At 54.6% G+C, this 141,045-nt stretch overlaps 2 protein-coding genes and 1 pseudogene across 2 annotated transcripts; 1 reads left to right on the plus strand and 2 right to left on the minus strand.

Annotated features, from left to right (window-relative positions):
• Nucleotides 1–6,009: 6,009 nt before the first annotated feature.
• SRCIN1 (SRC kinase signaling inhibitor 1) lies at nt 6,010–71,035 on the minus strand. The gene is made up of 21 exons (XM_032595709.1): nt 70,912–71,035; nt 62,516–62,578; nt 47,332–47,633; nt 44,214–44,312; nt 37,581–37,604; nt 33,767–33,962; nt 32,895–33,093; nt 32,395–32,488; nt 30,995–31,881; nt 29,783–29,875; nt 29,489–29,532; nt 28,983–29,170; nt 27,760–27,935; nt 22,126–22,256; nt 21,825–21,972; nt 21,241–21,484; nt 20,548–20,782; nt 18,786–18,940; nt 18,371–18,523; nt 13,900–14,046; nt 6,010–7,859 (listed from the first exon to the last, which is right to left on the minus strand). Exons 1-21 carry the CDS (start codon nt 71,033–71,035, stop codon nt 7,725–7,727), a joined length of 3,837 nt encoding a protein of 1,278 aa, XP_032451600.1. The 3' UTR covers nt 6,010–7,724.
• A 10,597-nt stretch (nt 71,036–81,632) lies between these two features.
• On the plus strand, nt 81,633–87,279 carry LOC115500301 (annotated as a pseudogene).
• A 30,909-nt stretch (nt 87,280–118,188) lies between these two features.
• Nucleotides 118,189–121,374, minus strand: LOC115501673 (elongin BC and polycomb repressive complex 2 associated protein). The gene has a single exon (XM_030296813.1). The coding sequence runs from the start codon at nt 120,977–120,979 to the stop codon at nt 119,840–119,842; it is 1,140 nt and encodes a 379-aa protein (XP_030152673.1). The 5' UTR covers nt 120,980–121,374; the 3' UTR covers nt 118,189–119,839.
• Nucleotides 121,375–141,045: the final 19,671 nt, after the last annotated feature.

Genomic DNA, 141,045 nt, shown 5'->3' on the forward strand with positions numbered 1-141,045 from the left:
AGGGGGAAACAACCCAAATGTCCATAGATGAATGAACAGATAAACCGTCGTACGTATATACAACACTGTACTATTCGACCGGAAAAAGGAACAAAGTCCGGATACGTGTGACAACTTGGGGAAACCTTGAAAAGTTATTCTGAGAGAAGCCAGCCACAAAAGGTCACAAATTATATGATGTCTTTTGTATGATATATGTGGAGAGCAAACAACCCCCTAGGGAAAGATTAGCGGTTACTAGGGAACGGGGTGGGGTGGGGATGGGGCAAGGTTGCTTAGGTATGGGTTGTTTTATGGGGTGAGGAAGAAGTTTTGGAACCAGAGAGAGATAGTGGTTGCCCAACATTGTGAGTACACTGAATACTACTGAATTGTACATTTTAAAAAAGGTTAATTAGGGGCGCCTGGGTAGCTCAGTCGGTTAAAGCGTCCGACTCTTGATTTTAGCTCAGGTCACGATCTCACAGTTCGTGAGATCGAGCCTTGTATCTGGCTCTTCGCTAACAGTGCAAAGCCTGCTTGGGATTCTCTCTCTCTCTGCCCCTCCCCCTCCTCTCTCAAAATAAACATTAAAAATTTGTTAAATGGCGCTCTTTAAAAAAAGTAAATTAAAATGTTAATTAATTGTATGTGGTGTGAATTTAGTCTCAGTAAATTTTTTTAAATTTAAATTAAGGACGCTTATTAATATGATAGCATTAGAAATTAACATGAATACTAAACTCAGAATAATTTTGGAAGATTTTTTTTTTTTTAAGAAAAGGAAGTCTTGGCGGCAATGTAAATTGGTGCAGCCACTATGGAAAACAGTATGGAGGTTTCTCAAAAAATTAGAACTAGGGCGCCTGGGTGGCGCAGTCGGTTAAGCGTCCGACTTCAGCCGGGTCACGATCTCGCGGTCCGTGAGTTCGAGCCCCGCGTCAGGCTCTGGGCTGATGGCTCAGAGCCTGGAGCCTGTTTCCGATTCTGTGTCTCCCTCTCTCTCTGCCCCTACCCCGTTCATGCTCTGTCTCTCTCTGTCCCAAAAATAAATAAACGTTGAAAAAAAAAATTAAAAAAAAAAATTAGAACTAGAAGTCCCACTTCTGGGTATTTGTCCCAAGGAAAGGAAAACATTAACTCAAAGAAATACACCCCCTGTTCATGGAAACAACTTAAGGGTTCATGGAGGAATGGATAAAGATGTGGTATTATACACACAATGGAAGGGGCGCCTGGATGGCTCAGTTGGTTAAGTACCTGACTTCGGCTCAGGTCATGATCTCGTGGATTGTGAGGTCGAGCCCCACGTCGGGCTCTGTGCTGACTGCTCAGAGCCCGCAGCCTGTTTCAGATTCTGTGTCTCCCTCTCTCTCTTCCCCTCCCCTGTTCATGCTCTGTCTCTCTGTCTCAAAAATAAATAAACGTTGAAAAAAAATTTATACACACAATGGAATATTATTCGGCCATAAAAAAGAATGAAACCTTGCCATTTGCAACAAATGGATGGATCTTGAGGGCATTAGACAAATACCATACAAGTGCACTTATATGTGAAATCTAAGCAACAAAAAAACCCAACCTGGGGCGCCTGGGTGGCTCAGTTAAGTGTCCAACTTCAGCTCAGGTCATGATCTCACCATTCCCAAGTTCGAGCCCCACGTTGGGCTCTGTGCTGACAACTCAGAGACTGGAGCCTGTTTCAGATTCTCTCTCTCTCTCCCCCACTTGTGCTCTCTCTCTCTCTCAAAAATAAACATTAAAAAACATTAAAAAAAAAAAAACCAACCAAACAAGAAACAAGCTCATAGGTACATTTCATAGCTACAAAGGCGCTGATACTCAGTTTCCCTTCCCTCAGCCAGAGATTTGTTAGCTTGAGTCCAGGCTGGCTTCACACCCCGGCCAGATGGCTCTGCACTTACCCCTGCCCCTCGCCCGCCATCTTTTCTTGGCATCGCAGCCAGAGGTAACTTCTGAAATAGGGTCAGGTCATGTCAATGTCTTACTTAAAAGCGTCTGATCGGTTTCCGTGGCTCGGAGATGAAATCCACCTTCCTTAGCACATCCCGCAGGATGCGGCTCCTATGACGGGGTTTCTGCCCACCGCTCTGACCTCATGGCGTGCACCCTTTCCCCTCCTCACTCTACTTAGGGTTCCATCCATGTTCCAGACCCCACAGATTACTTCCTACCTCAGGGGCTTCTGCCTGGGGCACTTCACCACCAGCTGCCACATACCCAGGCATCACTTTTTAAATTATGTTTATATATTTATTTTTCAAGGGAGAGAGAGAGAACACTGGGGAGGGGCTGAGAGCGAGCGTGCGAGAGAAATTTCAAGCCGGCTCCATGCGGTCCGCGCAGAGCCCAGTGTAGGGCTTGAACTCACAAACTGTGAGATCATGACCCGAACCGAAACCAAGAGTCGGACGCTCAACTGACTGAGCCGCCCAGGCACCCCACCAGTCGTCATTCTTAAGGTCGCCACTCGAATGTGACCTCAGAGCTGGTCACCCTGTCTGAGTGGTCCCCCTCACTGTCACAACCTGTTTCCCTATGGCACTACTCACCATCTGTCACGATTCTGCTCGGTATCTGCGTTCGTATATTTTGGTGGGCTCCCCTCCTAAATGCTGCGCCCCAGTCCCAGTGAGGAAGGGACGAGCAACACCGGCAAGCAGACATGTGGGAGGCGTTTGAAGGATGGATGAGGCGCCCGGCATAATTCCTGGCGTGCAGTTGATGGTCCCGTTTGTTACTTGATCTTGACCCGTGAGTGAGTGGGGTGATTTTCGGAGATGAGGGGGGCTTTTGGCTACTTTCCCAGCTTTCTGGACATAGGATGCGGGAGGGAAGGCAAGACCTGCTGACGCTTTAAGAAGGACATAAGGGATGAGGTCTGGCCATCGGAGGGTCTGAAGGGCCGCTCAGCCGGGGGGGTGACCCATGGAGTCCAGACAGTGAGCCGGCCTCAACTTCTGTCTCCAAAGACGTTATTGGCCCTTAGGAGAAGACTGGGGTCCAGCGAGGCCTGGGAGAGTGTTGTTCCAGGACACTGTCATCAGCTCAGGGGATAGAAAGCCCGACGAGCGTCAGGGAGGTATAGGACACACAGTAATACCCCAGGCCTCAGTCAAGCAGGAGAGTGCCTAGAAGGACAGCCTCAAGGACCCCTTAGCACATGCTGGAACCATGGCACAGCCTTCAGAATTCCAGGAAAACCTGGAAAACCGTATCAGGACATCTGGCCCACTCACCGGCGGGACAGGTGGGACTCTGATGTGGTTAACCTGGAAGGTTCAGGCAACTTGCTGGCTACAGGGTCAGGGCCCAGGACCCCCAGCCAGCCAGAATCGAGGGTAAATCTCCTCTCAGGGGTCTTGACGACACCAGTCTCAGGCGACACCACGGGGTTAAGTGGGGTCGGCAGGCCTTTGAGAAGGAGAAAGCAGAAATGCACCGTGATTGGGACTGAGACTAGATCTTCAGACAAGTTGTTTTTCGAACTGTGGGCCTTGACCCATTAGCGAGTCATGAAGTCAATTCCTTGGTTTGTGACCAAAACGTTTAGGATTTAGCAGGAAATAGCAGAGTGCATTGTATACAGTAAGTGCTGTTTCATTGAATGCATGTGTACACATCTACATCATAAAGATGCAAAATGTATTTCTTGCTGTTGGTTTTTTTTTTTAAGTTTGAAAGCTGCCATTGAAAGGACGGTTGACATGCTGAAGGATCATCCCACCCAAAGGGCAGGAGGCCAGGCCACAACACAGGGAGGTAATCAGACCCTACTTGGCTTGGCGGGGAAAAGCACTGGGTTTGGGGGCAGGCAGAGCTGGATTCAAATTCTGACTCTGCATCTTACTAGTGGTATGACTCCAGGCAAGTCACCTCCCGTCTCTGGCTCTGTGGTCTCAGGTGTAAGAGATGCCCGTGGCTACCTCACGGAGGGCGGTGACGCGAGTCAGCGGTGTTCCTCTCCCGTGTCCATGATGTGGGTTCTCATGGGCCTGTGGGACGGCGGCAGCCCCAAGGGTCCCTGTTCCTGCCCCCTCCTCTTTCTTTTTATTATTTTTTTATTATTTAAAAAAATTTTTTTTTCTTAATGTTTTTATTTATTTTTGGACAGAGAGAGACAGAGCATGAGCAGGGAAGGGGCAGAGAGAGAGGGAGACACAGAATTGGAAGCAGGCTCCAGGATCTGAGCCATCAGCACAGAGCTCGATATGGGGCTCGAACTCACAGACTGTGAGATCATGACCTGAGCCGAAATCGGACGCTCAACTGACTGAGCCACCCAGGCGCCCCTCCCCCTCCTCTTTCAATGCTGCAGGGCAGTTACCTGCCAGATTCCCCATCTCTGCCCCATCCATCCCAACACCTTCCAGGGCGAAGGTGAGAAATAATGAGACAGCAGCCTATAGAAAGGAGATCCAGGAGAGGAAAAAGAAACAAGTTTTATTTAAGCCCCAAACACTCGGCTAGAAAAACCGGAAAGGAAAGAGAGCAGGGAAGTGAGGAGAAGAAAAAGGACATTAAAAAAGAGAGACAGAGAAAACACAGCAATCCTTTTCCATTTAGAAATTGTCAAGTTACACTGACAGAGGTCACAGAATATCCACAGAAGCCATCACTGCTACACCAACACGGGCCCTACGGGGTGGACGGGGCGGGGGTGCGGAGCCGGGGCTCAGCTTGGGGTGGGGGTGGGGCCTCACCTGGACCCCCTCTCAGAGCCGCGGGCCGGAGGCTCCTGGGGAAACAGCATATTGTGGAAGGGGCAGGAAAGGAACCCCCCCATGCGAGTAACACAGCACAGTGGGTGGGGGCGGGGGGACCAGGTACAGGGACCCCCCCGGACGTCTTAGTTTTCTCTTGGTCAAGCACACACTGATGGACAGAGCAGCGAGGCGCATGCAGCTGGGGGGCATTGACGTGCTGCGGGCTTGCAGAGGGCCAGGGGCTGGGGGCTTGGGAGGGGAGCCAAAGCGAGCGGTGCAGGGCCGATGGAACACACACGCAGGCATTCCCACGCGCCTGAGTCTCCACACCTGTGCACACGCACACGCCCGCACACAGTCACATGCACCTTCACGTACACCCCTGTCCACGCGTATGTGGCCCGCACACATACGAGTCTCTCGCAGCCACGCGTGTCTGCACACACACACACTACACGCCTTCTCATGCGCGAAGCTCCCTGGACTGACATGCAGGGGGGGCACGTGCCGACGCCCCAGCAGGGTACATGCACTTAGTGCGCATGCCTCCCCGCACACCCGCGTAGAAGGTCACGCCTGTGCACACACATGCTTCCTTCCACACATGGGTAAGTGGACCTGTGCCAGTGCGCGCCCGCGTGCGCACACACACACACACACACACTGCGCACAACTCCACACAAACGCCTCTCAGCCCGGAAATGTGCAGGAACCAAAGGGAAAGAAAGATGCAAATCCCACTGGGCTCTCCGTGAGTGGGTGGGGTGGGGCCCACGGCTCCCTCCATCTGCCCCTCGTGGATGGACACCTCCTCCTCCCCCCACAAAGGGACGTTCAACTCAGGACAAAGACGGTGGGGCACACGTTCAGGTCACAGGGCCGAGGGTGGGAGGTGGGGGCAAGCGAAAAGTAGCAAGCAAAGAGTCATGGAGTGGAGGGAGGAGGGGGCACCACTCCCCCCTCCCCTCCCAGTCAGGGGGTCTCTGTACAGCCAAATCAAAGCAAACCATTTCACTGGACCACAGAAGCCAGGCCGATGTGCCCATCCTCCAGCCCCCCTCCCCCGCCGAAACAGCGGCCAGGGAGAGAGCGCCGTGGTTTTTTTTTTTTCTTTTTTTTTTAAATATTTATATATATTTATATTACGTATATTATATATATATAATATGTAAATATATTTTTAAAACAATATAAAATGTTAAGACACTTCACTTAAATGTAAAGAGTTGCCTGCAATTAAAAGTAATTGCATCATTTATGAGGTCCTTTTTTTTTTTTTTCTATTTTCCAAGGGTTTTTTTTTTTTTTCAGGAGGGATTTTTTTTTCCTCTTCTTTTGTTATTTTTCAAAAAGGCTTGCTTGCCTTTGTACAAAAATGATCCAAAGCTAGAAAACAAGGATGAACCAACAACAAAAAAAAAAAAAACCAAAACCAAAACCAAAACAAAAGGAAATGAAGAAACACAACCCTGGTTTCCCCTCCCTCCCCAGCCCTCAACAGCTCCCTTGGCTCTCCCCAGGCACTGACCTTCCAGCCAGGCCCCAGGGACTAGGGGGTTCTGCCCCTTCAATGGCTCCTTCTTTCTGTGCTTACTTGGGGAGGCTAACTCCAAAGTCTCCCCTGTGCTTACCCCACTTTGTGCTCCAAATAAGAATCCTACTCCCTGGGGACCCTCCTTGCACCCCCCCCCACTCGTGTAACCCCCTTGCTGGCCCCTCACTGTGCCCTTGGGTGGCCTGGGGCTGAGAACCAAAATTGGTCTTTCTCTCCTCCTCTCAGGACCTGGCCTTAAGCTACACAGGCATCCACAGGTCGGTTTAGGGGCGCTGGCTGGCTGGTCAGGCCTCAGGGACCCTCAAGGAACTCACCAAGGGTCACCAGCTCCCCGCTGAAAAAATCACATCTCATCCCTTCCCTGAAAACCCTCATTATCTCAAAGAAGATGGCTGAAGGTCATGTCACTTGACCTTTGGGTCAGAGCTGTCCTCACCGCCCCCCCCCCATCAGACCCTCTCTATTCCCCCCACTTCCCTTACAACCAGCCCCTTCCCACCCTCCAGGTCCCCAAATCTAGTTTTCTAGGCCCTTCATTCTTGCCCACCCTACCCCCATTAAATAAGTTAATGTCATTTAAAGTGCTAAATTAGGAAACTGAAAGTACCAAATACCCCTCCTCGGGGCTGCCCTCTTCCAAGGCAGTGACCCCCAGGGTCAGGCTGTCTGCTCAACCTGCCACCCACAACCAACCGTCCAGCAGGGCCCCCTCCTCGCTCGGCACAGGCCAGGCGGCTCCTCACCACAAACAAGAAGGGAGTCCCAGGAAGCCAACTCGTCTCCACAGACACGGACACGCAGATTCAAAGGCCTCATACCGGCCCCTCCACCCCTGCCCCGCCCATCATGACTCCAGACCCACAGGGCACGAGCAGAAGGGAGCGGAGTGGAGTTCAGTCCTGTTGAGGCCGGCAGGTGGGGCACCTCCAGGGCTAGAGTCTCCCTGCGTCCTGGCTGCCGGCCTGATAGTGGGGGTTGGTCCAACGTCCAGGTTTTCCTCCAGGGAGGTTTCCGAGGAAGGGGAGAGGGGTGTCCCGCCGCTCCAAGTCTCCGTGGCTCAGAGTTTGGTTGGAGTGCTCTCAGGAAGGGAGCGTAGGGTGCAGGAACGTGGGGATGGACTTGGGAGGAAGCATGGGTAAAGAGAAAATGGAGCAAGGATGACAGGAGGCAGGCCAGAAACAGGAAATCAAGGGAAGGTGGTGTGTTTTGGTTTTTAGTTTTACTGTTTTACTTAAAAAAAAAAAAAAAAAAAAAGGTAATTAAAAGTGAGTCGTTTAAAAAACCAAAAACACCAACAAGGGGATGGGTGCAGAGAGCGGAGGAGGGCCACACCCGCGGCAAACCCTTCAGAGGGTCCAGAGAATGGGGTGGGGGTAGGGTGGAGATGAGAGGAAGGTGAGCAGGGAGAGAAGTGACAGGGGTGAGGAGGGGGAACAGGCTGAGGTGGAGGTGGGAAGGGGCTTCTAGAAGGAGATGGAAGAATTCCTCGCCCCAAAGGAAGTCAATACAGGGATAGAGGTTCTGGAAGCCGCGGGCTTTTCTGAGACTGGGCTTGAGGTCTCATTCGACCCGCTCATCTCTTTAGATGGTTTAGTGGCCTGGAACAAAAACAGGGGTCAGGGGGTCAGAGAGAGGAATGGAGAGCCTTCATGCTGGTCCCCAGCTGAAGTTCTTAAAAATGAAAAACCTCCACAAATCCAAGAGAACATTAACTGCAAAAGGAAGAAGCCAGAGGGGCATCTGGAGAGAGTCATCCCCTGAGATGGGGAGGAAGGGGCCACAGTGGGGGACAGAACAGGGTAGGGGGGTGGGGACAGAGTTGGACCCAAAGGCCTAGGGACCAGGGTTACTTAGGGGAAAGAGAGAAGGAGGAGGAGAGAGACCAGAGAAACACAGGGGAGACCACACCAAGGACAGGTGGACAGGGAGGTGGGAGTGGGGAGGACAGGAGAGGGAGGAAGGTGTGAGAGGTTGGCCGCCACAGGGGTGCGGGCAGAGAGACTAGAGGCCCAGGCTGGGAGTCGGTGGGGTGTTAGTCTCAACGGGCCAGCAGCCCCGCAGGGCCCCTTCTGGCTTCTGCAGGAGGCTGCTACTAAGCAGAAGGTCTTATGGGGACAACTAAGGGGCAAGCTTGTCCTCCCCGGGGAAGCACTTCTCTAAAGAACCCCCCCAACCCCTCCCACCGCAAGCTGGAAGAAAAGGCACTCACTGCCTCCAGCCTCTGACCCAAGGCAGGAAGCCCCACTGCATCCCCCTAGGGTGTGTTGAGCACACACCCTACAAGTGCTCCTCCAGCCTTCAGCCTTGTGGGTTGTGGGTCATGGGAGGTCACTCCCCCCGTGAAGTGTCTGCCCTCACTGGTCAGCTCTGATAATTAGAAAGAGCCGCGCCTCCTCCCGCCTCTGGCGGACTCCCTGTGTCCCTACTGGGTCTGGATCTTTGTATGGTTCCAGAGCCACCTGCATCACCTCCAGAGAATGATGTGTCACAGATGCAGATTTCGGGGCCCCTGCTCCAGAACCTACCTCAGGCTCAGGCTCGGGAATCTGCATTTTAGGCCGGCACCCTAGGTGACCCTGCTGCACACGACCTTAAGAGCCACTGGGACGGGGCTCCGCAGACTGGGTTTCTCTCTGTGGTTGTAGTTGTCCACCCCTCCCCCACCCCGCAAAGCCACTAGTATGATAAACAAATAGCATTGATTAAAAAAAAAAAAAAGGAAGGAAGGAAGGAAGCGGAAGGAAACAGAGTGCTGTGGCACATCAGTAGAGACCTCCCACAGCCTCGGTCTGGGCAAGGTCACTCCATTTCCCACCCACCTACGCTACCACCCGCCGCTGGGTGGGCTTTAGCAGATGCCTCCCGGTAGGGAAGGCAGAGAGCGCCTCCAGCAGCCAGCAAGGGCAACGAGGAGATCTCAGGCAGCCTGACTGGCTGACCGTGAACCTGCCCTTGCTGTTGATGATCACCATTTCTTCTTCCACACGTGCAGTGATTCATCTGGGTTTTGCTCATCGCACAAGTCGTCTGCAGTCTGCGTTTTCCCTTTATGAAAATCAAGGCAAGGGTCTCCCGTCTGGGCCTCCTAACCCCTCCCCCTTTACTGTAGCTCTTCTGTTTGGACTCAAAGAGGTTCCAGGGCTGCAGCCACAAGATCTTTCCGTTCACTCAGTCCTTTGACCGAGGGCCATGTGCCAGGCATGGCCCTTGCTCACGGGGTCCCGGTACCTGGGCCCGGAGACAGGCTCATTACAAGGCAACCTAGAGCTGTCTCACTCCGGGTCACTAGCCTTGGGCTCCAGCCCTGCCCCTCCCCTCCCACCCTTTCCCATTCAAAGTTCTTTCTCCCAAAGCCGGGTGGGAGGGGAGCCCCCTGTGTCCCCTCACATCTCACCGCGTCCCCAAGCTGGATGCTGATTCCCTCCGGGCTGTCCTCTTTGTTCTCAACCCATCTCTCTAGTTAAAAGCTTTTTCTCTTCCTTCCCTTTAGCGTTTGTCAAGAGCGCTGGTCCATTCTGAGCTTTGGTCTTTGGAATATCTGCCTTCCAGCTTGTACAGCCACCTGACTCCTCTATTCACTCCGGTGACATGTCCTCACCCAGGCGAGGGCCCCTTCCTCCCACAGCCAGCGCAAGGCCTGTAAGTGGCCTGTGTGGACACCCCCGCTCCTTCTTCATGGAGACCAAGATCGCTTGTAGCTGCTCTTGGAGCACTTGTTTATAAAGCCCTATCAGCCATCCCTCCCTTCCAGGAGACTGGCCGTGGCGACATCTAAAGTCCCCGCTCCTGAAGCCGAGGGAGCATGCCCCCTGTGCCCAGTGCTCCTGTCCCCGTGCAGCTCACTTCTCAGGTAACACAGCAGTTGTCTCTCAAGTTTTCTATCACTTCATTTCACCAACCAGTCTTCCCCTGTCACTTCCAATTGTGTCTGGAGAAACAGAGCTCTGTCACCTTTGCGGCAAGGCAGAAACCTTCAGCTTTCAGCTGGGAGGAGACCAGAGCCATTAGCTGGGCCCAGAGGGCTGAGCCCTGCAGCCCTCCTCCTCCCGTGGGTCAGAGTCTAGCACCCGCTCCACGCCCTGAGCGTGCTGGCCTGCAGCTCCGCACTAGGTCACCGATCTCCGCACAGGCACAGACCATCACATGTCGGCAGACCCTGCTGGCTGGTGCCTCCTCCAGGGTCACTTCCTCCCAGGCCCACACGCCCTTCCTCCTCGCTGATGGAATCCTGCCTGAATCAGGCCTCTATCTATCAGGAAACGTGGGCCTTTCCCTCAGCCCAGGTGGGGTGGGTCCTGAGCAATCTACACATTTGGAACAATTCTGTTCTCCTGGCCAGTGACCGATTCGGAAACGGGCAATGAGAAGAGAGGGGAGGTCAGCTGGGGGCTCCTGGGGAAGGTTCTCCTCCTCCTAAACAGATCTGTGTGCCTAGAACCCCTGAGAGCGAAGGCAGCCAATGCAGGGGGCGGGGAGGCAGGACCACCTGGGGGGTTATAGCAGGTGTTCAACTGATCTCTCAGGCCCTAGCAGAAGAGGGGGTGTCCACGATTTCCCATCTGCACCAGGCCTTGGATCCGCACGCCCCTGGAAATCTGGCTACCATCCCACCCCTGCCTCTTGAGCACAACATCCAAGAGCTTTTTCCTCAACTGTTTCCTCTGCTTTCTCTGTAGGATTAAGGCATTGTTGCAACCCCATCTTGGAACTCTCTTCCCCCTAGTTTTGGTGTCTCTAGTCCTGGCGCTTTTATTCTCCTTCCCCTTGTCATTGTCAAAGGCAGCTTCGAGGCCCAAATGTTAGAACCACATGATAGGAGAAAGGCCGTTGCCTGGCCCTTGGCACTGACAAACGTCCAGGGCAGTGGAGGATTATGGGGACTCTCCTGAGCAGAGCACCATGGGGGCTCTCACAGTTCTTTCCCACACCAGGTATTATGTGACCTCAGAACCCTGCTGCTGGGTTTCTGTCCCCATTGTACAGATGAGGGAGGAGCCTGCAGAAGGCCGAGTACTTTAACCAAGTTCACAGCCTGGGCCCATACAGAGCGGTGTCAGGGCCCAGAGGACACTGACCCAGTGTGGCTGGAGCAAATCGAGGGTGTGGGGTGGAGGGTGTCAGGAGAACCAGGAGGAAGGAACCCAGGCTGGTCACAAAGCACCCTGGGTGATGTTCTCACCCGGCAGGGAGCAGTGGGCATGGGCTTGGAGTTGGGGGAATGACATAATCGATAATTTGCATTTTGTAAATATCCCTCCCCAGACCACAGGTCTGGGAAAATAGGCTAGAGGTGACAGAAGTCACAGGGAGACCTTAGAAGGGCATGCATTTAGGTAGTGAGGCATAGGATGATTTTTTTCCCCTGCTTCTTTAAGAAATTCCCGCAAGGAACATATATCGCTTTATTAGGGAGAAGGTGCTTTTTTAAAGAAAGGCTCCTAGACAGTGCAAGTGAGAGGGATGGCTAGGCCTGTGGTCCTGGTGGGGAGAGAACCATGGACAGTAGGTGGTGAGGGAGGAAGGAGGAACCGCCGAGACTCCCCAGCGTGGTGGATGCCCCGGGGAGGGAGGGTGACATTTTCTAATGGGCAGGCTTGGGCTCAGAACAGAGACTCCGGGCAGGGACAAAGGGTGCCAGGGGGAGGTGTGTGTGGTATGAAGAGCTAAGAGGCCCAGGAGGAAGTGGGGCCCAGCGAAGTGAAGAGGCAGAGGAGAAACGCCCAGAAAGGAGTCAGGAGGGTCAGGGTGAGGGCTGACAAGGGAGGAGAGGATAGCAAGGAACGGAGGGTCTACACACAGCTCCCCCGTGTGTGTGTGTGTGTGTGTGTGTGTGTGTGTGTGTGTATGTGCGCGCGCACTCGTGTGTATGTGGGGGGGCAGGGTCTATACTGCACATCCTGCAGAGAGAGGAGTAGGGCATGGGAGGAAGAGAAAGTCTGGGGGCCACTGGAAACCTAGCCCAGCCCTGGGATGAGGCTGGAGGGAAGGTGCGGTGGGCCGGGAACTGAATGGAGGAGAGGGCGTAGAGGCCACAGAGGGGACAAGGGGGCAGGAGAGAGGAGCTGGGTGCCTGGAGCGGGGGAAGTCAGGGAGAGAGATGACAGAGCATAGTTGTAGCCCAGCAAGGTGCCCACTGAAGAGGCCGAAGGCAGGGTGTGTGGGGGGAGGGGCCTCACACAGCCTGGATGCTAGTCCTGCTCTTTTTGCCAGCGGCCTGACCTCGGGCAAAGCCTCAGTTTCCCCATCTAACAAAGGGGGATCAGGAGGATGTTCCTCGGACTGGTGTGGTGAATGTGAAACGATATAATGTGTGAACCTGGCACAAGTGAGCAAATGTCAGCTGCTGTTGTGGACACGAAGGAGGGACCGGCCCGGACAGGACGAGGGGAACTCGTGCACTGTGGTGGCAGGACAAAGAGCTGGGGGTGGGGTTTGCAGGACGTGCCTGGGGACCCATGAGGAAGATGGCGGGCCGGCAGGGAGCTAGTGAGGAGAGCTGGCCGGGGGGCGGGTGGGGCCTGGGTGGCCCGTCTCCAGGGGTCTCTCCAGGGAACCAGCAGACAGGGAGGCAGGGCCTTGCGTGCCCAGGGCCGTCCCAGGGCCATGTGGTAGAAAGGGCTTTGCGATTCCTGGGTCCCATCCTGGCTCTGCCCCTTTCCTTCTCTGAGCTGTCCCTTCATCTGTAAAGAAGGTAGCCGGACTTGCCATCTCTAACCTCCTGCCTCGGAGCCTAGAACCTTCTTCAGGTCACAGTATGTGGACATTTTACAGCACCCACTCCCACCCCAGCACCCAGAACGGGCCTGGCACACAGCAGGTGCTCAGAAATGCTACTGAACCAAATGAGCACGCTAAAGGTCTCTCAATATCTAGGCCCAGGGACCACCCTGCACCTTCTGACCAGGCCACCCGGCAGGCCAAAGGGCAGAAACACCCACAGGTGAGGCTGTCAATTCCATACACCTGCCCCCAAGCCCGCTGACTAAATCTGAAAGAGGTGACAGCAGCCCTGTCATTCCCAGCCCACCTGGGGGCCACATCTCCCCCTCCCCACTGACGTCAGCGGAACCCACCAAAGCCCAAACACAAGACTGAAAAGCAGATGCAGAATTGGTCTCTCCCTCAGGTGGGAGACGGCCCAAAATCCAAGAGGGAGGCCAAGAGGAGAGTGGGGAGGACCCGACCCCCGCGAGAGGGGGGCTGAGAGCAGGGAGAGGAAGCGGAGCAGAAGCAGGAGGACAAAGAGATGTGGCAGCCCGCTCCCACACCCCAGGGCAGGCCCGGCCTTGGAAGGGCCTCAGGCATCGGGCCAGTGGGGACATGAGTCCTCCGGCTCCCCCTCCTCCAGGAGCAGCCGGGGAGAGACCTTCTCGGCTCCCAGTGAGGGTCTCCTAAAAGGAGAGTGGCCTGGTAAAAAATGTATGTTGTAGAGCAGCTCCGGAGAGCCAGGGTTGACGGGAGGAGGGAAAAGATGGCTCAAGGAACTGGTGGGGCCGTGCTGGCAGGGAGGAGGTCTCCGGGCAGCTGGCAGGAGACGCCCAGCTCACAGCAGGAGCACACAGCACTGCGGGGGGGGGGGGGGGGGGGGGGGGAGGGGCCAGGACGGGCCAAGCCCCACCCCACAGCGCCCACACCTACCTGCTGCTGGGCCTGGATCCTCATGTACTCGGCCCTCTGCTTGCCATGCTTGCCTTTGTCGGGGCTGCCTGCCTGGCCCTGGACTGCCTTCAGCCGAGAGGCCCCTGGAGTCACCACCTTCATGGGTGGCACACTGCCACCACCACTCTGCAGGAAGAGGAACAGGGTGGGGGTTGGAGGCGGGATCATTCTGGAATCCTAGGCGCTGGGTGACCTGATCTCTGGGGCTGGGCTGGGACCTCCTCGGTGGGCCCTTGGCAACTGGAGACCTTTGGACCTCCCGGGCCCCACATCCCAGTCCAGGACCCAGGGCCACTCTCTGAGGCCAGGTTTAAGGCCTCCCTGCAGAAGAGGGGACAGGGGCCTCCCAGCCAGGTTCCCAACAGCTCCCCAGGGAGGGCTCTTTGGTGGTTTCCTTGAGTAACCCAGGGGTAGCAGGTACTCTCCCGGGGAAGCCACTTCCATAGTGAGAGTCCTTGCCATCACCCCCACTGCTGGGTCTGGCAGAGCATGCCTGAGATTTGAGGCGGGGTCTTTATAATAGCAGACAGAGTCAGATTAGCAGCCCCAGACCTATGTCTTCCTCTGAACGGGAGAATGGGGGTGAAGTCTCCCTAGAGATGGACAAGCCCAGCTCCTTTGAACCACCCCAGGTACCACCCTGCCCACAAGGGCTCTGGGGAGTCAGAGGCGCAGACAGAGAAACAACAGAGGCAAAGAGAGTCAGACAGGAGAGGGGGAGGGGAGCGCGGGGATGGAAAAGGAGGAGAGCACTTTATTTGTTGGTTTATAGATACAGAGCAGAGGGGAGAGGACCCGGTCCCTGCCAGGGCTGGCTGGGCTGATCCCTGGGTAGGCCAGCTTCCCAGCCTCCCAGGCTCTGCCTGCAAACCCCATATGGCACCGGGCTCTCAGGAGGCTGGCAGGGGCTGAGAAAAGGCCAGTGGGAGGAGGGGGCTGGTGTGGTGCCCCTGCAGCCCCTCCCACTCTGCAGCTCTGAGGACAGAGTCTAGAGCATGAAGGCAGGGGGAGAGGCTAGGGGAGGAGGCAGCCACCTGGGGACCGGGTGGCAGGGGTGGGGGGCTGCCAGGGGGCCCCATGGCGAGGGCTGCGCCCATCTGGCTCAGAGTGGCTTCCAGCTCCCGGAGTGTCTCCTCCAGGCTGTCCATCCGCTGGGTGGTGGCGCCTCTCACTGTGCAGCCCAGGCTGGCAGCGGGCTGGCCCCTGGGCTCCCCACTGCTGGGTTGCACATCCTGTCCCGTGTCCTTGGGGGTCTCCTCTGGGTGGCTGTCAGCAGTGGAGGGCTCCAGAGTCCCGTCAGGGGCTGGTCCCCAAGAACAGGGGACGCCGGCTCCTCCCTCCTCTGCGATGCAGCTCCTCGTCCCCAGTCTCTTCTGAGCCGCCCCGTCCTTCTCAGGCGCCAAGCTGCTCCTGGGCTGGGCAGCCTTGGTCACTACCTCTGGCAGGGCCCGTGCACCATCCCAGCCCCTCCCACTGCCAGCCAGGGTCCGGGGTCGCGGGGTGGGGGCTGTCCTGTGACCGGGTTCCTCAGGTCTGGCCTCTGGTGGGGAGGGAGGGTTGGGGGTACACTCCGTCAAGATGATCTGGGGGACGCAGAAAGCCCTGGGACTTGGGGCAGCCTGGAGGGAGAAGAAAGATGAGGGAGACTGTGATCCCTGCAAACCAAACACCCTGAGCTGGGATGGTGCAGGCAGGGGGGGGGGGGTCAGACGCGGGTGAGCCCAGCCCCTTCCTTTCACAGATGGGGAAACTGAGGCAGGGGAGGGTGGTGACTGAGTTCGCTCAACAAGTCAGAGGCAAGGCTGGGACTAGAACTCGGGCCTCTTCCGACCCCACACTGTGGTCTCCCACTTGCTGGCAGAGACGCTGGTTTATCGGGAAGCACAGACACAGGGTTGCCTCTCACTGCCCACGTTAAACTCTGGGAGCAGGTCCCATGGGTCCTCCCGTGAGTTTGCCCATCTGTACGATGAGGTAACAAGAGCAGAGAGGTGGTGGAAAATTAAGTGAGCTCACGCGAGCGTGTGCTTAGAACAGTGTCAGCACTTGGCAAATATTAGCTATTTGTTGAATTGACCTGGCCTCAAAGGGTGGGGCTGTCACCCTAATCTCAGGCCAGAGACTCCTGGCCCCATCACCCTCTACTTTTGGAGCTTTCTCCAAGGGCTTCACAGCCACAAGGGGAGGGGCTCAGCCAAATTCTTCTTTGGCACGAAATGGCTACTGCTCCTGTGGTCCTCACTTTACAGATGAGGACATTGAGGGTGGGTGTCCTGAGATCCACCCAAGGTCACTTACCCCCAGCTAGTTAGTGGCAGAGCCAGGATTTGAACCCAGGCAGTCTGACTCCAAGTCCAGTGCTCTTTCCACCAAAAGGAGCCATGGGGATATTCCAGGGGGGCAGCAGGGACCTCAAGCCTCCCTCCCCCAAGGCAACCCACCCAGCCTTGCCACCTGCTTACCTGGAGGTGGCGGGGTGCAGGCTGGGAAGACAGAGAGGCGACCCATGCCTGCCCGGCTCCACTGCTCGATGGCGCCACAGGATGCAGAGGGGAAGCCAGCCCAAAAGGCCAGCAGGGGGGCTTTGCCCACTGGACCCCTTCAGGATTAGCTCCCAAAGGCCAGAAAGAGGCAGGAGCGGCTGGGTGCAGTGGGCCAAAGTGCCAAGGGCATGGCCAGCCCATGGGGCACCCCTTCCGTACTGCTCATCCCCAGATGGCTCCTTAGACTGCTCTGTGCCCATCCTTTGCCCGGCAGACAGTTCTGTCCACCTGTTTAGTGCCTGTCTGCTCCCCCTGGCCAGGGAGCCAAAGCACCACAAGCCAGGCCAGAAATCAGGTACGAGACAGCGTGGAGCCCACTGTGGGCCAGAGAGAACCAGACAAGGTAGGTGAGCATGTGTGTGCACAGGAGGCCGCCCTCTCCCCAGAGCAGAGGCCCTCCTGCCCCAACCTGACTGGGAAGAGGGAGAGATTCCCAGGCTGCCTTCCCCAGGTCCCCCTCCCCAAGCACAATCCCCTGGGAGGGGGGTGCAGACAGCGGTCTACCCCCAAATTCCCAAGAAAGAATAAAGAGAGAATAAGTGTAGCAGGATAGCAGCAAGGACTGAAGTTAGAGAGAAGGAAGAACTTCCCAATGCTAAGAGACAAAACCAGCAGCTGAGGAAGGGCATAGGCTGCTTCTACTCCAAGTTCCCTGACCACTGGGGCCACGGGATAGAAGGAGGCTATCAGTGAGCCTTTCTCCTGGCCCCCGGTGCAAGGCATAGATTCTAGGGGGGGAAACGGAGCCCCCACCTGGCACCAGCAGCAGAGGAGAGAGGAGTCAGGTGCAGGGACTAGGCAAGGGCTCAGGACAAAGTCAGATTCTGAGTTGGACCTAAAGTCATGTAGTGAGCAAGATCCAAGCTCCCATCTTGGATCAAGACAAAACCCAGGCTCTGGGTCAGATCTGAACTCTGGCTGCAGATTGGAACAAAATACCCAACTCAGAATCAAGCCTGTAAGAAAATGCAGACACAAGGCGCCACCAGGTACCAGACTGCTAGAGTCTCAAAGAGGGAGGGAGGGAAGGGTTACGCGCCTGTCCTTGTGGCAGGGCAGGGGTGAGGCCAGGCGGGTGAGGCTGTGGCAGTGGCCAGACGTGGGGACGTGACTGGCATGTTAGCGGGTTAGCGTGAGAGGTGAGGAGAGGAAGGTGTGGAGGCACAGGCAGAGACAGAGCCGTGAGAGGTGGGGGACAGCCCGTTACCTTCCATGTGGGGCCCTGGGCTGAGCCCCCAGGGGGCCCCAGGTCCTGGGGTGCCAGCAAGGTGGGGATCGGCTGGCGGCGGGGCGTGGGGGGGAGGGAAGACACTGAGCTTCTCTCAAACACCTGAGGAGCAGAAGGTGGGGGCAGGTTTGGAGAAGGGGGCACAAGGAGGACAGGGGTGCTGGCCTGTGGCCCACCGGGAGGGACGCCAGCCTTACTCCTCAGCCCCTCACCATGCTCACTGGCCACTCTGCCCTCCATCTTGTCTCCTCCTCCCGAGGCCTAGGTAGTCAGGGTCTCCAGCCACTTGGGGAGAGGGGCTGAGAGCACTTGAGGATGGGTGACTTACGGCACAGGGGGTGCTCAAGGTACGTGGGTATCAGGGTGTTAAAGCACTCTGTTCTCAGAACATTCAGGCCTGGGGGTCTCAGAGCATAGGGGGTCTCGGGGCAGCGGTGTTGGGGGTGGGTTCAGAGACTACCATAAAAAAAACCCCTCAAACCTGCAAAGAGGGACTTCGGGCCCCCTCCCCCCATTTTACAGCGGTGGCGAAATCGAGGCAAGAAGGAGGGGTCCCGAACAGGCCAGCACTCAGCAGGAGCCCGGAAGCCCAGTCCCCTCCCCAGTGGGGTCAGCTTGGTGGGGAAAGGGAGGAGCCTGGCTCAGGAGGACTCAGGGACCAGGCATGCCCTTGACCCACCTCTAGCTCGGCGATGATGCGGTCCTCGTCGTCCTCATCCTTGATGGCAGAGGCCATGATGGGTGGTGTGGAGGCCGGGCGGGCCACCTCGGACACGGTCCGGCGCAGCTTCACTTGGGGCTTCTGCACCTCCAGTTCCTCGGACTCGGCCTTCTGCAAGGCCCAGGCCCCCGTCAGGACCAGGCTCTGCCCCCCTCCGGCACCAGCTCATCGCACAGGCCCCATCCGGGGGGGCCTTTCCTGCTCCAGCTCCTCATCTGCCGCTTCCTCTGTCCCCTGCCAGAGGCCCCCTTCCCGTGGTGGAAGCCCGAGCCACAAACAGAGTCACCACTGGCCAGCCCCCTCCTTTCCTTCCGCCCCAGAGGGTCTTCAGAGGTCATCTTGGGTATCCCGCTGCCCCGGGTGGGGTTGGTACCTTGATGAAGGCCGAGTCCTTCTTGCTGGTGACCACAACCTCCCCAGTGCGCGTGGTGGTCAGGCCATGGGAGGAGGGGAAGCTCCGGCGGGGAGGGGGCGGCGGGGGCGACTTGGAGGGCTTCTCTGTGCGGTATCGAGGCACCGTCAGCTCATCTGTGGGCAGCCAAGGGGCTGGGGGTCAGGGGACGCTTAACTTTGGAGTCCGTGCACCAAGGGGAGAAACCTTGCTTCCTCCTCCAGGGAGGAGGGGAGAGGAAAGCTCAGGGAGGAGGACACAGGTCCCTCCTTGTTCTCTCTCACTTCCCCGTGAAACCCACTCCCGTCACTCCTCTTAGTGCACTCCCACCCCAGCTACTCCAAGTGCGGTCTGCGGACCAGCAGCACTGGCAGCACCTGGGAGCCTGTTAGAAATGCAGAAGCTCAGGCCTCACCCACAGCTGCTGTATCAGAACCCACGTTTTGGCAGCTCTTCTGGCGATTTCGCGCACACATTCAAGTCTGAGAAACGCTGCTCTTGTTCATCTCTTTCCCGCCTGCCCCTCAGCGGCTGCCCTGCCCACACCTTCCTCTCTTCTCCATCAAGAGACAGCAGTTACACGTGCAAGAGCCCGGCCTGACCCACCAGGCTCCCCCTCTGTGTTTTTCCAGGGGTGGGGACTGTTTCCAAGGGCAACCTACAGAAAAGTCACTGGAGCCTGACACTCTGCTGCTTTGAGCCCCAGTGGCTCCCCATGACTCCAAACCATGCCCAAACTCCTTGGCCCAGCACCCTCCACGACTGCCCATCTTTCAGCCTCAGCTCTGCTTGCTACTTCCTGGCCTGAACCCTGCTCAGCAACACCAAACACACACCTCCGGCCATTTGCACATGCTGTTCCCTCTCCCTGAAGTGCCCTCTCTCACTGTCCATGGAAAGGCCTACTTGCTTTCAAGACTCCAGTGGAAAGTCACCTCCAACGGAAAGCCCTTCCTGCTCTTCCAGAGCCTTCTCTAGGACTGCGTGGCCACCGCTACAGGCGGCACCTGCGTCCTATTTTCTGGTTTACCCACTAAGCATGGCCTGGGACAGATCTCTTAGCTACATTGTGCCTTAGTGTTCTCATCTATAAAATGGGAATAATTACCGTATCTTCCCCCTGGGTTGTTGCAAAATTGTAAGGATTAATATATAGAAAGCATTTGGAGTAGTTCCCGTCACATAGTAAGTGCCCGATAAACAAAAATGTTAGTATTACACCGCCACTAAATTTTAAGCTCCTTGGAAACACGCAGTGTCTTATCTCCTCATCCTCAGCACACAGTAGGTGCTTAACAAATACGTACAGCAGGAATGAATGAATGGTGACTGCTATTCCTGGTTGGATTTCTGCCTCCCCTGTGAGCTCACGGGCTCGGGGAGCACAGAAACCACGACCGTAGGGACCAGCACCATGCCCTGTCTGAGCACAGCCTGGTTCAGAGCACGTGCTTGGTCATGACATGCAGACAGAGCCTGGGCCTGCTCATCCTCCCTGCGTGGGTCTCTCAGCAGCAGTCACGGCAGCGGGAAAAGCCCCGGATGGAGTCCAGCGCTACCCTGCCCTCTGGGTCTCCCTATAGTGGCTGAAGGTCAGGATGCTGATGCCCCAGCACCTCCCTCCTCTGGCAGGATGACCGCAGAGGGTCTCACGTCCAAGGGCCTCACCCACCAACCCCAGAGCTCCTGACGATGGGGCCCCCCTCCTCTGGGCTCTTTGCCAGTCCCCTACCTGCCCCCATACCTGAGCCCCTCCTTCCACTGGGCTCCGTTCGGGGGGCTGCCTTCTGGCCGTGGGGGGCCTTAGGGGGCTTGTGGTCAGGGGTGGGGGCCAGGCCCGGGTGGGCCTTGCTCGCACAGTCCAGGTCAGGGATGGCCTTCAGCAGCTCTGCCTGCGTCTCCTCCAGCAGCCGGTTGATGTCCTTGGCGCTGTACTGGGTCAGGGCTGCCCGCTTCTCCTCCCAGTCCCGTTCGGCAGCCTTGACAGGAGGACTGAGAATCAGCACTGAAGCAGCTGCCTGCTCCTGGCCTCAGGGGCTGCAGCCCCTTCCCCCAGCCACACACGCCAGGAATGGAGAAGGGAGTTTGATCCAGCCCCTGGGGGACCCTCAGACTTCTCCTTGAGTGTCTCCCTGTAAGTCTGGAACGCCGCCTTCGTCACACGCTACTCTCCTGATACACTTAGCCCTGTTGGGGGACATTCTATCCTGCTTCGTTGACCACACGGCCCATTCTCATGCCAGCATCACACTGCCTTGACTGTCACAGGTTCATAAAATGCTTTTCTGTCTGGCAGAACTAATGCCACCATCCATGTGCTTCTCAGACTTCCTCCTCCCCCAGGAAAAGGTACCCACGTGCTGGCACTTCCCAATCTGGGATGGTGGTGAGAATACGTGAGCCTGGCTTGTGCCTCCCCCCATCCCGGGCCCAGCACCTCAACAGACACAGCCTTGTCCACGCTTCTCTTGCCAGCAGCGTCCAGGCCTTTGGTAGGGTTGCCCTTAGGAGTAGGTGGGGCTCCCTCAGCGGGCCCACTCAGCTCATGGAGGTTCAGTGGAGGGCTGGGGGGTGGCATTTCGAAGTCCAAGCTCTTGTTGAAGTCCGTCTCGGCCGTCACCTTCTTGGGGGACTGATTCAGGAGATTGTTGGGGGGTGGCCACACACCCTCGTCCACTTGCCTGGGGTTGGGAGAGTTAGGGGCAGCTGTGAGACCCACGTGTTGGGGGCCCCGTGTGAGGGAAGCCTGGCCTGGGGGAGGCAGGGTGTGAGGAGGGCTCTGGGATCTTGCAGGACAGATGGAAGGGTCTGGGGAGGAGTGACTGCATCCAGCATAAGGGAGAGCCAAGCCTACACCATGCCAGGGGTCACAGGTCAGAGTTGACGTTCAGATCCAGTTGGCATATCAGTGACCTCTAAAGGAGTCAGGATAAGGGGCCAGGCCGATCTATTGATCTACGCCCAGTGTGTGACCTCCTGGGAAATCGGAGGTCGGAGATAAGAAGTCAGGGATAGAAAGACCTTCGGATCTGGGCCAGCATGTCTGTGACCCCACGGCAGCGCTTGAGTAGCCCGTCTAGGCGCTGCGGCTCCTCCTTCAGGAACTTCACGGCCTCCACCTCCACACGCAGCACTACCCGCATCTTGCTCTGCAGGCCTGGGAAGTGAGCTGAGGGGACCAGAAGGAGTGAGCTGGGGAGGGAGCAGCTCCAAGGACAGGGAGGACAGGCAGCAGGGAGGGCAGCGCCTGGGGGTGGGCGGTGGGGGCGAAGCAGGGACTCCCCCACTGGACCACGTGCCACACTCTCGCCTCCAGGCTCACCCTTGAGCTCAGTCAGGGTCTCCCCGAGCTGCTTCAGCACCAGCGCCTTCTCCTCCAGCTCCGGCCCAGGCACCAGCCGGTGGTTGTGGGACACATCCCGTTGGATCTTCTCCACCGACTTCTCCAGGTCACTGCAGCCAGAGAGAGACCCTCTCAGCCCTTCTGGCCCCAGCCCAGCCCCCTGAAATTGGGCAGCTGGAAAGAAATCAGGCCACCGGTCGGATCACAATTAAAAGCCATTCACCAGGCTACAGGCCCAGGTGAGATCAAACCTCAGAGAAATGCCACACGTCAGCCCGAATCTCCCTCCCTATAACTTGCATCCTCTGCCCTTTCTGCCAAAGAGGCAGCAGAGAACCTGGCAGCCTTTCCGGGAACGGGAGGCCACTGCATGTGCCCCTGTGGGGTCTCCTCTCTTGAGGGGTGGCCCCTGCCATGTCCATCTACCTTTTCTCAAATGATCCGGGCACTCAGCCTCTTCCCTTGAGGACAAAACTGTTTTCAGGTGTCAGCAGATTTATGCTGAGCTTGTGCCGTTTGAAACCCCACATCTTTATTTTTTAAGAGTATTTTTGTTTGTTTATTTATTTGAGAGAGAGACAGCATGAGTGGGGGAGGGGGAGAGAGAAAGGAAGAGAGAGAGAATCCCAAGCAGGCTCTGCACTGTCAGCACAGAGCCTGATGTGACGTGGGGCTCAAAGTCACGAAACCGTGAGATCATGCCCTGAGCTGAAACCAAGAGCCGGACGCTCAACCGACTGAGCCACCCAGGAACCCCAAGCCCCACATCTTTCTAAAATGTAAAATCACACCAAGTCATTACCTCCTGGGTTGAACCTTACATGGATCCCATCGTCCTGAAGCTAAAATCCAAGCCAAGAAGGGCATGAGGGTAGTAGTTGAAAATTTGGCTCTAGAATCAGATCCAAATTCCAATCCCAGCTCTGCCCATCCCAGCAGAGAGACCTTGGACAAGTTACGTACTATTTCTGGGCTGTAACCTTCTTATCCAAGAAATGGGGGGTAGTGAGAGTTCTTCCCTCCAGGGGCCATTGTGAGGATTAAGGGAGCAAATACACATGGGAAAGGGGTGGTAAGGGGTCAGTCCCTGGGGGCTGCTCTTAGTTTCCCTCCAGCCACATCCCTTGTCCTCCTCTGGCTTCCTTCTGTTTAGAACGGTCTACAACTTCTCTGAGGTCCTTGTACTTGCTGCCTTCTCTAGGCCTTTCCGATGCCATTTCTTCTGCCTAGAACATTCCATTTACACACACACACACACACACACACACACACACACACACACACTCATGCACACATACGCACACGTGTGACTAATTCCCACTCCTTCCTCAGGTCTCAGTGGGAACTTCTTCCCCATTCCCTACACTTGGGAGTTGGGAGTCTGCTCTCTGCCTCCCTCACCAACCCTTGGAGCTCTTGCATGCTGGGCTGTGTAGCTCCTGGCAGGCAGAGAGGGACCGGGTCTTCTGGATTCATCTCCAATTCCCGGCACCTGGCACAGTGCCTGGAGCAGAATAGATGTCTGGTAAATAATTGTGGAATGAATGAATAAGTGAAAGAAGGAACCGCTGTCCAGGTAGGTCATTTCAATTCCGTACTTGAGTCACTGACATCCCTGACCCACATGCAAGGCTTTACATACATTCTTGTCAAATGCCATCTGCTGGATTTCAGCTCAACAATCCAGGTGGGAACAACTTTTGAATCTCGGCTCTACCCTGCAACAGATTTGCTTCCCCTCAAAGCTCTGTGTCACTAGCAAATCTTATCAGCATGCCTATACATCTCCATCCAACTAGCGGATGAAAAGACAGACCACACTGGGGCAAGGACACATTCCTGTGACTCAGCCCTGCCGGTTAAAGAGCTGCCTAACTTGTACTAAGCGCTTATAGCACATCAGGTGCCACATTCAGCCCTCCACTTTCGTTACCTTATTTAATCCTCACAAAAAATCCTGGGTGTGGGGAGCCATTATTACCTCCAGTTTACGCACAAACGGTAGCTCAGACATTAGACTACATTTCCCAGCATCCCTCGCGGTTAAAATGGCCAATGTTGGGGCGCCTGGGTGGCTCAGTCGGTTAAGCCTCCGACTTCACTCAGGTCACGATCTCACGGTCCGTGGGTTCGAGCCCCGCGTCAGGCTCTGGGCTGACGGCTCAGAGCCTGGAGCCTGTTTCGGATTCTGTGTCTCCCTCTTTCTCTGACCCTCCCCTATTCATGCTCTCTCTCTCTCTCTGTCTCAAAAATAAATAAATGTTAAAAAAAAATGTTTTTTTAAATAAAATTAAAAAAAAAAATGGCCAATGCCTGAGGTCCAGTCAATGGAAAGTGAGTTGAAGGCGTATAGGCGGCTTCCAGGCCTGCCCATTAAAACCTCCCCTGTAAGCTCCTCCATGCTCTTTCCCCCCTTCCTATGGGTTGAAAGGCAAGGACCCTTTGCATGATCTCAGAAGGCATATATTGGAGATGGCAAAACCTCCATTAGCCTGGGTCCCTGAATGATTGCATGGAAAACAGTTGTTCCACTAACCCACCCAGTACTGTTCCATGAGAGAAAAAACAAAAACAAAAAAACGTATGTCTATTACTTTTAAATCATTACACAATTTGTTATAGCAGCTACCCTAACTAACACAATGAACTTTGGCATTAAAAAGGGTTGGGCGGCGGGGGACGGCACCTGGGTGGCTCAGTCGGTTAAGCGTCCGACTTCGGCTCAGGTCATGATCTCATGGTTCGTGGGTTCGAGCCCTGCATCGGGCTCTGTGCTGACCGCTCAGAGCCTGGACCCTACTTTGGATACTGTGTCTCCTTCTCTCTCTGCTCCTCCCCCACTCACACTCTGTCTCTCTCTCAAAAATAAATAAACATTAAAACATTAAAAAAAAAAAGAGGCTCAGGGAGATTAAGTAGCTTGTTTCAGGTCATGCAACTATTTTGCAGCAAAGCAGAATCTATTCATGTCTGACTTCGGCTGTTGGATTCGGCTGCATCTCACCTCCACATTGGACCTAACATCAGCCCATCTCCATCCCTGTCCCACCCAGCCCTTGCTCTCCTACATGGGAAACAACAACTCTCCCCTGCTATGCGTGACACCTAACTGGCTCAGGGTGTGCCAGTTTTGTAAAATGGTCACTTCCAGACATCACTCTGAGGGGAAGAGACCCTCATTTAAAGGAGGACTCGAGTAAGCCTTCAAGAGGACACGACACTGCAACTCTCAGGCAGAAGAGGCTAGGTCCTCCTTAGGCGCAATTAGCACCTCATTTTTTTAAAGTAGGCTTCACACCCAGCGTGGGGCTTGAACTCATGACCCTGAGATCAAGACCTGAGCTGAGATCAAGAGTTGGATGTTCAACTGACTGAGCCACCCAGGCGCCCCATCACCTTGCTTTTCTGATCACAAAACCTGCCAAAGTTTTGGGAGACCCAACTTGTGCGGGCTCTGCAAATGAATCCCAGACTGGTGCAAGTCTAGATACCATTGTCACAAAGTGGTTGGGCTTTCCAGACCCAGGTTCAGTCCTGGAGGGGTGGAGAGGGCAGGGTCAGGACGGAACCAGCTCTATAATTTATGGGGCCCAGTGGAATATGAAGATTTTGCCCCTAGTTAAAAAATCATTACAAATTCCAAGATGACAACAGCAGAGTATGGGGCCATTAAGAGATTGGGGCCCTTGTGACTGAGTAGCTCGTATGCCTACAAAGCTGGTACTGGGTTAGTTCTAGTTGGGCTCCAGAGGCCAAAAGGTCTCAGTTGGCAGAGGGTAACGTCTAGACAGGGATCAAATGCTTCGGTAGAAAAACAGGTGAGAGAGCCAAGCTGAATGAAGCACAGAATTGGCCTTAACCTCCAGCAAGATGCCGGGGCAAGAGGAAGGGGCAGAGCAAAGCCGAGCAAGAGTGGGCCTTCAGGGGCTACAGCCAGGATAGGGGTAAGGATGGGCCTGCTGGTCAGCCTAAAGCCCAGGGATGCTAGGGGAGCTGGCAGGGAGGGCCCTTGTAAGCCAAGCTAGAGCCACTGTGGGGCTGATGTACAGCCCAGCCCGGGCCGCCCCCCGAGAAGGCAGGACCCCCTTCAAAGTCGATGGAGAATCCTGCCAGAAGCAACGTAGCAGCCCAAACTCTCTCAAGCGAGCAGTATGAACAGAGTTTGATAACAAGACAGCGGGCAGGGAGTCTGTGTGCTCCTGGAGAACTGAGGCCCCCAGGAAGCTGAGGACCAGACATGCATATGACAGAAGCTTCAATCTGTCCTTTCATCTCTTCTGCCTCTGTGCTTTTATATTTTCTTTTATTTTCCTTTAATGTCTCAGTAAAGTTCCTTTTAAAAAGTCTAACCCAGCTCCTCTGTGCTGAGTGAAAAGGGGCAAGGAGAGGACAGAAAAGTTGGGTCAGTGGATGAGGGGTGATGGCAGCCGTCAGTCTACTTGGAGATCTGACTGACGTTGTCACTAAGCTTTTACACCGGAAGTGATGGGGTGGCTGCCGCCAGCTTACTTCCAAGAGAAGTGGCCCCTTATTTCACCTCAGCCCCAAGGGGTCATGGGAATCTTGTGCCCTACTGAAATGCATAGGCTGTGTGGGCCCAAGGCTGAGAAGTAGGGACCCTTCTCAAGGAGCCCCTTGCAAGCTGGGATCCTTTCCTCTCCTGGCTCCCCAAGTCACTGGCCAGTAGAACCCAAGCCCTCCCTGGAAAGAACTGCAAAAATCTTATTGGGCACAGATAAGGAAGCTGAAGAACAGAGAAGGGCAGAAACTGCCCTGATCACATAGTCTCTCAATGCTGGAGCTGGACTTCAAGTCCCTTTGTGCCCTGTGCCACCAAGAGGGAAGCCAGAGAAAGGAGCAGGACCTCTGTCTCAGACCGCAGTGACTAATGAGGGAAGGCTGCCATGGGGCGGGGGTGCTCACTCAGTGGACGGACAGCAAAAGGCAGCTTCTCCCATCAACAGTGCCAGACGACGGAATCTTGGCCAGACAGCCATTTGCTAAATTTGGATCAGAGGACTGTCTCTGGTTAACCCTTCCACGTCTAAGCAACTGGGAGCAGGATGTTCTCTGTTCCTCATTCCTTCTGAAAAAGCTAGAGCCTTGTTTTAGTGGACTAGGATGGGAGGAGGGTTTTCCTTGGCTACATCGGGCCTCGGAGGTCAGGGAAGTGGAATGGTGGCAGCTGTGGCTCCCCAAGGGTCACTTTGTACAGGTCACAGGTCCAGAATGAAAGCAGGCAGAGGACAGACTGAAATCCTGCTGCTGGCCACATGAAAGTTAGGCTGCAGGCCAAGGGGAAGCCAGACTGTGGACCATGAGGAAGCAAAAGCATAGCAAAAGCAGGGCGTCAAGCCAGGAAAAAAAAAAGAAAAAGAAAAAGAAAAAGAAAAGAAAGAAAAGAAAGAAAGAAATCAGGAATTGTGCCAGATGGTCAAAGGTTTGTGGGTCACAGAGAAATCAGGCCACAGAGGAGAAGGAACTCAGGCTTCAGACCAGACCAACGTCACCTGTGATTCAGAAGGTAGGGAGCTGCACCTCCCAGTGAAACCAGGTTGTGGGCCCAGGCCGCACCCCCAGCCCTCCCTCCGCCCCGGGGGGGCCCAGCCTCACTTGAGCTGCTGGGTAATGAGCTCCTCGTCGTTGAGATAGCGCAGCCGCTCCTCCTCCACCAGGGTGCGCTGCCGCTGCAGCGGGTCCTCCTGCCTTCGCGCAGCCTCCGACACGCGCATGCTCAGCTCCGCCTCTGTGCCTTTCAGCAGCGCGCGCAACGACTCCAGGTTCTGTAGCTGCGGGGCGCAGAGGGACCGATGGACCAGGGTGGGAGGGAATGGAGGTGCGCAGCAGGGGAAGGGCCGGGAGGAGGCGGGCAGAGGATAGCCGGAGGCTGGGCGGGCTCCACCGAAGCAGCAGCTGCTCGGCTGCGGCCGCGAGCAGCAGCGGAGGGGTGGGATGGTGGGAAACAGAGGCCCCGGGCTAAATTCTGGGGAAGAATAGAGGCAGGAGGAGAAAGGCATGGGGATAGTGGCGGGAGAAGTGCTAAATTGGAACATGCTGAGGGTGCGGCTGCGTGGCTGTGGCCGTGAGCAGGAGCGAAGGGCTATGATGGTGGGGTGGGGGGCGGAGGACGAGGTTACGTGCTGGGCAAATACAGAGACAGGAGAACGGGACGGGCATATTTGGGGGGCAAGAGGAAGCCCTATGTAGGACCGTGCCGACCGTGCGGCTGCATGGCTGTGGCTTCGAAGAAAGACTCAAGCAGTGGGGTTTGATAGAGCTTCCGTGGCTGGGGCGAGAAGACTAACTTAACTCTCGAACCCAGTTCTAAGGCTGAGTTGGGGCAGTGGCGGGGGTGGGTGAGATCTTATCCGTTGCCCAGATGGCAACTCTCTGCCCCCTCTCCAGCCTGTCTCTGTTCATTATTCTCACCTGACGGGCCCTGGGGCCCTCTGGAGGAGCGGGCACAGCGATGCCAGGCTCCTGACTGGTGGGACCATCTGCCAGACGGGGGAGGGCGGGGAAGACTGTGCGGACTCAGGAAGGGGTAGGGGAGAGGATCTGGGGCGGAGGGGCTTCCGCCCAAAGGAGGGGTGGGGGAGAATGATGGGCAAGAAGGAATTGGGACTACCCTGAGGATACTGACTGGGGGAAAGGGCTCAGTGGGGGTGGACTGGGGCTCCAAGAGAACGGTGAGTTTTCAGGGAAAGGGTAAGGAGGGCGCAGTGAGGGGAGCAAGGGCGAGCGGTGGGAAGGGGTTGCGGCGTGAGTGGGAGGGTCGTATCTGGGAGGGGCTTGAGGGGGCGGGGCACGGGGCGAGGCCCCGGAGCAGGCTGTACCTGGAGCTTTCGAAGTTGCTGAAGTTGGCTGCGCAGGTCACTGGTGCTGTTCTGTAGGCCACGCAGGTGCAGCTGCATTTGCAAACGACTGATGGCAGTGGGCTGCCCCGCAGGAGTGCTGCTGGCCGAGGGCGGGGGAGGGCCAGACACTGGGGTGGCCCCGCTGCTCCGGCTGCCTGACCCACAGGCTGCAGAGAGGGACCACGAGGATGGGAGAAAGGGAACAAACCTTGAGCCTGCAAGGGGTTTGGACAAGGTCTTTCCCACCCCGGATCCTCCCAGTAGCTAGAGAAGCACGGGGCTCTGACTCCCTGCCCCAACTAATGGCTCAGCCCTTCTGTAGGGAGCAAAGCACCAGGGCAAAGGCATTTTAGGCTAAGGTGACTGTTCATTGACCCACTGAAGCCCAGTGACATAGCTGATGGTTTAATTCCCACTTTACAGATTAGGAATCTGAGGCTTGGAGAGGGCAAGTACCTGTGGGGGAGGGGCAAAGGGTCACTCACGTGCTGACGGGGTTCCTGCTCCATTGGAGCCTTCAATCTTCTCGCTGTGGCGCAGGGAAAAGATGGCCATCAGTGGGTCCGGGCTGACCCCAGACCATCAAAGCTTGGGTGAGACTTTAACAAAATCTCCTCCAGTCCCCTGATGTCAGGATGGAGTCCCAGAGAAGGAAAGGGGCTCATCCACATTCACACACCGAGACACTGGCAGAGCTGGGCCAGGCTTCTGCTGCCCACTTTTCCTTCCTCTTGCCTCAACCATAGGCCGTGGCACTAGTGTTGAGAGAAGAGTCTTACCTGGGGGTCTCAGGCTCCGAGCCTCGTAGTAGGGCACTCTGTACCAGGCCCGTGAGGCTGGCAATCTGCTTCTCCATGGCCTCCATGCGCTCTCTGGAAAGGATGGTGGCTTTGAGCAACCCTTCTCTGGGTATGGGGTCCCTCTTGCTGAGGGACCCCGTTCCTAAGGAATGCCTCCATTCCTAAGATCGATAATTAAAGGAAATACCATTCCCTCCCCAGCCACCAGCACAGACAATGCAGAGGGCCCCAATGCCAAAGGTTCAAGCCCACAGTCCCCCACCTAACATTGGAAAGGCCCCTTTCCATCTGACAGTCATTTCCTCCCTTGCCGGCCCCATCTCTCAATACTGGCTCTCTAATGGGCCCCACCTCAGGGAGGTGGGGCCCCTGCACATGTTTTCCCCCTTCCTGGCATGCCCTCCTCCCTACCTCCTCCTAGAAGCCATCCCAGAGTCCTCAACAGCTTTAAGGAGTCCCTCCTTCCACACCACCTGTCTACTCTCTCAAAGGAAGTGCAAGTATTTTTTTAATGTGTCATCCCCACTGAACAACGCAGGAACCAGGCTTTCCCAACTTGGCATCCACAGTGCCCAGTTCAGTGCCTGGCACACAAGCCACAGGAGAGCTGTGTGAATGTGAATTGCTTCTCCATATCTCTGCAGCACTGCCCTCGGACAGAAGGGGATAGGTCAATGCTCTGGTTACCTCCTCCAGCCCTGTATCCTTAGGTTGGGGCTGAATAACAGGCAAGAGTTCCCCAGCTTGGAGGCTACCTAATGGAATGTGCCTCTCTCCCCATTCCTATTTCTTACCAGCACCCCCTCCCCAGTGGACTTCAGCTGACTGTGTGCTGGACAGCTCTCATGGCTGCAAACTCTGAGCAGGAAAGGCTTGGAGGGCTGGTTCAGCCTCAATTTTAGTTGGGGGAACTGAGGTTTAGGGATCCGATGTACACCCAGGTCTCCAGAGGCCTTGTCTGGGGCCCTTTCATCCAACCCCTCCAGGTCTTGCAGAAGGAAGGAGAATGGCATGTCCGTCTCTCCAGTGTCTTCCCTGTCATATCCAAATTATCCCAGTGAACTCTCAAGGCTACTCTGGGTCTACAAAGGACTCTGGGGTCTCACAGTCCAGGACGCAACCCTGCCACAGACCGAATGTGTTCCCTCTCCCCACCCCCAACAGCCCTGAGGCCTCGCTAGCGTCCCGCACCTGGTCTCCGTGTCCTTGGCTGGCACCGGCGGCCCAAATCCAACCAGCGGGCGCTCCCCAGGCCCGGGGAAGAGCTCGGGAGGCGGGGCTCCGGCCGTTGAGGAGCCCCCCGCGCTGCGGGTCTTGCCTCCGGGGCTCTCCGCGAAGACCGACGAAGAACCTGAGTCTTTGCGGAAAGACTGGCGCACCGGCGAGCCGCGGCTGGGCGGCCCCGAGTAGGGACTGTGCGGCGGCTGGGGGCCTCCGGGGGGCGCCGCCACGTCGGCCAGCTTCTGAGGCGATGAGGGCGGTAGGCGGAAGCCATAGCCGTCGCCGTAGAGCGGGCCACCGCCCGCCGCCTTGTACAGCGAGTCCTCCAGGTCGGACTGCAGCGCGGCGGCCGAATAGGTGCTGAGCGAGCGCACCGAGCCGCGCTTGTAGAGGCCGCTGGCGCCCGGGTAGGCGAACGGGTCGCCGGCTGCCGCGGCCAGGCTCAGGCGGCCCTCGTGGAGCAGCCCGTAGGGGTCGGCGTAGAGCCCCTCACCCTTCACCAGCACCATGCCGCCCGCCTTGCCCGCCAGGTCCTCGTCTGGCTTCACGTCGCGCCGCTCCAGGATGGCGCTGGGGCTGGGACTGACGCCCTGGGCGGCGGGGGCGCCCCCGAGCCGTTCGGCCGCGTGATGCACCGGGCTGCCAGCGTAGGAGGGCGGGCGCCCCCCGGCGTAGGAGAGGCGCGAGCGCGACGGCGAGCCCGACTGCAGCCCCGAGGGAAGCCCCGAGGGCAGCCCGGACGGCAGCCCGGACGGCAGCCCCGGGGGCGGAGAGCTGGACGCCAGGTGCGGCGCCGGCGACAGGTTGTTGAGACGCCGTGTGGGCGACGACTCCCTCGAGGCATACACCATCTCCCTCTGTGCAGAAGACAGTCCCAGAACCTCACAGGGTTGGTCACAAAGGGGAATCCCTTGCCCCTTGCTTAAGGAGACAACATCTCCCCCCTGACGCTTAGGAAGTCCCTTCTGTTCTCCGCCTTCCCTCCCTCCTGCTGCATTTGGGCCCCTTTCCCATCGGGGGTCCCCGCATGGAGGAAGTGGCGGATGGAGAGGCACTAGAGGGGCAACCCCCAGCCCACTGTGTGGTGAGGGTTGGGGAAGCAAGAAGGGAAGCAGTGGTCCCTGATAGAGGCCCCCTAGACTATCTGGAGGCCTGCTGGGGAGATCCTGGATGCAGAGGAGGGGATCATGGCAGATGAGGGGAGGGACCCCTCCATGACCTCACAGTTAGTGGAAGCTACTCTCTGCTTCAGCCTCTCTGTTCCCTTCCCCAAAAGCTGCCCTTGATCCCTGGTGACAAGTAACTAGACTCTGTGCACCCGGACCCCATCTGCCCAGCCTCCCCAATCCCCTGGGGATCCCCAGCCATACCCGGAGGTCCCCGTTGGTAAGGTGTGAGCCAGGAAAAGCTGCGTATAATGGCTCCTTCCTATAGATCTTGATAATACTTCGGTCCTGGATGTCCCTGCGGGAGAAGGGTAAGGCGCAGTGGGTCACCATCCCTCAGCCCTGCCATAAGGAGGGGTAGCTACTCCAGGAAGAGGGAAGAGGGGTGGCAAGAGGGGCCCCTGGCCTCTTCCTAACTTCTTGCTCAGTGCCTCAGACTGCCTGCCACCAACACACACAACAGCCTCCACCCCGCCCACCTCCTCGGCCTCACGCGCCATTGTCAGGTTAGCTCAAGCCAAAACGAGCTAAGCAGGGGTGGATGATTTTGAGGGGAGAGGGTAAGATGATCTAGGAAGGAGAGAGGAAGGGCTGAGGTTGGGTCAAGAGGAAGCTGGGGAAGGAAAGGCCTGGGGAATCGAGCCCCCCCCCCCTTCAGAGGAGGAGCCTGGGGAAGCCCACCCAGCCCCCGGGGCCACGCCCACCGGACGTCCTCCAGCTCGTAGAAGACGTTGCGAGCTTCGTCTTTGATGAGGATGGCGGTGTTGGGCGACTTAAGCATGCCCATGGTGAGCTTCTGCGGGAACATGTGCGCGATGAGCGCGTGCAACGTGTCCAGGCTGCTGACCTCGTGCGTGATGTGCACGCGCCGAGTCTCCTCCCCGAACTGCAGAAACAGCACCCCTGCGAAGGAGACGCCGCCCTCTCTGTCAGAGCTGCTGCCGCCACCGCCACCGCCACCACCACGGCCACCGCCGCCACCACCACCACCACCACCACGGCCACCACGCCGGCTGGGAGATTGAGGGGGACCTTCGGGAGCCGCGCTGGTCCTGCAGAGGCAGGGTCTGAGGCCAGAGGCGCCCCCCGAGTGCAGGTGCACCCAGGCACCCCTCATGCTGCCGTCCTCTCAAGGCACCTCCTCGACCCCAGGCAGGTAGGAGCCTGGATGAGGAAATGAAATTGGGGGCAGGAGCAGGTGCACCAGAAACTGAGAGGGAGCTGTCGCTGAGGGGAAGAGAGGTGAGCAAGAGGGGAATGAAGGAAGAGGGGGCCGGTGAATGGGGATGAAGGAGAGAGAAGACAGGGAGAGCAAGGGATAGAGCAAGGGATAGGGCAGGTGGTGCCAAGGGAGGGGAGGGGTGGGAGAGAGGAGGGCTAGGAAGAGAAGCTGAGGAGGGAGAGGCCCCAAGGAGAGGAGACTGCTGGGGGGCAGGGAGGTGCGAATGTGGCGAAGGGAGCCAGGGGCTTGGTTGAGGAGAGATGGAATGGTGAAGGGGGTGAGGAGGGTTTCAGAGTGAGCAGAGCAGAGGGAGGAGCCAGTGGCCAGGAGGAGGGTGGACTGGGCGAGTAGTACCTGGTGAGCGCAGCTTGGTCTGGCTGGCAGAGCGGGAGAGGGGCAGGCTCTGTCGGAAGCGGTTCATCCTACTGAAGCCCAGGGGCAGCTCCGCCTCGGACATGGTCTCCAGCGACTCAGCCGAGGCGTATGACAGCTTGGCTGCCTGGTCTGCCAGCCCGGGCTGGGCTCCCTGAGTGTGGCGTGAGCTGCGGGTCTGCAGGGGCAGGGCAGGATGACAGGAATCAAACATGAGCCCCTTTTGCTCTGCCCATTGCCTCTATCCGGGCCCAGGGAGCCCCTGCCAGCCAGCTACACACACACACACACACACACACACACACACACACACACCAGTCTCCTGGATTCCAGACTCGCTGTGTGGCTACAGGAGAGTTCCCCAACCACTTAGGGCCTTGGCCTCCCTAGGACACCCAGCAGGTAAGGAGTGGGCAAAGGACTCAGGCACCCTGGGAAGCCAGACAAGAAACCATCTGAGCGGGAGCCAGGGCACGCCTGCTATTTTAAGCTTCCAAAGAACAACAACACAAATTTGTCACTGAGGTGAGCAGCAGAATCATTGAGCAAATTGGGGCATTAGTTCCAGACATTAATTAAGCGGCGGGTTTGTGAGCGGCGAATTTATCCTTCGTGGAGTTCAGAGAGTCGGCTGGGGGCAGGAAGCAGGGTCCAGGGAGGAAGCAAAAAGAATGAGGGGTCCCAGGATCCCAACTCTGGGAGGTATGGGCCCTCAAAGAGGGGCACAATGTCCTTGACTTAGGCTGACTGGGAGAACCATCCCAAAGCTAGCTCGACTCTGGTTTCAAACAGACTCTGCCTACTACATGCAATGCACATGCTAAGCCTAGTGTGGTCCCCATGAGCACATGGCATGTGTGCCCGGCCTCAGCCCCTCCCTGCAAGAGGCACATGCTGCCACACAGCCAACTGGCCTGGCTTGCCTTCTAGAAAGGCCTCCCTCAATACCCCACATGGCAGCCCTTTGTCCTGAAGCTACAGCTGAGGGTGCTATCCGGCTGGGGCTAGGGAAGGGTGTTACCCAGTGACTGTCCCCTGTCCCGGGGACAGCTTGATCACTCTCCCCTTGAGGGGAGGGGTCACCATGATTCCCGTTACACTTTAAGAGCCTACATTTGGCTGAAGGCTGGGCTGTCACTCAGGGCCACAGCTCCTGCCATTCTGCCCCAGCCTCTTCCCTTAAACCTGGGTGCTGTCAGAAACTCTATTATTTAAAGGAGAAGATAATAAGTCAGATCTATGTTATGTATATTCCATGTTACGTACACTAAATACACATATGTATCATATTTATATATATTATCAAGGAAAAATTCATGTTGTCCAATTGTACTTTTCTATAAGTTGTCCATTTTTAACAACAACAAATCACGGAAAGCCATTAACATTGGTTAAGTTGGGGTTGAGACAAAGCTTTCTCTTTTATACATTTGTCTGCTGGGTGAATTTTGCACGATCAGAATATATCACTTTTGTAATTAAAAAAAGTAAAAGTATCTCTAGAAAGGAATCACTTATTCTCCTCAGCTCCCTCCTTCCCCCATCCTGATTAGCCCCTAATTAATCTCCATCTTCATATTAACTCAATTTAATATTCCAATTGGATTAGCACTCTGGAAAAGAGAGAGCATCTTCCTCTGATGGGCCATGTGCCCAGCTGTGCCCGAGGTGGCCTGGAGGCCTTGGGGAGGTTGAAGGTCAGATTTGGAGCCCTCAGGGGGCATCCAGTCTGAAGCCCAATGCCTTGGCCAGTGAGTGGGTATGGGTCTGTGGAGGAGGGAGGCAGCGTGGGAACTAAGCCCACATGGGGGGGGGGGCGCGTATACCCAGACTTTGTACCCTGTGACTCAGCACTAGGCTGATCACCAGTGCCAGCCTGTGCCCCTTTCTATCACCTTCAGCCCCGAAGCAGTGTGGGGAACCAGGTCTGTCTGGCGGCCATGAGGTTGCCAGGCAACTGGAAGGCCAGTGGCTGCCAGGATGAAATGGGGGAGGGCCTACAGAATTCAGGCAGAATGAGGCAGCTAGCAGGGATGAAGAGTAAAGCGTAGCCACAGTGCCTGGGGACACAGGTGAGGTGCCAGTAAGAAGATGGAACAGGGGCCAGAATGAAGTGGGGGTTCTTAGGGGCGGCTGACTGCAGAGAAGGCAGATGCCTGTCGAGGCAACCCTCGGGAGAAGAGATAGCCACATTCCCTTGCCCTGCTAGCGTCCATCTCCATCTTGGCCCTAGGTACACCTTTCCGTTCTCACAGCCCTTGCGGAAAACCCTCTTGAGAAGAGAGAAAGCCCATTAGCACTTCTCTCTAGTCCTGGGCTGAGTCAAGAGGGCAGAAAAAAAGTGAGACATCCAGGACTTCCTATCTACGAGGGAGATGGCACGAGAATAACACGGTAACTCAAGCAGCGCTGTCCAAAGATAGGAAGGGGCTGCTGTGGGAGGCAGTGTGCGCCTGTCACTGGAGGTATTCCAGCAAGGAGCCGATGACTCCTGATCAGAGATCCGGCAGAGGGAACCCTGAGTGGGGACGGTCAGACTAGGATCCAAGGTCTCCAAAGGCTGTCCACAGACTGGGGCAGGGTCACTTGGGAGCTTTTAAAAGCATTCTTTCCAGGACCCCACGTTCACTGAATCCAGATCTCTGGAGTTCCGGATTTTTGACAAGTTCCCAAGGTGATTCTGATTTGGGAAGCCAGTCAGCTTCTGTGATTCTAAGAGCTACCACGGAAGGCTCGCCAGGAGCCAGGCACCGTGATTAGGACGTGCAGTATCTCATCTCTTCTAGCTTTACAACTATGCTATGATGCCGATACTGTTGTTCCGTTTTACAGAGGAGAAACCGAGGCCCAGGGGATTATGTAAGTTGCCTCTGGTCACTCAGTTTAGTAACAGACTGGAATGCACCACCAGGCTCTTGGGCCCATGCATTAAACCATTACATTCTACCGCTTCCTCCAAAAAAGTTGTGTGCCTCACATGTGTCTACGACTCCACGATTTCTCTGATTCAAGGACTTCTCTCTGGGAGCGTGCATGCAAACAAGATGCTCAGAACGAGATGACTGTCCCTGTCATGAGTCCCTGTCATGGTGCCTGGGACTTGGAGACTCTGGGACACAAGTGGCAGCCTAACTCGGTTGGGTTCTGGGCCTGGCTGCCAGGAGAGGCAGAGGAGGCACCCAGGGCTCAGCAGGATGCCCCCGGGAGGGGACAGAGAGCTCTCCAGCTGTGGATAATCCAAACTGTCCAGGAGAGGCAGGAAGGCACTTGTCTCTGAGCTTAGCCCTCCACTTGGGCAACAGGCTTGGGGTGCAGAGCTGTGACTCTCTTGCCTGGCACTGACCACCTCCCCAAAGTGCCAAGTAGGAAAGGGATGAGGGGCTCATCATAGACCCAAGGCCTCCCTGGAAGATGAAAGCCGAGTCCAGAGAAGCGGGCTCTTAAGATCACGGGATCCAGGTCCCTGCCTCGGAGCCAGCAGTGTCTCCAGGCGGGGGTTAATGTCAGGCAGCCTCTCTCATTCCAAAATGCCCCTCCCAGCCTGGGAAAGCCTAAGCACCCCCAGCCTAGATCCCCAGCAGGGGTGGCCCAAACTCCCACTCTGGATCCACGAGCCCCTGGCAGGCGAACCCAGACTCTCTCAAAGCAGCAGCCACAGCCTGCAGCCCCAAAGCCCACCGCCCACACCAGAAGGTCCCGTGCAGACGCACACCCCTGTGCAAAGCATGTGCAGGGAGGGCCAGGGGCAGGAGAGCACATGCAGTTGTCATGGAAGCAGAGAAGCACACGCACTGACCTTGAAACTCCAGTAGTTTGGCTGCTGATGGAAATAAGAGAAGAGATGGTTATGCGAGGGTGGGGAGGGGAGAGTAGGGGTGGAGGTGGGATAGAGACCCTCTGAGCTTAGCACTCAGCTCTGGGACGAGGGCCCTCTGCCCTCCCAGGAACAGGAAGGAAGCAGTGCCTGGTACATCCCATTCCCTACTGAGACCCAGGCCAGCCCTGAGCAGGCTCCAGGCTGCCTGGTGGGGACAAGGGAGAACCATTCCAGATGTTCACAAGCTACGCCTTCTAGTCACGGTAACTCGGAGAGTTACAGGTAGAAAAGGCACCGATGACCATGATCTAGAGAACCCATGAGACGCCAGCAGAGATGAATCAGAGCTGCGGGGTCAAAGAAGTGGCATCTGGTTGTGACTGGCCAGGGGAAACTTCCTGGAAGAGGCGACATTTGAGTTGGGTCTCGAAAAATGAGCAGCTGGAGATTGGGAGGAAAGGCATGCTGAGCGGAGGGGACAGTACAGGCAAGTGCCCAGGGGCAGGCAAGCAGAGAGCGTGTTGAGGGTATAGTCACTAGTCCAGTCTGGCTGGGGGTGTAAGGCCTGGGAAAGTAGGAGATTGGGCTGCAAAGGGGCTGGGGCCAGCTGGGTGGGTTTCAATTTAGACTTCACTAGGCGAACAGGCAGAAAGTATCTGAGTGAAGCACCGTGGGGTCAGAACTGGAGTCCGGGGTGGGGGGTGGGGGGGAGGGTTGATACGGCACAGGGTAGAAGAGGGTGGCCGGGGGCCAAGGCCAGGCAGGGAGGCCTGTGTACCGCGATGGACTGGATTTACAGAGCAAAGTGGACAGGTGTCCACCACGGGGAGCCATGGGCAGCAAGGGGGGCCGTAGAGACTGGGAGTGTGGACAACGTCCTCTGGCCGGATAGATGAGAGAGGAAGGCTCCTTGCACCCCTAGAGTAGGGGAACTCAGGCTCTTCCTCATTCACAACAACCTAGGGTCACCCTGTCTTCCCCAGAGACCAGAAGGCCCTTCCAGATGGCTAAGGACAAGGAAGGAGGCCAGAGGCTGGGCTGGTTCTTGGCAAAGCCGAGGGCACCCTGCTGACCGGTGCCAGCCTCAGCAGGAAGACAGAGGCAGCAGATGGCCCGGCACTGGGGTGCCTGGCACAAGCGGACAAGATTCCCCGGCCTCAGAGCCACTGACAGAGAAGAGGGACACTGAGGGTCCCTGATAGGGGCAGGACATCACAGAGGGGTATCCTGGGCCACCTGAATGCTTTCCTGGCCGAGAGGAGTAGGTCGGAGGCTGAGTCGAGGGGCACTGCTGGGATGGAGTTAGACCTTTAGAGTGGGGGTGAGGCCAGGCTTGGGCTGGGATGAAGGGGTTCACTCACCAGGGCCATCCCTGTCCGAGCTACGATTGCCACCTCTCCCCCCCCAGTACTGGCTCCAAGAGACACAAAAGATAGTCACACGCCAGGCAAGGGAAGGGGACAGCAAAGTCTGTGCCCCAGCCAATGCCTAGAACAATCTATGGATACATGCCACCCCCGTGGGTGCCAGGGGCTGCCCACAGGTGCCGAGGGGAGGGGAGGGGAGGCAAGAGGCTGGAGTAATGGGCCCTAGCCACAGCTGCCTGTGGCCTTGGGAAGGGGAGGGGCAGCAGAGGGAGTGGACACACGGGGGGCAGGCAGAGGCAGGCAGAGGGCATGGGAAGGTTTCTGATGGGAGTCATGTCTGCAGCCCTGGCGGTGATGGACGGCTCTGCAGAGAAGGCCGCCGTCCCTCCTCTACCACCATCATTACACAGCATACGTGCAGGCCACCCATGGTGCCCCGAAACACGCAGGCCCCGCGCCGAGCTGAGCACAGACTCTCAGACGCTCTCAGATAAGGACATGGCCACAGATACACCCAGAGTAACGAAAACACGCTCACAAAAGGACACAAGCACTTGGAGAGAAGCCCTCCACGGTCAGAAACAACCCCAGAAGCTCAGAGACATTCATACAGAGAGCAGTCCCACTCATGCACAAGTATGTACCCCTCGCAGGCCCCTCACCTGCATCACACACGCTCCAGCTCCCCGCACAGAAATACAGAGGCGCCAGTACCATTCACACCCCCTGTCAACATCCCCCAGAGTCACAGAGACACCCAAAGATACCATTCACAAGTGTGTGCACGCTCACACACACACACACACACACACACACCTCAACTGCAGAAACACACAAAACAGCACCCACACAATGCGCACATACAAAGAGAAAGTCTCATCCCTCCTTCCCCCCACTCGTCAGGTCACGGAGCCACGGCCGCCTGCCTATGCCATCCCAGACATCGTGCATTAGGTAGATTAACTCCTGATTCAAAACAGGCAGAGGATCCCCCACCCCCACCCAGCCCCCAGTGTCAACACATCAGACTCAGTATGTGCAGATGGCTGGGGCCGCCTTGTGCCTCTGGGACCTGGCTACAGCCACACTAGGTGTGCCCAGACTCCCAAGGCTGGGCACATCCGTGGGGCAGTCAGACCCAGAAGGGAGGGGTCACTACCTGGGGACAGGGAAGAGGACTGGGGAGCATCAGTGCCACAGGAAAGGCCAGGCCAGCCCCACTAGAGGGTAACAATGGAAGAGTTGCTGCGTTCGTGCTTGGCAAACTTGGAGTGGGGCTGAGACTTTGGGCTCTGGCCTGTAGGGCACACGGAGGAGATTCTGCCCCCGCGGCCTCTCTGGAAAGTGGGAAGAAAGATCCTCTTTTATGTTGGCCCCACCAGGAATAAGACACATAGTCTCCTGGCAACTCAGTGTCCTTGGGGGGAAGGGGAGGACAAAAGTGGGGAGAAGTCCCTAGGAATGCCATCCATCCTCTGTCTCTCTTTCCAGGGTGTTAAACCCACAGGACAGCCTTGGGTGACCGAGAGCAGAGAGCTCCCCACCCCCATTTGCTAAGGTGGGGTTCTCCCCATCCAACCTCCTCACCCTTTCCCTGGCTGTCTGTTCCTCCTGCTTGCCTAACACAATGCCTTGTATGTCAGTAGGCCCTCAACAAATATTTGACCATGAACGAATGCGAAGAAACTAGGACCAGCCCATAGGAGGGGAGGGGATGTCTCTGAATACTCTTGTCTGGCACCACTCCCACCATCTCCTGGCACCCAGCACTGCTCAGCCTTCTGAGCCTTTCCCCTGGGAATTTCCCAACACCAGAAACCGCCTGGAAGGAGGGCAAAGGGCAGGAAGGGCCCAAGAGAGGTCTGGCCCTTCACCCCCAGCAAACACCTCCAGTTTCAGGAAGGAGCTCTCTCCATCCCCCATATTCAGAGATGGGGGGTCTCCCCTTCCCAGAGGATGGTGAGAAGGTGGAAAAAAGGAAGGTCTGAGTGGGAGAGCCCTTGCCAAGGGTACTCACTTGTAGCAAAGAATCTTATGAGAGCAGGGGACAAAATGAAAGGTGTCCTTAAGGATTCGATTTGGAAGCCAAGCATTCACTGTCTAGGGAAAAGGCTTTCAGAACGACGGGAGGGGGAAGCTTCCCGGTGACCCTGGAAAGCAAGGCTGGGGAGTCCTCAAACTCCCAGGTGAGAAAAGGAAACAGCTTCTTCCCTCTGGGGTGGGGGTGGGGGTGGGGGGCTGAGGAGTTAACCCCCTCCCTTCCCCACCTTAAGAGCCCTTAGTGGGGTTCTTCCCTCCCGCTGCAGCTGATCCCTTTCTCCGGGGCCAAGCCCTGGGAGGGGCGGGGCCGTGCCCCCTGGGAGCCTGAGCCCAGCCAGCTGAGGTCTCTCCGCTCCTCGCTCCGCTCCTCGGGCAGACGTCCCCTGTAGGCTAGGTGAGCTGCGTGACCCCTCCTTGACCTCAAGCCCCAACGACGCATCCTCCAGGAAAGGGAGGACTAGCAAACGGGTCTCACCTCCCGCTCCTTAATCCCCTGGCTCCGCGTGCACCCGCGCACACACCCACCTCTCAACTCCTGTGAACACTAGTCCACGTAAACACCAGCACCCCCAGGGGTACCTAACGTGCCCCCGTGTGGCCAGCCTCCCACCACCACGCACATTCACGACCCTCCCCCTAGGTATGCCCATCGACACCCTCACCTCCTACCCCCCAATGCAGAGCGTGGGGGTTGGGGGGGGGGGCGCTGCGGGACCAGCGCCGCGCCGGGGGCAAGGGCGCACCCCAGGAAGGTCATGACTTTCCGAGGTTGGGGGAGGGGGCGCCAGCCGCATTTCGGGGTGGGGGTCCGGCCCACGCGGAAGGCTGCGAACGCGGTGGGGGAGGGGAGGGGGCGTTTCTCGGGGATCGGGAACCGCCACGGCCTGCGCGCCTCCCACCCCCCGACCGCCCCTCAGAACCGCGGAGCTGGCTCCCGTCTCCGTGCCCCGCCGCCCGCGGAACCTCAGGCTGCGGCCCCGGCCCCCGCAGCCGCTCCTCCTTACCTGCGGCCACAGGTGTATGCGCGGGGCCCCCAGCCCCAGGTCCCGCGTCCGGCGGGGGAGGGAGGGCGGCCCCCTACTCCCACCCGCCCGGGCTCTCCCCTCCCCCGGCCACCGCCTCCGCAGCCGCCGCCGCCGCCGGTGCCCTTTGCTGCAATGCGAGAGCCGCCGCCGCGGAGCCGGCCCGGGCCCCGGTCGCCCCGGTAACCGCGACTCCACCTGGCGCGGCGCGGCGCGCCGCCGAGCACATCCTCTCTCCGGCCCCCTCCCCCGGCGCGGCCCCGCCGGCGCAGCCCCGCCGAGGATCGGCGGAGGCTGGTGGCTGCGTCGCCGCGGTCACCCGATACGCCGGCCCGCCGCCCGGGACTCGGGTTGCAGAAGGAGGGAGGGAGGTTAGGCAGCCTAGTGGAAGCGGGGGAGGGGCTGCGGCTTGGAGTCTAGCTTCTGGTCCTCTCCCAGGGTCCTCTTTAGGCTCCCACTCCCACAGGGCTGGCCTAGGGTTGGGGGGAAGAGTGTCCTGCCTCCCGACCTGTCACCCTCGAGATCATGGCCTCTCCCCATCAGGGTCTCAGCTGTGCACCGCTGCCCTCCTCAGCTCTCCGATGACTCCATTCCCAGCGAAGTCTGGGAGGCCTAGGACGCCTAAGCTTCCTTGATGGCCTCCGATCTTGCTCTGCTGTGTAACTCCGGCCTTTGCTGACACTCTCTGATCCTACACTTTATTTACATAAAGGAGAGCCTCAGACTCAGCCATGGGGAAGTGTGATAAGCACTGAGTAGCAAGTGATGACAAGAGCCTATGAACAGCCGCTTGCCTCTGTAATTACAAAGCCCTGGGGTCAGGGTCTTTTCAAACTCTGATGGAATTTCCTCCATCAGAGCAAATTCCAGATGTGGACAGGCCTAAAGCCCCATGACCAGGGACAACTGAGCTCACCCAGCTCAGCCTCACTCCTCTCCGGCACCCCAACCATATCTAGTTCCAAGACACGTCATCTGGGGAGGCCTCTGTATGCCCCAGACACATCGTGTCTATCCTCTGCCCCATCACCATCCCTGTCCCAGCCCCGTCTTAGCCTCCATGTGCACCTGGCCACTCAGGACAAGTCTATCCCATTTGCCATCCAGCCTTGGGGGCAGACACATTTGTTGCCCGAAGTTCAGTCAAGATGGGGCCGAGAGCCAAGAAGGGAAGCGGGCCGAATGCCCTGTGGGTGACGCCGAGCGTGCCAATCTGTCACTAGACTTGAGTTACACTCCGCTAAAACGTCCATGCTCTGGAGCCTTGCCCTTTCTTAGGCTGTCACATCTTTCCTTCTAATTCTCCTTGAAAAAGTCAAGCCTTGCTGCCGGTCCCCAGGGGGAGCAGGACGTGTGAGGAAGTGAAGCCGGTACCCATGCTACCCCTTGGATTCCTTGTTTCTGCATCTTTTCTGTCTCCTACAGCTGAACAGCCTCAAGCCAAGGCCCTCTCAGGGTGGCCCCTTCCCTGCTGCAACTCTGACTCCCTGACCCCTCCTCCCTGTTTGGGTCCCAGATGCCTACTTTTCTTCCCTGGCAGGGCCCAAGCCTGAGCTGGGAGCCCAAGCCCTGCCTCAGTGTGCTCCTGTCTAAGCTGAGATCCATCTTCCCATCTGGGAAACTGAGGCTTGATGAGGAATCAGGGAACACATTCAGAACAAATAGCTAGATGCCAAAGTCCTCTTAAAAATTGGAAACTAAGTCTTGAGCGTACTGAGAAGGGTGGTAGAGAGACATGGTGAAGAACTTCCTGATGGTAAGGCATCAGGGGAAGGTTGGTTCTGCTCAGAGATGGAAAGGTAGGGTGGGGATATGGGAGTGAGATGGTCTGCTGTGGGCATGGGAACGGAGTACAGGGCCCAGGAGTCTCCTGAAAACCGATGGATGAGGGTAGGGGAGGTACTCCTGTTTAAAGGAGAAAAGAATCCAAAAATTGTTCTCAAAACCTGAATATTCCTCCTCAAAAAACTCCTTCCCCAAAGCCAAACTTTTGGGGAGGCAGCGGTCGGAATCAGATAATCAGGGGAGAGTACAGGGCATGAGTCTCCAGAAACTGGAGGCTCCTACATAAAAGAAAGGGATGCAAAATTAAAGTCCTAGATATCCCCCCTCCAAAAAAAAAGTCTTCCCCAAGCCAAACTCCTCCAGGGGTTTGGGGAGTGTGAGGGAAGTGGGTGACTCACCTGGGCCGGCTGGCCAGCCCCGGAGGGGGCGGAGTCGCCATGGAGGTGGGAGCAGAGGGAGCTGAGGAGGCACACGGGGTCCACGGTCCAGCCGCCAACCTGTGTGTGCGAAGGGGGGGATACCCCATTAGGGGGAGCGGGCAGGAGCCGCTGGGGGACTGTGACGGGGCGGGGAGGGACATTCCTGGGGCAAGGTTTGGCACGGAACTCACACCCCAGAGGGAACTTGCAACACTGGCTGGACCCTTCCCAAGGCTGGATCTCTAACTAGAACCCCTGGTCTGTTTCTGGATGTTTCTCTCGTGTCCGACTGGGGGCTGCCTCAGCCCAGGAGGGGGTCTCCTCCGTCAGATACTCCTGAGTTCCCTTTCTTCAATTTTTGACTGCCTCCCTGGACACTCTACCAAGGAGCTGTTCCTCACCTGTCCTCTCCTCCAGCTCCTCGTTTCCCTCACAGAGACGGGGAACCAGTCCGCAGGGGTCCTCACTCCCACGTGCCTCTGCACCGACAGCACCTCTTTCTTCCCTGCTGTCTCCCAACCCCAGGCCACACCACACCTAAGACTTGAAACCCATTAACCCAGGACCTTTCCCCCAAGGCCTTCTTCCCCCTCGCCATCCCCAAAGTCATTCGCCTTCATTCATTCCACCGACATTCACCCAGCCGGCACTACGCTTAGGCACCGAGCCCTCCATGGCAAGGGAGACGTCTGAGATCCTACCCACTCACTCTACTCGAGGGAATGAATGAATGAATGAATGAACAAAGGAATGAATTTGTGAGCAAGTTGCTGTGCTTTGGCTCATTTACTAAGTATTTGCTGAGCGCCCATCTGTGCCACGGAACGTGCCGGACACGTCCGAGGCCCTCAAACGTGCCCATGTCTTCCCTCTCAGGCCTGCTGCCCCTTGAGGCCATCACCCCTGCCATCTTCATCTTTTTATGGCCGAACCTCCCAGACTGCTCTGCGCCACAGCTCTGCCACCGCCTCCAAGCTCCTCAACCCCTGAAACTGGCCATGACCTCACCGCACCACGAGAAACGAGGGGGACCCTCTGGACCCACAGGTCCCAGCCGGTGCCAATGGCTGTTTCTCTCCCTCCCTCCTGACTTCGGAAGCGCTGGTGGTCCTCCTGCTGGGCCTTTCTCCTCCTCCTCCACACTGTCATGGCCCTCTCCCCTCTCAGACTCCATTCTGCCCTGGTGGCCGTGCTTATGCCCCAGGTCCCACTGCCACTGCCCAGATCATGCTCACCTGGCCTCCTGAAGCTGTTGTTGGTTCACTCTTGGGCCGTACCTATGGCGCCCCTAATGGACATCCCTGGGAATGCCCTCCCCGCTCTGCAAACTCACCTCCCCTATTCCTGTCTCCCATCCCCCCAACATTTCCCTCCCACCCACTTATTCCTCCCCAAGGCACCGATAGCTCCCTGCTACCCAGGTTTTCTGTCTTTGGCTCCTCGGTCCAGGCAGCAAGCAAGCCTTGCTCAGCCTTCTCTCCAACCCCCCATCTCTTCACCCTCCCTAACACCTTCTCTTCCTCCTCTCTTTCTTCCCCTATCCACCATCCAAAAACAACCAAGCCCTCCTAGCCACCACCATCTGGCCCCACTTTTCCAGTCTGCCCCCACACCTCCCACTGCCTCCCTTCTGCACCAGCCAGGTGGGCTTCTGTACCGGTCGCCAAACCAACTCAGGACCATGCTCACCTCCCAATCTTCCCGGCTCCTCAAACGACGTTCTCTTCCTCGATGCCCATTCAGACCCTTTTCATCCTTCTAAACCTAGTTTAGGTCCCTCCTCCTCCAGGATTCCTTTCCTGACCAGGCCTGCCCACCTGGTCTCCTCTCCTCTAAACCCTCTCCCGACTGACTGTGCCCCTCATACTTCCGTGTAAGCATTCTTCCACCCCCTCCAGATCACAAATGCCCCTGCCCCTCCTCCCAAGCCAGAGCACACAGAAGGAACCCACTGAGAGGGGCTTCCTGAGGGTGAGGGCCACATCTCCAAATGCAATTCTCCCCTATTCCAATCAGATCTCTGCTCCCAGGAGGACTCTGAAGCTGGGAAAAGGCCAAAGTAAGACAGAACTGGGGGTGACATCAGGGGCCACATGTGCCAATGTGTCCTTGTTCCCTGCTGTGACAACAGGAATGGGGACACTCTTCCCCTTTCCCAGCCACACCCAGCAGTACCTGGAAAGGAGGACAGAGCAAGACAGGTGTGGGATCAGGGACTGACACCACCAGCCTTTCTGAAATAGTGTGGGTGAAATGTACTCCTCTCCCCCACTTCCCTTCTCCCAGGGGACAACGCCTGGGTCTCAGCAGCCATCAAGGCATCTCGCCAATGTGGGACTGTAGGCAGAAGGCTACCCCCAGGAAAGAACTTTCCTACAGACAAGAAGGTCACAGTTGAATGGAGAGGTGCATCCAGGAACTCAAGGATCTGGGAGAGGTTTACAGGTGAAGCATCCCACCCCATACAGAAGGAGACAGGCCCTGGTCTGGAAGCAGGGACCCTGACGCCTCTGTAAGCCTTACTGATGGCAGGAGAGAAACCAAGGCACAGAGAGAGGCAGCCTCTGGCTAGAAGTCACACAGCGAGTCTCGGGGGGAAGGAACAGGGAGGGAGGAGGATAAAAGGCCCCAAGAGTCCTGGGCTCTGTTCTTGCAGGGGTTGGGGGCACATCAGACCCAGCCTACTGAGGTTCCCAAAGGGGCCATGTCACAGAGGTGCCAACCCCAAGAGCCTCAACTCCAGGCTGGACGGACCTTCAGGCTCAGAACAGTCAGCCCCCAAGACTGTCCCCTCTTCCTCCCCACCACAACTTTGGCCTCCAAGACAGCCTTCCTGTCCTTCTGCCCAATCCAACAGCATCTCTGCCTCTCTGTTCCATCGAGGGCTCCCAACTCCGGGAGGAAAGGGCAGAGGTCTGGAGGCTGAGCCCTCACCCCCTACCTCCCCAGGCTCCAGAAAAGGCCAACCAGGCCAACTCCCTGCCACCCCCTTCCCGCTCTCTCTTCAGATGCCTCTCGGAATAGGGATGAGCCTGGGGGGCAGGGAAGCACGGCGTCAGACCCCCCCCTCCCCAGCCCACAGCCAGCCCCCACTCACCTGCTCTCGCATCCTGTCCTGCTGACCGCGCAGGGCCAAGGCGTGCTGGGGGTACTTGTTCTTGAGGTGGTCCATGAACGCATCGCGCTTGCGGTCGGCATCGGCCTTCTGGAGCCCACTGAGCGCCTCCAGGCTCTGGGCGGCGATCACCGTGTGCCTCCGCTCCGACGTGTGCACCAGCCCCACGTTGGAGAAGCGCCGGCCCCCGCCGCCCGCGCCGCCCCCGCCCCCCAGGGTCCGGTACTCCCGCGGGTACTCGGCATCGTCCGCAGATAGCATGGGGGGGCTGCTCCGCTCCGGATCTGCGAGAGGGGAGAGGGGGCACGGCGGGGTCACGGGGCGTCCAGCACGGGGCTGCCCGGCCCTCCCCTGGGGCACTGCGGGGAGGGGCAGGCCTAAGGCGGGGCAACAGGCACCGGGCTGCCCACCCCCCACTAGGACGCCTAAGAGGCAGCAGGGGGGAGGGCTCCACGGAAGTTGGGGCGCAAGGGCGGGGTCCAGCTTCGTGCTTTTCTTCGGGTGGGTTTGGAAGGGTGATGGCTACAAGTGAGGGGTTATTTGAGGCCAGGGAGGGGCTGGGAGCCTGGGTCGTGAATCCCTCTTTAGCCACATACCCCCTTCTTCCTAATGCTAGTGTGAACAGGTTGAGGGAAGGGGAGTTTCCTTTTAGATGCTTCCTGAAAGATGTGGAAAGGAGCCTGTACTGTCTCCCTTTCATGAGCGTCCTCTAAGGAGTGGGGCGGGGACCCCCCCCCTTTTCCCCTCCCTCCCCAGAGACAGACAGATGGACAGACAGGGGAGGCTGGGCACAGAGAAAACAGTGAGGGAGAGAGAGAGATGGACTTGGGACAAACTCAAAGGAAAAAGAAAGCAGACAGGACAGCTCAAGCCCTCACCCTGGGACCCTCCCCGCTCCCCACCACCCCTTTCTTCAGTCTCCCCTCACAACACACACACACACACACACACACACACACACACACACACACACACACAGTTGGAGACCTTTAAGAGACGCACAGGGGACAAAGGACAGCACAGAAGCAGAAAAAAGGGAAGGCCGGGGGGTGAGGTCCCCACGCGGAATTCTGAATCTTTTCCCCACATGCCCACCAGCCCCAAAGTCCTGGCCTCGCCAGGCCCAGCCCTGCTGTCTCGCATCCTCCAGCCTCAAAGCTGGGACAGTGGCTCCAGAGTGTCACCCATGCCAGCTGTGGTGTCACCCACAACAGGTGCCAGGTGTCCCTCGCAGGGAGACAAACACAGTCTCCCTGGCATACCCCCAGCCCCACAATCCACCAGCCTCAAAGCCGCAGTCCCCAAGCGTAGCCTAGGTCTGGGGGCGTCGGACCCTGCAGCAGACTATGCACCCACACAGGGGCTGACTCACAGGGCCAACTGGGGCAAAGAAGAGGAGGCTGGGGACGCTGGGACCCAGCCAGGTTCCATCCAGCTGGAGTGCCCGGTCAGCCCCCTCCCTCCACACATCTACTGGGCATTAGGCCTGCTGCCAGGCCTCCGTCACCTCCTGTGCACCACAGGAGGACAGAAGAAATTCAGCCACATTTCAGGAAAAGCTATCCCTCACCTAACACACACACACCCACACCCACACTCCTCCCTAGGCTATGGCTGAGGCATGTAGATCTGGGGAACAGAGGACCCAGCACCTCCTACCAAAACTAAGGGAAGAATGGCTTCCACAGACACAGAGTTCCACGGCTTCCAAAGGCCTGACCCACCCACCGCCGTCATTATGGCCTGTGAGCCTCTCAGCACCCCTTGTGGGGGGGTTATCACTGTGGCCACACTTCAGAAATGGGGCTGCCGAGGTCAGAGGAGTCCAGTGATGTGCTCAAAGCCACTGTGAGTGGTGCAGGCCAGATTCGACCCCAACATCTCTTAGGTTTGCCTCATCCCCTCCCATCACACTTTTCTCAACAACTGTCTCTTAATAAGAACAATGACAACAGCACGGGGCACTCCTCTCTGTTTACCTGCTGTCTCCTCAGCCTGGCACTGGGTCTGGGGTCCCTCCTCCCTCCCCCACCCCCGGGCGTCTGTCCCTCTCACTGCAGTCACCTCCCTCTGGCATGAGGTCCAGAGACACAAGAGCTGACCTTGGAAGGAACACTGTTTCACAGTTTAACACTCATACCTTTATTTTCATAAGGATTAGGAAAACTCCAAATAGAAGGTCCAGCCACTGATTTCATGGATATGATTCCTTGGGAAGGTAAGGAGATAATGTTTCCTTTTAAGTAAATGTATTTAGGTTCAAAGGGAGTTAATGAACGACATATTGAGTTCACAGTGTGCAGACGGTCCCTGATCTGAAGGAAATTCCCAAAGATGGCCCCTGATTGAGTGAGGCTGGGAACTTTGGGGCCATTTTCATGAAGGCCCAGTCCCTGCCCTTGAGGGGCTGGTGGCAATCCAGGGTACCAGTGAATGTGGCTGAAAAGGAATGACCTGAATAATCACCCAGGAGAAGGAGAGGCCAGGATGGAGGTGCTCCAGCCATGACCCTTAGCTTCTCTCTCTCTTCCACTTACCCCCACCACCAGCGGGGATGTGCACTGGGTACCTCCATGGCCGTAGCCCTCTCTCTGCCCACCGGCCTTGCTGCTGGAGCCCCAGCTCTAGAGTCCGGCACAGCCCTGCCTGAGCCAGAGGGACCTCTCTCCTTGTGCCACCCAGGCTCGCCGTGCCCTCCAAGGGCTCTGGACACACACGGGTGCGGGGGACGGGCCTCCAGTTCTCCTCTCCCCGCTCCTGCCCTTCTGCCCTCTGGGACCCAGAAGAGCTCCTAACCCCCATCCCCACCCCCCCCAATGCCAGCTCCTAGGGAGACATCCTAGCATGTTTGGGTGGAAGCCAACAGAGACCAGCAGGGACTATGGGGAGGTCCAGGGGTCACCCAGGCTCTGCCAGGTCAGCTAGAGGGGCACGGCGGGGCTGGCAAGGAGGGGTCCGGGCTGCTAGAGCGGGCAGCGGAGGGGGAGCAGACGCGGACAGTGGACATGTGCTTGCAGCCCTATTTATGACTGCAGTCCTGTAAATCTCACCACGGGCAGTGCACTGGGGAGGGGGTTGCCGAGCAGCCCTGATGGAGAGTGTAAAGCCAGGTCTGTCCCTGCCTCCTTGAGGTCAGCGTTCACCCGTCCGCTGCCCGGGCATTGGTGGAGGGAGGAGTCAGGGCAGAGGCAGGATTCTGGGGGCTGGCAGAGGGGGGCGGAACAGGAGAGACAATCTGCTATCTCTGAGGGGTAGTGGGGAGGAGGGGCTTTGATTTGAGATCCTTGGCTTTATTTAACAAAGACAGAAACTAGCTTGGGGAAAGGAGTGAGGCTCAATGCATATTCCCTCCTTCCTGCAGGGCCCCAGGGGGCCGGGAGGACTGACTTGGGCTTCTTAGTTGCAGGGCCATCCTGTTGCCCTTAGGAGAAGGTGGCCCGTGGGGCTCAGAGGACTCAGGCCTGAACTTCTCCCTTGGAGTCAGGCCAGGCACTTGAGGTCAGGGCACTGGAAGGAAAAGAACCCCAGGTCAGAGTCACACACCCTGGGTTATGAGTCAGCTCCTTCCCTGAGGAGCCCCGGTCAGCCTTTCTGGTTACTCATTCAGTCCACTAGACTCTTCCCTCTCGGAGCCTGAGGGCACTGATCTGTAAAACGGGATGTTAACCTCTAAACCCTGCCCCTGTCTTGCCTGCCCTGAGCGAGAAGCTGGCAAGACAATGGAAGCGAAACTGTGTCGTTCTGAATTAAAGGTGTTCCTGGCACATTGGCTGTTGGCCCCTAGCAGGACAGCCTTCCCATTCCCCCTGCGCCTGCTCCAGCCACCAGCGAGTCCCCAGAGTGGCCGTGACCCTCCCCAGACTGAGCAGCCCAGTGAAAAGCCCTGGAGATCGATTCCAATCTAGCAAGCAGCAGGCTCTGGGCACCCTGTCCCTGAGCAGATCGATGCTTCCTGTTTGGTGGCAGGTGGCAGGGGGCAGTGAGGGATCCATATGGGTAGGGGTCTTGAGGGAGTGGCAGAGGGGACAGATGGGACAGAGAGGCCTTGAGGGGGTATGCAGGGCTGGGTTCTACCGGGGCAGGGGTGTGGGAGTTGCAGGGGAAGGGCAGGAAGGCTGTGGAGGAGGAGCAGAGCTGGGGTACACTGGGGAAGGGATGTTGGGACTGAAGGCCCCTGAGGGATGGGGGGTTGGGGGAGCCGGAGAGATAAGTTGGGGTCCGAGGGTTTGCCACCTCTCCAAGGACACCCAGGTGTACAAGGCCAATCGTAACTTTTGAGTCAGAGATTCAGGCTGCCGAGAAGATACCTGAGACTGGTGAAATCCAGCTCAGAAGGAGGGGAAGGAGAAGTAGGGAAAGGGCGTTCTGTCACCCTCAGCTCAGCCTTCCCGTCTGGGCGATGGGGAAGGGACACACGCCTGAGGCTGGGGTGGCGGGGAGGAGGTGGGCGCCCCCAGTGGCCGGCTGAGGATAAAGGCACAGACGCTTGGGAAGACGGCGACATTGTTATTTGCTCCACCAGTTCCAAATTCCACCTTTATTTATGAGCCTGATTTATTTTTATCCTCCTCTGCATTCTTTTCCATGAGATCACTGTAACTCCTGATGAGAATGAAGAGCCCCAAGTTTTAGTGACACCATCTCATAAGCCATCAAGCCCATCCCCACCTGGTGTCTCTACCCCAGATGTCACCATCTACTCTGTCCTCTGGCTGCCACTGGGCAACAGTCACACATGACATCATCTTCAGAGGAAGAGAAGAGGAGAAGAGGAGGGGGGAGGGAGAGGGAAGGACAGCAGAGAAGGGGAGGAAGTCGAGAGTAAAATGAAGCAACAAGCTCCGGAAAAGAGGGGTCTCTCTCTGGGGCCCCTGCAGTGAGGACCCCAAGCTCAAGACCCAGAGTTCAGGTCCCTGTCACCCTCTCCCTGGAGATCAGGAGGCTAGGTGAGGCCCCTCCCTTGGGGACCTGAGAGGCCTCCCAGGTGTGCCCTATCCATTGCCTGGGCAGAGGTGGGGGCTGGGCACCAGCTCAGGGAGCTCACAGGTCCCCGGGTTGGGGGGGGGGCGGGGCTAGATCCTGGTGAGGCCCGCAGGCAGGGCAAGAGAAGGGGTGCATGGAGATTGCTGGAAGAATGGAAGGCCTGGCTTAGACCCTAAAGTGCTACACACACACACACACACACACACACACACACACACACACGCTTGAACACCTGCAGCTCTGCAGCTCGAGGTTCCCCCCCCCCCCCCCCCGTCCCACCGTCCGCAGCCAAAGCAAGAGGAGCCCAAGTCACCCAGGAGGAGCCCCGAGGCGACTGCCACTACCAATTGTGCCTGACAACTCCATCCTGCTGGGTGCCTGCTGCAGTCAGGAAGCACACTGTGCTGGGAGGTCAGAGGCCAGAGGACAAAGGTCAAGTTTGGCAGAGGGTCCAGGAACCTGGATCAGGTCAGGTGATCATCCCCTGTCCCGCCCCACACCCTCCGCTGGGCTCTCTGTCGCTGGGTGGCCCTGGCTCTGTGCTCCTCGTGTGCCCGTGCCCCTCAGTCCCCGCTGTCTGTCTGTGGGTCCTTGGAGCAGAAGCCCATCTGTGTCTGTTTTCTAAAACCATCTTTTCCGCCCCATACCACAGCAACCAAAGTCATTTTCCGGGCAATTGCCTTTCTGTAAACATTCCTGTGTAATATCCCCCCAAATTGCTAATGCCCAGCGCCCTGTTGAGTCTCCCTGTCACTCCAACAGAGGCTCAGAGGTGGGGGCGGTTGGAGGGGAGGAGGCTGGCCAGGCTGAGGATTAGGGACGGGGCTTCCTGTCCGTTTCCTGGCACAGAGCAGGGGGCCAGAACCCCCCACCCTGGCACCCCCTCGTTTCCCCATCCCCCACCGCCCCAGCACCACCCTCCTGAGCGTCAGGCCACCTCAGGACAGCCTGTCTGGTCTGGCAGGGAAGACAGAGAGGAAGGGGGAGGGGAACCCATGAAAGGGAGGCCTGGGAGGGAAGGGAGCCATCTTGAAAGCATGGGGGTGATGGTTAGACAATAAAGGTGACTTCCTGGTGACTAGGAGCAGGGACACTAGGGAGACAGGGGCAAGGCCAGGCAGGCTGTCTTCACGGGGTCCCCAGAGAAGGGCAGCTCTCCTCGCGCCAAGGTGTCAGGGGGAGGACAGAGAAGTGGGAGGAGGCCAGGTGGAGCCCATCCCCCCCTAGGTGGTCCTAGATGGACCACTGCTTGAACACTGCGGCAGTGGGGAGAAGGTGGGCAAGGCAAGAAGGTGTCAGAGGCGGGGGAGGGGGGTCCTGGGGGTTGAGCGATTTCACAACAGTCAACATGTGGACTCCCGTCAGCCTGGGAAGGAGGAGGAAAAGGGGGAATAGGACTGTGGCCCATGCCGGTGCCCGTGGAGCCCTTCCACCCCCACCCCATGCCCAGGGAGCTTTGCTACCCCAGCCCCCAGGGAATCCGGGCAGGGAGACTCAGGAGGAGTGTGGGGCAGGGAGCGCCAGAGCCCCAGAGGGAGCCAGGAGGCAGGGGAGGGTGCAGGGCCCTGCCAGTCACAGCTTCATGCAGGCAGAAAAACACAAACCAATTTACGCAGATTTAAAACCCACCGAAGGCCACTTAGTTGGTAAACGAGTTGGAATCTAATTAAGGGACCTCCTCAGGGCTGGGGGAAGGAGAGCTCACCTGCCTAGGAGGAGCTGTTGGGGGCGGGGAGGGGCGCTGGGTCCCAGCTGCTCCCAGTAGAGCTTGGATTTGAAAGAGAAAGGGCAGTTGGGCTCCCTGAAGGGAGGGAGGGCAATTCCCCAGTCCTCAGGCCACACCGCACTGAACCCCCCCCCCCCAGCCCTGGCCAGGTGAGGCCTCCCTCCCCACAGCAGGCTGGGAGTGACCACTCTCTGCTCTTCCTCCAGCCAAATGCCCTTCACAGGAAGGAAACCGAGGCCCAGAGAGTGGCCCTGATCCAGCCACACAGGAGCTGGAGACAGAGCTAGAAGTGGAACCCAGGCATCCTGGCCTCCAGGGACAAGGATTTTTCCATTCCACTATGCCGCTTCCCAGAAAACAATTGCCAAGGGAGCCCCCCTCCAGGCCCCAGGCCCCAGGAGGACACCGTCTAACCATCTCCTTAGGAGGAATCAGCAGCAAGATGGAAAACGTACCACAACAACCTTGGTCTCAAAGTGAGAAGAGCTGTGGGTCATGGCCCAGGCACACCCCCAGGTGCCCAGCCCAGCCCAGTGGGATGCTGACCGCACAGAAATCAGGGTCCCGACATGGCACCCTGACCACACGCCTCAAACAAGACTCCCCCTCCTTGGCCAACAAGCCAGCCGCCCTCCCTCTTTCCTGCACTGCCCCCAGAAGCAGGCAAGGCTAGGACATGACCTAAAATTGCTGAAGTTGGGGGTGAGGAAGCTCTGTGTAAATCTAGCTCTGCCACTGGCTAGTTGTGTGACCTTGAGTAGGTTAGCAGTCTCCCTGAGCCTCAGTCCTCTCATTTTTTTTTTTTTTAAAGCTACTAATACCCAGTAGACAGGCATGCAGGTTATGCACTGCACAAAGGACGCGTGTGGGGGACAGTTCCTTCCTGATCTGCCCCATTGCCTGATTTCCTTTCACTCGATTGTCAGAGTTTTATCAGGCCCCGCACTGTAGGGTTTTGCCTTTTAGCTACTAATGAAGATCTGGCTAATTGACTTCCCGGGAAGGGAGGGGGCGGAGAAGCAAAGGGGAGCATGTCACCCTTGGTCTGAAGCTGTTGCTGGAAAAGCTGGGAACAGCCCTGGCGTGTGCCCACATGGCACCGCGTTAACAAGCTAACTCCTGCATGGCATCTCCACCATCACGCGCCCGGGGAAGGTGTCCTGTCAGCTCTACATCTCCTTGGAGAGGCAGCAGAGAGGAACACGGGCTGAGAGGAAGGGAAGGAGCGAGCACAAGAGGGAGGGAAGGGAGGGAGGCAGGCGCCTGTCCCCCCTCCCTGCCCCGGCTCTGCCTCCACTCCGAAGAGGCTGCCAGAGCTCCTGTTCTCCCAAGGGACACTCGAGCCTCAGGGTGCTGTGGCCAGGGCGGCAAGCGTGGACAAAGGGACCACGCCCCTAAAGCTGCCTCAGACCAAGAGCATGCCCAGAAGGAGACCTCCTGTTCCCCGGGGGAGAGACAGACCCCAGTGTGTGGGAAGTGAGGGACAGAAGCCCCATCCCTCACTCCCATCTTCCCACGGGGAAGTGCTCAGTGCTCCCCAGTGCTCAGCGCTCCCCAGTGCTCAGCGAGGGCCTCGTAAATGCTGGGCAGGAGCCCCAGGCTTGCTAGATTCCTCCGTGTCCTCCTCACAGACACCATCCTTCTTGGGGTCAGCCCCTGTCTAGGAGGCCTTTTCGCTGCCAGCACCCAGACAGCTCCCTCGGCCGCCACCGGAACAGCCAGGGGCCTCGGTGCCTCCAGCTCGCTCAGCTTCTGCCATCATACCTGTGCACCGTGGTGCCCGCCCACTGCCCAGTACGTGCTCACCAACCCATACCCAGTCACAAACTGCCTCGCCCGCACCCCCCACAGGCATCTACACACAGAGGGGTCCACCCAGGCCCAGCCAGGCCTGGAGCCACCACCCAGACGCCACCCTGGATCCCCATTCCGCCCTCTCAGGTGCCACGGGGACAAGACAGCACACTGTGCCCGTGCATACACGTCGTGTACATTTAAGACCCCCTCCACGGGGCACCCGGGTGGCTCAGTCGGTTGAGCGACCGACTTTGGCTCAGGTCATGACTTCCCGGTTCGTGAGTTCGAGCCCCGCGTCGGGCTCCCTGCTGTCAGCCTGTCAGCTCAGAGCCTGCATCAGATCCTCAGCCTCCCTCTCCCTGCCTCTCTCCCGCTTGCGCTCTCTCGAAAATAAACAAACATTAAAAAAAAAAAAAAAAGACCCTCTCCAAGAGGTTCCAGTGCATCTGGGGGCTCCCTCGAGTGCCGGGTCAATCCAGCTCCAGCTCGGAGTACGAGACAGTGGGGACCCCGTTTGCCTAACCTGAATCCAGCTACAGCTTCACGGGGAAGCTACGTCCTCGGCCCCTCTCCTACTTTGCCAAGTTCAGGGTTTCCTCGCTGAGGTGTTTACACTCCTTCTTGAAATAGAGGGATGGGTCCACTGACCTCAAGGCCGCTCCACCCTGACCGCTGTTTAGCCAACGAGCCAAGGCCAAGGACTGGACACGCTTAGCCTTTATTCTACCTCTAGAGGTGCTCAGCCTCCTCCGCCAGGGTGAGGGGCCTGTGTGCCTTCGACCGCTTCCACCGGCTGCCAAAGCGTGCAGGACAGGCCGCTGGCCTCCAAGACTCAGCCCTCACCTCGTGGGTTAACTCCTCCACTGCCTTGCAAGCCAAGAGAGAACAAACTGTCAGATCTGCGCCCCTGTCATTCCTCTCCCCGGGCACACCAGGTTAGGACCCAGAAAGACTCTGGAGGGTGGAGGCCGGGAGAAGGCAGGAAACTCAGATCTCCCGCCTGACTTGGGAAGCCTGCTCAGATGCCAGGGGCATCTTTCAGAAGTTGTCCCCGTTGTCTTACCTGAACCCTCCCACCAGAGCCGATCCGGGAGAAGGAAGCAATAAGCAGCCTCCGCCTCCACCTGCAGGACTCGAAGATTCCAACCGTCTCTTCTCAAGTAAACCACCCATCCATCTGGGTGCTGTGGGAGGCGCGGACCGGCCTGAGTGACACTGCCCCCCCCCCACCCCAACAACCCCGCACACCCAGGACAGTCTGCCGGGGCTCTGTGGCCTCTGCTCACTCGGTTCTCAGGGTTCCCTTGTGGGGTTGCTCTCTCTCACTTTACAGGGGAGGAAAAGGAGGTGCAGGATGAGTACCTCGTCCAGGATCAGAACTGACAAGGAGAGGAGACTCATTTCAGCTGGGGGGGGGTTCTCAGCCCAGCCCCAGCCCCCCGTTGTGTCGTGTACACCCTGCAGCTCAGCAAGGGAGATCCTGAGTCGCTGTCCAGCCACTGGGCCAGAGCCTCCTGTATCCCACGCAACTCCCCGAGAGGGGAATACTAGAGCAGCCCTCCTCGTGGGTAAAGCACAGAGCCCTCAACCCCATCCTCTTGGGGGAGACCCCCCCACACACACACCCCAGAAGATCCAAGGAGGCTATCCCCAGGGCGGAACTGGGACAGCTGGAGGCGGGGCAGGGAGCAGAGCTGTTCCAGGGCCACAGACGCTCAGTCTGGGCAGAATGTTCCACAGACTTCCACCTTCTCACCCCCCTACCTTCCCTCAATCCCCTTCTCACACCTTAGGTGACTACAGAGGCCTCCTGCCCCCTGCCACAGGAGAACTGTAAGCTCTTCCTACTTCAGGAATGCCATCCAGCCAGGGCTTGGATTCCCCCAGGAATGGAGAGCTCATTACATCCAAGTGGTCAATCATCGTGCGGGGTTCCTCCTGCCCTGAAATGAGCCAGAGCCTGTGCCCACAGCCCTCAGAGGGGCCCGGGGACGGGTCCTGACCTCTCCCTTCAGAGCAGGAGGAAGGTTTTGGAATCTGAATCTCCTCTTCTGAGCCCAACGCCTCAGGTCCTTCCTTCTGCGGCCTGGTTTCATTCCCCCACCCCCAACCAACTGCACTGCCGTCTGTTGGGCGAGCCCCCTGTTGCCACCAGCCCTCTTAGTTGGTGGTCTTCAAAACTGCTCCCGTGGTGCGATGAGGTCCAAGCAGCCCAGATGACCCCTCTCTGCTTCTGCCCTCACCGGCCCTCCTCCTGCCCCCCGGCACGTACGCCGGGGTAACAAGTGCCTAGGACATCCCCAGCCCTGCCCTGGGACCAAACACACCTCCCTTACCTCTTGCAACTAACTCTCAGGCCTCCCCTGACCTCCAACTTTGGGGGCCAACTTGACTCCTCCTCCCTGGAATGAATGACTCTTCTGGCAAGGTCAGCTGAACCTGCCTGCCCCTTCCAGGCACTTCCATCTGTCCTCTGGTGCCTGGCCTGGCTCATGTGACTCAAGGAGTCTGCTCTGGGGCTTAGCCCCTTCCCGGCAACTATATCCCGCACAACCCCAGCAAGTCAGATCCAAGCTCCAGGCACCAAATGGTGTACTCAGTGGGCAGCCTGCTCTGCCCGTGAGTCTCTGCTTAGTGGCCTGAGGCCCTTGGTGCCCTGTCCGGCAGCCAGCCATCTCAGGGGCATGCTTAGCCACTTTGAGGACTGGAAAACCACAGCCCACATAGTAATATCTGATGCATATTAACCACACAGTGCTTCCTCCTTTCTATTCTACTTCCTCCTCCCCGGTGCCGTCCCTGCCCTATTGCTGGAGGGTCCTAGGCTTGGAGGGAGAGCCTCCCTCACCCCCAGCTGCTTCCCCGCACCGTGCCCCATATCTGCATCCCATGCTCGTGCGGTGGCTAATTCTGGCGTCTCATCAGACAGTAATTATGGGGGAATCAGCACTGCTGTCATCTCTGCAGCTCGGCACCTGTCACCACGCCACCATCCCCGGGCTTCTGGGATGGGACCGGAAGCTAAGGGAGGAGGGGTGTGCTGGGGTGAGGGGCACCCGCTCCCTCCCTGCCTCTGCAGCCCTCACCTCCTTCAACCCTACCTCTCCGCAAGACACTTAGGGCTGGCGACCAGGTGGCCATTGGCCACACAAGTGCTCCCTGTTACCCAGGGCAGGTGCTGAATGCATGCATCAACGTGTCACACGCACGCATGCCCACGACCAAACAGAGCAGGAATGACACAGCCAGCCAAGGCTCAAATCTTGCCCAGGCCCTTTCACCTACGCGTGATCTCAAATAAGTCATTTTATTTCTCTGGATGTCAGTTTCCCCGATGGCGAAATGGGGGAAACAGTGCCCACCCTGGGAAGACGGGAAGAATGAACTATGTAAAGTAGCTAGCACCACGCCTAGCTACGTGTGCGATCATGTATTCACTCAACAAACGATTGGTACACATCCACTCTGTGTGGAACCGTAATAAATGAATGAGTTTAGTGAGGATCACACTGGGGCCACACTGGGGCATGGGTATGTTGTTTGGCTGGTGGTGGTGTTTCGTTTCTCTGATGTCTTTAAGATGTACATGCACCTGCTCCCCATTGTCCTCACCCACCACCTCACTCGTTTCCTGCCCCTGAAGGCCCTCCGGTAGCTCCACCCGCCCCCCGCCAGAGTAAAAGTGCACTAGTCAGTTCCACCATAAAGGATGTGACAGGGAGTTCAGTGGGGCAGGCCTGGAGGTGGTCAGGGAGGAGCAGAAGAGGAGGTGACAAAGGGGGGGGTTCTTCCTGGAAGAGGAGTCACAGAAGCAAAAGTTCACAGAGGAGATGGGCCGGGCCTAATGGGAGGTGATGGAGACACAGACATCAAGAAGGTTCTCCCTGGTGTTGGATCTCCAGACCCCAGGCGCGTCCCACTCCTCCGGAATGGTTTATCAGGTGGGCCTCACCAGTGAAACTGCAGTGGAAGGCCACCTCCCCTGGTCTCGAAACCAAGCAGCATCTGCTTGGTCACAACTGAGTCACTGAGTCACTTCTTCCCTGGCCCCATAGCCTTTTCCCCACGTGGAGACGAACTGTGCCCGAGGAAAGGAGGTCTGGAAACGGGAAGGCTCTCACTTCTACTCTCCCTCCCCCCACCTTCCTCCACTCCAGGGTCCGGAGCCCCCCCAGGACGCCCCAGGGGTGGAGCCAGGAATGGGGTGGGACGAGAAAGGTGGGGATGAACCTCAGAGTCAGTTCTCAGTGGCCTGAACTGCGGAAGAATCCTGCTCGCATGAGAGACTGAGGCTAGACCTTAAGAAGGGCTTCGGGTGGCGAGTAAAATGGAAGGAGGGGGAGTAGGCCCAAGGCTGCCATCATGGATTATCTGTGTGACCTGGGGCATGTTATTTAACCTCTCTGGTCTGTCTCCTCCCCCTGCAACACAGAGACAATAGCATGGAGGCCACAGGCCAGTCGTGAGGGTAAAATGAGCTAACACCCGCACGGAGCTTCGCCCAGCACATGGCCCACGTGTTATCAAGTAAACATTCAATAAATATCGGTCCTTAGTATTTTCATTATTGCCAGGGATGATTTTGCCCCCCAGTTCAGCAAGGACTAAATGAGCCCCCGCCTGGCCAGGCCTCCGCTCCCTTGTCGACTCGGAGCCCACAAAGGGATCTCAGAGGTCAACGGTAACTGAAACCAGAGTCGATGGCGAAGCGCTGACCCCACCGTGTCCACGTCCACGGGTGCCTCCCACCACCCCCCGCCCCCCAACCCCATGCATTCTAATAATCTTTCACACGCTTGGCCAAAACCCACCTCCGTTTAGTCCAGTCTGGATGGGCAGGTAGGACAGGGTGGTTGGGGGAAGTAAGTCTTGGAAGGGATTGAGCTCCCCCGTCTCTGGGAGTATTCCAGAAAAGGGTGGGTGAGAGAGCAGCGCATTCAGGCTCTGGTTCCTTACCCCCAAGCCCACCAGGAAAGCTGAGCCTCAGCCCCTCTGCTGTGGGTGTGGGGAAGGGGGGGTCGGCCCATGTGACCAGGACGGGGGCGGAGGAGAAGGGCTGCAGCCTCAGAGTCGCTCCTGCCTCCTTCAGGCAGCGGCCACGGGTTGGGGAGGGAGGGGAGCAGCCTCGTTGCTCTTTTAGGAAAACGGTAATTTTAATTAAGAGGCAGACAAACGAGCGCTCTGCAGATTGTCTCCGAGCAAAGTTATTAAAAAGCCATCAAGGCGGCGGCGGCAGCAGCCACAGTGGCAAGGAGGGCTGCCTCCCCCAGCTGCCCGCCCAGATTGAGGCTGAAGCATCCTTCAGAGAGATGGAGAAGCACTGGAGGACTTGAGTCTGCGAACAGCCAGGATGGAGATCCTGCAGCCCCTCTCCTGAGGTGGGGGGCGGAGGGGGGGGGGCAGGGCAGCAACCAGACAATAACGGGGCACAGGCTGCCCGACCCCAGGGTGGGAGGGGGTGCGGGCAGAAAGGGAACCAGCAATGGGGTAGCCCTTGCTCTAGGCCAGGCCCTGGGCCAGCTGCTGTTTTTCCTGTAATCTCAACAACCCTGCCATTTTACAGGCAGGAACACTGAGGCTCAGAGAGGGAAAGTGGCTTGCCCAGGGCCACACAGGTAGGAAATAAATGGCTTAAGTGAGGATTTGAATCCAGGTCAGGCTGTCTCTCAAGTCCAGTGCTCCAGTCTCCCGGTCCTGGGCACAGAAGTAGGGGGTCGGCTCCCTGAGGCCCTCTGAAGTGACCTCAGCACTGGCCGGACAATGCTGCCCACAGTCTCCAGGGTCCCCAGGGACTTGAGGCCTCAATCATTGCTTACTTGGTGGGGGGCACACTGTGTGAGGGGCGGCATCAGGTCAAGGGACATCTACAGGGACATAAAGTACAGAGCAGCTGCCAGCAGGGGAGCCGGGGTGGACAGGGACACAGAGTCACAGTCCTGGAGCGGGGGCAGGTACTCCACAGTCAGCTGGCCAAGCCATAGCCCCAGGCTCCACAGCTAGTGAATTCAGCCAACTCCTTAACCTCTATTTGCTCACCACTTAAGCAATGAAAGAACTCTTATCGGTCTTGCTCACTGCTGGACTCAGAGCTTAGCCCAGTGCCTGGCACAGAGAAGGTATTCAATAAATCTTTATTTAAGGAACGAATGAATGAATGAACAAATGAATGAGTAATTGAATGGTTGAAATAAGATCACAGGTTTCCAAGTGCCTATAAACCAAATAGACTTGTATTGAGCAGTATATGGTCCCGTGTCCCATCTCCCACCCTCTGGCCTTTGCTGGAACACGGGCTTCCCTCCATAAGAAGGGCCCCCTGCTCCTGAATCCCTCTCCCCAGGCCACCAGTCCCCTCAGCAAAGGGCTCCTGCCTCCTCCCCCCTTCCCAGCCCCAACTATACGGAGGCTTTGCAGCCAGCACATAATGTACATGCATACACACGCACTAACTCACATGCACACACAGACATATCCTCTGCCAGGCAAGTTGCCCTCCCCAGAGTCACGTCTCTGCGGCCCCCTCCCCTGGCAAAGGCCTGGGCCCATCAGGGATAGCCCCCCCTCCCCCATTTCTGGCCCTCTAGGCTGGGGAGAGGCATTTGGCTAAGGAGCAGTGGGAGGCAGGATGGTGGGGGGAGGCCTCCCTCCTGGCTTACTAACCTGGAGACTTTAAACAGAGGGAACAGAGTCCTGGAGCCTTCCCTCCCGCTGCACGCTGGAGCCCTGGGTGAGGGACAGGAAAGGAGGAAAGTCGTGAATGAATGCCCAGAGCCAGAGGGGAGGAGTTGGAGAGAGCAAGGGGCCCAGGGTGGGGCTCCCAACATGGGATGGGCCAGGGCAGGGGCCTTGGGCCATGGGGGTGGAGGGGGGCAGGGACAGGGCAAGGCACAGCCTTAGGAGCTGTGCCTTTAGGGGTCACTGGGGGCCGGGGGGCAGGCGGGATAGAGACTGGGTGTTGGAGGAAGAGCAGGGGCTGAAGGGGCAGAGACACTGGTGGGAGACAGACAAGAGGACAGACAGCAGGACAACACAGAAAACATGAGGTCCTCAGAAGGAGGGCCCCAGGACAGACAGCCAACAAGCCAGGCCTGGTTCTCCTCCCAGAAGCAGAGGCAGGCTTTTTACTGGAGTGCCCACATAAGATCCCCATGACAGCACCTTGGAGCGCCCATCTGTGTCTCCCCACCAAGGTCACCCCCGGTTGGAAGGCTGGTGGGTTCACAGTCAGAGGGGCCTGCCGTCATTGCCCTGCTGACAGCCCTCTCTCAGCCCGAGACCCCCATCTGCTCCACTCACCCCCTAACCCTGAGGAGGGGCTCCCTCCTCTGCCTGCAAAGGAGGAAACAGAGGCATTTCACACCCAACAAGCACTCACACACTCGCACTCTGCTGAGGGCTGTGCGGCGGGGAATGGCACCCCTGCTTCAAACTGCCTGAAGCGCTACACCTAACTCCTGCCTCCACACCCACCCAACGCCCAGGGTGCAGGCCCTCTCCCAGAGGTCCCTCGCGGCTGCGGCCCCCCCATCCTGCACCCTCCTAACGGCACCCTATTCCCCTCCTGCTCTGATACCTGTCTATTGCCTTTCCTCCCGGGGCACGCGGCATTCAGACCGCCCCCCCCCAAGACACTGCGGCCGGGCACCCTCTCGGGCACAGCCTTCCCTTGGCTGGCTCAGACCCATCCATACCCGCATCACGTCTGGCTGCAAGAGTGCTCAGAGCCCCCTGCCAATCTCATGGTTCCAATTTTCCCACCGATTACCCAAGACGCAGGCATCCCAGGGAGAAACAGCTGTTGGACCCAGATGCTGGGACATTGACTGAGGGAAGAAATCAAGAATGTTCGCGTAGGGATCTAGCCCCAGAGGGCTTCCTGGACAAGGCAGTGGGGTGGGGGTGGGGGGTCGCGCGTGGAAGGGACGGATGGACAGAGGGCGCAGGGTGGGGCAGGGGAGTGAAGACCCAGGAGGCCTATCTTCCTTCCCACCACCAGCCTTGAGTGGCAGCTCTGGGGACCCAGTCCCAGATAAGCTGAGGTGAGGATCTGGGTTTTAGAAAAAAACTAAAGAGGTTTTCTCATGTACGCCCCTTCCTCCAGGAAGAGAAGTCCCCCTTGGACTTGAGGAATATGAAGACAAAGAAATTACTATTTGGTGAAGGTTTACGATGTGCTAGGAAGGTTACCTAAGTTACTTCATTTAATCCTGGTCCCCACCCTGTGAGGAAACCACTGTCATCGGCCTCAGTTTACAGATGAGGAAAGAAAGTGAGCTTCAGAGGCAAAATGACTTGTCCCAAACCACACACATGGGTCTGACTCTAGAGCCTGAGCTCTTGACCCCTGAGCCAAGCTGGCTCCCTTCTGTCCTCCTCAGGCTTTGGCTGTCTCCCCTCCTTCCATGCCATGCTACAGTATAAGTTATTTCTTAAGGACAACAAATGGAAGAGAAGGCTTTGCTCCAGTCTCTTCCTGCCTCGTCCTCTTCCTGCCATCCTAGGAGGCAGAAGATTCTAACTCCGGGCTGCAGAGCGGTCAGGGAGGGACCAGGGGAGGGGGGGGGTGAGCTGTTGGGTTCCACAGGAGCTGGATCAGGATCTCTTGGGCTTCATCTTTAAGTGACTTCTGGCCCTCCAGGGGCCCCTTTCCTGCTCTCCCTCCTCCCCCACGGAAGAGGCTCCAGGGAGCCTTTCACCCCTTAGCCTTCTTTTAATTTCCAGAAATCCCCGGAGCACCCACGTTAGGGAGAGTCTTGAAAGTCAGGGGGCTGGCAAGGTGAGAGTCTATGTCAGTCCTAAAGGCCCTCACTTTTCCGCAGAGCCCTAACTTTTACTTACAAAGTGGCTGGGAAGGGAATGGGGACTCATCAGGCCAGCCTAGCCCTGGGGGGGAGGAAGCGGGGGGGGGGGGGGGGGGGAGCGAAGTGGGCAGGGGACAGCCCAGGAGAGCAGGCAGAGCGCTGAGTCTTCCTCTGAAAAGGCTTCAGTGAGCCGTGGAATGCCTTCCCAATGAGATGGAATCATTAATTCTTCCCCAATGAGGCAGACGCTGGGGCCTAGGGTGACGCCACAGATGCCCGCTGTGTCTGCAATTATCACAGGCCCTGGGGGTGTGGGGAGCCTGCTCGGCACAAACAGCTCTAGCTAGGGCGTCTCCACAGGGGTCTCTGGGTCTGGACTTCTCGGTTGGGGTCTCTGGGTCTGAGGGCTCCAGCAAGCTCTGTAGCTGGGGCGGAAAAGAAGCCGGTGTGCTGGGTTGAGGATGTTTGCAGAGGTGAGGCAGGCAGGCTTGCGAAAACCCAACTCCCTCCCGGTCTTCCGTGACTCCATACCGGGACATGCAGTCAACTGGGCCAGGTGGCGGAGGCCACCCGGAACCAGAAAAAGGCTGTGGGGGAGAGGAGCCACCCGCGGGTAGGGCCTCTGCGAAGGAAAATCCGGACTGGATTCGAGTCTCCGAATGGAATGGAATGAGTTCTGCTGGGATGAGCAGAAAACTGAGTTTATGACTCAGATGGCTGAATCTTCTAGCCGCTCCCTTATCCATCCGCCGGGCTGAGAAGGTAGACTTAGGCACAATGTGCCTTTGGAGAATGAGGGACTGTTTGCAAGGGCGGGGGGAGGGGTGTGCCCGCGCTCAAGCGCTTGTGCCAATGCTCTCCTGGGCCAAATCTCCATTTTACCCGGTTTCGCTGGAGCTCGGAAATATTCTTCCCACCCTCTCTGTGGCGAGGCATGTATTATCTCAGGGGAGAGGAAGTAGCTAGAACTTGTGACAGCTGGAAGAGACCTTAGAGATTCTCTGGTTCCACCCTCTCTTCCCATACCAAGGACACTGAAGACCAGAGTGGGCAACTAACTCGCCTAACGTCACACAGCAGCAGGGAAGGCAGGCAACCTGATACTGGTCCAATGCTTGCTGTTCACACAGCCCGTCACCTTTCTGCCCTGGGGGATTAAAGAGTGACTACCCTGTCCCCTTCTCCTCCCCAGCAGGTCTGGACCCCTCTCCATCATGGACCCCTGTACTTTGCCAACCACAACAGCCACAGGAGGTTAAACTGGATCTATCAAGCTCCTCAGGGTGGCCCAAAGGTCATCTCAAAGGTCATGCCAACCAGTCCCCTGCCCCTAGGTACGACATCAGCCCACTCATGCTCACACACACCTATCACTGAGGTCAAAGATGCAAAACACCACCGGATCTCCCCACCTTACAGTACCGCCCCCCCTTCACACTCTGGGAGGTTTTCTTTCCTAACCTCTATTCCTCCTACTACAGCGTGGGCCTGTTTCCTTTCAAGCTGTCCTGGGCAAAGACTGGGGGAAGGGTAGAAGTACATTTTTCTCGCCCTCAAACCCTTCTGTTTGCCCACCTGCGGCAGAGAGGATGAGGCCAGGGTATGCCAGGGTGGCTGGGCCCTGAGCCCAGGGCATGCGTGAGGCAGGAGGGGTGCGTTGGTGGAAAAGGAGCCCGAATGTGGGAGAGACAGCTCTTCTGGGAACTGTCCCTCCAACTCCTCATCCCCTACAAAAGCCTGAGTCTCAAGGTTAGGGGAGGGTCTTTGCCGGTTTCAGAAACATCTGTTCTCTCCCCCCACGCCATTTACTGAGTGTTTAATACGTATCGGGCTATGTGTTGGACATTTTCATCTACGATTTCACTTAATCTTCCCAGCATTCCCATGGTCAGAAACTAATCTGCCCCCTGGGACGGCCTCTCGCTAAGACTAAATCTAACCTTGATCCCTCTTGCTCCATTTCCTCTGGCTCAGTCCTCCTTGGCGGTGGGGCGCATCTTTGCTCTGTCTTCAGATGTCCTCCCCCTTACTCGGTCACCCGACATTACCTTCTCCGGGCTGCCAATTTTTACCCCAGTCTTGTCCCGGGTGATGGGCATTTTAGGGGGCAGAGCAACAGAAGCAGGACTGGAGGCTGGGACCCATGACACTGGCCCACACCAGACACAGGGCACAGGCCAAGTGGCAGGGGAGGCGGCCCTGGGGGCAGTCCTCAAGAGAGCTGCTGGGCTGATGGAGGTGGGGACAGAACCCGGGGCAGCAGATTCTCTCTCCCTGATGACATCTGTGACCCTTATAGGGAGCACGGGGCTTCACCTTTGGTGTGGTAACTAGGCAGGGCCCAGATATGCAGTGAACGAGTGCTCCCTCAGTGACCAGCTCTCAGGTCCAAGTTCCAACCCACACATACCCAGAGCCCAGGGGCCTGAGCAGAAGTGGGCAGGAGTACAAGACGGAATGACCAGCCCTGGGCTGTGGATGGTAGCTGAAGCGAGAGAAGGAATTCGTACACCTAGCTAAGCGCCTTAGCATCTAGTGGGTGCTCAGGCCCTGAGAATGGAGAAGGGAGGCCCCCAAGCCAGCTTCAGTGGGGTTTCACACACCCCACGGTAGCCACAGGCAACTGTGATAAAGTCACACAGCCCTTGGCTTCCCTGTTTGGGCCTTTGGTAGCAGGAGTGATGAGGGTAGGGATCCCCTCCATTAGGGCTACCCCCCATCCTACCTTGGGCATGTCTGGAGCTGCGGGCCCAGACCCACCTCCCCGGGGAATGCTCAGGCCTCAGCTTCCGTCCCCTGGGAGATTCTAGCAGTGAAAGCATGGACCAATGGGCAAGGGAAGTGGGAATGGTGGGTGGGACTCTGGTCCTTGTGGGTGGCACCTTCCCCCTTCAAGCAGGCACCATTAATATATGCAAAGCATATGCAAATCACCCAGAAGAGAGACACAACATCCACGGAATGTCAGAAGAGACCTTGGAGATGATCCAGCCCACGCCCCCTCATTTCACAGGTGAGGAAAGCGGCCCGCACCAGGCAGGGACTTGCTCAAGGTCACTGGGACATTTGGGTGCTGAGGAAGAATGGGAACGAGGTGTCTTTACTCAGAGTCCAGTGCTCTTTCCGGAGGGTCTTGTCCTTTATATGGGAGGTGGACAAGGTGGCAAAGAGGGCACAGGGCCTAAATGGGGCTCCAGGAAGGCCTACCAGAGACTGGGGGTGAGGGGCAGGGATAGGGCGAAGGGCTTCTCAGACCCTTCCCTTCCCACCTCTGAGCCTGGAAACGGTGGTGGCAGTGATGGGAAGAGTGGACAAGGGCGGCAGCGATGTCTGGGACCGCGTGTGGCTAGAGGGGCAGAGGGGCCTGAAGCCAGAGGCGCTGGTTTCCGGCAGCCAAGCAGCAGAAGGCGGCAGGAGAACTGGAGTGTCTGAAGCCCAGTGTCAGGGCAAGGTGCCCGCTGTGGTGCGGGGAGGGGGACAGCGCCCTTCACTACACACACATCTCTAAGTGCTCAGCAGCCCCTTCCGCTCGGACTCTGATAACTATGGCACCTGACAGACCATAATAGTCAACCCAGGCCTGTCCCTCCAATGGCTGCGGCTGCCCTCCACCCACCCCACCCCACCCCCAACTTGGCTTCTCAACCTTCCAGACAGTCCTAGAAAGCAGGACCAATGCTGGGGGGAGGAAGGCAAACAGATGGGAGGGGGCAGACAGAGTGAGGAAAGGGGAGACAAGGTGGGGAGAGAGAGAGAGTGAAGTGCAGAGCAGGAGAAACTGAGGGGTAGAGAGAGGGGAGGCAGGGGAGGAAGGGGGGCAGACTGAAGGGCAGAGCGGAGAGGGGAGGGTGGGGATGGTGGGAGCAGCGGAGCAGAGAGGGAGGGCTCCCAGCCTCTGGACTGAAGGACAAAGCTGGGGCCTGGGTATCAGGCATAGGAGCCCCATCGAGGCCTGGAGGCTGTCTGGCAGGAGTTGGGGACCAGGCCCCTGCCCCTCTGCCCACCTCCCCGGCGATTCCAGGGGTTGCCAGGAAATCAGTCCCTCCTCCTCTGCCTCCCTCCCTCTCTCCCTCGGGGCAGCAGCCAAATCCAAAGCCTTCATCTCTGCTTTTCAGAGCTGGGAATGAAAGAAGGGGAAGCGAGTGCAGCCCTCAAACCCGCTGACGGCCAGATTTTTATTATCTTTGCTCGAATGGGCCCTAGGAAGCCAACAAGGGATTCTTCAAAGAGCATCTGAGTGGCTCATTGAAGCCTGCACCTGCACCAGCCCACCCACGGCAGGCCGCCGGGGCTTGGGGGGCACAAGCTGTCCCCCACCTCCCACCAAGTCCAGAGACCAGACTCGAGGCTGCTAGAAGCCTCACCCTCAGCTCTCTGTGCCTAGGCAGGGGCCACCGGGTCAGGAAGCCAGGCTCAAAGGCCACACCCAGGCCTGCTGGGCCTCTGAGGCAGTCCCTGTCCCTCTCTGTGCCTTGAGGACACGAGTAAAAGAAGAAATTGGATCTCCTTGCCAGGGCTGGAGGAGATAAGTGCTTGGGATTCCTCGAAAGAGAAGCTTTCATGGCAAGCCCTCGGTCTTTCCCCTGAACTCTCTGCCTGCCCGGCGCCCACAGGCCCCCTGTCATCTCCTGACTCCCCTTCCCAGGATCCCACCCACCCACAGCTGCCCATCCATTCCAGAGCCCCAGGCCCACCACTCAGGATGATCCTGAGCCCCAAACACCCCTCCCGCTGTTCAAATCCTCAACCCCAGCACCCTTCTTCCCCCAAAGACCTGACCTGGGGTGGGGGTGGGGCTCAAATAGACCCACCACTTTAAAGAGCCCAGCCCCCTCCCTCCTAAGCTTAGGTTTTGTCAGAGAGAGCCCAGTTGGCACCGGGCAGACAGCAGCCATGCCACCCCCCCACCCCCAGCTCTGACCACACCATTGAGATCAATGCCCGCAGCCAAAGAAGGAATCAATGGTTCTAATTAAACCCTTTTTCCAGGGTGGGTCCTTGGCCAAAGAGTGAAAGAGAGAGCATCTAAGGCTCTGCATCCCAGCACCCAATGCTGCACCTTGTACATCTCTGAGAAACCTGGAGCCCGGCAGGAATCAGACCATGAAGACCCCAGAGTCCTCCCCCCCTCCACCCGACCCTCCCCCCATTAAGCAAGGAGGCAAGCAGAAGGCCTGAGGTGGAGGCAGGGCTCCCGATGGCTCATTCCCAGGGATCCTTCCCCTAGGAGAGTTCCCCCTTCTCCACTCGGCACTGCCCAAGGACCACAGTTGTTTCTTCCAGATCCCCAGAGCACATGGGGGACCCACGTCTCCATCTGAGCCCTGAGGGTCATCACAGAGAATCAGCCATCATGGTAAGGGCGGAAGGAACGGGGTGGGGGTTGGGGGGGGCACTGGACAAAGACCCTCTTGTCCCCAAGGCATGGTGGCAAGAAGCCAGGGCAAAGCCTTTGCACTCGCTGCCAATGGTGTCTGGGTGCCAGGCAATCTGGGTGGAGGGGGGGGTCTTATTCTTGCAACCCCCTCCCCTTACGCCCAGAGCGCTCACCCCCAAGCCTTACTTCTACACCAGGCCACCAGCTAAGTCTCTAGCCCAACAACTCTTAGCTCCCCTGGAGTCCTCCTTCCTGTGTGAATGCCAGGCCTTGACACTTGCTCACAGTGGCCCCAACACCAACCAGAACCAGCCACCCCCCCACGCATAAACCCAAACTGCCCCCCACATACATACACACGCCTAACCACGCCAGAAAAACCACCCCACCATGACAGCTGCCACCAATAATGACAGAGCCTCACATTTTCATAGTGACAGTCTCCACCAAATGCATCATCCATTCTTTCAAACCAGCAAGAAGGATAGGGACGGGAATGAGAGAAACTGAGGCACGAAGTTAGACAGCAAAGCAATAGGCTCAAGGTCACCCAGACTAAGATAGCCAGAGTCCGGAATAAGGTATCCTACCCCGCAAAGTGCTCAAACCCCCCACCAAGCAACATTCAGACCCACAAGCCTGAAGTCTGGTCAGCTATCCCCCACCGCCAATCCTCATCTGTTTCCCCTTCCCCCCAAACAACCGTAGCTCCAACATCTCCTGAAACGCCTCAGTCAGGTGCCCCCCCCTCCCCGCCACTGGGGAAAAACACTTCCCTTAAAGTTGGGGGCTGCAGGACCTCCTGCTTCCATAGTATTTGGAGAGAGGGGAAAAACAGTCAGGGACCTCCTCCTTGCACAATCCCTGTTCCTGCTCACCTGGCTCCCCTCGGCCCCCGGGGTCCCTCGGTCCGGCCTCCTCCCTGGGAGATCGCGCGCTGCCCTCGGCTGTCCTCTCCCACCAGGCCAGGGCAAAGCGCCGGAGGCACTGCCAGGGCTGCATGGGGAGGGGTGGGGCGGGGGGGCTAGCACTAGCAGCCGCACACGCCCCGCCGGGCCCTGCCAGCCGAGCTGCGGAGGCACCCGGCCGGCCCCCTCTGCTTCCACCAGCATCCTGCTGCCCCCACCGACAGGACTCGGAGCTGGCCCGGGAGCTTCTGACGTAGCAGGGGGGTGCGTGGGAGGGGAGGGGGGGGGCTATGGCGCGTCCCTCCCCAGCCCCGCCCTCTGCCCCTCAGCCCCCAGCGGTCCCTACCTCCTCACTCACCCCGGATGCTCCCCCCAGCTGGGGGCGCCCTCCCCTGCCCTCTGGCCTCCGCAGGGGGAGGGCTTAAGATCAAATAGCCCCTCCCCCCAGCCACTCCCTCTTATGGCCCCTCCCTACCCGCCAGCTGAGCGGGGAGCTGGTCCCCAGTTTCAGCAACTGCTGCCTAGGCTCTAAGGTCTCCAGGGCTAGGGCCTCGAGGTGAGGGGGGCGGGGGGAATACAGGCTTGTATCCTGGCAACACAGCCAACCCCAGAATGCACTCATCCCCTTCCTTCCCTGGGGGGCTGGCGCAAAGCGCCTACCACCACCGTCCAAGTGTGTTCACCCCATTCTGGGACCTGGGGGAAAGAGAGGCCTTTGAGGCTCCCCCCACTTCTCCGTCCCCTTCACGTCCCCTGCATTCTCTTCCTCCACCACGGATGGACCACTCCCCTCCCCCACTCCCCTCACCGTCCATCCCCCTTCCTTCTCTCCACCCCTCCTCCCTCCACACGTACCCCTTTAAATTTTCACCCCTCGGGCCCCCTCCCCCGGGCATCACGAGGCCCTCCCCGCTCGGTCTCCAGCCTCGCCAATCCCTGACCCCCTCTGGTCCCAGGACTCCTGTCGCCCGGGTCCGTCTCCCAAGCCCGCACGCCACGGTCCCCTGCCCCCCCAACACCTGCGCCCCGAGCATCCCTCGCCCCACCGGCCGCCGCCTCCCCGGCCCGGCCGCCGCCCCCGCCCCCGGCCGAAGGGAAAACACACAAAGAAAACAGAAATACCTTCCACTTAAGCATGGAGGCACATTAGGGAGGAGAGAGACAGGGACATGCCTTGGGACGGAGCGTTCCCCATCGGGCGGGGGCGCGGGGGGCGGGGGCCCCGGGCCGGCCTGCCTGGCGCTCGCCCTCTCGCTGCCTCGCGGGCTCCTCGCTCGGCCCCAGCCCCGGGGCGCGGTGCCAGGCGGGCGGGCCGGGGGCGCGGGCCCCGCCGGGGTGGACCAGCTGGGAGGGCGCCGGCGGCCGGGCGTGTGGGTGCGCGCGCGCGCGGGCGTGTCACCGAGTGTGCGAGAGCGAGTGTGTGTGTATGTGTGTGTGTATGTGTGGGGGGGCGCGCGCGCGGGCCGGCGCGGGTGTGTCACTGCGGGCGGGAGCGCGCGCGGCGCGGGCACCCGCGTGTGGCCGGAACGTACAAAGGGCCGCCCCGGGTGGCGGGGAGCGGAGGAGGGGAGGGGGCGCTGCGCCTCGCGCCCTCCAGCTGCGCGGCGGGATCCCGCGGCGCGCGGCCGGGCCTGGGGTGCGGGGCGCGCTCACGCTCCCCTCCCTGCTCCACCTGCTTCTCCCACCCCATGCAATCCTCTCGCCACGATAGAGATGAATCCCTGAGGCCCGGGACCGGCCTCGGGGGAGAGGGGTGCACCTCGAGGGTGGGGGACTTCTCGGTCTCCGAGCCCTGGCACGCCTTGGGTGGGAAAAGCATCTGGGGAGGGACCGGGCAGGGAGGCAAAGGCGGAGCGCGGGGACTCGGGGGCCACTTTTCAGCCAAGGTGACCTCCGGAAGCCACAGCTGCCCGATGCGGGAAGAGTCTGGACCCTCCTCTGCCTCGACCGGGACACCCCCCTCCCCCGCGCCTTAGACACCGCTCTGCCGCAGGCACCCAGTCCCCAGGCGCCCCCTGCTGGGCTGTCTCCTTGCCCCCAGCTCCGGTTGCGGCCCCTCCTGCAGGCATCTGCTGGAACTGCAGAGGCCCGTGCCGGGAGGGAGGGGAGTCTGCTCATCTGTCAAGTAGGACCCCCAAGCCGGGCGCTCGAGCCCCTTCTCACACCTCTCTTGGAGATGCCACTGCCACTTCCAAGGCAGCCTGAAGAGCACCAGCTCTGCCCCGCCCCCGCTCGACTCCCACCCCCTCCCCGCCCACCCTGGCCTACCTGTTGGCTCCACAGACTTCTCCAGCTCTGACCGGCACAGACCCTGACCCTGACCCTGACCCCTCCTCCTGTTCTGGTTACTTGCTTCCTCTCTCCCTCTTGTTCTCTGTCCTGTCCCTCCTCTCCCAAGCTTCTCTTGGGGAGGGGAAGGTGGACTGAGTCCCCTGCCCCTTTTGTTTGCTCCTGGCATTCCCAAAGCCAGTTTAGATGGAGCAGAAAAGGGACACAGTACACCTCTTCACTGTGGGACGCCAGGCAGAGTGGCAGGCAGGCAGAGAGGCGGGAGAGAAGACCCCACCCCAAGTGGCCCAAATGACAAACCGGTTTCCCCACTTCCTGGTCTACCCGGTTGCAACCTTAATCTAGGCTCTCCCATTTTCCTGCCCGCCCGCAGGCCTGCCCCTGAGCCAGCCACATGCCTGGCTAGGGGCTAGTCTCAAATGCCCCTTACAGATTAATCTCCAGTTGCCGTAACTTAGGTGGTAGGGCCAGGGCAGGAGGTGGGGGGGTGAGGGGAGGGCCTTCCCAGCTCCAGCAGGATAGCTCAGGAGAGCAGCCAAGAGCGGTGTCTCGGACACACCGTCTGGGCACACGACCCCAGTCGGCACCCTGACTTCTCCCATCCTGGGCCAGCTGCCTCTCCCTCTGCCAACTGGACGGTGCCCATCTTTTGGCCGCTGAGCACACGTGGGCACTCAGCCAGCTCCCTGCCTGGCTGTCTGCCCAGGATGGGCATGGGAGGCAGCAGGCCCTGTGTAGGGGAGGGGGCAGTGCGAGGAGGGGTGGCTTCCCCCCAGCTGCTTGGACACCGCCTCCCGAGCCTCTCAGAGCCTGCAGCCTGGGGCCTCTAGCTTCTGTTCCTCCGTTCAGGACTCTGACTCAACTATACAGACTCTGCCCTTCCTCTCCCTGTGGGGTTCCCCCTGAGGCAGGGTCTCTTCCCTGCCCCACTTTGTGCCCACCTCAGGAGAAGGGAATCAGCAAGTGCTTTACTCACAGTCTCTAATTTGACCCTCTCAACAACCCTGCGGAAGTGGGCATTCTCGGCCCCATTTCAGAGATAAAGAGTTAAGGCTCAGAGAGCAACAGCCACTAGCCTGATCTAAGAGCAGCAATGCTGAAATTCAAACCCGGATCTGGGCTCAGGGATGTATCTGAAGGTTAAGACATACAGGTATGTCCAGGTCAAGGAACTGGGCATTAGCCCTGGATGATGACTGGAAAGATGCTTGGCCCGTCACATGGAGACTGGGGGGAGATGTTCTGTGAACCAGTCCCCCAGAGACTGGGAACAGTTCCAAAGGCATCAGCAGGACAATGCTTTCCCCACCCTAAGGTGACCTCCTGCGTCATAAGGAGCTCTTCCATAGAGAGGAGCTTAAATCAGATCCAGATCTTATTTTTTTTATTTGTGTAGCTCACTTTTTGTTTTTCTTTTTTTTCTTGGAGAGAGAGAAAGACAGCATGAGTGGGGGGAGGGGCAGAGAAGGGGGACAGAGGATCCGAAGCAGGTTCTGTGCTGACAGCAGTGAGCCCGATGTGGGGCTCAAAGGCTCGAAATCACGAACCGAGAGGCCATGACCTGAGCCAACTTCCAAGTCGGACGTTCAACCAACCGAGCCACCCAGGCGCCCCTGTGTAGTTCACTTTCTAAATTTTTTTTAATGCTTATTTATTTTTGAGAGAGAGAGACACAGAGCGTGAGCAGGGGAGGGGCAGAGAGAGGAGGAGACACAGACTCCGAAGCAGGCTCCAGGCTCTGAGCTGTCAGCACACAGCCCGACGCGGGGCTCGAACCCATGAACCCACAAACCATGAGATCATGACCTGAGCTGAAGTCGGACACTTAACCAACTGAGCCACCCAGATGCCCCTGTAGTTTACTTTTTATTTTTTATTTTATTAAAAAAAATTTTTTTACGTTTATTTATTTTTGAGAAACAGAGTGAGACAGAGCGTGAGCGGGGGAGGGGCAACGAGAGAAGGAGACACAGAATCCGAAGCAGGCTCCAGGCTCTGAGCAAGAAAGCAGGCTCGAACCCACGAACTGTGAGATCACGACCTGAGCCGAAGTCGGACACTCAACCGACTGAGCCACCCGGGCGCCCCTGTAGTTTGCTTTTTAAAGACAAATCCTTAACATTCCTGATCATCTGCAGAGCCGCGAGTCCATTTGACCCCCTATTCCCCCAACTGCTTCATCCACACCCACCCAATGCAGGGCAGCTGGGTCCCACGGAGGGATGAGAAAAGATACAGCTTCTGAACAGAAACAAAGACCCTGAGGCCCCCCAGTGAGCCAGAGGGCAGATGGCATTGACCCCATGAGATCTTCTGCCCCATCTGCAGGGAAGAGAGGTGCCCCCCCCCCCAATCATCTCCAAGGCAGAGTCTCCCGGGGTAAGGAAAAGGCTGGAGAAGCCATCACCTGTGATCAGGGGCAGAGCAACACAGGCATTATTTCTCTAGCCGAGAGACGAGAGCTGCTCCTGTAAGTTGGCACGGTGCCTGGGCACAACCAATATGCCAGCTGCCTCCACCTGAGATGCCTCAGGTGCTACCCCACCCCCACTCTCATTCCTCAACAGGTAACTTCCCTCTGGCCCTCCTCCCCTGCATCTCTGGCACTGCTCTCGGTGGGGAAGGGGCCGCTGGCATGTTTGAGGGCGCAAACGGCAGTTTAACCGCCCACCTTGCCCTTCTCACACACTGCACGCAGCCCCCTTGCCTGTTTCCGGGAAGCTGCAGGAGGGAGGTTATGGGGGAGCACGCTAGAGGTGAGGATTCTCGGCCTCTCCTTCCCCAAGGCACAATCAGAACGGGGAGTACACCTGCACAAACGTCTGGGCGGAAAGAGGGAGATGGGACCAGGGGTGGGCAGAGAGGGGCACGTGGGCCTCTAGGGAAAGGCACAGGGAAAAGGATGATGTGGAAATCATGGCTGCAATATGCTGGACTGCTCGCTCGGCCACCGTGGAACCCCCATCCCTGATCCTAGAGAAAGCCCCCTGCCAGCGGGGCTATTGTCCAACCAGGGCATGTCAGGGCCCCCCCACCCCGTTTGGACCATCCACACTCCATCAACGGTGGCCTGCAGGCAGTGAGGGAACTGTGATATGACCCTGTTCTGGAGAAAGAGTGACCAGGGGCAGTGACCTGGCGTCCGGTGCAGAAGCTGGCATGGGAAGGGGACGGGAGGAGGAGGAGGGCCTTCCCTCTGCCCCAGGCATGCGCCCTTCAGACCACAGCCTAGCGCCTGAGAGCCCCTAAATGTCACCTCTCGCATTCCTGGCCCTCCCATTCCCCCTCCCACCCTATAGGAGAGGAGTGAATAGCAGGTTTCAAAAGACTGTCCTTCAGTCCCTGTGGTCCCCCTCTCCAGCTTCTTATTGTAATGAATGCTAATGACGCTCCATAATTGATGCCCTCATTAGCACATCAAACCCACTTTTGGAAGAATGGAGAGAGAATGTGGGAGGGGGGTCCTCTGGGGTCCTGACTGCAGCCACCTCAAGCCAAAGAAGAGAAGCCTACATGTCCCTCTGATTGGCAGTTTTCTGAGCACAAGTCTCTGTCTTCCCTGTCAGAGGGCCGACAGGGGCCCTATCTCTGCCATCAGACTGGAGCGCGGAGTCCCCCTCGTTAACTAGGGCTCCCCCTCAGGGTCGGGCAGTGGTTCTTATACTGAAGTGAGGATCGGAATCCCTGGAGGGCTGCTAGGGGCCCATTCCTGAAGTTTCTGATTCAGTAACTTTGAAGAAGGGCCTGGGAATTCGCATTTCTAACAAGTTTCCAAGAGCGGCTGCTGCTGGTCTGGGCCCCACTTTGAGAACCAATGGGGCAGGCTCTCGGGGGGCGGGTGGAGGGGACTATCCTCTGGTTGTCCCAGCTTACGGCTTTGCCTGCTAATGCAGCTTCACTGGTAAGTCACCAGTGGACCCAGGTGGACCACAAGCCCCACTCCTACAGGACCACACCCAGCGTGGCTTTGAGGCTTTAGATTTCACCATCTGACCTACATGCCTCGGTCGAAACGGAAGGACACCCTCCCACGCCCCCACTCCAGCCAGCAGCCTCCCAGACCTGCCGACTAGCCTTATAAGCCTAGGGTGGGCGGTGGGGGAAGGACGCAGGTGTCATCCTGACCTATTTTACCCATGCTGGCACCCCGGAAGCCAGCTCCCTGCCTTCCAAGGTTAGAGCAACCACCTGTTTAATCGTGAAAGAAGGCGGAACCCTCTCACACGTTGCTGGTGGGAAGGAAAAATCGTTCAGCCGCTATGGAAAACAGTATGGCAGTTCCTCAGAGAGTTAAACACAGAACTACCACACGGCCCAACAGCCTAATGGTCCTTCAATGGATGAACGGCTACACAACGTGTGACCTATTCATGCAACGGAATACTATCCATCCCTAGAAGGGAGTGAGGTGCTAAGACCGGCTTCAAGGTGGACGGCCCCTGAACACGGGCTAAGGGAAAGAAGCCAGATACACATGGTCACATATCGCATGATTCTGTCTGTGTGAAATATTCAGAGTAGGTACGTCCATAGAGATTTGGTTGGAGGAGGAGGAAGGCGTGGAGAGCAACGGCTTAATGAGTATGTGGTTTCCTTTGGGGGTGAGGAAATGTTTCAGAACTCAGTGGAGGTGACGGTTGCACAACAGGCCGAATGCGCTAAATGCTACCGAATTCCACCTCAAAAAAAAAAAAAAAAAAGGTAATAATGGAAGTAGGGATCTTCCAGGGAGTTCGTTCCATCCACCCACCTGCAGCGTCTATCTTTGTTGGACACAGGAGCTGGTGCCCCCATGAGTCCTGGCCTTTCCTGACGCCCCGGGCCCCTGACGCCTCAGAAGATGTTTGCAGGACCCCAGGATGCTGTTTTCTGGACCCAGACTGCATCCCCGAAGCCTCCTCCTCTGCCCGGCTCCCACCCCAAGAGAGGCTCCCTTTCAGGATCTTGCTTGCCCGGCAGGCAGCACGATCTCACAGTTGGGTCCTGAGGAGCTACCTTCCCATATTAACGTGCCAGTGCCTTCCGCCCGAAGCCGTAGACCCACCCCTCCCTGACCTTCTTGCTCCAAACACAGTTTTATTTTATTTTATTTTATTTTAACATTTTATTTATTTTTGAGACAAGGAGAGACAGAGCATGAACAGGGGAGGGTCAGAGAGAGGGAGACACAAAATCAGAAGCAGGCTCCAGGCTCTGAGCTGTCAGCACAGAGCCCGACGCGGGGCTCGAACTCACGGACCGCGAGATCATGACCTGAGCCGAAGTCGGCCGCTTAACCGACTGAGCCACCCAGGCGCCCCCAAACACAGTTTTAAAAAGCTGTCTGGTTTTCCTTCCCATTGATGATTTTAATCACCCTCTAAATGGGCCCCCTGCTCTTCGGAACCTCCTCCAATCTTCTCTCCACTGCGAGACCCTGGGGCGGGCTGCTCTGGGTGCTGGTGAGGTAGGGAGGGGTCCCAGGATGAATCAGGCACATTTCCTGCCCCACTAGAGCTTTCCACTCAAAGGCCTTCAGTGATGACCCCCTACACAGGGGATTGTGTCCTTTGAGGACCTTAACCGTCGAGGTCCTGACAAAAGTTCCGTGCCCTCTCCCTCGAGAAATGAATATACACGCCCATCCACCAAAAAAAAAAAAAAAAAAAAAATCTGTGGGTCTCCCTGACCTCTGTAGCCCCTCCAAGGACCCCCAGGGCAAGGTACTCAAAGTGTTGGCCACAGACCAGTGTGGCCACTGGTTCACAAGAGGAGTACAGAAATAGAGAATAAGTGTGGAGAAACTTTTACAGGGATTTGACATTCCCACAACATCCTGGCACAGGGTCATTTTTGCTATATATATATTTTTAATTTTTTTTAATGTTTATTTATTTCTTTTAATTTTTTTAATGTTTATTTATTTTTGAGAGACAGAGGGAGACAGAGTGTGGGGGGGGAGGGTCAGCGAGAGAAAGACACAGAATCTGAAGAGGCTCCAGGCTCTGAGCTGTCAGCACAGAGCCTGATGTGGGGCTTGAACCCACAAACCATGAGATCATGACCGGAACTGAAAAGTCAGAAGCTTCACCCACTAAGCCACCCAGGCACCTCTAATGTTTATTTAGTTTCGAGAGGAGACAGAACATGCGTGGGGGTGGGGGCAGAGAGAGAGAGGGAGACACAGAATGGGAAGCAGGCTCCAGGCTCCAAGCTGTCAGCACAGAGCCTGATGTGGGGCTCGAACCCACAAACCATGAGATCATGACCGGAACTGAAAAGTCAGAAGCTTCACCCACTGAGCCACCCAGGCGCCCTTTCACTATATTTTTTTAAATGTGGGTTCACAGTCCATTGGAAATTGAATGACAACAATAAAAAGGTCTTTCACCCTCAGAGAGTTCGAGAAGCACTGCCCTAAGGATCCATTAACCTCAGGGGAGAATGCCTGACATACTCAATAAATGTCCTAGCTTGGCATTCGAGGCCCTCCAAGATCTGTCCCCTAAATCTTTCCAGCCTTATCTCTGGCTACCTCCCGCAATACCACACACACACACACACACACACACACACACACGTGCTTGTGTGTGTGCACGCGTGCTCTGTATCTTCCCTTCGCACGCCAGCCTTTGCCCATACTGTCCCCACCACAGGGCGATCTTTCCTTCTTCTGCACCTGTTGACACCCGATTCCCAATTCTAGTGGCTCAAATTCCATTTCCTCAGCGTAAAGCCTTCCCGACCCCTGCCCTCCTCACGTGCAAACGCATTCTAGCTGCAGTTTCCTCTGCCCTGGGCTTTCATAACCCACTTAGCTTCATTTGGGGCCGTCCATCTCCTCCCCGCAGGCAGAGCTTCGGTCCTCTTGGTCTCTTCTGTCTTCTCCACCCTCCAGAGTGTCCGCGCTGCGTGGATTCTGGGAAGTCTACTGTCCCGATCCTTCCGGGTCTCTCCTGTGGCTACTCGCCCACGTCTACCTCTTCTATGCCGGGCCTTCTGGGCTTCACCCTCCGTCCCAAGATAGTTCCCAGGTCTCCATACCACTCCCTGCCCTACCCCTGGCTTTACCCTCCTTCTCCGGGGGGGTTCTGATCGCAGCAATAACCACTGGGGACCGAAAATTAGTGACATACAAGATTTCCAGGAGTGGAAAAAAGTTAATTTGACTTATTTTTTGAATAGGAAGTCCTATTTGCCAGTGATACAAAATTCAAAAGGTACAAAAGGAAATAGAGCGGAAAACCAGGTTCCCCACCACGGCCTCTGGCCCCACAGGTACCCAGGTCCAGCACCAGAAGCAAACACCATTTCCACTTTCTTTGGCCTTTCAGGGCTTGCCCATGTGCTCACCAGCATTTTCTTTGTGTTCTCTTACCCACACGGCAGCCGGGGAGATACACTCAATGATAGAAACCGGACGTTGTTTGCACCAGAGCATATAAAGGTGCCCCGTTGGGGCGCCTGGCTGGCTCAGTCGGTGGAGCATTGCGACTCTTGATCTTGGGGTTGTAAGTTCGAGCCCCATGCTGGGTGTAGAGATAACTTAAAAACGAAACCTATAACGAAATAAAATAAAGGTGCCCTGTTGATGGATATTTGGGCCACGTCCGGTGCAAGAGATATCCTGGTAATTATTTCAGTTCACACAATGTGAGCACATCTGTAGAATAAATTCCTAGAAGTGCACTAACTGCAGGAGGGTGTGTGCACAATAAGTGTTTTAAATATGAACCATTATTTCTGTTCTTGCCCCACTTAATGGATCCATAGCAACCGATCTTTCCCAATTGACTCACTTATTTCTCTAGTTGCGTGCCAGCTGGGGAAACTGAGGCAGACATTCTCCACCCCCCCCCGCCCTGCCCCACTCCCCACCCCCCCACACACCCATAGAATCCCAAATTGGACAAGGCACCTGAAAGGAGAAAGAAATCCAGCCTCATCGGAGTTAGGAAATGTCCCAAGGACCCTGTCCACCGCGAGAAACAGAGAAGGATGATGCGTCCATCGTGAAAAGGCAGGAACTGAAACAACGGTCACTTTTGGGGTGAAGGAGGAGACAAGCCAGAACCCTCCAGGCGTTCCATGTCAGAAAGAGAGACTGAGATCAGCTCTGAGTGTGAACTTCCTGCCAGTTGCAAGAGGGGGTGATGAGGGCCTGGCAGCAGGCCGGACTGTGGGTGACTTCCTACTCAGAGAGCATTAAACCAGCATTAAGGGTGGTGGCCCGGCCAGGCCTGCTGGGAGGCAGAGGGCTGGAGCTGGTGACCTGCGTGCAAGGGCACAGCCCCACCTGGGTGAGAAACCTGGAAGCTGGACCAATAAGTCAGGGTCCAGAGCTTTGCGGTCTTCATGGCAACCCCGTAACCAAGCCAAGGAGGGCAAAGCAAGGATCAGATCACGAGGAGCCCATTTTGCAGATGAGGAAACCAAAGCCCAGAGAAGTGAAGACACTTGCCCGAGGCTTCACAGGTGAAGCAGGGCTGGAACCCAAGCCTTCAGCCCCCAAGTCCAATGACATGACCTCCACTGCCTTCCTGGGGCTGGAGGATTCCCACGACAGGACCCGGCCTTGGTTCCTTCACCAACTTCCGCCAGACCCCTTACACCCCCACGCCACCCTCCCCACCAACACCTCCAGCGAGCAGCTGCAGAGCGGTGGGGGGAGGGACTGCTGGGTGAGGCTGCAAATCCCTCTCCTGTCTAACAACTGAGCTGAGAGAGGAAGACAGAGGTGGGAAGAGGTCCCAAACTCCCATCTCACGTGTCCTCGCCCGTCTCAGTCCCAGACTCTCTCGTGATAGGAAAGTAGGCCAGTTTGGAATATGTCACGGATATTTTCGACATTCCCATCTGTACTATAGCTTTGCCTAGAGCCAAGGGGGGCGGAGCCAGAACCTCCGTGCCGGATGAGGGGTACACCTGCTACCTCTGGGGCTCAGAGCCCAGATGGGGGCTGGGAACGTTTGCACAGGGGACCCTGAAGGGCCCTGAGCACGTGTCCAGACGCCTGGACAGGATGGGACAAGAGACCAGCCACATCTGCCCTCTTCCCAGAGGAGCAGGAGCGGAACAGCTGTGATTTGTGGACACCATCCCACTGCCCCGGGAGCATTGTGCCTGGCTAGCCTGGGGGTGGAGCACTGAGGAGGGAGCAGTTAGTCCTGCAGGGAAAGGGGTCTGGGAGAGCTTTAGTTAGGGGAGAGATGACTGATATCTGAGTCGGGCCTTGAAAGGCAAGCAAAACTTTTGCTGGGGCGGAGGGTGTTCCCAGCCAAGGGGTATGCTGGGGGGGGGGGGGCGGTGCTGCAGTCACTGTGGCTGGGAGGTCGAGGGCTGACCAGGGCAGCAAGAGAGGCTGGGCAGAGGGGTACTAGCATTGGAGAAGGAGTGTTATGGTGAATGCCCAGCTAGGAAGGTTGGGGGGCGCCTGCAGGTGCCCAGGGAGGCTTTTAACTTACACGATTCAGAAAGGACATGTCGCTGTGGGCAGGGACAAATCACCCTGGGAAGGGCGGAGGTGCAGAGGACGAGTGAGACTTCTCTTTGAGCCACCAGCCACCCTGACCAAGTCATTCTCCAGTTTGCTGGCAGGGGCACCTCTCCTGACTGCAGGAGGGGAAACCAACCTGAGAAAGGAATTCCCTGCAGAAGTTAGCGATCCGCTAGCTGAAAGAGGTAAAGGTTGGGGTGGGGGTTGCTCATCAAGGGATTCTCCTGGCAAGGCTGGTGGAGGAGACATCTGGACACCGTGTTTACGAATCACCTACTATGGGCACTTTGCAACATTCCCTCGCTTGACCCTTTCCGCAAGCCCAAGAGGTAGGTATGCTTTGCGCCTTTTTATCAACGTGGAAACTGAAGTCTGGGTTTCAGGGGTAAAGAGGCAAAGGGGAAGCATAAGTCCCTTCCCTAAGGTCCCACAGCTTGTAAGTGCGATAAGAATCCAGGTCTGTCTGTCCCCCAGAGCCCACCCCTTCTTCTGTCACTGCCTCCCGGAAAAAAGCCAAGGGTCCCTCTCAAAGAAATGACTCCGGCTCCAACCTGCACCCCTCTCTCAGTCTCCATCTTGGACCAGGCTCCAGGGCCCACAGCAAGCCCATGAGATAGCCACTCTCAGATCAGAAAACGGAGCCTCAGAGAAGTTCAATGACTCGCCAAGGAGCAAGTGTCTCTCCCCCGCTCCTTCTGCCCCTCCCCCCCAAATAAACATTGGAAAAAAAAAAAAAAAGAAAAGAAAAGAAACCAGTCCCCGCTCCCCCAGATGAGGGTTTAGAGGCGATCGGGCTATCGGCACAGGGAAAGTCTCCAGTCGCACCCACTAAGTCCTACCTACTGGCTGCAGGAACTTGGGCAAGTCGCTGATGTTCTCTGCATCTGGAAGAACGTTGAGCTGCTTCGCGGAGTAGCCCGCCGTGTATTAGGTCACTGCCAGCCTCCCAGGTGGGCGGCCCCGCTCCAACCCGGGTGACACCAGTGAAGCCCCTTCCTCCCCTGTTCGTGGTGGCTGGTGATAGGTGCACACTTTGCTTTCTGTTTCCTCCCTTCCCAGGACCTACAGCCTCTGCTCCTTGTTCGGTTGCAGACTGGGGGCTGCTCAGCCTCCCGACCCGGTCCAGCCCTGGATCTGAGGCAAGAATCTCCGGGGTTATAAGAGCCCCGAGGTTCAGGGAACACGTTCAAGGCCCTTATGCAGCCCTGAGGAGGAGGGACCCAGCTCTTCGCTTTCAAGGGGATGGACAGATTCGTCTGTCAGGCTTCGGGCCAAAATCAGGAAACTCCTACCGAGGGACAGGAAGAGCAGAGTCTGACCCTAGGAATTCAAAATAATCGTAGTCGGAGCCATTCTTAAGCACTTGGGATATTATTTTATTCAATTTAATCCTCTGTGTGTATAAAATCCCATTTTATTTTATTTTTTTAATTTATTTATTTACTTTGAGAGAGAGAGAGAGCAGGGAAAGGGCAGAGAGAGAGGGAAAGGGAGGATCCCAAGCAGGCTCTGCGCTGTCAGCACAGAGCCCAGCGCGGGGGCTCAAACTCACGAACCGTGAGATCACGACCTGAGACAAAACCAAGAGACGGACGTTCAACTGACTGAACCACCCAGGCTCAGTCTAACATCCCATTTTAGAGTTGATAAAACTGAGGCTCAGAAAAGCAAAATGACTTGCCCAAGGAATCCAAGTCCCCGGCTCTTCTCTACCTTCAGGCCACGGGCCACACCTTGCCCTCCGGTCACTGGGCTGCAGGCCAGGGCTAAACTCCAATCCCCAAGTGTAACCAGAGGTAGAGGAACTGGCCCAAACCTGGGGGAATGACTCTTGCACCTCCCTGGGTCGTTGCTGCTTTTGTGACCCCTTCTTGGGACAGCGCCAAGGGTCAGGAGATAAGAGTCAGGTCCTTCCTAGCTCCCCATTGCTGCTTCCAGAACATCACTCCGTTACTTTTTTTTTTTTAATTTTTAAAAATGCCTATTTATTTTTGAGAGACAGAGCACAAGTCAGGGAGGGGCCAAGAGAGAGGGAGACACAGAATTTGAAGCAGGCTCCAGGCTCTGAGCTGTCAGCTCGGAGCCCGACGTGGGGCTTGAACTCATGAACTGCGAGATCTTGTCCTGAGCTGAAGTCGGGTGCTTAACTGACTGAGACACCCGGGCGCCCCTCTGTCACTTTCTTGCAAAAGCCCCTGCTCCATCCACCTGTGCCACTCTCCCTCATGACTGTTGTCCACTGACCTCCCAGCCCTGCTTCGCATTTGTTGAAACCTCTTCGCATCCCAATTCCTAATGCACCCTGGGTAACTCTAAAAGTCCCAGCATCTCCATTCTACAACCTTTGTATGCCAACTCGCGTTCTCCTCTGCCCACACCCTTGTTCCCATCCTGGACACTGTCACCACCTATACGTGCTCCCATTTTCCGTTCTGAACTCACCTTCTGCTCCTTTGGTTCAACTCTTCTTCAGACAACTGTTTTTCAATCCCCAGTCAACTGACCCTGAGTTGATTTTCCCATCTGTCAGCCCCCTTCTGTCTTCATTCTCTTCTCTTCTTCAGCCCAGAGTCTCTGCTTTATCAGATCATCTTAACTTCTTACCCTCTGTCTTTTGTGGTCACACCTGCCTGGCAAAACCCTAACACTGTACCTCCGATTCAAGAAGGCTCCTTTAGCACATCTGTTTACCACTCCATCCTCAAAAACCCCTTTAAAAGAGAAAAAATATCCTAGAGTTTTAAAGCATATTAGACTATACTGGTGGCAAAATCCAACAGAGAAGAGGAATCCATGATGCCATAGAGGGAGTCCCTAAAAGTGTGAATTTTTGTAGAAGAACCGTAGATTTCCTATTAATGTCAGGAGCAAGGCAAGCATGTTACTCTCATTATCCCTATTCAACATTGTACTGAGTTCTAGCCAGGGCACTAAGGCAAGGGTAAAAGGGCATCCAGAACTGAAAGGAAGAGGTAACACTGTCTTTATTCAAAGATGGCACGGATTTTCATGTGGAAAATCTGATGGAACCTAAAAAATAGCTATTAGAACTAACGTGTAGGGGCGCCTGGGTGGCGCAGTCGGTTAAGCATCCGACTTCAGCCAGGTCACGATCTCGCGGTCCGTGAGTTCGAGCCCCGCGTCAGGCTCTGGGCTGATGGCTCAGAGCCTGGAGCCTGTTTCCGATTCTGTGTCTCCCTCTCTCTCTGCCCCTCGCCCATTCATGCTCTGTCTCTCTCTGTCCCAAAAATAAATAAATGTTGAAAAAAAAAAAAAAAAAAAAAAAAAAAAAGAACTAACGTGTGTGTTTAGCAAGATTATAAGATCAAGACATACAATCAATTATATTTCTTTTTTTAATTTTTTTTAACGTTTATTTATTTTTGAGACAGAGAGAGACAGAGCATGAACAGGGGAGGATCAGAGAGAGAGGGAGACACAGAATCGGAAACAGGCTCCAGGCTCTGAGCGGTCAGCACAGAGCCCGACGCGGGGCTCGAACTCAAGGACCGTGAGATCATGACCTGAGCCGAAGTCGGACACCCAACCGACTGAGCCACCCAGGCGCCCCACAATCAATTATATTTCTAAAAATATGAACTACTTAGGGGCGCCAGGGTGGCTCAGCCAGTTAAGCATCTGACTCTTGATTTCAGCTCAGGTCATGATCTCATGGCTTGTGAGAGTCAGCTTGGGATTCTCTCTCTCCCTCTCTCTCTCTCTGCCCCTCCCCTACTCACATGTGCCCACTCTCTCTCTCTCTCTCTCTTTCTCAAAATAAATAAATCAACTTTAAAAATATGAATTACTTAGGGGAAAGACTGACAAAGAAGGTATAAGACCTGTGCACTGGAAACTACAAAACATTGCTTAGAGACCTCAGTAAATGAGGAGCTATACTATGCTCATGGATCAGCAGATTCAATAGTCAAGATCAGTTCTCCCCAAGCTGATCTATAAATTCAACACAATCCCAGTCAAATTCCCAGCAGCTTTTTTTTTTTTTTTTTTTTTGTAGAAATTGAAAAGCTGATTCTAAAATTCTTGTGGAAATTCAATGGACTTAGAATAGCCAAAATAACTTTGCAGAAGAAGGTGGGGGCAGGTAGCTGGAAGGCCCTATCCCCTGGCTGTCAGCACTGAGGCCACATACGGCTGGAGTTACTGCAAAAGACGTGAACCTTCAGGGGTTCTTCAGAGCTCCAGCAGCCTTTCTCAAAAAGTTTGGGAAGCTGAAGCTTCCTAAATGGGCACTGTCAAGCTGCCCAAGCATCAAGAGCTTGCTCCTTATGATAAGAACTGGTTCCACACATGAGCATTTCCACAGAGTATCTCTCTGGCTGCACCAAGTTGGATCCATGACCAAGATCTATGGGGGCCAACAGACAAACAGCGTCATGCCCAGCCACTTCAGCTAAGGCTCCAAGAATGTGGCCCACGGCATCCTTCAAGCCCTGGAGGGGCTGAAAATGGTGGAGAAGGACCAAGATGGGGGCCACGAACTAACACCTCAGGGACAGAGAGATCTGGGCAGAATCTTCAGACAGTTGGCAATGGCAAACAAGAAGCACTAGAACAGGGGTGCCTGGGTGGCTCCGTCAGTTAAGCAACCGACTCTTGATTGAGGCTCAGGTCATGATCTCTCACGGTTCGTGGGATCAAGCCCCACGTTGGGCTCTCCACTGAGGGCATGGAGCCTGCTTAGGATCTTCTTTCTTCTCTCTCTCTGACTCTCCCACTGCTCGTGTACTCTCTCTCCCTCAAAATAAATAAACATTAAAAAAAAAAAGAAGAAGAAGCATTAGAACAAATTCTGGGTTAGTAAGTTGCTTTGTCTGTGGAAGGAAAAAAAACACCAAGCTGAAGGACTTACACTACTTAATTTCAAGACTGTTAAAAGCTACAGTAATCAAGATAGAACCCTGTTGGGGCGCCTGGGTGGCGCAGTCGGTTAAGCGTCCGACTTCAGCCAGGTCACGATCTCGCGGTCCGTGAGTTTGAGCCCCGCGTCGGGCTCTGGGCTGATGGCTCGGAGCCTGGAGCCTGTTTCCGATTCTGTGTCTCCCTCTCTCTCTGCCCCTCCCCCGTTCATGCTCTGTCTCTCTCTGTCCCAAAAAAAAATAAATAAACGTTGAAAAAAAATTAAAAAAAAAAAAAAAAAGATAGAACCCTGTTGAGGGGCGCCTGGGTAGCTCAGTCGGTTAAGCGTCTGACTTCAGTTCAGGTCATGATCTCACAGTTCGTGGGTTCGAGCCTGCGTCAAGTCCATCAATATGGTCTTTGATTTTCAACAAAGATGCAAAGGCAGTCTAGCGGGAAAAGGATAGTCTTTTCGTTTGTTGAAAGGAATATCTATGTTCCAAATAAAATAACTCACACCACTGTACAAAAATTAACACAAAGTGGATACTAAACCTAAACAGAAGCCTAAAAGTATAACATTTCTAGCAGAAAACATATAGGAGAAAATCTTTGTGACCTTGGGTTAGGCAAAGATTTCTGAGATAACACCATAAAAAAAATTGAAATATTGGATTTCATCAGTACTAAGGATTTTTGCTGTATCAAAGATACTGTTTAAAGAACAAAAAGAAGATGGGGCGCCTGGGTGGTTCAGTTAGTTAAGCGTCTGACTTTGGCTCAGATCATGATCTCACAGTTCGTGAGTTCGAGAGCCCCGCATCAGGTTGCATCGGGCACTGTGCTGACAGCTCAGAGCCTGGAGCCTACTTTGGATTCTGTGTCTCCCTCTCTCTCTTCCCCTCCCCCGCTCATGCTCGGTCTCTCTCAAAAATGAATAAATGTTAAAAAAATTTTAAAAAACAAAAACAAAAAGAAGAGCTACAGACTGGGAGAGAATATTTGCCTAGCATATATATCATAAAAGACTCTTACCCAGAACATACAAAGAACTCTCAAAACTCAATAAGAAAACAAACAACCCAGGTTTTTAAATGGGCAAAAGCGGGGCGCCTGGGTGGCGCAGTCGGTTAAGCGTCCGACTTCAGCCAGGTCACGATCTCGCGGTCCGTGAGTTCGAGCACCGCGTCGGGCTCTGGGCTGATGGCTCGGAGCCTGGAGCCTGTTTCCGATTCTGTGTCTCCCTCTCTCTCTGCCCCTCCCCTGTTCATGCTCTGTCTCTCTCTGTCCCAAAAAAAAATAAAAAAAAAAAAAAAGTTGGAAAAAAATAATAAATGGGCAAAAGCTTTGAACTGACGCTTAAACAAGGGAGGCAAATACGCATACGGGAAGATCCTCATTATCAGGCATTAGGGAAATGCCACTTAAAACTACAATGAGGGGCACCTGGGTGGCTCAGTTGGTTAAGCATCTGGCTCCTGATTTTGGCTGAGGTCATTATCTCACAGTTCGTGGGTTCGAGCCTCACATCAGGCTCTGTTCTGATGGCGGGGAGCCTGCTTGGGATTCTCTGTCTCTCTAGCTCCCTGCCGCTCCCCCACTCGCTCCCCATCTCTCTCTCTCAAAATAATTAAATAAAGATTTAAAAAAACGCAGAGAAAGGAAACAATATTTTTTTTAATTTTTTTTTCCAAGTTTATTTATTTTTGGGACAGAGAGAGACAGAGCATGAACGGGGGAGGGGCAGAGAGAGAGGGAGACACAGAATCGGAAACAGGCTCCAGGCTCTGAGCCATCAGCCCAGAGCCCGACGCGGGGCTCGAACTCATGGAGCGCGAGATCGTGACCTGGCTGAAGTCGGATGCTCAACCGACTGTGCCACCCAGGCGCCCCAGAAAGGAAACAATATTTTTAAAAAACTACAATGAGATATCACTATTAGAATAGCTGAACAAATTTTCTTTAATGATAATACCAAGTGTTGGTGAGAATGTGGACAAGTGGAGTTTTCATACACTGCTGGTGGCAATGGCAAATGGCACAACCACTTTGGAAATCAGTACCTTAATTTTTTTAACGTTTATTTATTTTTGAGAGAAAGAGACAGAGCATGTGTATTTCAAATATGTATACTTTACGTATTGTCAATTATTCTTCAATAGGGCTATAAAAGTAAATAAAAAGAAGCAATAATCAAATAAAACAGTAGAGTTAAGCTGAAAAAAATGAGATACAGATACTGGGAAAAGCAAAATCATCTCTACATGCAGATATATTATTATCTACTCAGAAAAGTCAAAGATTCCGCTGAAACCTTAGAAATCTTACAAGCAAGTTCAGTAAAATGGCTAGGTAAAAGAAAAATGTAGAAAAATCAATAGTTTTCTTTTCTACCAACAAAAACCAATTCTAAAATGTTTTTTAAAATGATTTTATTGGGGCGCCTGGGTGGCTCAGTCGGTTAAACGTCAGACTTCAACTCAGGTCATGATCTCTCACGGTCTGTGAGTTCGAGCCCCGCGTCGGGCTCTGTGCTGACCGCTCAGAGCCTGGAGCCTGCTTCGGATTCTGCGTCTCCCTCTCTCTCTGCCCCTCCCCCGTTCATGCTCTGTCTCTCTCTGTCTCAAAAATAAACGTTAAAAAAAATTAAAATGATTTTATTTATAACAGCAATTATAGCCATGAAACACATAGGAATAAATTTTGCCGGGGACATACTAGAAGACCCGACTAAATGGAGAGATGTATGCCATTTTCTCGCAATGGTAGAATACTTTGGCAAGGCTGTCAATTTCCTCCAAATTACTCTATAAATCCAGTGCAACTTGAGTTTGAAATTCTAACCGAGTTCTTTAACTGAAACTAGAAAAGATAATTCTAAAATTCATCCGCAAGAGTAAATGGGTACCAAGAGAAAAAAAATGATTTAAAAAATAAGGATAATGGGCTGAGTGGGAATTGCTTACATTACCACTAATCCAAATGTACCATAAAATAGTTGGTATTATAGTAAGAATAGGATTTGTCTTCACACATATTAGATACTTCACAAACATTTCTAAAATGATCAAGTAAATCAATAAGCTAACAGATCAATAGAACAAATCGTCCAGAAGCAATATCAAAAACCTTTTTCACGTAGTGAATATTGTAATAAAAAGTTTATCATGTATTTCTATTAAATATGTCCTTAATGTCCATGAGCACCTCAAAGTCAACATGTCCCTGATTGACTTCCCCACCTTTCTTCTCTCTCTGAGGCCCCCATCCCTATTCCTGCTCCTCTCCCTACTTCCTGGTTCTGCACAATCACTCAAACAGGAAATGTGGTCACCCTGGATCCCTTTCTCCCCCTCACACTCTCATTCAGTTTTACCTTCTAAGATATCTCTCAGTCTCCGCCTCCCACCACAAGGGAATTTAGCACATGATAAAAACAGCATTGCAAACTAGCAAGGAAGGGACACGGTACTGGAATAAATGGCTATCTATCTATGGAAAAAAATACTTAAATTAAATCCATATATAAAAGGGAATTCCAGATGGATTAAATATCTAAGTATAAAGAGTTAAACTAGGGGCGCCTGGGTGGCGCAGTCGGTTAAGCGTCCGACTTCAGCCAGGTCACGATCTCGCGGTCCGGGAGTTCGAGCCCCGCGTCAGGCTCTGGGCTGATGGCTCGGAGCCTGGAGCCTGTTTCTGATTCTGTGTCTCCCTCTCTCTCTGCCCCTCCCCCGTTCATGCTCTGTCTCTCTCTGTCCCAAAAATAAATAAACGTGAAAAAAAAATTTTAAAAAATAAAAAAAAAAAAAAAAAAAGAGTTAAACTATGAAACACATGAAAGAAAGGGGCACCTGGCTGGCTCAGTTGGTGGAACATGAGACTCTCGATCTCAAGGTGGTGACTTCAAGCCCCACATTATGCATAGAGTTTCCTAAAAACAAAACAAAACAAAACAAAAACAAAAACAAAAAACGCTTGAAAGAAATATACAAGTTGTTGATGAGAATACAAAACGGTACCACAGTTTTGGAGGCAGTTTGTCATTACTCCTCAAAATGAGCTTTGAGAAAGCTACTCTACTTCTAATGGGAATCTATTGTTTCAGCTTGCTCAACAACCATTATCATTTCTTCTAGCAACAGTCCTCTCCCCACCCATACTCTCTGGAGAACCATTCCTCTCCTACTCTCTGGCATGTGGTTTGGTAGGACTGGACCTGCCTTCCAGTTCAGCCTTGAAGCATGTGACGTAGGCTTTACCAGTCAGTGTATTCCATCCTCCCTCAAGCAAATTGATTGGTTTAGGGCAGAGTGTATGATCTAAATGAGGGTCAAATTAGAGACCACGTTGTGATTTTTCCAATCTCCCAGAAAAGAAGAGCAGGTGGAATGTGTCTGGAACTTCTTTTTTTTTTTTTTTAATTTTTTTTAACCTTTATTTATTTTTGAGACAGAGGGAGACAGAGCATGAATGGGGGAGGGTCAGAGAGAGGGAGACACAGAATCTGAAACAGGCTCCAGGCTCTGAGCTGTCAGCACAGAGCCCGACGCGGGGCTCGAACTCATGGACTGCGAGATCATGACCTCAGCCGAAGTTGGAGGCTTAACCGACTGAGCCACCCAGGCGCCCCTGTGTCTGGAACTTCTAAGGCCATCTTGACTTCACATGGAAGAGTTGATCTGAGAATAAAGCCAAAACAAAGGAAATCAAAGCCATTGATTGGTGAAAGATTGATGAAGACAAAATCTGGGCACCTGAACCTCACTGTGCTTGAAGTCAGCTGCCCCTAGGAATTTAGTTATGTGAGCCAATAAACCCCTCCTGCCTTCTTTTTCCACCGAAGCCAATTTGAACTATCTTTCTATCACTTAAAAACCAGAGCAATTCAAATATTTAATCTATCCTTTAAAATATTTACTCAACTGTTGTTGACGTGAAAAATTTTTCAGAAAACTATGTATAAATGTTATTGTTTCTAATTTTCTTTTTAAGTAGGCTCCACACCCAATGTAGGGCTTGAACTCATGACCCTAAGATCACGAGCCGCATGCTCAGGGTGCCTGGATGGCTCAGTTCGTGGTTAAGCGTCCAAGTCTTGATTTTTGCTCAGGTCATGAGCTCACAGTTCATGAGACTGAGCCCCACATCCAGCTCCATGTATAGAGCCTGCTTGGGATTCTTTCTCTCCCTTCCTCTCTCTGGGCCTCCTCTGCTCATACTCTCTCTCAAAATAAATACATAAACATTAAAAAAAGAGAGAGAGAGAGAGACAGAGTCGCATGCTCTCCTGACTGAGTCAGCCAGGTGCCCTTATTCTGTTTTTAATTTTTAAATATATGTCTATGCATATAAAAAGGTCTGGAAGGACACACACACACACACACACACACACACTATTAACAATCTTAATCCCTAAGAGGGTGGCAATGGAGGCCAAGGGAATGCAGTTTTAACCCTAAATATGGGCTTTATGATTTGAATTTTTCCAAAGAACACAGAATCATTCAATCAACAAATATTTATTAAGTACCTATTCTGATCAACCACTGTTCTAGGCTAGGGGCATAGCATTAAATAACACAAATAAAACCCTTGCTCTTGTGGTAGCAAAGGGCAGCATTACCTTTTAAATAATATCTTAAAAATTAATCCAACTTTGCTTTCAGTGTGCCTACATCCAGGCTTCTGAGTGTCACTAAAGAAAAGCACACAACTGAGAAGATGAGGACCAAAGAAATAGAAAACAAACATTCAATAAAATCAACAAAGCCAAAAATTGTTTCTTCGGAAAGACCACAAAAATTGACAAAAATCTAGCAAGAAAGACGAGATAGAGAGAGAAAGAGAGAGAGAAAGAACATATAATTAATATTAGGAATACACATGGAAGCATTACTACAGAGCTTACAGATGTTAAAAAGATAACAAGAGGATATTACAAACAACTTCATGTCAACATTTGAAAATTTAGATTACATGAGAAATTTCCTTAAAAAACACAACTAGCCAAAAATGTCACAGGAACATCCAAAATTTTCACAAAAATATTATGATTTTTGAGATCACAATGGGCCTATATGTCTGTTAAAAGAAATTGAATCCTTAATTTAATATCTTCCACAAAGAAATCTCTAGGCCCAGATGGCTTCACTGGGGAATTCTTCCAAACATTAAGGAAGAAATAACACCACCTTACATAAATACAGAGACTAGAGAAAAAAAGAACATTTTCCAACTCATTTTATGAGACTTAACCTTGATACCAAAACCTGGCAAGGATATTACAAGAAAAGAGAGTTACAGCCAATATCTCTCATGAACATAGATGCAAAATCCCATACAAAAATGCCAAATCAAATTTAGTAATTTTTTTAAAAGTTAATTCATTGTAATGACCAAATGCAGTGTTGTCCAGCAATGAAGATTGATTTAATATTGCAAAATCAACCAATGTAACTACCCACATTAACTAAATTAAGTAGATAAACTATCTGACCATTTTAACAGACGCAGAGAAAGATTTGATAAAATAAAATACCTGTTCATGGTTTTTAAAACTCTGAGAAAACTAGAATAAGAATTTCCTCAATTTGATAAAGGATATCTCAAAACAATCTTACAGTTGAAATCACGTTTAGTACTGCAATACTGAGTACTTTCCCCCTATATTAGGAACAAATATGGATGCCTACTCTCATTTCTTCTATTCAACATTTTCCTAGCTAGCTCAGTAAAGAAAGAAAATGATGTAAAGACAAAAAGATTGGAAAAGAAGTAAATCTATACAGTATGATTGCGTGGATATAAAACCCTAAGGAATCTACAGACACTACTAGAGCTATTGAGTGAACTTAACTTATTGTCAACGCACAAAAATCAATTGCCTATCTATATATACACAACATACAATTGAAAAATTAAGAATCTAAAATATACTATTGGAAATAATGTAAAAAATATAAAATACCAATGAATAAATTTTATGGAAAATGTGCAAGACCTCTACACCAAAAATACAAAACATTGCTTAGAGAAATAAAAGACAAGTTAAATAAATAATGAGATGCCCGATGTTTATAGAATGGGAGACAAAACATTAAAATGTCATGAGTCCATAGGCTGATCTACAGATTCAATACCATCACAATAAAAGTCTCAGCAGGTTTTAAAAAATAGAAATGTATAAGCTGATTCTATGATTCTATCATTTATATGGAAATGCAAAGAACCTAAGATAGTCAAAACAATCTTGAAAAAGAACAAACTTGGAAAATTTACACTGCTAGAGCTTAAGACTTACTATAAAGCTATAGTAATCAAGATAGTGTAGTATTGGTGTAGGATAGACAAACAGATCAATGGAAAAGCGTGCTCATAAACAAACCCACATAGATAATGTCAATCAATTTTCAACAAGGCATCAAGGTACCTCAATGGGGAAATGAAAGTTTTGGTGCTGGAACAGTTGGAGAAACCCCAACCCTCACCTCTCACCATACACAAAGATTAATTCAAAATAGATCATAGACCTGAATGTAAAAAGCTAAAACTATAAAGCTGCTAGAAGAAAATGTAGGAAAATATCTGTGCAGCCTCAGGGTAGGCAAAAATATCTTAGGACAAAAAAGTACTAGCCATAAAAAAAAAAAAAAACTAGTAAAGTGGATGTAATGAAAATTAAAATTTTCTGCACATCAAATAATACCTTTATAAAATGAAAAGCCCACCAAGTAAGAGAAAATAATCATAATTCATATATCTGATACAGAATTTATGTACAGAATCAGTAAATAACTTCTGTAATCCAATAATTAGAAAGACAAGCAATCCAATTTTTTTAATAAGCAAAAGACTTGAAGATATCCCACTACAAAAGATATCGTAGTGGGAATAAGCAAATGAAAAGATGTTCAGGGGCACCTGGGTGGCTCAGTTGGTTGAGCAGTGGCTCTTGATTTCTGCTCAGGTCATGATCTCATGGGTTCGTGAGTTTGAGCCCCACATTGGGCTCTGCGCTGACAGCACAGGGTTTGCTTCAGATCCTCTGTCTCCCTTTCTCTCTCTCTCTCTCTCTCAAAAATAAATAAAAAGGTTAAAAATTATAAAAACTTTTTTAAAAAGATATTCAACACCATTAGTCACAAGTGAAATTCAAATTACAACCAATAGAGGGGTATCTGGGTGACTCAGTCAGTTAAGCTCCCGACTCTTGATTTTGGCTCAGGTCATGATCTCAAGTTTCGTGAGATTGAACTCCACATCAGGCTGTGCTCTGACAGAGCCTCCCTCTGCCCCCCTCAAAGTAAATAAATAAAAATTAAAAAAATTTTTTTAATTTAAAAACTACAACAGAATACACATCAGAATGACTACAATCAAAGTCTGAAAATATTACATACCGGCAACACGTGGACAACCAAACATTCCTGCATGGAAAATAGTACAACCACTTTGGAAAACAGCTTTGTAATGAAACAGAAACAGGCCTACACATATATCATCACCTAATTTACAACAAAGTTATAACTAAAATTCAGTGGGGGAAATTATGGTGCTTTTCAATAAATGGTGCTAGAGTAATTGGATAGCCACAGAGAAAAAATGGAATCTTGGTGATGTATGGAGGTGACGAATCACTATATTGTACACATGAAACTAATACAACACTGTATGTTAACTATACTGAAATTAAAATAAAAAAATAAAAAAATGAAAGTTGAAAAAGCAAACCACAGAATACATAAACAACTCCTATTAATTCATTTTTTTAAATCACGCAATCCAAGTTTTCAAAAATAGGCAAAACATTTGAAATCCCTTCCCCAAAGAGGATATCCAAATAGCCAACAAATACAAATGGGTGAACACATGTGAATGCACATATGAAAAAGTGCTCGAACCACTAGGCCTCAGGAAAATGCAAGTTATAACCACGATGAGATACCAATGCACATCTACAAGTATGGCTAAAATGTTAAAAACTGAACATTTGGGGCGCCTGGGTGGCTCAGTTGGTTGGGTGACCAACTTCGGCTCAGGTCATGATCTCGCAGTTTGTGAGTTCGAGCCCCACGTCAGGCTCTGTGCTGACAGCTCAGAGCCTGGAGCCTATTTCAGATTCTGTGTCTCTGCCTCTCTCTACCCCTCCCCTGCTCACTCTCTGTGTCTCTCTGTCTCTCAATAATAAATAAACGTTAAAAAAAAAAAAAGAAAAAAAACCTGAACATTTATGATGGGAGTGTAAATGGGTATAATCCTCTGGAAAACTGACAGCTTCTACGCTAGACATAATCTATCTTATGGTCCATCAACTCACCTCCTAGGTACATAGGTGAAATAGGTACATAGGTACATAGACAAGAAATATGCATGTTTATTTTCAGCAAAAAGGAAGAAAGAAAGAAGAAAAGAAAGAAGAAAGTACAGCCAAAAACTGGGACAAACCAGATGTCCATCAATAGTGAAATAGGGGCACCTAGGTGGCTCAGTCAGTTAAGTGTCTGACTTTGGCACAGGTCATGAACTCATGGTTCATGGGTTCGAGCCCCGTGTCAGGCTCTGTGCTGACAGCTCAGAGCCTGGAGTCTGCTTCGGATTCTGTGTCTCCCTCTCTCTCTGCCCCTCCCCTGCTTATGCTCTGTCTCTCTCTCTCTCTCTCTCTCTCTCTCTCTCTGTGTCAAAAATAAATAAACATTAAAAAAATTTTTTAATGGGAAAAGTCTAAACAAAAGTACTAACAAATCTAATACAGTAATATATAAAAAGGATAATACGTCCTACCCAATTGGGTTTATTCCAGGAATGAAAGATTGATTGAACATTAGAAATCAATGTCATTTATCTCTTTACCAGAATAGCATACAAAACCCAGATGGCTATCTCAATAGAGGCAGAAGAATAATTTGAAAAAAATTCAACGTCCACTCATGATTGCTTCTATTTTCTTAATGTTTTATTTATTTATTTTAAGAAAGAGAGAGAGAGAGAGACAAAGTGCATGTGAGCAGAAGAGGGGCAGAGAGAGAGAATCCCAAGCAGGCTCCATGCTGTCAGTGCAGAGCCCCAAGCAGGACTTGATCTCACTACCTGTGAGATCATGCCCTGAGCCGAGATCAAGAGCCGGATGCTTAACCAACTGAGCTACCCAGGCACCACCGTCATGATTTTTTTTTTTTAAAGAAAACTCTTACAGGTACCTGGCTGGCTCAGTCAGTGTGGGGTAAAGAATAAACCTTTAGGGGGGCCTGGGTGGCTCAGGTCATGACCTCACGGTTCATGGGTTCGAGCCCCGCGTCGGGATCTGTGTTGACAGCTCAGAGCCTGGAGCCTGCTTCAGATTCCGTGTTTCCCCCTCTCTCTCAGCCCCTTCTTGGCTCACACTCTTTCTCTCTCTCTCTCTCAAAAATAAATAAACATTAAAAAAATTTTTTTTAAAAGAATAAATCTTTAGAACTGTGTCCTCTCGTTGAAATGACCCTTTTATCATGAAATGGCCCTCTTCATCTTTTGGCTACAATCTTCATTCTATCATCGATTTTGTCTCATATTAATATAGACTTTTTGATTAGTGTTAGCATGGTGTATCATTTCCTTCCCACCTACTTGTGTCTTTAAAGTGGGTTTCTTGGGGCACTTGGGTGGCTCCGTCAGTTAAGCGCCCGACTCTTGATTTCGGCTCAGGTCATAATCTCACAGTTCGTGAGATCAAGGCCTGAGTCAAGCTCTACACTGACAGCGTGGTTTGCTTGGCATTCTCTCTACCCCTCCCTCTGCATGTGCGCTCTCTCTCTCTCTCTCTCTCTCAAAATAAATAAACTTAAAAAAAAGCAAATGATTTAAAAAATAAATAATAAAGTGGGTTTCTTGTAGCTAGCATATAGCTGGGTCATCCTTTTATATCTGCCTTTCAGTTGGGTTGTCTACACCATGCATATTGATTGTGATTATCCACAGGGCCGAGTTTAAATCTACCACCTTGGTTGTGCAACTGTATACATTTCCTCAAACTCCAGGAGGCCACCAGGCTCTGCCTGAGTTATCCCTCCTTGTGCTGTGGCCGGGAAACGTATTCCAGGCAGTAGGCAGGAACGACCGTAGAACTAATAGCTCAGCTTCTCTCCTCTCAGGGATCACCGTCCGCGGCTGCCCCGATTTCCAAAGTCTGAACCCCACGGTTGCAAGTGTTTTGTCCCACTTTTTAGTTGTTTCAGGCGGGAGGGTAAACCCATTCCCTGGTGCTCCACCTTGGGCTAACACAGGAGTTCAGATCATTTATTTGGAGATTCGTGTTCCTCAATCCTGTAAAATTTTCTCGCGGTATTTCTTGGTCAACTTTCTGCCCTCCTCATTGCGGTCTTCTCTTTCTGGGACTCCTGTTAGTGGAATACTGTGCCTCCTGGACTGGCCCACCCACATACTCCCCGTCTTGGGAGACCCTTAAGGGCAAGGGCTTTGTGAATTTTGTTTGCCGCTTTTCATCAGACACCAGAACAACACCGGCGTGTAACAGGCGCTCAACAAATTTCCTCTTTTGTCTTTTGGTGCTACTCTCTCAGTGACTACTTTTGTTTTGCCTTTCCAACCCTTCTGTATATTTAATTTGCAAGAATGCTTTCTTATTCTCTATGGCTTTTTTTTCGCTGCATTCTCTCTCTCTTTAGAGAAAGAATGAGCCTTAGCAGGAAGGACAGAGGAAGAGGGAGAGAGAGAATCTTAAGCAGGCTCCATGCTCAGCGCAGAACCTGATGCGAGGCTCGATCCCGTGACTCTGGGATCACGACCTGAGCCAAAATCGAGAGTCGGACTCTCAACTGACTGAGCCACCCAGGCGCCCCTGCATTCTGTTATTTTTTAAATAACTACTACATGATATTAATTATCAGGAGGGGTGTGTTTAAATTGGTTGGTTGGGTGTTTAAGTATTTTTAAAATTTTATTTAAGTGGGGCGCCTGAGTGGCTCAGTCGGTTGAGCGTCCGACTTCGGCTCAGGTCACGATCTCGCTGTTCGTGGGTTCGAGCCCCGCATCGGGCTCTGTGCTGATGGCTCAGAGCCTGGAGCCTGTTTCGGTTTCTGCGTCTCCCTCGCACTCTGCCCCTCCCCTGCTCATGCCCTGTCTCTCTCTCTCTCTGTCTCTCTCTCTTTCTCAAAAATAAATAAACATAAAAAAAAACTTTTAATAAAAAATTAAAAAAATAAAATTTTATTTAAGTAACCTCTACACCCGAAGTGGGGCTCGAACTCACAACGCCAAGATCAAGAGCCACCCGCTCTTCTGACTGAGCCAGCCGGGCGCCCCTTAATTGGTTGGTTGTTTGGTTTTCTTCTGTTTCCTTGGCTTTCCCTTTTCTTTTTTCATTGTGTCTTTCTTTTGCATGCCAAGAGCGAAGCCCCCACGGAAATGTATTACCCAGCTCTCGCTTCAAGAGAGAATTTGCCATGAGGAGTGCTGTCAACCGACACACTTCAGCTCTGACACTTTCTGGATGAACTACAGCTTTTGGACTGAGGACACGATCTCCTCAGATAACTCTCGCCAATTCTGGGGCACGGTTGGGGGTATTAGCACCCAGACAGTTCTGCCCAACGGGCTCCCCTGCTGGGTGATCTTTGCTCTGAAGCTTTGGCTGGGACTCTGTCAGAGCCGCACCACCCTCTGAAACTCTTCCTACCCAGTCTTCCTTCCTTCCCTCTCTTCTTTCTCACATGCCAGTCCTGCACTGCCATCTGAAGACCTTCCCTGTCGACTTCTGTCCCCTCCTCTCTCTATTCCCCCCAGGCATTATCCCCAGTATATCTCCTGCACATCTAACTCCATCTGGTGTCTGTTTCCCAGAGGACCGGAGCTGACACAGGAGTTTTCTTCATTTGTCAGATGATCCTGGCTCAGCCATTTGTATGTAAGGGAACAGCACGAAAGAGCAAACCGGAAGTTCGATGGGCACGAGTGAGGCTTTTTACTGGTGGATTTTGCTTTTTAGTGATCGGGCAAAAAGCCAGCTGTTTCACCAGGAAGGCTCCACACGTTAGCGCAGGGACTTTTTCTTTGGCGCGTTCAATTTTTCCAGATAAGAAACTTCTGGGGTTCTGCCCGGACGTGGGAACCTTGTTTCTGCCTTTCTGTGCAGGGCACGGGTGGAAGGGATCCACTGTGCTCCCACCTCCGCCCCTCTGCGCAATCTGTGCCTCCAAACCCCCTCTCCCCTCTTATCTTCTGTCTCCCTCTGTCCTGGTCTCTATGTCTGTGACTCTTCCTCAGCCCTTTTCTAGTCGTCCACAACGCTGCTGAAATCCTTTATCTGCTGAGATATCGTTTTCTCAGTCCTTGTGGGTTGAGGTCTTCCTTCTTTCTTTACTACCATTTTAGTGGGATCTTAAAAGGGAGAGGAGACATAAGTCGTCACCCTTAACCGGAGGCCCCCACGCCTGGTTTACGTTGTCCCGCTGCCGTCCTGGCTGCTGTGCGGAGAGCGGATTGTACATGGGCTGGAAGCAAGACCGTCAGCCAGGAGGCCACCGCCACCGCAGAGGTGGGCCATGAGGCGTCAGTAGGACGGGCGTGGGGGCCGTGGAGATGCAGAGAAGTAGATAATTCAAGACACATTTAGACAGTGGTTTTAAAAGACGTCCACGGATTCTCTGATATGCCTCCCTCCAAGAGAGAAAACTTCGTTCTCCTCCCCGGGAATGCAGGCTGGCCTTAGTGACTCATTTCCAACAAATAGAATACAGCAGAATTAACAGCGTGTGACTTTGGACGCGAGATCAGAAAAGACCACTGCGACTTCTTCTTTGCTCTCTCTCTCTCTTTCTCTCTCTGTCAGATCACTCACTCCAGAGGAAGCCAAGCTGCCATGTTATAAGGACACTCAAGAGCTCTATCACGTCCACATGACAAGGAATGCAGGCTTCCTGCCAACTGTCAGCACTAACGTAACAGGCGTGTGAATGAGCCCCCACCGGAGGCAGATCCTTCGGCCCAGGCAAGCTTCTAAGCGACTGCACCCTCACTGACATCTTGACCGCAACCTCATGAGAGGCTCTGAAGCCCCGCGAGTTCACTTCCGGATTCCCGACCCAGAGAAGCATGTGTTATGTGAGATAATAGAATGCTTATTATTTTAAGCCTCTCAGTTTGGGGAGTCATCTGTTCCATAGCAATAGATAACCAGCACAGGGGGTGAGGGGGAGAGAAATCAAAGGCTTATTCTGGGTTTGGGGCTTGAGCAACTGGGTAGATAGACAGTATTATGTATGGAAGTAGGGAAGCATGGGAGAGGAAAAGGACTAGAAATCACAATTTTGGATTTTGAAATGCCTTTTGGATATCAGGAATGGAGGTATCAGGTAGATGCTGACTATTATCTCTCCAGGCTGGAGAGATGATTGAGGGTCCCTGGCGTGGGGCTCATGGTTAAAGCCATGGACGCCCAGGGAGAAAAGATGAGGGGTCTTGGACCAAGCCCTGGGGCCTCCAAACTTAAGAGGTAGGACGGAGGAGAAGGAACCAGACTAAGGAGAGGCTGGCAAGATGGGAGGAAACCCAGAAGACGGTGGCAACTCAAAGCCAAGAAGAGAGGGAATGGCAGGAACGGAAGAGAGATCAGGGAAGGGACTAGCTGCAGAGCAAGAAGTCCAAAGGAGCAGCTCCTCCCTGGTGACAGCGACTTCAAAGAAACCAGGCGTAACACTAAGCACAACTGTTTCCAGTTCTCGAGTGTCGACCAAACGCCCGGCACTTTAATGGATTTTCTTGTTGAACCATCACAGTAACTCTATGAGGTAAACATTATTGCCCCCATTACACAGATGAGGAGACTGAGGGGCAGAGAGATTAGCTTGCTCAAGGTCATACAGTTTGTGAAATGGCAGAAGCCAGATTGAAACTTAAGCATGTGGGACACCAAAGGCCACGGCCTTGACCCCAAGGTTTGGGCAGAATGCAAGGAGCCTGCTTTTTTTTTTTTTTTTTTTTTTTGCATCTCCCAATGCATATTTCCAAAGTTTTTTCGCGCTGGACCCCCGCCCCCCCCAGAAACCTAAGCAAATGTGAGCCCAACAGGTGAGTGTTCCTAGAGAGTGTACGAAGAAAGACAGCAGAGGCAGACAGAGGCCTCTGCAGAAGCAGGGAAGGGCAGGACAGGACAGGAGATCTGTGCCTTTTGACTTTAAAGGAGCAGCATGCAAATTATATTCAAAGCAATATGCAAATGATATGTAAATTACATTGCGAATGAGCATCTGTTCTTTTTGAGTCAACCGCTCAAGCACTTTTGGGTGAGCCCGCCCCAGCTTTCTCCCAGGGTTGTCCAGGGTCAGGGACCCTTGCAGGGTCTATTAACTAAACTGCAGAAGTGGCACGCACCTCCCCCCACGGCAAACTGGGCTCTGGACCGGAAGGAGAGAGCTGCCCGCCATGTCCAGGCGAGTTGTTTGTTTATGCATTCATCCGACAAATACCTGTAAAGTGCCTACTCCGTGCAGAGGCAGATGCTGTAGAAAGGTAGAAGAGGGGCGCCTGGGTGGCTCAGTCGGTTAAGCGTCGGACTTCAGCTCAGGTCACGATCTCGCGCTCCGTGAGTTCGAGCCCCGCGTCAGGCTCTGGTCTGATGGCTCAGAGCCTGGAGCCTGCTTCCGATTCTGTGTCTCCCTCTCTCTCTGCCCCTCCCCCATTCATGCTCTGTCTCTCTCTGTCTCAAAAATAAATAAATGTTAAAAAAAAATTTTTTTTTAATTAAAAAAAAAAGAAAGGTAGAAGACTCATTATCTCTGACTTATGGAAACATATCCTAGAGGGGAAATAGATACAGTAAAGACCTCAGTATCATCTAGAGTCTAGACCAAGGCTTCTCAACTTAGCGTATTGACATTCGGCTCTAGGCTTCTCTGTTGAGGGGGACTTTCCTGTGCGTCACAGGACGTTTAGCAGCATCCCTGGTCTCTCTCTATCCATCAGATGCCAATAGCACCCTCCCCCTAGTCATGACAACCAAAAATATCCCCAGACATTGCCAAATGTCCCCTGGGGCGGGCGGGGGATCGGGAGAGGACCACGATCACCCCAGCGGCTGAGAACCACTGCTCAAAACTCTAGGCCTTGTACTCTTTGGGTGAGTCTACATATTCATTGAGCTCAGAGTTCAGCTCCAAGGGCCCAGCTGGTTCCATGTTTTTGTACTTGAACTGTTGTAGAGGCCGGTCTTTCTCAAATTTCGCATCTAATTCCTTTCCACCAAACATGACCCTCCACTGACACCCAGGCCCCCACTCTGAGCAGGTGCTGTTACCCAGTCCAGCCCCCAGAGATTCTTGAGGAGCATTCAAGGTCACCCCAAAACTAAATTGGCCCCAGCCTCGAGCCCTTCAGGTTTGCATGTCTGCTTTTTAGCATCATTCTGTCTCCTGTCATCGAGTTGTCACCTGTGGGACTGTCACTTGCACTCCTATCTCTGCTGGCCCTCATTCCTTTTGATTGGCAGCTTCCAGGAGTTAAGAAACCAGATTTTGCAGATCAGTGTTTTTCCAACTGTGCTCTGCTAAGCGCTAGGAGTCCTGCGGGGCCTCTCAGAAGCCCCTAGGGGGGAGGCGGGAGGGGTAGGAGAGGCTTCCAAGAGGTAGGAGGAATAGAGCAGGCGGGTCTCACCAGCTCCCCACCAGTGGTTTCCATTGCAGCAGTTGGATGTCTCCTGGCTTTGTTCCTCTCTGCTTCTGCATGATACCCTTTGGACAAAAAGTCCCAGGTGTAAAAGGCTTTTGCAAACCACTGACCTAGATGGGGCGCACTGTGAGGAGCAGAGAGCTCCCCAACATGTACTATATCTGTGCTTTCGTGCACAGCTTGGTGGAGTCCATCGTGGCCGTTTGGAAGCCCGTAAAGGTTCCTTTCCGGCTCCTTATTATTGGGTGGATGGTGGGGATGCCTACAGGGGAGGATCCCTTGACATTCCGGCCGAGCCCCGTGCGGGCACAGCAATGGACCAGAGAGGCAAAACAGGCTTCCAGGTTTCCATATCAAACCGTGATGCCTTTTCCTGGGTGGAGGCAGCAGCCAACCCCAGGACGGGGGACCCCTTCCTAATCCCCCAAGGTAGCAGAACAGAGAATCTTTGCACTGAAGTGGCAGCAGTAAGAACGGAGGCAAGACCCCAGGAAGAACTCCCCAACTTGGTACCGGGGGTGGGGGGGGGTGATGGGGAGCAACGGGGAACAGCTGTGGAGCAGGCAGCTCTGGGGCAGGAGGGTGTCCCAGCTGCAGGCTGAGAGATAATCACACACACCCTCCCCCCCCACCCCTTCCTGGTCCCTACCCCCAACCAGATAAACCTCCAGGGCCAGAGCAGGGGAGGGGGGATGGTGAGCAGGGTCTGGGGCCAGGCCCCATCCTGCCCTTTCTAAGAAGCCCTTTCTGTAGGGGCCTTGCCAGACTACAGCAGAATGTGTGGGGATCTTGTTCCCAGGGGTCTGAGGGACGGAGCCAGGCTCTCCCTTCTCCTCCCGACCTCCCGGCCCCACTGAACCTCTGGACGCGGACACAATCAGGCACTTCATGCCTCCCAAGGGTCAGAATGAAAGGCCTGTGTCTGTCTGCGCTCCCCTCCCCCTCCCCCTTCCATCTTCAGATTTTTCCATCTGCCCTTGGGGCACAGCCTCATCTTTCCCCTGCCTTTCCCCCCTCCTGCCCGCTAAGTTCTTTACAAATATCTGGGAACAGAAAAGATTGCCCTCAATACGCTGCACTGCTTTCCACTCACTCAGGTCTCTGACATGCCCGGGAGGGAGCAAAGTTGCCGATGGTCCTCCTCCGTCACTCACAGGAGCCCAGAGACCTCAATGACACCAGAAGGTCGCACGGCACTGGCCAGACTCACTGTTCTCCTGCCTATCTCCTCCCACCCGCTCTGTCCACCTCCACGGTTTGCCCTGTGACTTGCCGCTTCTCCCTGGAGCCAAAGGGCTCCTTCCCACTGGAAAATCCCCAGACACTGAAATGACGGTGACCCGGAGGAACTGCTGAACCTAAAATAGCAAGTTCAAATCAGAGTTCACCCTTCCAATGGCTAAGTGCCCCTAGCAAGGGAGGCTCCCTCTGCAGGTGGGGGGGGGGGTGCTGATCTCTGATCTGTTCTCCCCACCCCCACCCCAATGCCAAAGCCAGACAAGCAGCCAGGAACTGGCGTCACCATTCTCCAGTCCCCCAGACACTCGTCCCACCGTCACCACCCGTGAGCAATCGTTCCGGGGCCTGACATTCTGTCGGTTTCACGCCACCTCCCAGGGCCCCAGCCAGGAGCGCTTCCTGGATAAAATATTAAACATGCAAATCTGAGACAGTGCCTTAACGAGCGACAGACTGCACGACCACAGCCTGGCAAACGAGACGCATGCCGTCCGGGGGTGGGGGAGTGAGAAGTATATATAGATATAGACTTTGGATCTCTCTGTGCAACGTGTGTATGAGGCAGAAAACAGCAGGCATGGAAAACTACCGCAGCAGCCTCCAGCTGGGGTGGCCTAAGGTCGGCAGGCGGCTGGTGGGGAGGGAGGGTCAGGAGGATCCCCAAAGCCAGCTCAGAGTGGGGATGACAAAAGCCCTTTGTGCTTGGATTCTGTGCGGAGGGGGCCAGAGATGCAGGGCAGGGGGGCCAGCATTTGGTTCTGGAGAAGGAAATCGGTGAGAGGCAAGGCCTCCAGAAGGAAGAAAGTTGGGAGACAGGAGACAGAGATCTTGGGAATCACAGGGAGAGCACCTCAACTCTCATGGGGCTCTGGGGGCCCTTTAGCACCCACATTGGTCTGGGCGTCACCCATTGCATGGGGCCAGTGTCATTCTGCCTTGATCCAAACTGACGTGAAGTTGACGATGATGCGACTCAAACTTTACGGTGTCATGTGAATCGCGGCGGTCTGGTTACCACCACAGCTGCCTATACAGAAGGTCTGGGTGGGGCCTGAGACTCCGCATTTCCAGCAATTCTCAGGTGATGCCAGTGCTGCTGGCCCGTGAACTCCGATCGAGCAGCAAGGGTCTGCAAGGACTTAGAACACATGGAGCTCGCTTGGTTCGGATAGACCTAGAACCCACACGAGTCTCCAGGGGCCCTGGGTGCTGATGAAGATAGTATTTATCCACTGTGTCCGGTTGGTCAAGGAATTACAACCACGCGGCACCAACCTGGGCCTAAGTCGACATGGCACTCCCAGCACAGAGTGTCAGGGAGCCCCATGAGCCCACACTCCACACTGGAGTCCCCAGGGCTCCAGACTCACTGGAGCTCACAGGGCCCATGGTGACACAGAGTCTAGGGCACTTGAACTAATGAATACAGGGCCCACATGGCTTCAGAGTATCATGGAGCCCATGAGAAATTAGATTGAAGTAGAGAAATTAGACCCTGGGCCTACAGGGGTCTGGGCTGACTTGGAACCCCCAAAGGACTAAGCTGACACCCACATTGGCACAGGGTGATGTGGAGTGCACAAGGGTTTGGACTGACGGGGAAACTTTTTAAAAAAAAGTTTTATAAATGTTTATTTATTTTTGACAGAGAGAGAGAGAGAGAGAGAGAGAGAGACAGAGCATGAGCAGGGAAGGGGCAGAGAGAGAGGGAGACATAGAATCTGAAGCAGGGTCCAGGCTCTGAGCTGTCAGCACAGAGCCCGACACGGGGCTCGAACCCACGAACAGGCAGATCACAACCGGAGCTGAAGTCAGACACTCAAGCAACTGAGCCACCCAGGCACCCGGTAAAGCCCCTGACTTAAAGAAAGTTCTGCAGCGTGGGCCCCAGACACGGCAGGGGCTCTCCGCCGACTCCTGGGATGCAGAAGACGAAGACGGGAAGGGAGGGGCGGGATGCTGCGGAAGGAAGGGGAGGGATGGGAGCCGAGCCGCCAGCTCTGGAGCTGCTGTGAGCCTGTTGGCCACCGGCTGAGTGGTACTTGGCTGGGCCCCAGGGGGAAGGTGTTGAGAGAGAAGGTGCTGCCTCCGCCCCAGCAGCTCGGATGGAGGAGGAAGCAGGAAGGTGGAGGCGGGGCCGGGGCGGCACAGGGACCTGGCACGGGGAGAGCATGTCCTACCCGAGGAGGCCTGGCATCGGGTAGGGGGCCCCACTGCCGTATCCGGGGCCCTGGCGTTCTGATTCCCAGTTCCCAGCACACACAGGGACATGCAGGGCTGTGGGGTTAGGGCTTAGGGGCCCCCAAGGGGGTCCAGCACTGGGGGAAAAGACAAACAAGGGTCTCCCTGGTTAGGGAACTTGGGGCCCAAAGGAGTAAGGATCTCACTCCCTGGGATAGGAGACCCTTCCCATGCAGCCAGGTCCCTTGGCAGCGTGCCCTGACCTTGTTGTGTCCTTCCCCAGGGAAAAGAAAAAAAGAATGGAGGTTTCTTTCTCCCCAGATCTCTGGCAAAGACCCCTCCCCCCATCAGTACCTGGGGACAGAAGGTCTCCATCTTTTTCTTAATGAGATCTAGCCCTCCCTCTCCCATCTGACCAGACAGCCCTCAATCCCCTACCCCACCCAGGCAAGAGGCCACTCAGGGTCTACCTGCCGCTTCCCTTTACCTCCAGGTCAAGGGAGAGAAAGGAGGGATGGAGGGAGGGGTGTCGCTATGGATTCTTGCTGCAGGTTTCAGGCCAGAGGGACCCCAGCCTCTTTTCCAAGGGAAAAAGAGACTTTTTTGCTTGACCAAAGTTCCAGACATCTGTTTTGTGCAACATCTGGCTTCCCCACCCCACTAGGCCCAGGCCGGGTCGCCCCCCACATCTCGCCTTCTGCCTTTCTCCACTACCCCCATTTCTGGTCCCTGTGTGAGAAGGTTCTCCCCTACTTGCGCTCCTTTCTTTATCCCCCTCCCCCAGGGCAGGTGTCAGGAAGAGGCTGGGGGCTCCCAGGTCCAAGGATACCTTTTCCTGTGCCCTCCCCTTCCTCCACCCCTGCCCTCTTTCCCCATTCGGCCTGTTACTGCTGGAGAATCGATCCCTAACTTCACTCCCACATGCACGCTGACCTAGTTTCTGCCTCAGAGGGGACACAGCCTTACACACTCCTGGACACAGAGCCCTGCGTAGCCAAGAGTTAGACACACGCTCAGTGCGCTTGGGATCACCAGACACAGGCATGCGTCGCCAACACACTCAGACTTATCACACATGTGTGCATGTCTGCATGTCCAGAGATGCCTCCCCTACTCAGGAACATGTCAGGGACCGCCTCATGGGCACACACACACAAGGCTCCCTTGTTCACAGGACCAATGGACCCACATGGACAGATATAGAGGCCCTCATAAGCCACAGATACAATTCCCCACAGAGGCTCCCCGCTCCCTCTCCAGCTCGTGCTTGCAGGTCCCCATCTTCCAGGCCAGGAAAACACCGAAGGAGGCACATGGCTCCCCTGCTGCCATGCTGCCACCGCCATGGGGTCGGGAATCACCCCAAACCCAGGAATGGATCCCCAAGGCCCCCTCTTCCCTCCACTGTGCCCACCCGAGGGACCCGAGATACCTTATTTCCCCGTGACGGGACCCTGTACCTCCACGAGAGGGATCAAGGGTGGCGGCTACTTCTCTTCCGTTTTCCTGGCAATAAAGTTTTAAGGTCGTGAGGCCGTGGTCTATTGACGTCACAGGAGGTGGGGGAAAACACCCCCTACTATAGGTCCTCGGGCATCTTAATCCCTCAGATGTTCCTCTGCGAAAACAAAGACTTGATCGCACAGGTAGAGGATATGAAAGCCTTTGTAAATGGCTAAGCTCTGCCACATAAATGTAAGAGGTCATATTCAGTCTGCCTGTCGATGTCCATGTGGGGGTAGAGGGGATCTCCCACATCTGCCTTCCAACAGCCCTGTCTTGGGCTGCGGGAAGTCACTGGGCCCAGGAGGACACGGGGACTGAGGCCCAGGGAGGACAGACTAGGGGCACAGGGAAGGCTCATGCCACTATCTGCCTTGCCCACACCCCCATATTTCAAAGACTCTGGCTCTTCACTCCCAGAATGCCTCGCCACCCCAAGTCCTGCTGTCATCCTGGGTGGCCTTGGGGTCCCTGCAAAGCTGGAAAGGTAAGCAGCCTCCACTAGCCAACCTCCCCCACTTCCAGTCCTCCCTCCTTCCATGCAGCCGCTCTGTGCCCTCCCCAACGTCCTCCATGCTTCTCAGTTTCCTACTGAATTCTTGCCCCCCACCCCCGGCTTAACTGCCTTCCCTGTCCAACCTCTGGATCCATCCCTTCAGACCTTCATTCTCATGATCTCTGACCTCCTCTGCTTATAAAAGGAAAAAATCCCGCCCTGCCCTTGCCCACCTGCCTGCTGCACTCCTAGACCCCAGAGGCTCCGTTCAGCTGGGAAAAGCTCCCACCCCCAGGAAGTCTGGTGCCTCCACCAGCTCTGGGGTTCCAACTGTCTCTGTATTGTCAGCAGATTCCTTCTCTCAGCTGAGCTCTACCCAAGCGTCTCCCCTCCCCCATGACACCCCTCAACCTAGTCTCCTACTTCTCAGAGCAAATGGAAGCTCTCTGGAAAGTCCTTTTGCCTCCCTGCTCCCACAGCTGCCAACTTGCCCGTCTTCACGCTTGTCTGCTCTTTGTCTCTTGTGTGTGTGCGCGCGCGTGTGTGTGTGTGTGTGTGTGCATATGCACGTGAGTCAGAGCATGTCTGGGAACACACGTTTCCCTCCCTGTCCACCTGAGCTCATGGTCTCAGCCCCTGCCCCTCCACGGAGGCCTCCCTCACTCATCCTTTTCCCAGTGTCTCCAACCTCCCAATGTCCCCCAGCTCCACCATAACCTGCCTTCTCCGAGTCTCCTTCCAGATGCTTCTCTATCTCTTTCCTTCACATCCACGTTCCTCAAAGAGATGGCGGCACCCGCTGTCTCTACTTCCTTACCTACCATTTCACCCAGCGCACCCCCTGGAAGGGCTCGCTAGAGTCACCAGTGACCTACCTCCTTGTTGCCAAGGCCGGCAGACGGTCTCCATTCCTTATTTTATCTGATCTTTGTGTAACATTCAACACTGTCCCCCTCTTTCTCTTTCTTGATATACTGTCCTCCCTTGGCTCTTGTATTAGTTAGGATAAGTTATAGTGTATTATGTGGGCTCGTGTGTTATTATATTGCATTTTAATTTTATATGGTGCTAGGCTACTAATTTTTTATTAGGCTAATCAATGGCATTAGTTGGGTTATGCTAAATTGTATTAGCTGAGTTAGGCTGAGTTGTATTAGTCAAGCTAAACTCCTATAACAAAGAACCCAAAAAAGACAGTGGCTTAAAAATGTAAGGCTTTCTTCACACATTCAGAGCGAACATTCCAGGGCAGTGGGGACCCACTGGGCAGGCATTCGGAGCCCCAGGTTCTTTCTGTGCTGTTGCTGCACTGCCCCCTAGGGCATTATTGGTGACTCAGGACTGGAGCTGGGTGGCCACCATGCAGGGCTCCAGCGCAGGAAAGGGAAAAGGAGTGTAGAAAAGGGATATCTAGGGGCGCCTCGGTGGCTCTTGATTTCGGCTCCGGTCACGAGCTCACAGTTTGTGAGTTCGAGCCCCGCGTTGGGCTCTGCGCTGGCAGGGCAGAGACTGCTTGAGATTCTCTGTCTCCCCCCCCGCCCCTGCCCCTCCCCTGCTCACTCTCCATCTCTCTCTCTCAAAATAAGTAAACATTAAAGAAGAAAGAAAGAAAAGGTATATCTAGGGTCTTAAAGCGTCCACACTACCTCCCCCTGGCACCCCACTGGGGGGAGCGAAATCACATGGCCACACCTGACCGCGAGGGAGGCTGGGAGGCGAGTCAGCTGGGCAGCCATGGGAGCACAGACTCTGGTGGCCAACCAACAGTGGTCGCCACAGCCTCCCCGTCCTCCGTCCTACCTCCTAGCTGTCCTTCTCACCTTCATTAGTGTCCCGCACCGTTCTCTTCTTGGATCTCTCTCCAGTTGACACACATTACCTGGTCATTCTTGCCCAGTCATATGCAAACGACTCCAAACATTTCTATCTCTAGTCCAGATTTCCCTCTTGGGCAGCAGGCCCACCAGGGCACCATGGGCCCAAATCTGGGATCGCAGCCAGACTCCCAGACTCCTCTTCTCCATCCGTCACCAATGCTGGTATTTCTATTGTATAAAGGCCTCTCCGAGGAGGACTCTGTTCTCCTTCTCCCTGCTGACTCCTCTACCCTTTCTCACAGCTTCCAAGCTGGTCTCCCTGCCTCTACCCGCCCCCCAATACTTCGCACCATCCTCCGGCGAAACGTGGGCATGCGTCAAGGCCCTAAGCCCTCTTCTCTTCTCCCTTTTCGGTCTTTCCCTGAGCCCCGAAGCAAATCTGATTGTCACAGCCCCGCTTGGCCATCTCTGGCTCCCCAGTGCTCTGAGAACAAGCCAAAATCCTTACCTCGGCCCACAGGGCCCTGCAAGACCTGGCCCTGCCCCGGTGCAGCCTCTCCCCCTACTCTAGGCTCCGGCCACACTCAGTTCTTTGATGCACCTAATGCCCCCAGCCCCAGGACCATTATCCAGCTGTCCCTCCTGCCTGGAACACTCTCCCCACCACCCCTCCCTCTGTCATGAACTCCTAGTCATCTTTCTGAGCTAATCATGAAGATTGCTTCCCCAAAGGCACCTCTGCTCTCCCTGATGAGGGCAACCCCCCCGGGCATAGCCTCTGGCCCCTGGCACACCTCTTTCACAGTGCTTGTCTCAGCTGTGTGATTATTGACTACGATCTGTCTGCCCCCCAGCCCGCAAGCTCCAGAAAGCCAGGACCCTGCCTATTTTGCTCACGGTGTCACTCAATGCCTGGTTCAATGCCCTGCGCATAGTAGGGGCTCGGTTAATATTTGTTGAACAAAAAATAAGTAAAGGAAAATTTATGATCGCCACAATCTGATTGGACTACTCTTCAGAGGCTCCTTGTTGCCTGCAGAATAAACTCCTTACCCTGATACACAAGATCTTTTGTGATCTGACCTCTGTCTACCTCATCTCTTGTCACATGTACCCTGTGTTATGGGCAGTAAGATCTGTCTGAGTCCCATTCAAGGGGGCCTAGGTGGCTCGGTCAGTTGTGTCCGGCTCTTGATTTTGGCTCAGGTCATGATCTCTCGTTTCATGGGCTCGAGCCCTGTGTCGGGCTCTGCGCTGACAGCGTGGAGCCTGCTTGGAAGTCTCTCTCTCTCCCTCTCTCTCTGCCCCTCCACCGCTCATGCATGCATATGCAGTCTCTCTCTCTCTCTCTCTTTGAATGAATAAATATTTTTTCAATGAATAAATAAATGAATGAATAAATATTTTTCTCTTTCTCTCAATGAATAAATAAATATTTTTTAAAAAAGAGTCCCATTCACTCAAGCTCCCATTCACTTCGTGCTCTGACTTCAGCGCCTCCCTGGACCTCTTCACTTCATGAATTCCTATGTATGTTTGAGACACAACTCAGATATCTCCTCCTCTGGGAAGTCCTCCCTGATCCCCCAGGCCTCCTACATGTTCCATTGTGCCCCCGGCCTCACTGATATCGATCTTGTCATGCAGTACTGGGGCTGTTTGCTCATTCGTCTCTCTCCCTTACTAAGCTGGGAGTGAAATACAAGGTTTTAGCCATTTCTCATCTCCAGCCCGTAACCCATTGTCCAATTAATGCTTGGGTAAATGTTAGCGCCCTTCACTTCTTCGCTGCCCCTCCCAATGTCTTTAAAATTAGGCCACACAGCTTTATATACAAAGCTAAAAACTGGAAATGACCCAAACATCCATGAGCAGAATATACAAATTGTGGAATATTCATCCCATAGAAATCTACGTGGCAGTGAAAAGAATAAACAACTACCACGTGAAACAATAAGATGAATACCATTGTATAAGGCTGAACAGAAGAAGCCAGGACCAAAAAAGTACCTTTCAATTCTATGAAGGTTAAAAACAGTTAAAGTGAATCTGCAGCGACAGAGGCCAGCAAGGTGGCTATGTCCAGGTCAGGGGACTGACTGGGACTAAGTCTGAGGGAGCTACTCAGAGGGCTAGACTAGAAACGGGTAGTGATCACACAGGTATGTGCATGTGTAAATGTTAATCAAACAGGCCTTTTGCACATTTTAAAGTAGATAACTTTACCTGTGTTTTTTAAAAGATAAAGACTCTTTTTTTATATTTATTTTTTAAAAAATTATTTTTAATGTTTATTTTTCTTAGAGTGAGACAGAGCGCAAGGAGGGGAGGAGCGGAGAGAGAGGGAGACACAGAATCCAAAGCAGGCTCCAAGCTCCGAGCTGTCAGCACAGAGCCTGACGCGGGGTTCGAACCCATGAACCGGGAGATCATGACCTGCGCTGAAATCAAGAGTCGGATGCTCACGCACCCCCATCTCTATTTTTTTTTAAGTGCTATAATTTTGCAATTGATTATCACGGATAACAAAAACCTCTGGTGTCTGAGAGTCACTTCTTGCTACAGAGTCCTCTGGTTTTAGGTGGTGATATCACACATCCCTCTCCCCATGCCCAGAAAGGGTAAACCACTCAGCTAGAGTAGCCCAGCATGTCTGTGGAGAGCCCACACCCTAAGGAGGAGGCTGCATGTCCTGCTTTTTCCATGCAGCTTAAGGCCCCTCAGGGTCAGGTTCTGTGTCTTTGTGTCTCTGGCACAGAGTTCTGTGACCCCCAGACATTGGCGGGAGGCTCCCTCTGGTCTGTAACTGGTCGCTGCTGGGGTAGTAAAACATGGCAGCAGTGTGGTCATTACGGGCACAAACTCCATCAGCACAATTCAGAGAGGCCTGACCTCTCTGTAGCTCAGTTTCCTCAACTGCCAAATGGGGATACTGATAGTACCTACCTCTTACCGTCCTGAGGATTAGATGAGTAGCTAAGCATAAAGCACTGAGAACAACACCTGGCTCCAAGCAAGTGCCATGTAAGTGTTTGCTATGACGCCCGCTATTAGGGGAAAACCCAGTCAGAGGGCCCAGAATTAAACTGCTCTTCCACTGGCTGTGTGACCTCAGGCAAATCGATTAACCTCTCTGAGCCTCCATTTCCTCATCTATTTAACAGAGATAAGAATACCCATCGACTGTTACGAAAGCAAGGACACCTGCAAAGCACCGCAGTTCCTCGAATGCAGAGATCTTGTCCTACACATCCCTCTCCCCAGGCCCCAGCCCGGGGAGGTGTTCAATAGCTTAGAAGACTTACCGCCTTCCCCACCCACCCTCTCCAGCCTCTGGTGCTAGCAGACAGCAGCATCTAGTGGAAGCCTCTGGAACTGCATCCTGGCCAAGTGCCACTCCCCAAGCTGCAGTCCAGCCCTTTAAATATAAATAAGCCTTTTTAAAATGTACACTCCGCATTGGACAAGTATTGATTAAGTGCCTGCTGTGTACAGGACACAGATGAAGCAAGAGAAACAAGATGACTGTAGAAAGATGAAGAAAAAAAAATCACAATCATAACCTTGTCATCAATAACCTCAATTTTTTTACCTTTAATTAAAAAATAAACACACTAGGTAGGGGGCGTTGGCACACTCGTGTCTTCCTGGGAAGTTTCTACAATTACAGGAGTGACTTTGAAGGGGCCACTTAGTGTTCATAACACTCAGTTAAGGCCAAAGCAATGAAATGAAAGCTTAGGTCAGAAAGGGGATTCCTCCCGGTGGCCTGACTTAGCTTCCCAGGTTCTCCCTGGAAAGGGGGAACGGGAGTGCTTGGCTCCAAAGCCCACATTCTCCCACCCCACTCCACCGTTCCTGCCCCAGACAGAAAAGAGTGAAGAGGGTCCAAAAGTGCCACGGATGACATTCAACTGGGGGAATCAGAGAAGACTTTGGGGGAGAGACGGCATTTCACATGGGCCTTGGAGAATGAAGGTAGAGAAAAGGGAGGGTGGCTGGGGAAGGAAAGGCGATACCTTTCCACGTGATGGACCACGTGGTGTATAAAGTGAGGAAACAGAGCCACGCGAGTTAGGGTCGAATCATAGAAGGCCCCAAAATGATAGGCCGAGGGGGTTGCATTTAATAAAATCAGGGGACCTGCTGAGTACGAAAGTAATGGGATCAGAGGGGATCAGAGGAAAACCAGAGATACAGAAACTAGTTAGGTGGCTACTGCAATGGTCCAGGCTAGACATTGTGGGCGCTGCACCCTCCTGGAGAGGATACAAAGAGCTACTGGAGAGGCCAGAAGGAGACAGAGGTTTGGAAATAGACAGCAGTGAGTCAAATGAGAGGCAGCGGGTGAGAATTCAAGGGGCTGAGTCTTGAGAAGAAAGGCAGAGCTCTAACCAGAACGTGGGCTTGATGGGGGAGGGGGCGGGGACTAAGGTGGGCAGGGGACGATGACAAGAAGCTTGGTCCTCAATAGGGAAAGTATGAGTTGACAGTAACCACTCAGAGATAGGAGACCAAAGCTCAGGAGAGGGGTAGAGCTGGAGGGAGAGGAGGCGGGGACAGTAATTTTGACTCACTTACCCATGCAAGTGCAGGATGAAGACTGCAGAGAGAGACACAAAGGGAATCATGTGGGGAGCCTTGGGGGCGGAGAGTAGACACCACCTGGACATCACTGGGCTCCCTGTGTGTTAAAGCTTCCTGAGGTCAGAGGAAGAGGAAGCACAGAAAACGGAGGAGGGACTTCTTACAGGGGAGAACCAGAGCACTGGTGAGCACCCAGCGGGGTCACGGAGAGATAAAGGGGTCAGGATGGCCGGGAGGCGACCATTGGACTTGTGTTTGGGGGTGGGATGTCATGAGTGACCCCGGAAAAAGCCACTCCAGGGAGAAGTCAAGTCGCAAAGATTTAAGAGGCAAGAAGCAGAGGGTGCGGGGGCGGCTCCCAGGAGGAGGGAGGTGTTGGCGAACAGGCTGGACTAGGGTGAGGCAGGCGAGGCGCCTTGGGAATAAGATTTAAGGAGGTACTCACTTTCTTTCGGGGGCGTGCAGTTGGTCCTGATGATGGGGCAGACAACTGGCCCCAGAGCTGTGGAGAGATAGGGACCCACGGAGAGAGACCCTCTGAAACTAAAGGAAAAGAGAAAACCCAGTAAGAGAGATCCAGGCAGAAGCTGAGACCCTTGATCCCGCCAAACACGCCGTGATCACTGGCTGAGCCACAGAGGATGCGAAGCCTGGATGGGGAGAGGTAGAAGAAAGGACGCACGCCCACACCGACAATCTGGGAGCAGGGGCTGGGGCGGCGGAGGCTCTGGAGACTGAGGAAACACGGAAGGGAGAGCCCCCCAGGACCCTCTTGGGGAGACTGAGCTCCCCTCCTGGCTCAATGAGTGTTGGGGGAGGGGGAGTCCTAGCATCCATGAGAGCAGTCTGGAAAAAGTAAGGAGTCCAACTTGACCCTTTCCCCCAAGCTGCTCCAGTTCAGGGAGATGTGCAGCCCCCTCCCCCCATCCGGAGGGGCAGTACCCCAGAACCACCCCCCCACACACACACACACACACATACTGCAGCACAGGCTTCCTTCCCCCAGAAAGTCTGGGCAAGTTTCTCCTTACAGGGACTCGGTTTCTGCAGTGGGCTGAATGGTGGCACCCAACAAGATCTGTGTCCTAACTCCCCTCCCTCTGGACCCTGTGAATGCGGCCTTATTTGGAACCAGGGTCTTTGCAGATGTAGCTAAATGAACATTGTCAAGATGAAGTCATGCCGGATTATCCGGGTGGGCCCGGAACCCAGTAAGTGTCCTTATAAGAGACAGAAGAGGGGAGGGCCACGTGCAGACGGTCCCGAGGCGAACACGGTGGGGCCTCTCCCCTAGAGCCTTCGGAGAGCGCGCGGCCCTACCAACACCTTAATTTCGGACTTCTGGCCTCCAGAACTAGAAGGGAAAAAGATTTCTGTTGTTTTAAGGCACCGCGTTTGTGGTAATTTGTTACAGCAGCCACAGGAAACGAATGCAGTTCTCTATTCTGCAAAATGACTAGAAAGCTTCTGGAGAGGCTTCTAGCCCTGAGTTTCTCCAAATTAAACCATTCGGCAAGCGAGGGGAGTTCCAGGTCTGGCCAAAAGGTGTGTTTTTCAACTCACCGCCCCGGACTCCTTCCAGGCTAACGTTTAATGTTTGATGCTTTCATTTGAGGAGGGAGGAGGGAAGACAAATTAACTGCATCACATGCCACTGCTCAGGGAAGTGGAGTCCGAAAAGGACTCTTGGCCCAGAGCTCACACCCTCCTGCCCAGGCTGGTTGAAAAGGGTCAAAGCTGACCCGGACCACAATTACTAAAAGCAGAGAGCTTTTTTAAAACGGGGGGGGGGGGGGGGTCTGCCTTTCTGGATTTCTCTTTGCACACATGACCCCCTCTTCACAGCGACTCTTTCCCCACTCCTCACGGCTTCCTTCCCCATTCTCGGGGGGGGGGCAAAATAAGACGGATACCCCTGTAGCCCAGGAGTGGAAGGCACTCTCCCCGCCCTCCCCCCACCTCCCCACAACACAGCTGGAGGGGGAGGGGAGGTCAGCAGGGTTCATAAAGGCCAGATGTTGAGGAGAAAGAGAGCAAAGCCCAACCCACGCCCACCCACCCCACCCCCACCTTCACCCCAGGGGGGGGGGGGGGGGGGAGAAAAAATTAAGAGACAGCTTTTAAAACAAACAAAACTTTTGTGGCCCAAAACAGTTTTTCTCAAGAATCTGCTCTATGCAAACAATAACAACTTTTTACAAAGCATTTTCACAGAAAAGGAGACAAGTCCTTCCCCAGTATCGTATGTGGGAACTGTTCCTCCCTCGCCCCCGTTTTGGGGGGAAAGGGGTGGCTATTCACTAGTGTGGGCAGAAGGGTCACTGGGTTCCTCACTTGTCGGGCAGATCCACCACCCCCAGGTTCCCGTCACACCCAAACTTGGGGAGTCTCCCTAAGAGCTCGCCTCCCCGACCTCACCTGGGCAGAGGAGAAAGCGATTTCACCCCCCTCTCTGGCTCTAGGGGGTCGTCCCAGCCACCGGGCGTGGTCCAGGCCTACCTCTCCCCTCCCCCCTGGAAAACAGAACCTCTGACCTCAAAACTAATCCCCTGGCCCTGCCCCCATCGGATCCATCAGGTCCCTGACAACTCCTGAAATGCCTGAAGTTAGGGGAGGAAGCTGATGATGGCTCAGCCCAGTTCCCATTCAAACCCAAACTTTGCCCCTTCAAGCCTGGCCAGACCCTTGAGGTTAGGTCAAGAGCTCTTTAACTTACCCCTCTACAAAGAGCTGCTCGTCTCATCTCTAGCCTTTGAGGGGGCTGAGTTTGGGTGTCCGAAAATGGACCCAGGCCTGCCCTCTACCTCCATCCCCTCCCATCCATAAATCGGTGGAGAGGACCTCGAAAGGCAACTGGTTTGGTCTGATTTTATTGATTTCTTCCACCTTCCATTACTTTCCCTGGGACAGTCTCTGGCCCTTTCCCCAGGCAAAGTCTGTGCTTTTGGAGGGGGAGGAGATCCCCTCCTAATTGGAGAAGCAAACTGGGGGAGGGGGTTGATGGATCCAGGGAGAAGGTCCTCTTTCACCCATCAGACCTTACAAACTGAAAACAAACAGGAAAAATTGAAGAAACTCCAAAACTGGACAAAAGGGAAAGGTTGGTGGCTGAGACTGAAGATCTCGCCAATTAGAAGTCACCTGCCTTGGGGGGAGGGAGGGCGGGGAGAGGGCTTAGGAAAAGAACAGGGAGGGGGTGATCTTCCCCCTGCCGGAGCTGCCCCCTCTAGGAAGGTTCCAGTGATGCTGGGAGCGCCGGGGGGGGGGGGGGGGGGGGAATGCCTGAGGGGAGTGAAGGGTTAAAGGCCTGGATGGTGGGGGTGGGGGATGCCCCCAGGGAGCTGCCAATCACCTCCCCACCCCCACCACAGCCCCCTCATCCCCAGGCTCGCCCACAGAAACAACCGGTTTGTCCATCACCAAGGTCTCTCTCCCTCTTTTTTTTTTTCCTTGTCTTTGAGCGGTAGCCTCCTTTGCTCCCCCTGGGGTGAAGGCCCTGCCCCCAGAGATCCGAGATGGAAGAGGGGAGGGATTGGAATCTATGTCATTAAGCCTTTTTCCGTTAAGCCTTCTCCTGACTCCAGCCCTTGGTTCGACTCCAAAGGATGAGGGGGAGGGGGTGTCACCCCAAACAGCTAGGTGCTTGAAGATCACTGTCATTTGAGGTCCCTCTGACCGCAGCCCTTAAAACGTAAAGGGAACACGCAAATGCGAGACACGAGGCCCCGTCCTCGAGCCCAAAGTTTGGCCGTGGCCCCAACTTTTTTCCCCATTGGTAGGAGAGGTCTCTGCTCAGAGTTCCTCCAAGTTGATCCCCCAGAATTTAAGGCCTGGGGGCTCAGGGACAGCAGGACCCCCTATCTGCCACCTCCACAGTGGGTGGGCAGGCGGGGGCTTAGAGTCTCCCTGGAGGCGAAGCGAGGATGCCGGCCCTAAGTCTCCGTCCTCCCCTACCACCAGGGCCGGGGGGCAGGGGAAGGAGTCGAGGAGGCTGAAGGTGCTCGTCGTGGGGAGCGTCGGTGCAGGGCGGCGGGGCTGCGTGCTGCGATGGGGGGGTGGCGGTCGCCGGCGTTTCTTGGCGGCTCCCCGGGCGGCCCCTTTTGCTGGCGGCCGCTCGGGCCCCCGGCGCAAACTCGGAGTGTCGAGGGCGAAGCCCTTCGCGTAACACCAAAGTTTCGACCGGCGGATCAGACGATCGAAATGTTCCTGGCGGAGATCGCCGGGCGCGGCCGAAGCTCCGCTGGCCGTCGAGGGGCTAGCGGCTGGTGCCTCGGGGGCGGCCTGCGGGGGGTTTCCATCGACTGCGGCCGTCTGTCCCGGTGCGGGCGGCTCCGGCGCAGCCCCGGGACCCGCGGACTCGGTAGAGAGGCCCGCAGGTGGCGGCGGAGGCCGGGAACTGGGCTCCTGATGGGGGCTGGCGGCGGGGCCAGGCTGGGAGTCGAGACCCGAGGCTGGCCGAGGCGGAGCCGAGGCGGAGCTGGTCGGAGATTCCCGAGGGCGCCGAGGCGCCGGGCAGCGGCCGGGAGGTACGCCGGAGCGGGAGCTGAAGTGCGGGAAACTGCCTCCGCCCTCTTCCTCCTCGCCACGGCTCCAGCACACTGCGGCTTCGGCATCCTGACCGGCCGGGGAGTTCGGATCACCGGACCGCCCGGCTTGTCCCGCGAGGTGCTTCAGGCCATCCGGGGCCCAGCCGCCGGTGCACAGCGGGGCGCGAGGGCCCACCAGCACCGGGGCCCGCGGCGCCAACTCCCCAGGCCCCAGGCCCAGAGAGGACGCTCGAGGTTTGGCAAGGGCGCAGAAGGCAAGGGCACGCAGGCACAGTGGAGAGAACTCCTGTGTCCCCCGACGCGGCTTCCGGGGTGTCGGGGAGCAAGGCGACCCTCGCGGGGACGCCGGCACTGCGAGGCGGGGAGCGGGGCACAGAGTCTCCATGGAACCGCCCGGGGGGATGCCCACTGCGGGGGCCCTGGTCCCAGCGGCGGTGTGCCCTGGCTGCCCGAAGAGCCCACGGGCGAGGGGAACATCGCCCCCCCTCGACGGGGAGGTCTCTGCTCACGGGCGCCCCCGGCCCGCAACCCTGGGCCGCGGGGCTCTGGCTCCCTCCTCGATCTCGTCACGCGGCCCTCCCGGCGGCCGGACTCCTGGGTCCCTGCGAGTCCCGGCCCGGTCGGCCGCCCTTCCTGCCGCCGCCGCGTTCCCCGCGCAGCCCCGGCGGGAGCCCCTCTTGAGTAGCCCAGAGCGCAGAGGCTGGGGAAACAAAGCGGCCGGCGGCCGCGGGAGGCGGGAAGGACCCCGGGCCCGGCACCCGGTGCCCGGGCCCAGGCGGCGGGGAGGGCGCCTTCCGCCCGCTCGGCTTCTTTCTTCCCCGCTGGCTCCCGGAGACCGCGTTATAGAGAACTGCCCCCTCGCTGCCCCAATACCAGCGCCGGGGCCGCGAGCCCGCCGCTGATTGGACGGCACCGCCTGTGACGTTAAGCCCGGACCCCACCCCTCCGGCGGCACCGCCCCCGTCCCCATTCCGCACACAGACACACACACGTGGACCCGGCGCGGCGGCGGCTGGGAGGGAGGGAAGGAAGGAGCGTGTGCGGGTGGGATCGCGAGGGGCTAAACGCGCCGCTGCACGTGGCCCGGTGGCGTCCCGCTATTCAGCCGTCGCAAAGCTATTCGTTTTTCCCTTAGCGGTCACGGTTTTCGCATCTGCGAAATGGGAATATTCGTATCTACCCGCTTGGGGCTCCGTGAATCAACATAGATGAATCACAAAAACAGTGTTGAGGGAAAAGATGAAATTAGACAATGGCTGTTTACAAGCTTTGGACAGCAGGACTACGGCGGGCAGAGAATGTTTCCTACCTCTGTTCTGGTCCCCTAGGACAGTGCCTGGCACACGCTCAGAAAGTGTTGAAAACTAGTTAGGAATTCGGTGTGTGCAAGATGAGGAAAGGAAAAGGTAAATTCAGAGAGGGGCGGGGGGTAGATATTACTATACCCACGGAAGAAGATAAATAGATTTGTTTCCGTTTCTCTAATGCCGTTCCTAATGATCCCTTGACTGAACTCTGAGGGGCTGGCTCTGCGGCCCCCTCCAATACCAAGACTCTGCCCTCTGAAGCTTGAGCTGTCAAAACGGGCTGAGGAGTCCAGAGGAGGGGACACCCAGACCTTCATTCTTATCACTCCCAAGAAGAGTGAAGCAAAAAAAAAAAAAAAAAAGTGAATTCCTCCCCCCCCCTCTGAAAATGTAGGACCACCTCCCCGCAGCACATTCCATCCCCCTAACTTTCTTTAGTTTCTGTACAGCTTACTATTATATGAAAGTCTGTGAATGTATTTATTCTTCATTTTCTATTGCTCATTAGTCTGGAAATGAGCTGATGAGAAGTTTGTCTTAATCACCACTGCATCCCCACTGCTTAAAACAGTGCCCAGACATGATAGGTGCTCCATAAATATTTGTAAGTGAATGAATGAATCCCTGGAATATTTCTTGATAAAAATCAGGTTATCAGAATATGGCTGCTTCCCACCCCCAGAAACATTAAGAGAGAATGGTATGATAGCTTAGAGTAACAATGTGGAAGTGGGGGAGGGTGTCACAGAGAGAATATCTCATTCTGGGGCCAGGGTAAGAGAGGGTTTCTGAGGGTTGCAAATGATGCATCCTGGCCCCTCTGGCAGTGACGACAGAAGAATTGGTTTTCTACATGTCATCAAATAACATTTGAGTGGAAAGAGATCAGGAAGGTCTGCCTTCCGCATCTCCCTTCTGCAGAGACCACAGATAAAGGCCTTGAGGAGCCAGGGTTTGAGGAACAAGGGGGTGTGGTGTTCTATTGCTACAAACACTCACCCCCTAGCATCTTCTCAAGAAGTCTTCAGGGCAGTTGTCGTGAGGGGAGATCCTGGGGTCCCGCCGGGTCTAGACTCCAGGGTTCCTGAGTGCTCCAAAAGCCTTGGCTCCCCTCCCCACCCTTGGCCATTCATCCCCCCCCATCCCCCGCACCACACACACACACACACACACACACAGGAGGAAACTTCTGGAAGAATGATTATCTTCACAGCTGTCTCTTCCGGGGGACAACGTTGAGAACTCTTACCCTGAAACAGCAGTAACATATTTATTTTGCTTGTGGGGCAGAGGGCATCTGCTTCAACCTGACTGTACTCCAACCTCTTTGCCACTGAGATGCCTGGGAAGGGAGCTTGGGCCCCCCCTGCAGGAAACTGAACTGGGAAACTCCTTTTATCCCCTACAGTCTCATTCGTATTTGCATTCCTGTGCCTAGTGCAGTGTTGACTTAAGGAGAGAACGCTCAAGAGACTTTTCAGTATGAATAAATGAATGCATCTTACATAACAATGCAGAACAATGGCCTCCTCTTTCTCCCACTCCAAAAGCCTTCGGTGCTCCAGATCTGGGTTTAGGGGCTTTATTGGGGATCATTACTGTTGGGACTACTTCCCTGGAGAAGGAATTCCCTCCACCTCCACTTTTCCTTCTTCCCCTTCCTTGAATCAGGCACCCCAGAATACAGCCCGGATGGGAAAGCTCATTGTGGGCATGGAAGAACTTTACAAACTGTAGGGGTTAGTGTGAGTTAACTCTCCAGCTGAAAGGACCCGGAGTCATCAAGCGTCCATTTGCAGAAGGTTTGGACTTCTGGGAGGGGGGGTGCCTGCTGTGCCACCCTGGGCAGGTCACCTAGACACTCTGAGTACCAGTGTCCCTGTCAGTGAAAAGGGGACAACAGTAGCTTCTTCACAACCGTCAGGAGAGTGAAAACACGATGTGAGCGGGCTGGCCCAGCTGTTGCAACTCCCATTGCCGACGGTAGAGGGCACTTGACCCCATCCTCAGCCGGCCAGGGAAGGAGGTAACACTCTTCTCTGGAGCCCCTCCTTCCCATGGCAGAAAAAGAGGGAAAGGTCTGGATGCTGGGCTCCACCTGACACCTCCAGAACGAGAGATAGGAAGGGCCTGGGGAGACCTGGAAGAGAGCTGGGGAGACCCTTCCCCTTCCGTGACCCATCTGGATTTCACCCAAAGGCCTTTGTTCAAGGATTTGGGAGTAATACCTGCCCAATGGCCCTTTCCCTGGAAGGAGGCACAGCAGAGAACTGGCCCCAGAGGTCCAGCCCAATAATAAGAACTTCTACAGCACTGACTGCATTCCAGTCTCTGTCTAGGAACTTTAGGTTATGTAATCCCCCTAACAATTCTATGAGATAGGCACTATTTTTTATTTTTACGTACCATACATAACCCATTTTAAGTATCCAAGTCCGTGATTGTTATTAAATTTACAGAGTTACACCACCACCACCACAGTCCAATTTTAGAACATTTCCTAAGAAATCCCTCATCTCGACTTGCAGTAACTCCCCATTCCCACCCCCAGCCCTGAGTGACTAATCTACTTTCTGTCTCTATAGATCCTTTCCTGGACATTTCATAGAAATGGAATCACACCCTATGTGGTCTTTGCATCTGACTTCTTCACAAAAGTGTAATGTTTTGGAGGTCTATCCGTGCCATAGTACGTATGTTCCTTTGTATCGCTGAGTAGTATCCCATGGTAAGGACATAGCACGTTTTGTTTACCCAATCACGTTTGGGTTGTTTCCACTTCTCGGTTATTATGAATAATACTGTTGTGGACATCGGCATACAAGTCTTCGTGTGGACATATGTTTTTGTGTTAAGAGTGGGATTGCCACAATATACGGTAAATTATATAAACTTAAAAATTTTTTTTTCTTAATGTTTATTTATTTCTGAGACAGAGAGAGACAGAGCATGAGTGGGGGAGGGGCAGAGAGAGAGGGAGACACAGAATCCGAAGCAGGCTCCAGGCTCTGAGCTGTCAGCACAGAGCCCGACGCGGGGCTCGAACCCACGAACCATGAGATCATGACCTGAGCCGAAGTCGGTCGCTCAACCGACTGAGCCAGCCAGGTGCCCCAAATTATATTAACTTTTTAAGAAACTGTCAAACTGTTTTCCAAACTGGCTACACCATTTTATATTGCTGTTAATATTCATGTTATAAGTAAGGAAAGAAGTTTTTTTTTTAAGTTTATTTATTTATTTTGAGAGAGAGAGAGAGAGAGCAAGCAGGAGAGGGGCAGAGAGAGAGGGTGAAAGAGGGTCCCAAGCAAGCTCCATGCTGTCAGCGCAGAGCCTGAAGCAGGGTTCAGACTCACAAACCATGAGGTCATGACCTGAGCCAAAATCAAGAGTCAGACACTTAACCGACTGAGCCACCCAGGGTCCCAGGGATGGAGATTTTAAGTGACTTTCCCAAGGTTACACTGCTATCAGGTGTGAGAGCCAGGACCCAAACCCAGGCAGCTGGGTCCCAAGACCACACTCCTAACCATACGTCTACCCCCATGACAATGAATCTAAGAGGGAAACTATTTCTTGACCCACTGCAACGTAGCCACCACCATTTTTGCCCTTCTTACTTCCAGAATTCCCTAAGTCAGACTCTGTTCCCACCCAGCAGGGCTGCGTCCCCCTAGCCAAAAGCACACTTTGATCTACCCCCTCTGGAAATCTGTACCCATGATTAATGGCTTAAGTTCTGGACTCAGATGGTCTGTCCATATCCCCGACTCATCATTTTACCAGCTGTGTAATTCGGGACCAAGTTACTTAACCTCTGCTTTAGTTTCTTCATCTGCAAAATAGAAATAGCATCTCCTTTCATGCCATTGAAAAAGTGCTTTATTATGGAAATTTTCAAACGCATACAAAAGTAAACAGAAAAGTATAACAAACCTCTGTGTACCCCACATCCAGCCTTAACACTTATCAGCCAATAGCCGATCTTGTTTCAGGCTTACCCCCACCCACTTCCTCCCCTACTCCAATTTTTAATAAAACCAACTTTACTGAGGGATGACTCATATACGATAAATGTACATGTTAAATGTACAGTTCAAATAGTTTTCATGAATGAATGTAACCACCACAATTAAGGTATAGAACATATTCCATGTTATCTTAGAGCAAATCCCAGACATCATACCATGTCATTCCCAAATATTTCAATACATATTTCCACAACGTAACGATTCATTCGAAACAAACATAACCCCAACACTCTTATCAAACCTAAGAAGAGTTAATGGTCATCCTTTAACATCACATAGCCAGCCAATGTTCAAATTTCTCATTATCTTATAATATTTTTTTCTTCACACTTTGGTTTACTTGAATTAGGATCCAAAGAAGGATTTCAAGTAGATGATCCGTCTCTTAACTCTCTTTTAAGTCATAAATTCCTCCTTTAACTCTTTTTTATTTTCTCCTTGCAATTTATTGATACTAGAATCACCACAGTCTGGAGGTGCAGGGCTGGCTCAGTAGGTAAAGCCTGTGCCTCTTGATCTCAGGGTCATGAGTTCAAGCCCCACATCAGACTCACTGCTGTCAGAGCAGAGCCCGATTTGGATCTTCTGTGCCCCTCTTTCTCTGCCCCTCCCCCGCTGGTGCTCTCTCTCAAAAATTAAAAAAAAAATTTTTTTTTTTTTTTTTAATTATAGTTCCCACGGTCTGGAATTTACTGATTGCATCCCCATTGTGTCATTCAGCCAAGCAAGGTTTACTCACCAATATTTACCGTGTACAGGATTGTCAAATGTAGCACAAATTACAGAACATACTTAGACTAGAAAAATGCTTGCTTCTCTGTAATTCAGACTTAACTGAACATCCTGTGTTCCACCTGGCAACCCTATCTGCGTGCCCGTCTAGCGTTGGAGGCGCAGTGGCGAGCAAGACAGAAAACCCCCACCCCCCGCCACCACCCCATAGAGCTTACAGTCTAGGAAACTGGGGGGAGCCAGGGAATATACCAGCAGACAATACTCTTCCTGGGGACACCGTGAGGAGTAAATAAGAAACCCATAAGTTTAATGCCTGGTCCATGGAAGCCCTTGATGAATGGCAATGTTCTCAGCAACAGTCTAGCCTTTCCCCCTTCTGTCTCTTCCCTTTTCCCACCCCTGCTCCACATCTCCCTAGGAATTATTCCAGGCTTGCCCTCCTCCTGCTGTATTTCCTCCACAGGTCTGTAGCGAGTTCATTCATCTATTCACCCCACAGTCACTGAGCGCTCTCCCCTCCTTGCGGCAAGCCCCAGACCAGGCTCTGGGTACTCAGAGGTCATGGGGATGCAGCTGGTAAACGAGGTGAACATTACGGGCTGCTTTGAGAAGGTGCAATGGAGGGGTGACCATGGTCCTTGGAACAGGAAAGTCAGGGCAACCCTACAGAAGGGAAGTCTTTTCAGAGAAGGGGACCTCCCACTTAGGTTCTAAAGGATGAATGGGAATACCAAAGGAAGCATGAGAGAAGAATTCCAACTGAGGAAACAGTACGGGCAAGGAACAGAGACAGGCGCTTGCCATCAGCACCTCTCTCCCGTTAAGTAGAGGGGGCGCCCTGGCGTTGGTCCCGCCGTTAAGTAGAGGGGGCGCCCTGGCGTTGGTCCCACCACATCCGCCCTCCGGGCCATCCCTCATCTCTCTCACACAGCCAACTCCATCAGCCTGTCCCTCCCATTAAAGAGCCAGATCTTCCCTTGACCCCATAGGCTCTGGTCTCCATCCCTCTCTCCTCCCCTTCACAGTCAAATTCCCCGAAGAGCTGTCTACACACTGTCTTCCTTTTCTCACTTCCCACTTACTCCTCAACCCACTTCCATCTGCTGCCACCCCCACCCGCCACCGAAATAGCTCTTGCTGAGGTCCCGGTGGCCTCCTTCTCATCAAAACTGGCAGGCTCTTGTCAGCCCTCTTGTCTTGACCTCTCAACAGCATCCCACATGACTGGCCACTTCCTCTTTCTAGGAACCGTCGAGTCCTCCACCTCCTGGGCACTGCTTTCCCGGGCGTCCACCTGCCTCGCTGGCTGCTCCCCGCTGTGGTGCGAGCGCAGGCTCATTCTCCCCTCCTCAGCCCAAGGGGCGGGGGTCCTCGAGGCTCTGTCCGGAGTTTCTCTCTTCTTCCTCTGGACCTTCTGTGCGCGCTGCACAGTTAGCATCCGTCCAGCTGGGAGCGCTTCGCGGACACCTCTCCTCTCAGCTCTGACCGAGACACGCCACTGCCCGCCCAGCCTCTACCTCACGCATTTCGGTAGCCCAGCAAAATCAGCCTGTCCCAGACCAGCACCAACCCGCCTCCTCTGCCCCGTGTGCCACTTCCAGGGAAGCCTGTCCCGGAAGGTTTCCATAGCCAGAAACCCAAGTGCCCTCCAAGCTAACGCCTCCTGCAAATCACGTGGCCGTGTCTGTTTCGGCCCACCTCCACTCCCCCCGCCCCGGCAGTACCCCCACATCCTGCCATGCCCTCTGCATAGCTACCAGTCATCTTTCTAAGCCACAAGTCGGGTTGTGTCTCCCCCTCCACCCCCCCGCCAAAACCTTTTAATGGCTTCCCATTGCTTTCCGGATGCAGAGTGAAATCATTAATTCGGCTCACAGGCAGGGTTACCTAAGACTGACAACTCTACCCACAGGTCCTCCTGGGCAGAGGGGCTGGGTTCCCTCCCCTACCCCCTCCCACCTCCCCTGTGCCATCCTCTCTCCCTTCAGCCACCCAGGTCTCCTCTAGTGCCTAAACAACGAGCTCCCTCCGCTCCCTCCCTTAGCACATACTGTTCCTTCCAACTGCAAACTTTCCCCCCACCTCCCTTCGCCTGTACCTGGCCAACACCTGCTCCTATTCAGAGCTTCGATGAAGCATTCCTTCCTTGGAGAAAACTTCTCCCCCCACTCCTCCGGACGGTGGCCAGGTCAGCTTCCTTCCAACTTTATCCCCCCTCGAAACCTGTGCACCTTCCTTCAAGGCATTTTCATCCGTTGTCACTATTTATTAGTGCGATTAACTGATTATTCACCTCTCTCCTACCACACTCCGTTTCACGTAGACAAGAAGCACATTAGATTTTTTCCTCAGCCCAGTGATTGGCATGTGGTTGGCACTCAAATACGTTCTAAAAATCTTTTTTATTACGCACATCTGAAAACCTAGAAAGGAGAGAATAAATAAACCCCTATGTACCCATTACCTAGATGGGTAGTTATATAAAGAATTATTAACATTTGGGGGGGGCGCCTGGGTGGCTCAGTCGGTTAAGCGTCCGACTTCGGCTCAGGTCATGATCTCACAGTTTGTGGGTTCGAGCCCCGTGTTGGGCTCTGTGCTGGCAGCTCAGAGTCTGGAGCCTGCTTTGGATTCTGTGTCTCCTTCTCTCTCTCTGCTTCTCCTCCGCTCAAGCTCTGTCTCTGTCTCTGTCTCTCTCAAAAATAAATATTAAAAATAAATTTTTTAAGAATTATTAACATTTTTGCATGTTTATCATTTTTGCTGAAATATTTTCAAGTGATTTAGGGTTTGCATGACTGTTCATCCCTAAATAGGAAGTTCTCTTAATACAATATTATGCTCACACCTTACAAAATTAACCATAATTCCTTTATATCATCTAACATCCAGCCCATATTCGAATTTCCCTAAGCATCCTCCCAGAATGTTTCTGCGTTTGGTTTGTTCCAACCAGGATCTAAATAAGGTCCACACATTGCAATTGGTTATGTCTCTTAAGTCTCATTTAAATCTAGAATAACTTTTTCCCCCATGCCATTGAGTTGTTGAATTGCTGAAGTATTTTAAGTAAATTACAGACATCATGTCCCACCTTCTAGATTTCTCTGATTGCTTCCTTGTGATGTTGTTTATCCTGTATTTCCTGAAAACTGGAAATTAGATCTACAGGCTTGATTAGATTCAGGTTGACTAGACTAGCAAAAACACCTCGTGGGTAATGCTTCCCTCATATTGCACGACGTCTTGTGTCCTCAATGCCTGAGTTCCAGCCTTAGTAACGGAACACTGACTGGTAGGTGCCATTGGTGAGAGCCGATTTATTTATTGAGAAGTTGCATTTTCTTCCTTTAGGGCCAGCAAATAATCTGTGGGATAATACTTTGGAGTGATTGTTTTGTTTTGTTTTTTTTTTTTTTTTTATCTACTTTTTTTTTTTTCAACGTTTATTTTTTTATTTTTGGGACAGAGAGAGACAGAGCATGAACGGGGGAGGGACAGAGAGAGAGGGAGACACAGAATCGGAAACAGGCTCCAGGCTCTGAGCCATCAGCCCAGAGCCCGACGCGGGGCTCGAACTCACGGAGCGCGAGATCGTGACCTGGCTGAAGTCGGACGCTTAACCGACTGCGCCACCCAGGCGCCCCTTTTTATCTACTTTTTTAAAGTAAGCTCCATGCCCAACAGAGGCCTCGAACTCAGGATCCCAAGGTCAAGAGTCACATGCTCTAACAACTGAGTCGGCCACGCGCCCCATGGATGACCACGTTTTTAATAAACGAATGAAGTAGGTCAGTGTGGCTGAACAGTGATGAGGACTGTGGGCAGGAACTCAAAGGGGTGACAGCCTTGATAAGAAATTTGGATTTTATCCTGTAGGATTGGGAATTAAGGACCACTTTTTTTTTTTAATTTTTTTTTCAACGTTTATTTATTTTTGGGACAGAGAGAGACAGAGCATGAACGGGGGAGGGGCAGAGAGAGAGGGAGACACAGAATCGGAAACAGGCTCCAGGCTCTGAGCCATCAGCCCAGAGCCCGACGCGGGGCTCGAACTCACGGAGCGCGAGATCGTGACCTGGCTGAAGTCGGACGCTTAATCGACTGCGCCGCCCAGGCGCCCCTAAGGACCACTTTTAAGCAAAGGAAATCATGTGGTCAGACTTGGCAAGGGAAAGGGGTGAGGAAGCACGAAGGGAAGGAGAACTGGCATTTCCTGAATGCTCAGCCTGAACTCAACTGTGTGCTCGGGGTTTGGCACACTTGATCAAAGTGAAACCTGCCACTCTGTTTAAAACAAAAATCCTATTTTGCAGATGAGGGAAATGGAGGCGTCACCCATCACTCACCCAAGGTTGCAGCAAGAGATGGTGAAGGTCTGATGGAAGGCAGTGACCACAAGCATGGACAGGTATTTGAGGGAGAATCGGCAGCACTTGGAGGCAGCTGGCTGGGTGGGATGTAGGAGGAGACAGAGCAGGTTGGAGGGGAAGATAATGAGCTCAGGCTTCCAGCTGCCCAGATGTCTCCAAGCCGCTCTCTTGAGAAATGGTGTTTATTACATGACAATGTCTATAATTTGGCTTCCGGCATGCCTCGATAATTAGCTTAAGTTATCCTTCTTTGGCATTTCATTCAAAGCAAGGACACTCTTACATTCGTTCTGATGAGACCTGTTTTCTGTTCGAGGTACAGGAGGACAGTGAGCCTAGAGCCCTACAGTCTGTCTCCTGGCTCGAGTGGGTCAGAGACTGAAGCCAGTGGATGGGCTGTCTGTCCTCTCAGCTAGCATCTGTCTGCCTCTGGGGCTTAGAGGTGTGGATGCCCCCTCTGATAGGGAGCCGCCTGAGGGTGGGGTCCTGGAACCTGAACATTCCGTGCCCAGCAGAAGTGTAGCCCAGAGATCGGTTCCAAGAGCCACTGGGAGGTACAGTGAGGAGAAAGATGGTTAACAGAAGTCCACTGGGAGGCACCTGCCGAGGTTGCCACAGGGATGCTTAGGGCTGAAAGGGGGCTGCGTTTAGGGAAACTTTGATTTAAGAGGTATTTACAAGGCAGGTTTTATGAGACTTGGGGGCTGATTCACAGGAGGAGGGAGAGAGATAAAGATTCGAGAAGGACCCTCACGTTTCTTTCTCAGGAGAGAGAGGAGGCTATTAACTGAAGTAGGACAAGAGGAGGGGTGGGCCCAGGGATGAGGAGATGTCATTTCAGTTTTGGTCGCAGTTCCCAGGGACCGAATATAAGTGGAAGTGGATGCGGTCTGAGGAGCCCGGGGTTGGGGGTGGGGGGAGGTCTTGGATTAGAGAACAGTCAGGACTAACTCACGGGGACATGGGTCAGGGTAGAAACCATAGGTGTGAACACGCTCTGCCAGGGAAAGTCATGTGCATCGGGAAGAGGACCCCTGTGGGATGGGCAGAGGCAAAGGACCTCCGCAAAGGTGGCTGGGAAATGTGAGAGAGTGAGGCGTGCAGCGCAGTCGTGAGGATTCAGTGCCGTGGAGAGGTTAAGCAGGACGGTGACCAAGGAGCTGCTGGCCTTAACGATTCTGAGATGAACCAGCCAGGGGTCTGGGAAACCGACTCTGGCTTCTTAGGAAAAGTAGAGAAATGGGAAGGATCACCTAGCGTTGGAGCCCTGGGGCCAAGAGGCAAAGAGCACAGCTGTCTCTCAGCAGGAACTGGCATCGGACACGGCACCCCCTGGGCACCGCGGGCACAGCCACCACCGGCCACCAAGAGCCCCACCGGCCTCTGTCCTGGCCGCTTGGTTCCTCCAGAACACAGCATGAGGGCCTCAGACTGGCGACACTTGGATCCTGGGCCCACAGCTCCGTGTCCAGGGCACGAAGACAGATGCTCAGAATTCCTTCAGTTCTTTCAGTAAATGTGTACTGAGCACCAAGTATGTGTCAGGCACAGTTCTAGGCCCTTGAATACAGCAACCAAATCCAAAAAGATCCTCGTCTTCGTGGCACTTACATCGGAGGGGGCCGCAAACCGCACACAGAAACACAGGGATAATGAGGCCCGTGAAGGACAAAGGAAAAGTATGAGGAAGATAAGGGGTGGGGCAGAAAGGGTACAGGTTGCAGTTTTAAGGTGGCCCACCAGAAGCCAGGGGCATGCCAGCTGTGCACGGGGAAACAACAAGGAAGCTGGTGTGGCCACAGCACAGGAACGAGGGGAAGGGTGGAGACGGGGCCAGAGGGGTTGGGGCAGCAGGCTCTGTGAGACCTTATGGGCCCCTCCCTATAAGGAGTTGGGCTCGTGTGTGCATCGTGAAGGTGAGGCTGGCAGGATCTGCGGACAGAGCAGAGCGTGAGCAAAATCAGAAATTCAGGTTTGGGGCCCGAAGAGCTAGAAAGATTGAGTTGCCGTCAGTGGAGATGGAGGAGGCTGTGGGGGAAGCAGTTGGTGCAGGGGGAGGTGGGGAGCGAAGGGGAGATGGAGAGTTCTAGGGCAGATCACCCAGTGGGGCATTCCTCTGAAACAGAAAGCGGGGCACTGGCCAGGCGATGACCTCCAGAAAACACTGGCGACAGGTGGTGACTGGTGACTGACCCCTGGCAGAGCAATTTCGGCAGGGGTGAGGAGGGCCGGAGAGTCAACTCGAGTGGTGTAAATCAGGTCTCCTGATTTACAAAGCAGAGCAGGGGTGGGAGACAGAGAGACCAGGAGACAAGTGCCGGGGAGTGGCCTTTTGGACGGAGGTGGCCTGAGCCCATTTGGAGGGTGAGAGGAAAGAGGTAGATGCGAGAGGGGTTGCAGATCAGGAATAAAGAGACCCCACAAGAGGGAGGAGGGATGGGTCCCAGCAGAGGCTTAGCCTAGACAAGCAGAGGTTCGAGCTCAAGACGCTTGGGCCCGGGAACAAAGACAAGGGTCCCAGGGACATTTCGACTGAAGTGGCCAAGCCAACGGTGGAGAGTGGGAAGTCAGGCACGACTCCGGGATTTTCAAGCCCAACTCCGCCATCCATCCTGAAGGCCTTCCGCGTCCCCTTCTGAGTCCAGACTTCCTCACCTTCACACCAGCCAGCCGCGGGGCCTCACCCTGCACCCTGCCATGGCCAAGGTAAACTGCACCCAGAAGGCTCAACGCCCTGAGCACCGACTCCTACCTGAACCCAAAGCCACGCAGCTGCTTTCTCTGCTTCTGCTGCGGGCCACCGTTGGGGAATACTGCCCAGCCGATGTCCCCCAGCCCCAAGGGGCTCCCTCTCCTGCTCTCCGCCTGAGCCCCCCACCCAGCAATGGCTGTGCTTCCTGTTTCAGAAAAAAAAAAAATACACCTGCAGAGTAAGAGAAATCAAATTCAGAAGAGTACACATTGTAAGATTCCACTTTTGTGAAGCTCTAGAACCAGCAAAATGAATCTCTCCTGATCTACAGTGATAGAAATCACATCGGTGTTTGCCTGCGTCTGGAGGAATGTAATGGGATATGAAGGAACTTTCTGGGGAGATGGAAATGCTCTATATCTTTACTGGGGAGGCGGCTACGTGGCTGTATAGATTTGTCAAAAGTCATCACTTGTACGGTTAAGATGCGTGCGTTTGATTATATGTCAATTATTCCATACAAAGTTGATTAAAAAAAAATAGAGAACCATGGATGTTAATTAAACTCCTTGCAGTAATCATTGCACAATATATACATATATCAAATCATGATGTTGTGCACCTGAAACTAATACAAAGTTATGAATTGTATCTCAATAGAACTGGGGAAAAAAAAACCCAGAGGACTAAAAAATGTTGTAAAAAGAGAAAATGCATGCTAACAAGCAGAAAAGTCCTACACTCAGACATTCACCAGTGACATCCTTCACTTCCTTCCTTCTCTCTGGGGGAAGTAGAGCACCTGCTCTGGTCCACCCAAGCCTCGTGCGGGAGACTGACCTGGAAAACTGCCAGCCAGCCCTCCCTGACCTCCCCGCCTCTCCCCTTGCCGTGTCTCCGTCTAGCTCTCAGCCCAGCCCCTCGGGAGGTGTCTGGACTCACACTGTCTCCCCCTCCTCATGCAATCCACTGCCATCCCCTCCGCCACGTGGACCAGCTGCCCCACTCTGAGACACCTGCCCTGCAAGCCATTCCCTCTCTCCTTCCTCTCTCCTCCCTGGTTTCTATGACACCATTTTCTCTGTGGTCCTCCTCCATTTCTGGACACTTCTCATGCTCTTTGCCTGGCTTCTTTCCCTCTGCCCCTTCTCAAATGCGTCCGGCCTTGGCCTTCTGCTCTCTGCACCTGCACAGCCTCCCAGCGTGATCTCACCCACACCAGGGCTTCAGTTACCATCTACTGCTGACAATGCTCAAAGATATCTCTGATATTTTTTCAGAGTATCAAGGATATGGCAGAGGAGGTGGGAAGAATATCACGTGTGCTTCAAAAGCATTTTACAACTTTTAAAGTGACACGCACATCCAACCCTCTTCAGGGACAGTCCGCTCGACCTCAAAATCGGCAAGCCCCAGTCCGAATTCATCAACTCTCCCAATCCTGTTCCCCCTCCTCCTCATTTCTTCAGGAGCCCTGCTGTTTAAGACAGAAAAGTAGGGGCGCCTAGGTGGCTCAGTTGGTTAAGCATCCAACTCTTGGTTTCAGCCCAGGTCATGATCTCATGGCTCGTGAGTTCGAGCCCTACATTGGGCTCTGTGCTAATAGTGCAGAGCCTGCTTAGGATTCTCTCTCTCCCTCTCTCTCTGCTCCTCCCCTGCTCTCTCTCTCTCTCTCTCTTTCCCTCTCTCTCAGAATAAATAAACTTAAAAAAAAAAAAAGAAGAAACCTGGGAGTCACCTTCACACTCCATGACTACCTACTGTCCATCACTCCCTTCTCTCTACTTCACCCTCTACACCTCCTGTCTCTCCATCCCTACACACCAGTACCACACTCCAGTACAGGCCTGACTCCTTACTCCCAGCTATGGTCATTCATCCATTGACTCATCGGCTGATTCATTCATTCATTCGGCAAGTATTAACTGAACACCCATTACGTGCCAGATGCTGACCCAGATGTTTAGGATACATCAGTGAAGGGGCGCCTGGGTAGCTCAGTCGGCTAAGCGTCCGACTTCGGCTCAGGTCATGATCTCACGGTTCGTGGGTTCGAGCCCCAAGTCGGCCTCTGTGCTGACAGCTCAGAGCCTGGAGCCTGCTTCCGATTCTGTGTCTCCCTCTCTCTCTGCCCCTCACTCGCTCACACTCTGTCTCTCTCTCTCTCAAAAATAAACATTAAAAAAAAAATCATTGCTCAATGGAACTTACATCCTGGCACTGCAATAATTTCCGAGGTCATTCCATCATCCGCGTGAACCCTCTGACCTCCAACTCTGCTGCGGCCACAGTGGACTCGTCATCATGTGCATCTGCTCAGCATCTTCCACGGGATCTTATGCTCCTGGGGTCAAGTCTGGTCCACATGTGAGGTGCCCTGATCCCTTCCCTCCCATCTGCTCTCACGTCCGCTTTGCTCCCCTGCCCTCTCCTTTTACTCCTTCACCGAACCCTCCTCCCCCCAGAACACAGTGGTGCTCTCGCGCTAACACTTACACTTCCCGGTCCTCTGCCTTCAGGGCTTCCCTCACCTGACTACCCGGCAAACTCCTGGTCACCTTCAAGTCACAGCTCTGACCCTGTCCCTTCTAAGGAGCCTTGCTCGACTTCCCCAGGCAGATGCCGGGGAAGGGGCTCTCCCCGTAGGGTGGCCCAGCCCCCATCATAACACATCATACTGTGTGGCGCCATTCGCCTGCCCACCAGCTGGCTCTTCCTCTCCACCCTGAATGTCTGCAGGGCTGCAACCTACTTCGATCCTCTCTGCATCACCACCGTCTGCCCCCTTATCTGGCATACACATAGTAGGGGTCAGCAAACGGTGATGGGCTAAATAAGCGGCAGTGAATTAGTACTGGTGTCACAGACAGGGAGAGGCTTGGGGAGAAGGGGACAGTGAGTTCTGAACCGGCTCCAGAACAGCCCTCTTACGGACAATTTGGATCCCATGCTTAAAAGCAGGGTTCAAATCCTGCTTCTGTACCTACTGGCTGTATGCTCCTTGTGCCCCCAAGCTCGTCCCCTTCCCTGTAAAATGGGGACAAGAAGAGAACCTGTCACATTAGATGTCTGGCACCGTGCCTGGCACATCAGCTCCATCAAAAGTGAGCTGTTGCCGCTGGCACCATAATCCTCCCAGGTGTCCATCCTTGTCTCCTGACCCTCCCATCCCCCTAGCGCGTACTCCACTACCCCCTCCCTTCTCACCTCCCAATCCACGCTTGACCCACAACCGCCAGCGCCTGGAATTTTCCGGGCTGAGATCACCAGGGACCTCCTCCTTGCAGAACCCTTTCCTCTCTTGACCTCCCAATGGCATGTGACCCTGGCATCACTTCCTCCTTCTTCAAAGTCCCTCTCTGACTTCCATGACGCGAACCCTCCAACTTCTCAGGAGAGCCTTCTGGCCCTCTCCCTCTGGGTCTCTCCAGCCCAGACTCTGCCGATCCAGACACAAACAATCAACTGCCTACCGAGCATCACCGCCCCGTGTGCCACACCCGAAGCCAGCATGTCTCAAGCGGTTCCTTACCAGCTCCACCCCCTCCCCTCCCCTCACTCCTGGGATCTACCGGTGAGAGGACAGACAAGCCCCATCCACCAAACCCCCAGGCTACACCTCTGGGAGTCATCCCCTCGGTCTTGCCCACCCCCCAAGCAGCCCCAGTCCTACTCTTAACATCCCACCTTCTTGACATCTTCATACCCAGCCCTCCACTCATCCCCCTCCGCTCTGCTGGAGTCAAACCATCTTCTCTCAGCAGGGCCCTTATAAGTCTCCTACCACCTGCTATTCAAATGTGCTCTCCCGGATCAACAACACAGCATCACCTGGGAACTTGTTAAAAATGATGCATCTCAGACCCCCACCTCGGACCTACTGAATCAGAATCTGCATTTTAACAAGACCCCCCAGGGACTCCCATGCATTTTAAAGGTTGAGAATTGCTATCCTAACCAATCTCCCAACCTCTAGCCTCCCCCTAACTCTAACCAACCCCAGACTTGACAACCGATGTGCAAATATGGTTTGCACCTCTTAAAAGCCCTTAGTGAGACTCCCCACTGCCCTCAGGATTAAACCCAAACTCCTCACCAAAACATCCAAGGTCTCCTTAATCTAGCGTCCGCCTTAAGGCTTTCCCTCTAACCTTCCCTCCTGCTCTCCGGCCACACAAACCACCTGGTGGCTGCCACAAGGCACACCTTCAGTGTCACAAGGAACACTTTGCTGGTTCCTACCTCTGTGCCTTTGCACGTGCTGTCCCCGCGCCCCCCCCCCCCGCCCCCCCACCTTGCTTGGAATGCTCTACCTCTTATCTGCCTGTACACACTTGGTCCCAGCTGAGACTTTCTCTAACTCCATGAACACAGTTACTTTCTTTCTGCCCGTGTCAGCACTGTCCTGATCACTAGCATGGCTCTTATATCCTTGAAGTTATTTCTCTATAGGTCTGTCAGTCCCACCACCCTGGGTGCTGCGTCTCTCCGAGGGCCCATCCATGATGATTCAATGAAGTATTTGCTAAAAGGCTGAATAATACAACTTTTTCGACTTCTGTCGTGACAGCAACTAGAACAGGAAGAATGGAGATGAGACTTCAGGAGGAACTGGTGGAAAAGGGGAACACAGCAGGGCAAATACACTGTTCATCTGGCATCTCTCAGTCTGGAAACTTCCCAAGAGCAAAGTCATCAACCACAAAATGTTAACTCCAAGGAGATTTTCAAGATCTGGTCACCCAACCAAATGCCAGAGAGGGCAAGTGCTTTGGCCAAGGTCACAGCCGGCTAGGGGCAGGGCTGGAACTAGATTCCAGGTAGCTCTGGGGAAACTTGGGGCAGATGGCTACTTCACTCCACGAACCTCTTCCTTTCCTATCCATCTTCCATCCCTAAAGGAAGTCCCCCATGCTCTAATGTGATCCGAGGGACTACCTGGGCTCACTCAAAGCTCTTAAAGCACCTGCTGGGACCTGGACGGGCTGGAGTTGCCAAAGCCCCGACGATTGGAAGAGGGCATCCAATTGTCCCCATCTTCCAGATTGGCAAACTTTGGTTCTGAGACTCTGTGTCACCCTGCTAGCTAATGGCAGAGGCAGGATTTGACACTAAGTACTGTGCTGTTCCCGTAGAAAGATCTGAAAAGTCAAAAATCCCACCCATGCAGAGTCACTATTTACAATAATCATGACGACTGGCCGCCTAATGCCTGGGGAATCCCCTCGCTCCCACCAGTTCCTCTTTAAATCAATCCTCTTTCCCTCTTGCACAGGAGGTCTGACTTAGGAAAGAACCTGTACACCCGCCCTCGCACCCCAGCCAGGCCTACTGGAGAGACCACCGCAGAGTCATAACCTTTGACTGGGAAATCACCCTTCCCTGTGCCGGGGACTTGACAATGTCACTGTTCACATCAACCCTGGGGCTGGTACTAGCGTCCACACTCTGAGATGGGGGAACTGAGGGTCGCAGATAACGCAATACTAGCCGATGGTCAAAGCCAGTAAGTGGCTAGGCTGGGTCTTGAACCCACGTCTTTCTGACGCTAGCGCTCCTCTTTCTGTTCGGCCACGCACAGGCTTTCCCACCCAGCAGGAAACCACCTGAAGCCTCTTACTGGGTTACCTAGAGAAAGTAACTTAACCTCTCTGAACGCCCCAAGGTCAGAAGCTTTGCTTTCGGGAGGGAAAAGCGAGACGCAAACGAAACGCAAACCCGCGGGCGCCGGCGCAGTTCTTTCCCGGAGCCCGGGGCTTTCTAACGGGGAGGGCGCGCCCCCAGTCCCCGGGACGCGCGAAACCAAGCGCCCGGCCGGCTAGGCAGAAGCGAAACCTCGACACTCTTCAGCCTCCCCCGCTCGGTTCTGGGAACCAGAGAGACAGGCTTCGTGGAAACGCGCGCGGCGGCAGCCGCCTCGGACCCCGGGACCGCCCCGACCACAGCCCGAAGTCCCGGGCTGGGAGGTGCGGGGGCCGGCGCGGTCGGGCCCGAGCAGCAGCGCTACGCGCGCTTCCGCCCCGCTCGGCTCCGGCGGCGGCCGCGGCGGCCCCACAATCCCCTTCTGGCTCCGGGGACGGGCGGGGCGGGGCGGGGCGGGGCGGGCCGAGCGGGCGGAAATAATTTTCTGTTTGGTCCTCTCTGCCCCAGTCCCTCAGCCGCGGGACGCGCGAGTCGGGCGAGGATGCCGGAGGCGGGAAGCGGGAGCGGGAACACGCTGCTGCCCTGGCAAGCTTAGAGGGGCGGGCGGAGCAGGGATTGAGCGCCTACTGTGTGCCTCAGCGCTTTCCAAAAGGATTTTCGTTAGATCTTCACTGCAGCGCTTGCCAGAGGGAGTTAACGTCCCATTTCAAGAGGAACAAGCTGAGCCTGAGAGGTCAAGTCACTCGCGAAAAATTGCACAGCCAGGATCAGCGTGACATCCCAAATCAGTGCTCAGTTACACCGAAGAGAGCACGACGAACTTGAACCACTTGTTGGCTGAGTCTTGTTCTTGCTCGTGGTGTGTGTAAGCACACAGTAGGTTCTCAGGAAAATATTGGAAGACCGGTAATGAGCTTTACAGCTCAGCCATGGGAACACCCGCCACTAATCCAGCCCAACCCTCGGGGCACCGGGTTTCCCCAGTGACCTCGGAAGGGGACACTTGCGCTGGGCGGACATCTCAGTTAAACACAGGCATTCGACCTACACGTGGTGGCGGACCCCCAGCCCTACCAGAGGACAGATCGGGTTCAAGTCCCCGCTCTGCCGCTTTCAGGCTGTGTGACTTTGGGCAAGTCACTTATCCGCCGGAACCAAAACTAATCTATTTATAAAATAAGATATTAACACCCACCCCCAAGGGTTGTGGGAGGATTAAACGAAACAGTGTTCCTAATACACTTACTAAGTGCCCAAGTATCTCGCGTTCACCACACACTCTTCGGGCGCTGCACCCGCACGGGATGAGACCCAAAGACAAAGCCTCCTCCGCCCCAGTCCCCACGTCGCCCGCCCCTGGATGCAGGGACCGATGGGCCTTCGAGTGACCCTCGTCCGGCGAAACCCGAAACTTCGGCCGCGGTTGGTCCCGAAAGCAAATATTCAAATATTCCGAAAATGGTGCATGGCTAGGGCTGACATTTTTGCGTTTAATTTTCTTCAAGTTTTATTCTTGTCAGTAAAAGTAATTCGTTAGAAACTCCTAAGTGAGACTTCTCGTCTTTTTCTTAACTTTTCGTATGAGCGAAGTTCACAAAGCGGACCAGGATACCGGCTTTTGGCAGTCCTCGCAGGGATCCCGGTCCTCGCAGGAATCCGGGTCCTCCGGC

The sequence above is a fragment of the Lynx canadensis genome, chromosome E1 (assembly GCF_007474595.2).
Source record: "Lynx canadensis isolate LIC74 chromosome E1, mLynCan4.pri.v2, whole genome shotgun sequence".
Lineage (NCBI taxonomy): Eukaryota > Metazoa > Chordata > Mammalia > Carnivora > Felidae > Lynx > Lynx canadensis.

Coding starts and splice junctions, on each gene's coding strand:
- SRCIN1 (XM_032595709.1), bottom strand. CDS start 71,035: ATGCAGCCCTGGCAGTGCCTCCGGCGCTTTGCCCTGGCCTGGTGGGAG. Junction 29,171..29,488: donor AGCAGGAACCCCGTCAGCAC/GTGAGTGACCCT, acceptor CCCTCTCTGCAG/CCTGTGGGTCAGGCAGCCGG. Junction 7,860..13,899: donor GGATCCAGGCCCAGCAGCAG/GTAGGTGTGGGC, acceptor TTTTTGTTCCAG/GCCACTAAACCATCTAAAGA.
- LOC115501673 (XM_030296813.1), bottom strand. CDS start 120,979: ATGGAGACTCTGTGCCCCGCTCCCCGCCTCGCAGTGCCGGCGTCCCCG.